The sequence below is a fragment of the Sarcophilus harrisii genome, chromosome 2, assembly GCF_902635505.1.
Source record: "Sarcophilus harrisii chromosome 2, mSarHar1.11, whole genome shotgun sequence".
NCBI lineage: Eukaryota > Metazoa > Chordata > Mammalia > Dasyuromorphia > Dasyuridae > Sarcophilus > Sarcophilus harrisii.
Window position 1 is genome coordinate 489,149,873 of NC_045427.1, and position 121,896 is coordinate 489,271,768.

General features: G+C 40.2%; 1 protein-coding gene across 1 annotated transcript; it reads left to right on the forward strand.

Moving 5' to 3' along the window:
- The first annotated feature begins 34,166 nt into the window (after nucleotides 1-34,166).
- NOTCH1 (notch receptor 1) lies at nucleotides 34,167-103,332 on the forward strand. Its single transcript, XM_031954941.1, has 34 exons — nucleotides 34,167-34,548; nucleotides 37,352-37,433; nucleotides 64,640-64,902; nucleotides 65,883-66,221; nucleotides 71,277-71,399; nucleotides 72,344-72,577; nucleotides 73,214-73,369; nucleotides 73,649-73,834; nucleotides 74,625-74,738; nucleotides 76,634-76,747; nucleotides 79,645-79,878; nucleotides 80,215-80,325; nucleotides 82,154-82,346; nucleotides 82,683-82,828; nucleotides 83,934-84,047; nucleotides 86,599-86,718; nucleotides 87,373-87,525; nucleotides 88,421-88,649; nucleotides 88,937-89,138; nucleotides 89,316-89,469; nucleotides 89,935-90,119; nucleotides 91,388-91,520; nucleotides 92,159-92,416; nucleotides 92,540-92,652; nucleotides 92,852-93,420; nucleotides 93,850-94,278; nucleotides 95,048-95,196; nucleotides 96,113-96,329; nucleotides 96,647-96,734; nucleotides 96,895-97,060; nucleotides 97,740-98,035; nucleotides 99,995-100,142; nucleotides 100,272-100,369; nucleotides 101,718-103,332. Exons 1-34 carry the CDS (start codon nucleotides 34,491-34,493, stop codon nucleotides 103,155-103,157), a joined length of 7,614 nt encoding a protein of 2,537 aa, XP_031810801.1. The 5' UTR covers nucleotides 34,167-34,490; the 3' UTR covers nucleotides 103,158-103,332.
- Nucleotides 103,333-121,896: the final 18,564 nt, after the last annotated feature.

Below are 121,896 nucleotides of genomic sequence, written 5' to 3' on the forward strand. Positions count from 1 at the left end.
TATCCTAAGTCTATTGAAATTAGGACTATATGAATATTTGTTTTTATTATATAGTAGACATTCTTCCAAATCAGGTATCACCTCCCTTGGGTACATACTTCTTTTTGAATTTGCCATTGTATGGATACTTTAAACCTAACTTTATTTATTTTTTTTTAATTTTTTTATTTAATAGCCTTTTATTTACAGGATATATACATAGGTAACTTTACAGCATTAACAATTGCCAAACCTCTTGTTCCAATTTTTCACCTCTTACCCCCCCACCCCCTCCCCTAAATGTCAGGATGACCAGTAGATTAAACCTAACTTTAAAAGCATCTGCTTAAGAATTAAAACTTAGCTACTGTTTGGTGGTTATGGTATAAATATTAACAGATGAAAATCCAAGTTTAAAAATCTTTGCATAAAATTAAAAGTACACAAAAATGCTCTAGCATACTCATTGAAACTGCTTTATTAAATACTATTCTTGCCCCAATTGAAAAAGAAATCCATAGGCTGAGCACTGGGCCTTGGGATGATATATTAGATCAGTTCTCTTGACTCATCAGTTCAGTCAGTAGAAGTTCTGCTACTTACTAACAGTGTGAATGACAAGCTGAGTAATTTTTTAAGTCTTAGTTTCCTCTTTTTTAAAATGGGAATAAAAACTGTGATTTCCTTTGCATTTGAAATTTTTCAGAGTTTGAACTTCAAACATCCTTGGGAGGTAGATTCTGGGTATTGGACTGGATGGGAGGTGAAGCATGATCTAGTCTAGAGCCAGATCCAGTATGAAATGTAAATATAATACCAATATATAAATATGATATAAAAAGTAACAGAATAGGGGCCATTTCTATCTGAACTCTATTGAAAGAAGATGACAAGATAAATAACAATATTATGTCAGGAGAAAGGAAGGAAAGCCTGTCAGTTATGTTGCATGGATCCCACAGGACCTTGATTGTAGTCATTATGCAGATGGGTAGGTCATGGATGGATTGGACTCTACAATGTTTGCATTACGAATATTCCAGATTTTTTATGAGGAAATTTCTTTTAAATTCCAAACCTGCATAGAAATGTGAATTAAAGTATAATCTGTTTCCTTCTGGAAAACCTACAATATCATATATTTGTCTAACCAAATTTCCCATCTTCTGATGAAATGGATAATAGGCATTCCAACTCTAACAGTGAGATAATAAATCCAGAGCATGAGCTTGGAGTCAGAAAGAATGTACTTTTAACTCCTTGTTTGCTGTGTGATTCTGAGAGGGTCATTAAGCTTCCTCAGTCTCAGTTTCTCTATCTCTAAAACAGGGATAATAATAGCACCAACCTTAAAGGCTTGTTGTGAGAAAATATTTACAGTGCTCTGCAAACCTTAAAATACTATATAAATATTAGTTATCATTAGATAGAAAATAAAAGGCTAGAGTTTCAAAGACTGTTTGCCTTCTAAATCTCGGTTGCATTGGTTTTATTTGTACAAAACCTTTTTAATTTAATGTAATCAAAATTTTGCATTTCATAATGTTTTCTAGTTCTTCTTTGGCCATAAAGTCCTCCCTTCTCCACGGATATGAGTTAGACTATCCCTTATTCTTCTAATTTGCTTATAGTATCACCCTTATGTCTAAATTATGAACCCATTTCAATCTTAGATATTGATCAATACCTAATTTCTGCCATACAATTTTCTAGTTTTTTCAGCAGTTTTTGTCAAATAGTTAATTTTTTTGTCACTCATACTGTAAGAACCAATTTTTCTAACTATGGATTTGTTTCAGAGTTCCAACTGTTACCCTGTTTATGTCCTGATTTGCAAAACTCCAGGTTCTTCTCTGAAATCTCTTATTTTTTATATATTGTGATTTTATAATCTCCATATATCTTTTCATTGCTTTCTGGTATTTATTTTTAATTCTTCAGACACTGTAGTGCTCCATTATTTGAAGACATAAAAGTAATTTGAGTAACAGAATGATCAAAACACTGAGGATGAAAAGAAAAATACCCGCAAAATGGAAAATTGAATGTGCTGAAATTATAATGACCAAGCTTGGCCAAAGAAGAGAAATGAGCATGTACCTCTCTTCCTTCTTTGTAGATCTAGCAATGGGCATAAAATGCAACGTCTAATATTGGACTTGGTGGATACATCACTTAATTTTTCTGACCTTTTTTTCCTCCTTTCTTTTCTCTGTGAAAAGGGATGCCTCTCAGTAACAAAGCAAGGTGAAGGATAGATTGGGAAATGAAAGTAGGAAGTAAAAATTAAGGATAATAACAAATATTAAAATACCATAAAAAGATGAGCCTTTGTTTCTGAAGGACAAAAAACATTTGAGATCATCAAAAGAGTGCTACAGATTTCTGAAGACAATCCAGCCTGTTGCCATTCTCCTGTTCAGTGCTGGGACCATCTCATTGTCAATTAGTGTTACCTAAGATAAATAACATATATTTGTGTATATGTATTTTATGTATATATACACACACATACACACATGCATATACTGACAAACTCTTATTAGTTGTCTATCTAGTTGCACGTCATCATTTGTACAACTGACATTCTTCATTTACTTGGTTGTCCTTTGTAGAGACGATTACACCAAACTCTTTGGGAGTAACTACAGATCTCTTCCAGGAGCCTCTATAATGTTCCAATGCTTGATCCAACCTGCATGATATAATCCACAAATAGTAGCATGAGAAAGGAGGTCACCATCCTCAATCTATAATCAAAAAACATTTATGAAATGCTTATGTACCAGTCACTGTGATAAAAATATCTATAGAGATATACAAATTTAAAAAAAAAAGTCCTTGACTTCAAGAAGTTTACAACTGAATACACAAAAGGGTTCCATCCCTATGAATCCTCCTACAATACCTTTGGTGAGATTTTATTTATCTTACTGTTTTGTAACTTACTTGATATGTAGACTTTTCAAGTCATTTGAAATTATTTTGATCTATGGATGGGAGTACATTATTGAAAGAGCCTTTGTAAGGTACAATTTTGTGGTGCTAAATTAAATTTTTAAAAAATTATTATTAAGTCAGTAAGATCTTATATTCTCTATATCTTTCATTTTCTAGTAAGGCAGCCAGAAGGGGCAGTAGATAGAGCACCATTCCTACAGTCAAGAAAACCTGAATTCAAATCTGGTCTCAGACATGTATTAGCTATATGACTTTGTGTAAGTCACTTATTGTCTGCCTCAATTTCCTCAAATGTGAAATGGGAATAATAATGACATCTATCTTCCAGTGTTTGGAGGAAAATCAAAGGAGATAATATTTGTAAAATGCTTAGCATAGTGCCTAGCACAACAGATAGAGCTCTAGGACCAAAAATCAGGAAAATTCATTTTTATGAGTTCAAATACAACCTCAGACTCTTACTAGTCATGTGGCTGGACAAGTCATTTAACTCTGTTTGTCTCAGTTTCCTTATCTGTAAAATGAGCTGGAGAAGGAACTAGCAAACTATTCCAGTGTCTTTGCCAAGAAAATCCCAAATAGGGTCACAAAGAATCAAACAAGTTTTGAAACAACTGAACATTATTGATGGTTTTAGAGTTAAGATATAACCTATTTGCCTACTTGTTAATTAATACCTTCATTAAAAATATTCTTTATGCTTTTGTAGATGATTCTTAAAATTTTATAATAGAAAAGGGGGTGTATAAATCAGTAGCTCTCCCTCCTCTCTTAGTTATCTTTTAAAATAACAATTAGTCCAGAAATTTCTTTCTCCATGACATCATCTCCTCCTTCAGGTATGAATTGATCTGAAAGGTTTCCACAACTGTGTTTCTTCCATCTACGGGTCTAGATAGAGCATGAATTAGATCTGCCACAGGGGAAAGGCCAAAGGGAATGCTTCCCCTTAGAGTGTATTGGTACTCAAGGTCTGGCCTGTATTTACACCTACGCCTCCAGCAGAGATCTCCTTTGAATATATTTGGAATAATCCCTCTATTTTTTCCCTTTGATTTTCTTCAGTGCCATTATAGGGATATTCTATTGTGATGTCAGAATTCAAATGTGATAAATCTACTATCCTGAAGAGTTGGGGGGGGGAAGTACATTGCTAAAATTTTTACAATTTTTTCCCATTTTCCTTCTATTTGTTATCTATTTTCATTCTTAAATGCCTTTAGGAAGACTTTATTTAGTTGGCTTTCTTGCCAAGTTTTCTTTAAAATGGATTTTCTCTCCATGTCTTTGAAGATTTTGTGCTCCCCAAAAGATTATGCAAATGAATTTGTAATCTTTTTTTTTTTTCTTTTTTTTTTTTTTTTATTTAATAGCCTTTTATTTACAGGATATATACATGGGTAACTTCACAGCATTAACAATTGCCAAACCTCTTGTTCCAATTTTTCACCTCTTACCCCCCCACCCCCTCCCCTAGATGGCAGGATGACCAGTAGATGTTAAATATATTAAAATATAACTTAGATACACAATAAGTATACATGACCAAAACATTATTTTGCTGTACAAAAAGAATCAGACTCTGAATTATTGTACAATTAGCTTGTGAAGGAAATCAAAAATGCAGGTGTGCATAAATATAGGGATTGGGAATTCAATGTAATGGTTTTTAGTCATCTCCCAGAGTTCTTTTTCTGGGTATAGCTAGTTCAGTTCATTACTGCTCCATTAGAAATGATTTGGTTGATCTCGTTGCTGAGGATGGCCTGATCCATCAGAACTGGTCATCATCTAGTATTGTTGTTGAAGTATATAATGATCTCCTGGTCCTGCTCATTTCACTCAGCATCAGTTCGTGTAAGTCTCTCCAGGCCTTTCTGAAATCATCCTGTTGGTCATTTCTTACAGAACAGTAATTGAATTTGTAATCTTAAATTGATGTTGCCTTCCACTACCATGTCTCTCTGCAAGTAAGTCAAGTGTTTGCTATGTCATTTTTTAAAGTCTTCTTGTCTCCTCATTATGGAAATTTATTTTTATTGGTCAAATTGTTATATGAATTTATTCTATATCAGCCATAGCTTTTCTTCTATTTATATCTAATTTTTGTTCATCAATACCTTGTTTGAATTCTTGGGATGGACTTGCTCCAATTGTACCATAGCATTCATATCCAATTCATACACAAGTCAAGACATCACTCCTGTGATGTCATTAGTCCTCTTTGAGAATGAAGGATGAACAACAACAATAATTTTTCTAGATTTTTACTAATTTTTATCTATGTTCTAACAAGTTGATGTTGATGACTGTATACAGATGATGTTGATGACTGTATACTCAAGAATGATTTCGACATCAGTAACAAGTAATTTCCTGTCTGTTAAATATGATCAACTTCATTTTTGTGATGCTATTCTATATTTACATATAGTACTTATTCTTTTCTTGAAGAAAGTATTCATGGTACATAGTCTTGAGGTTTCTTTGCAATCTATAAATTTTTAGCCTTATAACTCATTAACTATATTTTGTAATACATTTCTCACCATCTTTAGGTATTTTTCCCTTTACATTGAAGCCACTAAATATTAATATGCATCTTGATTTAATTTGCGGGTCTTATAAAGAATTTTATAAAATTTTCTTGTTTTTTATCCCATGCAAATTCTGGTGATGGCTATTTTGTAAATATAAGATGACCAAATGCTCCCAGAAATGATGGAGTTTTTTGGTTGTTTTAGGGAATAGGGGACAGAATCAACTCTGCCAAAGCTTTTGTTTGTTTCCAAAGACCATATGAGGTATCCTTCCATTCAGCTGAAACTTTCTTCTTTCTTCTGATTTCAGATACAGTGAGCATATCTGGTTTGATGCATAAACATAAGAAGGCTACCCAGGAAGTAGACATTTTATATTTATTTTTGTTTTATAGGTTACTCTGGTCAAATAATTCATTGCAGAGGAATCAGCCTTTTGGTGAGGTGCCCCTCCATACTTTAGTGGACTAGTTTTTAGGACGCAGGGTCAACCTATGGCCAGGACCACCCTCAAAGCCTTCCCAGCATGGTAGAATCTAGCAGAGTTTCAATTCCAGTATAATAGAAACTAACAGAGTTAGAACAACTTTTTAGCACTCAGGGCCATAATGAGGCATCAGAGCAGGGTTTTGTGAAAGAAATACAAAATACAAAATGTGACTAGAAAGCTAAATTGAGTTAGAGAAAGTGCTCAGAATTGGGTATATCTGGTAAAGCTTCAAGTGGAAGGTGGCACTTGAATTGAGTCTTGAAAGGAGCTATGGATTCCAAGAGGTAGTGTTATAAAGAAAGAACATTCCAGGAATGGGGAATGATCAGGGCAAAACCACTGAGGTGAGGGATGGAATGTTGTATAGAGGGAATAACAAGTAGGACTATTTATTTGGAATGTAGAATATGTGAGTGGGCTATAAGAAGAAATAAATCTAGAAAGGTAGGTTGGAGTCAGACCATGAGGGGCTCTAAGTGTGAAACAGGAGTTTGTATTTTTAGAAACAGAAGGGAACCATTAAAACTTCTTGAGCAAGGGAATGACATGGTTAGAATAGTGTTTTAGGAATATAAATTTTTAATAGTATTTTATTTTTCCAAATACATGTAAAGATAATTTTCAACATTCATCTTAGCAAAATCATGTGTTACACATTTTCCTCCCTTTTTCCTTCCTCCCATATCCCCTGGACAGCAAGCAATCTGATATAGGTTATTTATGTGCAATTCTTTTAAACATATTTCCATATTTGTCATGTTGCACACAAAAAATCAGATCAAAAAGTAAAGGAAGAAAGAAAGAAAACAAGAAAACCAACAACAATAATAAAAAGGTGCAAATATTAAACTTTGATCCACACTCAATCTCCATAGTTCTCTCTTTGGAAGTGATTGGCATTTTCTATTCCAAGTTTATTGGAATTGTCTTGGATCAGTTCATTGGTGAAAAGAGACAAGTCCATAACAGTTGATCATCAGATAATCTTGTTGTTACTATGTACAATGTTCTCTTGGTTCTGTTCACTTAGTCTAGCAATTTAACAGTTTTGTGGAAAATGGATTGGAGAAGAGGGGAGAAGGTAAAAGACTAGACTGAGGGAAAATATTGTAATAGGTTAGGCAACAGATAATGAGAACCTGAGAAAAGATGATGATTGTGTACTTGAGGAGATGAGGATAGATGTGAGGGAAGTTAGGAAAAAATGGAAGGGCTGTCCTTCTGTTCCACAATTTCAAAATATGTTTCCTACAACATGCACTACCTAAGAAGCAAATATTGCTAATTATGTTTCTGACCCAACAGCCAGATACAGTGAAAGTATCTTTGCTTAGGCAAAGAAGGAAGCAAAAGCTTTCAAATTTGAGATTTTCTGCTAAGCAGAACCAGGAGATCCATTGTACACGGCAACAAGATTATATGATGATAGATCTAGGCATAAAGAATGAGATTATGAATAAATTAGAAGAACATAGGATAGTTTATCTCTCAAACCTGTGGAGGAGGAAGAAATTTGTGACCAAAGAAGAACTAGAGATCATTATTGATCATAAAATAGAAAATTTTGATTTTAAACTTACTATAGTAAGTTTAAAAGGTTTTCTACAAACAAAACTAATGCAGACAAGACTAGAAGTGAAGCAATAAACTGAGAAAACATTTTTATAGTCAAAGGTTCTGATAAAAGCCTCATTTCCAAATTATATGAGAATTGACTGTAATTTATAAGAAATCAAGCCATTCTCCAATTGATAAATGGTCAAAGGATATGAACAGACAATTTTCGGACAAAGAAATTGAAACCATTTCTAGCCATATGAAAAGATGCTCCAAGTCATTATTAATCAGAGAAATGTAAATTAAAACAACTATACACCGGTCAGATTGGCTAGAATGACAGGGAAAGATAATGCGGAATGTTGGAGGGGATGTAGGAAAACAGAGACACTAATACATTGTTGATGGAATTGTGAATACATCCAACCATTCTGGAGAGTGATTTGGAACTATGCTAAAAAAGTTATCAAACTGTGCATACCCTTTGACCCAGGAGTGTTACTACTGGGCTTATATCCCAAAGAGATCTTAAAGAAGGGAAAGGGCCCGTATGTGCAAAAATGTTTGTGGCAGCCCTCTTTGTAGCGGCCAGAAACTGGAAACTGAGTAGATGGATGCTCATCAGCTGGGAAATGGCTGAATAAGTTATGGTATATAAATGTTATAGAATATTATTGTTCTGTAAGAAATAACAAGCAGGATGATTTCAGAAAGGCCTGGAGAGACTTACACAAACTGATGCTGAGTGAAATGAGCAGGACCAAGAGATCATTACACACTTCAACAACAATACTATATGATGATCAATTCTGATGGACGTGGCTCTCTTCAACAATGAGATGATTCAAACCAGTTCCAGTTGTTCAGTAATGAAGAGAGCCATCTACACCCAGAGAGAGAATTATGGGTAATGAGTGTGGAATACAACATAGCTTTTCCATTCTTTCTGTTATTGTCTGCTTGCATTTTTGTTTTCCTTCTCAGGTTTTTTTTACTTTTTTTCTAGATCTGATCTTTCTTGAGCAGCAAGATAACTGTACAAATATGTATACATATATTGTATTTAATTTATACTTTAACATATTTAACACTAGGGGAAGGGGTGGGGAGGAAGGAGGGGAAAAGTTGAAACAAAAGGTTTTGCAAGAATCAATATTGAAAAATCACCCATGCATATGTTTTGTAAATAAAAAACTATAATAAAAAAATTTTTTTAAAGATTATATGATGATCAAATCTGATGGACATGGCTCTTTTCAATAATGAGATGATTCAGGGCAGTTCCAATGATCTTGTGATAAAGAGAGCCATCTGCACCCAGAGAGAGGACTGTGGAAACTGAGTGTGAATCACAACATAGCATTTTTACTCTTTTTGTTGTTGTTTGTTTACATTTTATTTTATTTCTCATTTTATCTTTTTAATTTGATTTTTCTTGTGCAGCAAGATAATTGTATAAATATGTATGCATATATTGAATTTATTTTTTTATTTTTTTTAAATTTTATTTATTTATTTATTTTATTTAATAGCCTTTTATTTACAGGATATATACATGGGTAACTTTACAGCATTAACAATTGCCAAACCTCTTGTTCCAATTTTTCACCTCTTACCCCCCCCCACCCCCCTCCCCTAAATGGCAGGATGACCAGTAGATGTTAAATATATTAAAATATAACTTAGATACACAATAAGTATACATGACCAAAACATTATTTTGCTGTACAAAAAGAATCAGACTCTGAATTATTGTACAATTAGCTTGTGAAGGAAATCAAAAATGCATGTGTGCATAAATATAGGGATTGGGAATTCAATGTAATGGTTTTTAGTCATCTCCCAGAGTTCTTTTTCTGGGCATAGCTAGTTCAGTTCATTACTGCTCCATTAGAAATGATTTGGTTGATCTCGTTGCTGAGGATGGCCTGATCCATCAGAACTGGTCATCATCTAGTATTGTTGTTGAAGTATATAATGATCTCCTGGTCCTGCTCATTTCACTCAGCATCAGTTCGTGTAAGTCTCTCCAGGCCTTTCTGAAATCATCCTGTTGGTCATTTCTTACAGAACAGTAATATTCCATAATTTTCATATACCACAATTTATTCAGCCATTCTCCAACTGATGGACATCCATTCAGTTTCCAGTTTCTAGCCACTACAAAAAGGGCTGCCACAAACATTCGTGCACATACAGGTCCCTTTCCCTTCTTTATAATCTCTTTGGGATATAATCCCAGTAGTAACACTGCTGGATCAAAGGGTATGCACAGTTTGATAACTTTTTGAGCATAGTTCCAAACTACTCTCCAAAATGGTTGGATTCGTTCACAACTCCACCAACAATGCATCAATGTCCCAGTTTTCCCGCATCCCCTCCAACAATCATCATTATTTTTTCCTGTCATCTTAGCCAATCTGACAGGTGTGTAGTGGTATCTTAGAGTTGTCTTAATTTGCATTTCTCTGATTAATAATGACTTGGAGCATCTTTTCATATGACTAGAAATAGTTTCAATTTCTTCATCTGAGAATTGTCTGTTCATATCCTTTGACCAATTTCAATTGGAGAATGGCTTGATTTTTTATAAATTAGAGTTAATTCTATATATTTTGGAAATGAGGCCTTTATCAGAACCTTTGACTGTAAAAATATTTTCCCAGTTTATTGCTTCCCTTCTAATCTTGTCTGCATTAGTTTTGTTTGTACAAAAACTTTTCGCATATATTGAATTTAACATATATTTTTACTATGTTTAACATATATTGGATTACTTGCCATGTAAGGGAGGGGATAGGATGAAGAGGGCAAAAATTGGAACACAAGTTTTTTCAAGGGTCAATGTTAAAAAACTATCCATGCATATGTTTTGAAAATAAACAGCTTTAATAAAAAAAAAAAAATTGAGGTTTTCTTTAAGAAGTTTCAACAGAATTCAGGACCAGGGAACAGAGATAGATTGCCTAAATTCCTAAAAATGCCCTTCTTCTTAAATCCAGGATCCTTCAGCATCTATATATTTCCATCTTACTCAAGTACCCCCAGAAAGAACTGCCTTCCAAAGAAACGGGACAGAAAAAAATAGGCTTATTCCTGCTAGTTTGCCAATAATCTTTTGTTTCTGTTTTGGAGATAAGTGAATTCTAAATTGAGGTATGGAACTTGTTGAGAAGCTAGGAAGGGAAATGAATTAGCTATGGTGATTGGCCTCTCAGTAGGAACCTGTTGGAGAGCCAGGGAGGTTGTAAACTAATGGGGAGATCTGGAGTTGTTAGACAGATGGTGAAAGGATTTGGATGGGGACTGCAAGCAAGATTGCAAGGAGGTGTTAAAATAGCCCCTCAGAACTCATTAAAGGAAAGGGATTGTGTGTGTTTGTGTATGTATTAGTTCCACTGACTAATGTAATGAAGGACAGAAGGTATATTCTTACCGGGGCAGGACCTCTGGCAGACAAAAGGGTCAGACCTTTCATAGGTATGTGAAACTTTCAAATTATCCATGTCTTGACTCTATCCTCCTGTCACCTACTCTAGGAATAAGTTCCACTGAAGCTCAGGGACCAAAAGACTTAGGGTAAGAATATGATACCATACTTACAGGCCAAACTTATCAGGAATATCTCCTACCATCCCATTCTACTCTTATATTTGAGGCTGAGAACAAAGAAACTAGAAAGCAGCTACCTTTGCTCATACCTGCCCTGGGGCAAAAACATTTGAAGATTACTCTCTGTCTTTTCAACTCTGTCCAGTACCACCTCCATAACCCTACTAACATCAGTAAGAGCCTCTTCTCTCCTCAAGCTTGGCCTGGATGCAGAGAAACTTAAGTCTAAGCTGGTTAAATCTGAGTCATTTGTTCAATTACAATCTAGTTTCTAAATGCCATCTAAGAACAATATTTTGGAACAAAATAAAAATCCTTAAGAATTTAGTGCACCAGCATGATAAATGTGAAAATATGTTTAGAAGAATTGCATGTTTACCTATATTGGATTACTTGCTGTCTAGGGGAGGAAGGAAATGGGGAAGGAGGGAGAAAAATTTGGAATACAAGGTTTTGCAAGGATGAATGTTGGAAACTATCTTTGCATCTATTTTGAAAAATAAAAAGCTATTATAAAAAAAAGAATTTAGTGCAGAGCATGAAGGGTCATAGAGGTTAGTTGAATCAGGGAATGGTCTTTAGACTCAGAACAATTTTCACTATAAAAAATAAAACATAGTTAAATCGAACACAAGTATTTGCATGTATATGTATGTATGTATAGAATCATAGAATGTCAGGACTTCGAGGGCCCTTAGAGATTTCCCTAGTTTAACCTATTTATTTTACAAATGAGGAAATTGAGATCTTGTTATGCCAAAGTTCCCTTTTAATGTTGTGACCCAGTTTCTCTAATGGTCCTATGTAGTTATTCTGCCTTAGGTTATAACCTTTCCCTCTTAATGTTTGAGCTAAAGGTTTTTTTGTTTGTTTGTTTGTTTTTGTTTTGTTTTTTTATACATGACCAAAACGTTATTTTGCTGTACAAAAAGAATCAGACTCTGAAATATTGTACAATTAGCTTGTGAAGGAAATCAAAAATGCAGGTGTGCATAAATATAGGGATTGGGAGTTCAATGTAATGGTTTTTAGTCATCTCCCAGAGTTCTTTTTCTGGGCATAGCTGGTTCAGTTCATTACTGCTCCATTAGAAATGATTTGGTTGATCTCGTTGCTGAGGATGGCCTGGTCCATCAGAACTGGTCATCATATAGTATTGTTGTTGAAGTATATAATGATCTCCTGGTCCTTGAGCTAAAGGTTTTATAGACATTCCTTCTTAATGTTTGACAAGATAAAGGTTTATCCATTTTAGGTGTCATTAGAATATCAGGAACCTCCCTCCATTAGGTTATCCTCACCTAGGTACCTCCATTATGTCATTGTTCTTGTTATTCTATAAAAAGCTTGCTGTCCCAATACTCGGGGCTAGACTCTTTGAGATGATAGTCTCGTCTAGCCCTGGGATCAACATGGATCCATTGGTCCCAGTATTTCTCTCCATTTAATAAACTATTGAATTGTTCTCTAATCTCTTGTCTTGCTCAATTTCTTCGGCATTACAATCTGAGAATTACAAGCTCCAGATTGCTCAGTGAAATTAATGTCTGGATCTACTCGTTAGGTTCCAATCTAAAAATTCAGTCAGGCTAGAGTTTACCTGAGAAAAGAATAGAGTAGACAATTTAACATTTGACTGCTATGTAAAACCCATGTCAGTCCTTCCAGAGAGAAAGATGACAATGTCTGACTGCTTACTATTTGGTAAACAGAGGTCCCAAAGTTGATAGTTATGATGCTATCTCCCAAAGATTCCTTATGTTTCCTTTCCAAGACCAATTCCTCTACTTATACTCTGGGTCTCATCTTCCCCTTGTTTCCTGCAGGAACATTCCCCTTCAATCATCTTCTCTGCTTTTAATCTTTAATGTCTCTTTGGTTCCTTGTCAATTAATTATAAATACATCCATATTTTCCTCATGCTTTAAAAAACTCTATCATCCCCTCAATCTGTCATCCTTTATCTTTCTTCCCTTTCACTGCCAAACTCCTAAAAAACAGTATTTCTCTCTTATTGCTTCTATTTTCATAGAGCCTACTTATTTCTCAATCCCTTGCAATCTGACTTCCAAATCTACATTCCACTGAAACTAATCTTACTACGGTTATGATCAATTTTTTAATTACTAAACCCAGTGGCCTCTTCTCAGTTCTCATCCTTCTTAATCTGGCTGTAGCATCTGACACTCTTGACTATCTGATTCTTTCATGAAAGACTCTACTCCTCAGTTTTCATCATGCTCATCACTTGGTTCTCCTTCACCTAATTACTCCTCTTCCATCTCCTTTACTGGATCATTGTCTGGGTCCCAACCCCTAAACATGGGGATAACCCAGAACTCTTGGATTCCCTTCTCTTTCTAAATTTTCTTAGGAAAGTCTCATTTTCTTCCAGTTTTATACCACCTAAATGAAGACAACCTCCAGATTTTTATATCCTCTCTCCTTTCCTCTCTTTCTGATCTCACATCACTATCTCCTTGCTATATCCTTCTACCTAGATATCCCATAGGTGTCTTAAACTCAACATTTCCAAAGCAAATTATATTTTCCAAATTATAATTTCCAAAGAAAATTTCTCTTAAGCCAACCTCTTTTTTTTTGTATTAAAGGTACCATCACATGTTCACAATGTTAGAATCATGCAATTAATCAACAAGTTCTACATCTATATCTTCCTTTTTACTATTTACATAACTATAGCCTTAGCTCAGAATCACTTCTTGCCTGAACAATTACAATAGCATCCTAACTGGTCTTCCTACATTCAGTCTCTATTCTCTCTAATCTATCCTCCATACAGTTACAATTGATATTGCTAATTAATTGATATCAATATCAACTTATATTGCGAAGTGTGGTTAGAGCATGTCACTCCCTACTAAAAAAGTTTTAATACCTCCCTATTGCTTCTTATGTCAAAAACAAATGCCTCTTTTTGTCATTTAGAACTCTTCACAATACAGCACCAAACTGTATTTCTAAACTGATTTCACCTTATTCCCCCGAGCACATCCTATAACACATTCCAAGCAAACTGACCCACTTACCTTACAGCACTCTCTATATGCAACACTGCATGTCCATGGCTCTGTGAATTTGCATGGACTATTCCCCCCTGCTAGGAATGTTCTTGGGGCAGCTAGGTGATGCAGTGGACGGAGCACAGCCCTGAAGTCAGGAGGACCTGAGTTCAAATTTGACCTCAGAAACTTAACACTTCCTAGCTGTCTGACTCTGGGCAAGTCATTTAACCCCAATTGCCTCAGGGGAAAAAAATTGCTTTTTGGAATTCCTAGCTCCTTTCAAGGTTCAGCTCAAATGCTTCTTTCTTCAAAAAAAGAAAAGAAAGCCTTCTGTTTATTTTAGGAATATGTGTTTTATGTACTCATCTGGGTACATATTCCTTTTCTCTAATAGCTCTATGTAAGCTCTCTGAGGTTGATGGATTTTTCCCCCTTTTACTCCTCAGCACTGGGCCTAGCACATAGTAGACCCTTGTTAAATGTCATTGAAGTAGACCCACTAGTTAAATTAATCTCCATAATCATGGATTAAATGCTGAGTTGGAAGTGACTTTATTGAAAACAGGGCCCTAAGGAAAGACAGCTGTGTTCAGGGATGAGGAAAGGAGGAAAGTTTTCCTCCTGAGGTGGATGAAAGAGGAAACTACAGTGGGGGGATGTTCTGGGTCATGGGGAAAAGGAACCCTGAAAGCTCAAGGAGCCAAAGAGCTATTTTGTTTAATTCAAAATCCATCTTGGTTATTCTTGTCTAGGATGAGCTTGTCTAAAAAGGAGGCTGATAGCTAATATTGACACTAATATTGAAGAAGTATTTTGTGGCTGAATTTTCCCACTTTTGCAAGATAAAGGAAAAGTGGAATTTTTACTATGTAAAAAAATGGAAATGAGGGTTCTGGGCAGATCTTGCTACATTTAAGTCTAGATTTCAGGAAAAATCCTATTATTCCTCTGCTTGTACTTCTTTAATCCCTTTCCCAAGTCAGAAAACTGATTGTCCCCAGCCCAGATGTTTGGACAGGAATAGTGTTCCATCTGTACTGATGAAAGATATAATTTTTCAGCCCAGCTCCAGGATAAGTCAATCAAGATAGAGCTTTTCTGACTGTTTATTAGAGCTGGGAGATCCCCGGGTACTAGGGTAACCTTTGCAGGAGTCAGACAGTCACCTTTTTTGGGTCCTGAAGCCATATTGAACAGTGGCAGGTGTGAAGCAAACAACTGTGGAAAGAGTTCTAAGGCAGGCCTTTCCCAGAAAAATAGCTTGGGGGTACTAAGACCTTAGAAGGATGGTGGTCCATTATGGGATGGTAGGGTTGCCTGACTTAGAGGGTTTGCTCCAATCCCCAATTTCAAATAAAATCACAGAATTTCAGAGGCAGAAGAGACCTTTAAAATTATCTAATCCATCCTTCTAAAACTGGAATTTTTCATGTTTTCTTGTGTCATGGACCCTTTGGCAAGCTGAGGAAACCTGTGGACCCCTTCTCAGAATAATATCTCTCTATGATTCTGACTGGTTCCAATGATCTCTTGTGATGAAGAGAGCGAACCAGAGAGAGAACAGTGGGAACTGAATGTGGATCACAACATAGTATTTTCACTCTTTTTGTTGTAGTTTGCTTGCATTTTGTTTTCTTTCGCATTTTTTCCTTTTTAATCTGATTTTTCTTATGCAGCATGATAATTGTGGAAACATATAGAAGAATTGCATATGTTCAATATATAAGATTATTTGCTGTCTAGGGAAGGGGGGAAGGAAGGGGAAAAATTTGGAACACAAAGTTTTGCAAGGGTAAATATTGAAAATTATCTTTGCATGTGTTTTGAAAATAAAAAGCTTTCATAAAAAAAGAATAATATCTCTAAATAAATGTTGGAAAATATATAGGATTGCAAAGAAAACCAATTTTATTGAACTGTCATATCACAAAAAATTGGAAAAACAAGTTCACACACTCCAGATAAAAAACTTTTCTTCTAGAATCAAAGATCTTTACAGATTGAAGGAAATTTAGAGATCATCTTATCCAACATCCCTATTCTACAAATGAGGAAACTGTAGCTGTGAAAGGTAACAACTCCAGGGCTGTTTCCATTATACTCATTTCTCCTCTTGTGAGACACCTGATAGAATTAGGGCTCCCTCTGTGATCCAGTTTAAGAGTCAGTCTATGGCGTAGTCCCTAATAAGACTATATAACATTTTAAGGCATAAAAGTTGACACAGCAGAATCATCTCATTGTCCTTAATGGAATCCAATCCTCTGATCTTTTGGGGTGCTCATTCACTTCAATTATTGCAGGATGAGAGAATCTCTTCTCTGCTTTCTGGCCTTTTTCATGGTCCAAAACATTGCTCCCCACCTAAAAGCATTTGTTAATGTCTTCTTTCTTTAATTCTGTCTACAGCAATAGAATCAGCACTCCTATTCCTGCAAAGGACAAGTTCACAAATTATCCTGAGACTATTCACAATCTCAGCAATTTAGATGACAAAACACTTCTAGACCAACATTCCATCTATATGCCATTAGAAAGTAAGTTTCTAGAGTTCACAACCTGTTTTGTTCTCTGTATGTGATATTCAATGCTTTACCTGGTACAAGGCACTAAATAAATACTTTTTCATTCATTCATTCATTCATTCATTCATTCATTTGTATAGATCCGGTAAGCTTTCAAGCATATACCTTCACAATTCATTATCACCAAATAAATGTTTTATTCTCCTAGACTGACCAAGCCAGAGGTCAGTAAGATAAGCCACCCCCCCCCCCGACCTGTTTTGTTATTCTTATTTGGAACTAGAAAAATAACAAAAACTGATCAAACCCTTTTGTATTTTCAGTGTGAAGTGGACTTGACTGTAATAGTACTGAAGTAGACCAGACCTTTAAGAAAAGTCATTGGTCCTTTGACCAAGAACCCCATTCATTCTAATCTGAACTTGAGACTTAGGGAAGGCCTGAGATACAAAAACATCCCCCCTTGGATTTTGTTTTGTTTTATTTTTCTTTCATTTTGATTTTTTCTCAATTATATGTAAAAACCATTTTTTACACTCATTTTAAAAATTTTGAGTTCCACATTATTTATCTCCTCCCCTTCCTTGACAAGACAATTTGCTGTATGTTATACATATGCAATCATGCAAGACATATTTCCATATTAGCCATGTTGCAAAAGAAAACAGACCAAGAAATTAAGAAAAATAAAGATATTTTTATATATGCTTTCATCTGCATTCAAATTCCATCAGTTCTTTCTCTCGAGGTGGATATTTCACCTTGCTTAAGCTTCTCCCCATATTACATTAAAAATTTTCCATCACTTCCTGCCAGCTAAATTTGGTTTCAGTATGAATCATCTAACTCCCTTTCAAAATATAGGAACCAAAGGCTATAAGGGGTCTAAAGTGATATAGATTGTGGGTAGCAAGAGAAAACTAACGTCTTGACTCCCAATCTTTAGCTCTCGGTAGTCTTCTTTTCCTTCCTTCATTTCATGGGAACCAATATTTTTTTTCTACAGTCAGCCTGAAGAAAAAACAAAAAAAAAACAAAAAAAAAACTTTGAAATGTATTTTGTTCTGCTTGGCTCCAATTCATCCTACAGCTGTATAATAATAATAATCCTTTACATTTGTACAGTCTTTCCCCATCTATTATCTCATTTGAACTTCAACCATAGCCTAGGAAACCTGCAGGATAGCTATGATTATTCCCACTTTATATATGGGTAAACTGAAGCTCTAAGAGGGGAATTGATTTGTGGTACATCTAACAGATTAGAAATCCCAAAATATGTCTCCAGATTTCTGATTCTAGCATTTATTAATAATCAATACCCTGTGCTGAGAACCAGAGATAGAAAGAAAAAAAAAGTCTCTATCAGTAAAGAACTTCTATTCCATAACATTAGCTGTTTTAACTGTAGGAATGGCCTGCAGTTCATATAGACAACTCATTCAGAGTGTCTAATCCAGAGGGTTTTGTCTTTTTTTTTTTTTTTTTAATGAAATACATGTACTTCTCTGACTCTTTTACAAGTCCAATTCTGGGCCTGTAGAGCTTCTGGGAACTGGTGATGGAATCCCATTACAGTAGTGTTTTGGCCTTGATCATGTTCACATTGCCTCCCCCGACTGGAAATATTTTTATCCTTTCCTAGTTGCCTGGAGTGATCTATGAGGGGCTGGCTTGATTTATGTTCTTGAAAGTTCCTTCAGTGATTCAGGCTAAAGCAACCTTCAATGACAGGGAAGTTAAGATTTGAGAAACCACATGTCCCTACTGAGAAATGAGGACCCTGATCACGGCCACATAAAAGTTTTTGGAGTTCTAAAAAATAATTGCTCTAAAATATTTATCTATGAATTATTGATTGTGATGATAAAATCTTGGAAAGGGTCAAGAAAAAAAAAAGGAGGAAGAGATTGCAAAACAGCTCTTTCTTGGTCCAATCAGTAGTAATCGCTTCTCCATTTACAAGCATTTGCCCCTCAAGTGCCTGTTTTTATTTAAATGGCTCAGGGCAAATCTCTGACTAAACCAACATTCCCACGCCAACACTCTCCGGGGCCTCTGGTTTTTGGCAAATTTTTTCCTTAGCTGTCAAGGCAAAAATATAGAAGAATTCTGGTCTCACTTAAGGGCTGGGTTTTTTTTCTCCCCCTCTTGCCCCTGGAGACATGAAAATAACTCACAGATGTGCTGTACCTGTTTATATTTGCACAAAAGTTTTGCCTGGTGAACATAATTCCCTGTGCTCCCTGTAACCCAAACCCCAGTTTGCGAACCCATTTTTATTTTAACCAAAAGTTGGGGGAGGAAAGAAGAGAGTGGGAACCTGGAGGTGGGACGGAAGTTCTAAACAGGTTTAAATGTGCCTAGAGTAAAAGGAGGCAAAAATCCAGCTGGCTTCATGGAAACCTTTACTCAGACTGCTAGGACTTCTACAAGCTTGGATGCTGGAGAGATTTGTAGAATACCTGAAGTCATACAATCAGGGAAGCAAATAGCAGGAGTGATTCATGTCATTCTTTTTAGATCATGTTTTTTGTTTTTTTAATGGAAGTCCTCATCTTTGAAAAGTTTGGTGGGATATTTTTTTAGGAAAATAAAAAGGAACATTTTTTGCTTCCTAAAAAAAAGATATTTCTTTCTGGGCCTTGACACTAACAAAACCCTCCTAAAATTTAAGGGAAGAAAGGCAGTATATGGATAGTTCTAGAACTATCCACCCCAATTTATAAAATAAGTATTTGGAAATGTAAAAGAAAAAAAAATGAAACTGAATATTAAGTAATTGTAATAAACAAATTTGTACCTCAGGAAGAAAAAATAGTAGAGGATAATATACTCTAATTGGGAAAGTACGAAACAATAAATATGGAATGAATGAATGAATGAATGAAAAAAAGTATTTATCAAGTACTTACTAAGTTCCAGAAACTGTGTTAAGCCTTGAGAACAGAGATAGAAAAGCTAGTCAGTCTCTATCTACAAAAAGCTAAAAGTTTGAATACAGGAAAGCTATGTCTGTATATATATATATATATATATATATATAGAGAGAGAGAGAGAGAGAGAGAGAGAGAGAGAGAGAGAGAGAGAGAGAGAGAGAAAGAAAGGGATGATGGGTAGGGAACTTTGGTCCAGGAAGCCACGGGGCTGCTGAATGTCATCAGAGCTACCTGAAGATGCTGGAACAGCAATGGGTCATCTGACTGAAGGAGGAAAAGTGAAGTCTCATCACAAAGGGCCTTTCAAAATGCTGTATACACTGTCAAGCCTTGCTGATGTCATATGGTTTTATAGAATTTTATTTTTAAAAATTGTTCCAAGGAAAATTTTCACCAAAAACTTTGATGTATAATACATGAATCAGAGTGATTTCAAAATGCAATATGACATTTCAGAAAGGAAGATCCCTATGAACAGGAAAAATTAGTGGATGAGGGAAGAGTTGAAGAGGAATTGGCATTAATTTAGATATTGAAGGGAAGGGAGAAATCGAGTAAAAATTGAGAATACAAGTTTCCCGCTTTGAGGGAATGATAGCCTAATTAGGTAATTGACACATACATGAAATAATTAGAAGATGAAATGTGACAGTATATATTCAAATGCTAAAGTTCAAGACTTCAAAGTCAGAACACCTGACACTGTCAGTTCACTGACAAATTCATGTGTATATATATTCCCTGACCCACTAACTACAACCAACCATATTATTCCATTAACATAAGTCAGAACTGACCTTAAAAAGTCATTTAATCCAATCTCTCTGTTCACCACATATCCCATTTTAAATATTAGGAAACTGAGACCCAGAGCTTAAGCTACAGGAACACGCCTTATTCAAACAAGAAATTTGCCACTCACCTGCTTGTACAGGCTACCTGTCAGGGATTCTAGGTACATGTCTGAACATATTTTGCAGAGTTTCTATTCAGGTCTCACAGTGAGATAGATATTAGCTGTGACCTGGACCATGGATGGTATGTCAAATATGTATCCAAGAGTTTTCTCACAGATCAGTACTCTAGGTCTATACCTGTCAAAACAATTCTATTTTCTCCCAACAGTTATTAATGGGTGCATGGAGAAGCCAAAAAAAAATCTTTATTTTTTTTCAATAGTATTTTATTTTTCCAATTACATGTAAAAATAGTTTTCAACATTCATTTTCATAAGATTTTGAGTTCCAATTTTTCTCTCCCTCTCTTATCTCCTCCTCCTGATCTGATATAGGTTTTTTGAACCTATTTTTTGAATCATTTTGAACATATTTTCATATTTATCATGTTATGAAAGAAAAATCAGAACAAAAGGGAAAATATCATGAAAAAGAAAAAGGAAACAAACAATAAAAGGTAAAAAGTATGCTAAAAAGTATGCTTTGATCTGCATTAAGTCCCCATACCTCTCCCTTTGTATGAAGATGGCATTTTCCATCCCAAGTCTATTGAAATTGTCTTGGATCACCACATTGCTGAGAAGAGCTAAGTCTATCATAATTTGATTATCTGTATAATCTGGCTATCACTATGTACAACATTCTTCTGGTTCTGCTCACTTCCTTCAGCAACAGTTCATGTAAGTTTTTCCAGGCTCCAAAAGGATATTTCAAAAAACATTCATCATATTAAAACTAGAACATATTAAAAAAAAAACTTAAAATTTGATCTGTCTTGGCTAAGATGACAGGAAAAGATAATGACAAATGTTGGAGGGGATGTGGGAAAACTGGGACACTGATACATTGCTGGTAGAACTGTGAATGGATCCAACCATTCTGGAGAGCAATTTGGAACTATGCTCAAAAAGTTATCAAACTGTGTACACCCTTTGACCCAGCAGTATACTACAGGCCTTATATCCCAAAGAGATCTTAAGGGAGGAAAAGGAACCCATATGTGTAAAAATGTTTGTGGCAGTCCTCTTTGTAGTGGCAAGAAACTGGAAACTAAGTGGGTGTCCATCAATTGGGGAATGGCTGATTAAGTTGTGGTATATGAATGTTATGGGATATTATTGTTCTATAAGAAATGATCAGCAGGATGATTTCAGAGAGGCTTGAAGACTTACATGAAAGGATGCTAAGTGAAATGAGCAGAACCAGGAGATCATTGTACACAGCAACAACAAGATTATATGATGATCAATTCTGATGGACACAGCTCTCTTCAAAAATGAGATGATTCAGATCAGTTCCAATTGTTCAATGATGAAGAGAGCCATCTACATCCAGAGAGAAGACACTGGGAACTGAATGTGGTTCACAACATAGCATCCTCACTCTTTTTGTTGTTTGCTTGCATTTTATTTTGCTTCACTTTTTCTTTTTTCCCTGTTTGATTTGATTTTTCTTGTGCAGCACAATAATTGGATAAATATGTATGCATATATTGAATTTAACATATATTTCTACCATGTTTAACATATATTGGACTACTTGCCATCTAGAGGAGGGGGTGGGGGAAAAGAGAGAAATTGGAACACCAAGTTTTGCAAGGGCTAATATTGAAGAATTGTCCATGCATATGTTTTGAAAAATAAAAAGCTTTAATAAAAAATATTTTTAAAAAGTTTGATCTGCCACCTGAGACAAATCCAACATTCCATGTGGGCTATTTACTTTCTCTTTTCGGAAGATTTCTAATAAAGTAAAAATTAGGGAAGACAATTAGTCAGTTATTCAGAATTTTCTACAAGTCAGCCATAATCTACCTTCTTGATCCTAGTTTGGTTTTTTAGCCAAACTAAACTATTTATCTTTCTAAAAATATTCACATGGTTTCCATCATTTTTTCAACCACCTAGATTCATCATCTTGTCTAATCAATTGCCATGATCTGTTGATTCTACCTATGCTATATCCTTTTCATCTATGCCTTTATAACAATATTAATTTAGACCCTCATTTTCTTTCACTCAATCTCCTAAATGGTCATTTTGTCTCCAGTCTCTCCTTTCTAATTCCTTATCTTCATCACTGTCCAAATAATTTTTCTGAAGCACCATTTTGATCATGTAAGCTCCTCAATTGATTGATAACCTATCACCTTTATTCAAAAATCTTCATCTACTTCCGAATGCCTCCTGAGTAAAGTATAACCCTCTGATCTTTGCATTCAAGGTCATTTAGAATAAAATATTTAAAATAGAATATAATATATAGAGAATAAAATAAAATCAACCTAGCTTTCCAGCCTGATATTACCTACTCCACTCACATTATGTTTCTAATAAACTAAATGACACTTTCTTTCCTTTTTTTCATTGTGCCATTTCTAGTATCCAATGTTTAGAAATGGACTCCTTTTCTTGATTCTAATTGCTCCTGAGCTCCCTAGGAGCAGGGATCTTATCCTTATCTGTATTCTCTAGGGATATGTGTGTGTGTGTGTGTGTGTGTGTGTCTGTGTCTGTGTGTATGCTGGTATCCTTTATTAAATTAAAGCTCCTCTAAAGTCTTATTCTATGTTTCATTCTCTTTTCCCCTTGTACAGTGGGATCTAATATTGGGCTGGGCACAGATGAAAACAAATAATGGGTGATCCGACTTCCCTCCTAACCCTAGGCAGCCTTTTCATAAATGTATGCTATTGATGACAAGGAGGCCAGGGTGAGAAAGTAGGAATGGTTCCATGAGGCATTTTTTATGTCTGAGACTCAGCCCAGAGTCAAAGTCACATTCAGAGTCCTGAAGCTGGTAGGTTAGGATTATCATCTGTGTACGTAAAGGATTACACTTTTTAAAGGAATTTGAATGGGCTTCTCAGGGTTAGAAGGGAATTAGAGGTCATCTAGTCTAACCTCTACCTTATCCTTCTCCAGCAGGGGTTCTTAACCTGTATTTATATGCTGGACTGCTTTAGTAGTCTGGTGAAGCTTCTGGACTTCTTCTTTAATGTTTTAAAAGTTTATTTCTAAATGCTAAATTTAAATGCTAAATTTCAGTTAGATTTAGTGAAAATGAAAATCTGATTTTCCCTCTCATCCAAGTTCATAGACTCCTCAAATCTATCTTCCCCAGCCCAAATTAAGAATTTCAGTCCTATGATTTCAGAAAGACCTGGAGAGACTTACAAGAACTGATGATGAATGAAATGAGCAGGACCAGGAGATCATTATATACATACTTCAACAACAATAGTATATGATGATCAATTCTGCTGGACCTGGCCATCTTCAGCAATGAGATGAACCAAATCAGTTCTAATGGAGCAGTAATGAACTGAACCAGCTATACCCAGTGAAAGAACTCTGGGAGATGGCTAAGAACCATCACATCAAATTCCCCAATCCCTATATTTTTGCCTGCTTGCATTTTTGATTTCCTTCACAGGCTAATTGTACAATATTTCAGAGTCCGATTCTTTTTGTACAGAAAAATAATGGTTTGGACATGTATACTTATTTTGTATTTAATTTATACTCTAATATATTTAACATGTATTGGTCATCCTGCCATCTAGGGGAGGGAATGGGGGGGAGGGGAGAGGGGAAAAATTATAACAAAAGGGTTAGCAATTGTCAATGCTGTAAAATTACCCATGCATATAACTTGTAAATAAAAAGCTATTAAAATTTTTAAAATTAAATTAAATTAAAAAAAGAAAGAAAGAATTTCAATCCTAGAGCTGCCAGACATCCAGCCTCTGGAGCAGGGATTCTTAACCAAGTTCTTGAAATCAATATTTTGGTAATTACATTTCAGAATAATTGCTTTCCTTTGTAACCCTATGCATTTTACTTTATATATTTGAAAACATCATTCTGAGATCTCCTTAATCAGACTGCCAAAGGGGCTCATCTCACAAACACAAAATTTCGAACCTTTGCTCTAATGTCTCTATTTGAATTCAGTAAGTGATTTGGAGCTTACTGCCTACCTGCTAAGGCAATCCATTCAACTGATGGGCAACTCGAATTCTGAGGAAATGGTTGCTTATATTGAGGTGAAACTTGCTCATGACCTTTTTCAGAATATGGTTAATGATCTTCCCTCTCAAATCTTACTTAATACATTGTACTTTTCTGTTTCATTGGCTATTAAACTACCAAGGAGAAATACAGATATGTATCTGTTTAACAATTTATAGTGAACAATGTTTTTCATTTCTTTAGAGTGCTTGTCATACAGAATATATTATCCTTAAGTATAATTTATCCTCCTTCTAGAATGTAAGCTCCAAAATGCAGGAGCCATGTCTAAATTTTGTACTTTTCTCAGATCCTGGCATTGTCCTCTGAAATCTTCACTGAGTCCATGATCTCACACTGATGGGGATGATTTTCTAAAGATATAAATGTTACCTATCTAATCTTTAATCCATCCTTATGTGATCATCCACCCTTCACAGAGGGTTCACCAAGTTTGCCAGGGGAATTCCTTTAGTTCTTCTAACATCTGGGTTCCAGTGAAAAATGCATATTGGCAATCTGTGATTCCTGCTCTTGCTATATCAGCAGTCTGGGTTTTTTTTGTTTTGTTTTGTTTTGTTTTGTTTTGTTTTTTTTAGTACTTTATGTCTTTGATGTCTTTTATGATCTTTTTGCATATAATTGTTAATATAGTGAAGTCTATTTACCTATGTCATATATGTATCTCTTCAATGCCTTCTGAATGACTCAAATTTTAATTCTTTAGAAATATAGTATCTCATGATTTGCAGCCAGATAAAATCATGAGAAAGATATTGATGTAAAAAGAAGATGGATTTTTGTTTCAGAGGAATTTATGACCTTTAAAAGTGAGACACGGTTTCTCAAATACCAGCTCTCTTTCTTCTGTTCATTTTGGTGCCTATTTCATTTTTCATTTAAAAGACCTATCCAAATTTGTGTCCTGACTGATCAGCTTAATGGGCTATCTTTACTCTATATCATAGGGTGGATAATAGGTATTCTCTGTCTATGTTATTATTTTTTGTGTGAATTGTTAAGCCAAATATTTGAGTGACATTTTCTTTTTCTCCTTCCCTTCCCCCTCCCCACTCAAGTGCTTTTCAAACTCAGTTAAAAGACTTTACAATGTTCTGGGTTAGATTCTAGCAAAAAAAAAAAAAATGCCATTAACAAATTGGAGTATCTGGAGGATTTCACTGTGGACATCATCCAATGCAGTGGCAAACATCTCTGGAGAGCAAGTATCTTCCAGTTTTATGTTTCCCTTGATAAAGAGAGGCATCTTGGAATAAAGTTATCTTTGTTGTTACATCTATCAAGAAATCTTATACCATCTTGACCTTCACAAGAAAAACAACTTATTAGAGAAAATCATTTAAGGCTACATTTTATCCAAAAGAATCAAATGCTGTCTGATAGTCAACAAGCAATAAACATAGGGTGTCTGTGTATTATTTGTACATTGTAGATATGGTTCTCTAAAAAAACATAATTTACCAAAGCTTCCCTGTTCTTATATTTTTATCAATGATGTGTTCCATTCATGTGTAAGGTAGGGTGAGGATACTCTTAAAAGTTGCCTAGAGGTGAGAAATCATACATAGCACATAGTAGGCACTTCATAAATAAATAAAACCAGATAAATGTTTGCTAATTGACAGTTCTTGTTCTTTCCCCCCATGCTCTGACTCACTTAGATTCAAATGGTCTGAATTCATTTCTGGGGTTAGAAAGAGGCAGAGGTCCCCAGAGCTCTGGGCTATCTTTGGCTTCCTTCAAACTCTACCTTTCCCTCCCTCCTACCAACAAGATCAGCTCCTAGCAAGTTGAGCATGTTTATGTTAAAAGCACCACTGAATGTTGCCTGCCTGTGTGTGTTTAAATTAAAATCGAAGTTTGCCAAACCTGGTGGGGGCTAAAGAATAAACAGTCTGGACATAGTACAGGATTTTTTTTTCTGAGCCCCATCAAACTGCTCTCAGGTTACCTAAGAGCAAAGTTGTTATAGTTTCAGACCTGGTAGGGGCTCTATGTGAACTAGAAGGAACCCCAAAAAGTACTTAATCCAATCCCATTATTACACAGTCATAGAAACTGAGACCAAAAGAGGAAAAGGGACTCACCATATGTCATTTAGTGTGTTAATGAGGATGTCAGAATTGTAACCTATGGCTCCAGACACCCAGATCAAAATTCTTTTTTTTAATTAAAGCTTTTTATTTTCAAAACATATGCATGGATAATTTTTCAACATTAATCCTTGCAAAACCTTGTGTTCCAAATTCTTCTCTCCTTTCCCCCATCCCCTCCCCTAGATAGCAAGTAATCCAATATATATTAAACATAGTAGAAATATATGTTAAATCTAATATATGCATATGTATTTATACAATTATCTTGCTGCACAAGAAAAATAAAACCAAACAGGAAAAAAATGAAAAAGAAAATAAAATGCAAGCAAACAACAACAACAAAAAGAGTGAAAATGCTAATGTGGTGATCCACATTCAGTTCCCACAGTCCTCTCTCTGGCTGTTGATGGCTCTCTTCATCACAAGCAGATCAAAATTCTCTAATCCCTAGGGACCATTTTCAAAAATTTGGTAGGGTGGGATTCCTTTTTTTTTTTCCTTGTTCATTTGTTCTGTTTTGTTTCAGAAAGTGTGAGGCACCTTTATAAAATTAATAGTTTACAAGCCTTTAGGGGATGGTGATTTAGTTCCAAGTCAGATTTCTCTTTACCTGTACTAAGGAGAACACTTTTTATTCTTTGTTGTTATGCTGGAATTTTCACCTTTTGACCCCAACCTCTCACCCTAGAATTAGCTAATGCTCCTCTTCTTTCTTCCCTTCCTCTGTTTATCTTAATCTTCCCTCATCCTTAAAGGTCTCGTTCAAGCCCTTCCTCCTCCAAGGGTTTACTCGGGTTCCTCTTTCTGATCTCCTTACAATATCTCTCCTCCCTTTGATTTTCATTAGGCTACTTCTGTTTCCAGTCAATTTTGTGAGATCAAGGGCAATGTCTTGTTATAAATAGCATTATGATATAGTGGACAAAAGTACTGCTCTCTTCTTTGTGCCTCCATAACCTTGGGCTCGTGATTTCAATTCTTGAACCCTACATTTCCTCTTTCTTTAAATGAGGGAGATAGACTTGACTTCCTTGTTTCCTCCCTTCTAGTTCAATTAGTTGTTTTTATTTGTCCTTTATTCTCGAAGAGGACCATTACCAAAGCTCAGTTAATAAGCCTATATTCTCAGTCTCCTTCCCAGCTGTTATGGCATGCGGTTGGACACATAGTAGGCACTCAGGAAATACTTGTTCTTTAATTGAATATGAATTATCACTTGAAATAAATGAGCTGCTTTCCAGGGCTTAGAATGTTTTTCTTATATAAAAACTTTGTTTATAGAGATTCTTTTGGTATCTTGAAATAAATAGCTTGTGGAAGTCAAGAAAAAAAAAGGTCATTTCAATAGTCTACTACTGCAAATTTTTTAGCTCATTCTCCAAAATTCTGTATATCCTGAAAAAATTGTTTTCCATGTCTTTCTTGAATGAGTTCTGCTGAGAACTAACAGTTTTTTTTTTTTAAAGTATTTCCTTCCCAAATCTGTTTTCAGGGTAAAATCCAGAGGTCCCTCTTGAATTTCCTGCAAAGGTGAATATAGGTAGTTGCAAAATGAATTTAAGTCAAGAGTAGTACATACCAACCTGAAATACCAACAGGAATCCAAAGCTGAAGATTGGCTTCAGGAATCACCAGCATTGTTTTCTCTCTGGTATCTTGGCCAGACCATAGATGTACTAATGTACATAGATGTACTAATGTGTTTAGGTTGGGATACATACTTTTTAAAGGATACTGTTAAACAGAACACACTCAGAGACATCAAGGATAGGGTAATGAACTGGGAGTCAGACTAGTTCAAATCCCTTTCAGACACTTTCCTAGATGAGTGAGTAAGCCATTTAACTTTTTTTGTGTATTAATTTCCTTATCTGTGAAACAAAGGAATGTAAAATAAAATATGACCTCTCAGGTCCTATCTAGTTCTAATTTATTTTTTAAAGAGTCATTTACTGAAATAACATAGTAAGTCCCCACACAACAAAAATATCTCCCCCATAAATCTGGGGGCACATTCTCCCCAAAACATACCAGTTATATAACTGCTCTAAATCTATGATACTAAGCATCACCATACAGGGTAACTGAATGGTGAAGAGTAGAAACAAAACTATACTGACTAGGATGGATTGAAGGGATTTGGGGGTATTTTTTCTGGAAAAGAGAAGACTTGGGGTGATGGGAAGAACATGATTATTCTCTTTACATATGTTAAAGGATATCTAAGAGGTTTGACTCTTTTTGCTTGACCCAAAGAACCCTATGAAGAATGTTGGGAAGTTGCAGAGAGGCAGATTTTGACTCTATGTAAAGAAAAACAGAGCAAAATTATACTTTCTAAAAGTAGAAGGTACTGCCTCAGGAGGTTGTAAGTCTTTGTTGGAGATCTTCAAGCAAAGGCTAGATCACTTATTTACTTTTAGGGGACATTGTAGAGAGGATTCCTCTTCAGAAATAAGTTGCATGAATTAAAACAACTCTCATGCCATCATTGTGGCACAGATAACAAAAAAAAAATGGAAAATGACAGTTGATGGAGAAGCTGCAGGAAGACAGACACTAATGAATATACTGTTGGAAGAGCTGTAAGTTGATCCAACTATTCTGGAAAGCAATTTGGAGCCCGGCGCTCCAAAATTCCTAACTTCTTCATATTCTTTGATCAATTGATACTGCTATTGGAAGGAAAGAGAAAAAGGGATTTTTTTTCCCACTCTGAATGCCTATTTTACTTTATTTTTAGCTTTTTATTTTCAAAATACATGCAACATGCAATATTCACCCTTGAAAAACTTTGTGATCCAAATTTTTTTCTCCCTCCCTTCTCCCCACCACCTCCCTTAGAGAGCAAGTAATTCAATATATGTTAAATATGTGCAATTCTTATATATATATATATATATATATATATATATATATATTTCCACCATTATCATGTTGTACAAGAAAAATCAGATCAAAGAGGGAAAAAAGAAAAAGAAAACAAAAAGCAAACAAATAACAACAAAGGTGAAATGTTGTTTCACCTTTGTTGTGATCTACACTCAGTTCCAACAATCCACTCTCTGGGTGCAGATGGCTCTCTTCATCACAAGTCCATTGGAACTGGCTTGAATTACCTCACTGTTGAAAAGAGCCACATCCATGAGAATTGATCATCTTATAATCTCCTTTTTACTGTGGACAATGTTTTTTTGTTTCTCCTTACTTCACTTAGCATCAGTTCATGTAAGTATCCCCAGGCCTTTCTGCAAACATCCTGCTGATCATTTCTTATAGAACAATAATATTTCATAACATTCATATATCATAACTTATTCAGCCATTCTCCAATCAATGGGCATTCATTCAGTTTCTAGTTTCTTGCCACTACAAACAGGGCTGCCATAAACATTTTTGCACATGTGGGTCCCTTTCCCTCTCTTAAGATCTATTTGGGATATAAGTCCAATAGAAACACTGCTGGATCAAAGGATATGCACAGTTTGATAACTTTTTGTGCATAGTTCCAAATTGCTCTCCAGAATGGTTGGATCCATTCACAGTTCCACCAACAATGTATTAGTGTCCCACTTTTCCCACATCCCACATCCCCTCCAACATTTGTCATTATCTTTTCCTGTCATCTCAGCCAATCTGAGAGGTGTGTAGAAGGATGATTTGTTTTGTACAAAAACATTTAAAGTATTTTGTTATATTAAAAAACTGGAAAAAAGGGAAGTACTTATCATTTGGAGAATGGATGAGCAATTTGTGGTCTATGAAAGGGATTCAGGGAAATTTAGAAAAATTTGTATATATGATTGGGTATAGAGTAAATTAAGTAGAGTAATCAAAATAATTTATTTAATAACTATAACATTGTAAAGGAAAGCAACTTTGAAAGAATGAATTAAGTACTTTGATATAGCAGAGAACCTCTATTACTCTGGAAAATTAATAGTGAATCCTTCCCATTCTTGACAGGGAAGTCTAAAGGTTCAGAATAAGACCTTTATAGATCTATTCTGTTTGACTCTACTTATTTGTTGCAAAGGAGAATATTTTGGAGAAAAGAGGGGAAGAGAAATCAGGAAGGTAATAATAATAATGATACCAAAATAAAGAGGAAAAAAATCGCTAATGATACATTTATTAAATAAACAGATGAGATTGTAAGAAAAATTCAGAAAGAGACACAGGCAAACAAAAATATATTGAAATTATAGACTTAAAAAAAATAACAATCATGATTTCAGTAATTGAGAATCATGGTTTCATATGCAATTCCCTTTTTCTATTCTTTGTATAATAGAAATAATCAAGTAAATAAATGTCAAATTAATAAAAATAATTAAAATGATTTTAAAAACATTTTCAAAAAAAGTATTGAATTATGGATTATGTATTGAACTTTTGAAATATTTTCTAACTTTGAGATTTAGATTCTAGTCTGAGACAGACTCCTTTCAGCAGGACAAACAAATTCTGGGATCCATCATATGATCTTGTGGGACAGAGCGGGTAGAAAGATGGCCACTTAGCTGTGAAGCTGCTGTACTTAACATCTCTCTGCTAAAGTAACCTTTCATGTTAGACTTTGGTTTCTTCTGGTGAAATAATTCTCCAACAAACAGACTCAAGTATCTAGGAACCATCTGCAAAGTGCTAGAGACTACAATTTGTTACCAACTCTAGGGAAATGTTTGTAAATAAGATAGAGAAATTATTCAGAAGCTCAATTTGTAAATGAAAAAGTTTCCTAGCTACTTCTGAGAAGGTAGAGGGTAGTGTGGTCTCCAGTTTCCTAAGGGAATTTACCCACTTAAGCTTGCTAGTTCATTACAAAGGGAAAAGAATAGTTTAAAAATTTTGTATAAATCAAAGAAATATCTTCCCTGGCACCTAACATAATACAAGGTTGTTTAATGGAAACAAAGCAAATACAGGCCTACATACCATGAGGTAGAAGGGGAGTTTTGACACTTCAATTTATTTCTGAGTGACCCTAATTGCATAAATAAAAAAAAGCATGTTTTTACACATCTCAGGCACTTTCTGGAACTTTGTTGGGTCTTTGATATGGGGCCTATTTAGATAATTACAACCTCATTATCCATTGCTCTGAATTGCTCAACTTCACGCTGGGCTGACAGGGCCATAAGTTTGAAGAATGTAGAAGGCAGCAGTTTGGGGGTATGGATAGGGGAAATAGGAAGTGGTGGTAATACTACATTCTTTCACTACACTTCCTCTCACTTCTCAAATCCTTATGATTTGCCTTCTGACCTCATTGCTCAAAAAAGTATTGAAATGTATTGAACTTTTGAAATATTTTCTAACTCTGAGATTTAGATTCCAGTCTGAGACAGACTGCTTCCAGCCAAGACAAGCAAAATTCTGTCTCCAAAGTTACCAGTGATTTCTTAATTAGCCAAATCTTATGACTTTTTCTTATCATTTTCCACCCCCATCCTTCTTGAAGACTGGGTAGCATTTGATGCTGCTGATCACTTTCTACTCATATCTTCTTTTGACTCATCTAATTTTCCACCTGCTTGTCTGGTCACTGGTTTATCAAGGATGAGCACACCCCTCAATCTGATCTTCTGGGTCATTATCATGGCCTATACTCTAACTGGGTATGTTCCAAGAGTCTGTCCTGTGATCTCTTTTCTTCTCTCTCTACACCGTACATTCTACTCTTTCTACCTTGATCTCAATAGTTCCCATGAGTTCACTTATCATCTTTTTGTTGATGACTTCCAGATCTACATTTACAAACCCCCCTCCCTGACCTCTGGCTCATCATCAACAACCGACTGTTGAATATCTCCACTGGAATGTCCCATAAGCAGCTCAACTCAACAAGTCCAAAATAGGGAGAATTCATTATCTTTTTCCTCAAACCCATACATCTTCCTAACTTTTCCTCTTTCCTTCTCAGTAACTCAAGTTGAAATTGAAATCTTAAGAGTCATCCTTGACTCTTTCTCATCATCTATTTCTAATTAGTTGCTATTGATCCTCCTTCATCTATCTCTAGTTTCTTCTCTCCACTCTGGTCCAGGGACTCATCCCTCTGGAGTGGGCCAATGCAGTGTTATCCCAATTGGTCTCCTCGCCACTAGACTCTTCTTTCCAAAACATCCTCCACCAAATTAACCACATCCTAAGATCTAAAGATCTGATTCTGTCACTTGTCTAGTCTAAGAGCTCCAATGACTCCTTATTGCTTCTAGGATAAAATACCATCTATGTTTTATTCAAAGCTTTTCACAGCCTGGTTCCAAAGGACCTTTCTAGACTTCTTGCACATTATTCCACTTCATGCACACTACGTTCCTCTTAAGCTGCCTATTTGCTTCTCTTGGTACATAACATTCCATCTCCTGAATGTGCACAGGCTTTCTTTCCCCAGCGTGGTCTCCTTTTGCTCCTTCAAAAACCAGTTCAAGTTCTTCCTACTTATAGCTCTTTGGGACCATTTTCCAATGGCTAATATCTCTCCTCTAACCTTAACTTTTCTCCTCGCTCCTTTTTACTTACAGGGTATATATTTCATACTCACTTATATGTGTAGATCTTTGCGCCACCGAATTTGTAAGCTTCCTGAAGGCAAAAATAGGTTTTTGTCTTAGTATCTCTATCTATATAGTTTCTGGTTGCTTAATAAATACTGACTGATTGGATTGGGAGTTTTAGGTTTTAGGTTCAAAATCTTATTCTACTTACTACTCACAGGCAATGTGAACTTAGACAAAGCCACTTAACCTGGTTTCCTTTACCTGTACAATGGAATTGATAAACTCTGTGACACCTGATCACCTATCTCCTCTAAGAGAATCAAATACAAGCTGACATCATGGCCAAAGGCATTCAAGTCCCGAGCAACCTTCCAGTGGATCACTCAGATCCCCTAGAAGGCTTCAGAGTTATAGAGAAAGGTTGAAGCCATGGGAACCAGGATGGATGCACAAACTTGTCTGGGCTCCACGATTAATTTCTGCACTGTTAAAGGGGTATTTAGGTCGCCCACCGAAGTCGCCAAAGAAGAGCCCATAATGGGAGGCGAATGACAAAGTTTTGGGGATAGGAGGGGAGGTTGGCTGGGGTAGAACACACCCTAAGCCCCCGGGCCCCCAGAATCAGCCGCTCCTCCATTGACATGCAAATACATAAAAGACTAGAACAGAAACTTAGTAGCAGGAGCCTTGCAAGAATCCCTCCGCAAGCTCGCAACAAACTTTCAGTAGCTTCTGAAACTTTCAAACGAGAAGTAGTCCCTTGACACCGGACGCCCTTCAAGCCCCAGAAAAGTGCTCAAGGACCTTCGGGGAGAGTTTTGGACACCCCAGGAAGCATCTTCACCTAGCAGTCTCTCCGGGGAGCTCTGGGACTGAACGAAGCGAGTCTCTAGACAGGGAGGGAGTGGAGGGGGAGCGGAAGGATTCGGGGAAGAGGAACGTTCACAGCTGGAGGAGGGGGAGGAGCAGGAGGAGTGGGAGAGGCGCGGAGCTCGCCGTTTCATTTAGTGTCTTGGCAGCTGTAGGTTGCATAGGGTTGAGCCGGGCGCGGCGCGGAAAGGTCTGTGAGAGAGCGACCCAACGAGTGAACTCGGGCAGGGCACGCGCGCCCGCCAGCTTGCGGAGAAGAAGGCAAGGGCGAGATTGGCTCCCTGTCCAAGAGATACTGCCTAGGATTTCCGTGCCCGCCCGGAGACCTTATGTCACTGTGAGTTTTCTGGGATTTCCCGAGCGAAGCGCCGCTGGGGAGAGCTGGCCGCTGCGGGAGGCATGCGGCCGCTCCTAGTGCCCGTCGTCTGTCTGTCGCTGCTGCCGGTCCTCGCACGAGGTAGGACTTGGGGCTGCTCCAATGGAGGGGGACCCGGTGGCTCCGGGGGTGGGGAACAATCAATCAGGCGGGACGGAAAGCCCCCAAACTTTGTGCGCCATTGAGAAAACTTTCCCTGTTGGAAGGAGAGACGCGGCTGTTCCAGCCAGATTGGGGAGAGGGCGTAGAGGCATGTGTATAGTTCAGGAGAGGGGGAAGCAACCTGGCTTGATCACTTTGGGGATGTGGTGGTGGTGGTGGCTGTGGCGGAACGATGGGGAAATGTCAGTACCTTCCTAGCCGGGATGGGACCCACTGGAGTCACCATTTCTCAGTTTTGCGCCCTTGTCTACGGCCTGTCATCCTTCCCCACTTCTCCCTTCCACTGCAGGGAGGGTTGCTCTCACCCCTAGTTTGGAGCTCTGTTTAGGGCAGGGATTGTGGTGGCATCGGGAGGGGACGGTCCAGAGTCTGGATTGTGTGTTCTGATTGATAGGAGGTGTAGGTCCTGGGGAGAGCTCCGGCCGCCTTGAGGCTGGGCTGAGTTCTAGAGCGACCCTCTCCCTTCGCCTGCTTTCTCTCCCGCCCCCTGCCAAACCTGCATCTCTGATCCCGCGGCCAAACCTGCGTCTCCCCGTCCGCGACCAAAATTACACCCCCCCACCCCCGCTCCCCGCTCGTTCTGCATCCCCTCCCCGCCCCCTCTTTGGGTTTCTTCTACGCTGGGTGAGTTCTTTTATTCGAACTTGAGTCAGGTTTCCTGTTCCCTTTGGCCTTTTCTTCTCCGTCTGCCCACTACACTTTCGGGTCTAGGGCTGGGGGCGGATGTCAGCGGCTCGGGGTTTTCGGGCTCAGTATTTTGCGAGGAAACCGACGGAAGCCCGTTTCCCGGGGCCGTTGGGGGGCCTATATTGGCCCCACTTCCCTGGGACTTAAGGGGCTTTGCACCCGGGCCGTTCTTTTGATCCTGGCCACCTTGATGGGACAGTCCTTCCACAAGCGACAAGAAAGTTTCTTGAAGCCTGGGGATTGGGGAACTTTTGATCGAAAAGCCTAAAACTTTTAAGCATTTGTGATCCTCTCTGGGAAAAAAAAAAAAAAAGTTTCAACGAACATATTCTAGTTCCTGTGGTCTTACCCTTTATTTTGGAGTTTCCTTTTCTCCTGGCCTTAAGGAATGACAACTCTCAGGGGATTGTGTGAATGATCACTTGTAGGGGGCCCCCCACACGGCTCCCTCCTCTAGCCCCCGTGAGCAGTGATGAGTCAGGCAGCCCTCTACCGAGTGTCCTCCGCGCACTGCCTCCCTCCTCTCTTCTTCCCACGCCTCATGGGCGCCCCTCCCTGAGCGGTGCAAAGAAGAACAACACTAACCCTACTCGCCCCTCTGAAAAAAGTGTTTTTAAAGCCCTCAGACTCTGGACACAGCTTCCCACACACATCCCAGCCCAAACTCTTAGCTTGAGATGATTCTCCAAGAAAGGAGGCTTCAAAGCGGGGACGAGACCACTACTTTCTCGTGCTTGATTTATGTAGCCCGCACCCCTAATTCGAACTTTGGGGGAAGCACTTCGCTCTTTGCCCAAGAATGGATCGGATTTGGGAGGGTGGCATTTTGTGAATTGCTCCAACATTTGGAGGGGTTGGGGGTTGAAGGAGGGTCCGTTGGTGCCTCTCAGATCTTCCCGGGAGCAGGTATTGAGTGTCCCGAGAGGTAAGAGTATTCAATCCCAGCCCTACAGTCAATAATGCAACAAGAGGTGTCTTTAAACGAGCTACAATGGGCGGCTCTGATTCCCGCTTTGTTGGAGTTCAGGGGAAGCTGGGCCCCGCAGCTGTCGCATTTTCCCACGAGCCAGGAGGGGAGTGTGTGCGGCTTGCTTTGGGGCTATTCAGACTCCCCCTCCAGGACTGGCTAGATAAGTCACTTTACCATGGATGTTTGAACAGGCAGACAATTCACTGCATTTCTGAGCGCTCACTGTAGTCTCAGCTTCCCCCTCCCTCCTCCCTCTCCCCTCCCCTTTCCTCTCCTTCCCTTCCCTCCTCCTTGATGGAGAGATGTGGGTCTCCCCTGAAGTATAGGCTTCTGGGCGGGTGAGCGAGAAGGGAGATCCAGAGAGTTTGGGAAAGCCATGCTGGTGGAATATTTGAGTAGTTGAGTTGGTCAGATTGGCTTCTGGGTAACTTTCCCATCCTTTGCCAAGCTATTGTGTAATTTAGAGCTAGTAGTCTGGAGTAGATCTTGGGTAGTTGGCATTATAGAAAGAGTCCAAACTTCAGCCTGCCATTCTTTTTCCCTGTCTCCTATTGACTTCATTAAGAATATCAAAAGAAGTCATTAGAAAGGTATCTACTCCCTAAGAAATCTGGTACCAATGTCTGCGTTTCTATGCATATACACACATATTTTTATATAATGTATATTTGGGTGTGCATGCACATATTTAGCAAATGTACATTTTTCTTTTACAATTCAACAACTCAGCAATAAACATTTATTAAATGCATATGCTGGTATAAATAAATTATAGTACTATGCTAGATGAGGTGGGATAGGGACGAAACAAAGCTGAAAAGTCAAATAAATAAAAATAAAGGGGTTGGACAAGATGATCTCTAAGGTTTTTGTCCAGCTCTAAATCTGTAATTCCATGGCTTATCCTGGGTGCAACAAGAGGGGATGAGGAAGAGGCAAGTTTTCTGGAAGGTTTAAGGGTTGGACTCCTAAGGTCTTTAGGGTTAGAAACAGGTTGGTATGTTAATTAATAGCTTTAGATCTATAAATTTGATCCTTGATGGGCTTCTTGTATATATCGCCTAGGTTTTCGGTGTTCACAACCTTCAGAAACCTGTCTGAATGGAGGCAAGTGTGAAATCCATGACAATGGAACAGAAACCTGCATGTAAGTATGCTTGCATTTGGAGTGGTCTGAGAACCATTCCCTTCTGCTTTTGTGGGGTCTTCAGTATAGTAGTCTTTGATAGTGTTTACAGTAAGTCATTGTTTTCCCTCGGAGCTATAGTACAAAGATGAGAGCTAGTGAGGTAACTTTTATTTGAAAAAGCCAGACAATCACTTAATAAGTACTGGCTGCAACATTTGTAGTGGCTGGTTTAGTCTAAAAGTTTTTCCTCCTATTTTGGGGTGGAGGGTTACTTTAGAAAACTACTTATGTTTTTTTATAAAGGGCCAGAGCCTGGATTTCCCTATCTCTTCTTCTTTTCTCAAGTAGGGTTGATCTTCCAGTGGATATAGTCCAATTTTGCAATATGTCTATACTGAGACGAAGTGGAATTTGGTATTTAACTTCCAGCCCATCTCAGTGGATAGAACAATGTTCCTGTAGTCCATAAAACCTAAGTTCAGATCCAGCCTCAAATACTAGCCATGTGACTGACTTGCTCAGGTTCAATGACTTGAACCTCTATCTGTCTCAATTTCCTCAACTGTAAAATGGGAATAATGATATTACCTGCCTCCTAGGGTTGTTGTGAGGCTCAAAGGAGATGATATTTGTTAAATTCTTAGTATAGTGCCAGGAATATCAAAGGTGCTTAATAAATGGGTGTTCCAGTCCCTTTTTTGTGAGTGAGTTTTCTCTAGGATAAATTTAATTAACATTTTTATAATTTCAGTACCTAGGATTTAGCATTTCTGGACTTTTCTAGTGCAAGGATTGAATTCTTAAAAAGATCTCTATAATATCTTATTGGTCAAATACTTCATTGGAACTTTTTAAAGAAAAGCTTCTGGGGGAATGGGGGAGGAGGAAAGGGAATAGGGAGGTGGCTCAGTGATATAGGGAGTCCAATTTGACTTGCATAGTATTTCACTTCCTCCAAATTGTCTGTAAATGTAGACTATATTTGTTCTTTTATTCTGTATAACTTCCCAGTTAGAATTGTGAGCTCCTTGAAGGCAAAGATTGATTTTTGCCTCTTTTTTTTGTATCCCAAGGGTTTAGCATGAGGCCTAGTACATAGAAGGCATTTAATAAATGTTTATTGATTAGCTGACTATATTTTTGAGATCAGTATTCTAGTTCCCAAATTATCTGTATGATCATGAATAAATCATTTCTTCCAGAGCCTTAGTTTCCTGCTCTGTAAAATGGGGCTTTTAATTATTATTTTCCTTTACTGGGGCTTTTATGAAACTCCAGAGAGATAAACAGTGAACATGATAAGTACTTTTTAGCCAAACTAAAATAGGAAAAAAAGAATGAGGGATTATTATTAAAAATTTTAATTTGATCAAGTTTTTGCCTCTAAGCCAGATGCTCTTCAACTTGAGTTCATCCTTGATGTGAATAATGAGAGAAGCATTTGGTAGTCGTGGGGAAGAAGGAAAAAAAAAAAAAAGAGCGAAGGCATCCCCACCACTGAGGCTTCAGATTAAGAAGTAGCCCCTTGCTCTGCATCTCAGAGGCCCTCTCATTCCAACTGTTGACTGGCTGATTTCCTTGACAACACTGGGCATCCTGCTTGTGCATCTGTTTCAGTCCAGCTACCCTGCCTAGTTTGGTAGCTCTTGTCCCTGCCCCTCCCCACCTCACTCCACCCCTTTCACCCCTTTCCTCCCCCAAAACTTCAGCAAATTAATCAGGCCCATGAGCAGTTTAATGGACAAAGAGGAGACCTCTTTGTGAGCCACTAATGAATGAACGCTGGGTTTTTTTTTTCCTCCTTTTTGGCTTTTTTTTCCCCCTGCAGAAGCCTCACCGACGCTTGATGCCCTAAATCTTGTTTTCTTTCATTCAAGGACCGACAGCTGGGATTCAGTCGAAATTCGGCAGCTATTGTTGAGGGAGGCAGATTAATGCTGTGTGACTAATCATGTGTGGCTTCCCAGAATGCATAACTCTCCCCGAACCCTTCTACCCCACAATCTCTTCTCCCACCCCTACTTTCCTTCTTGGCTATTTTGTTTTACTCCACCACCACCCCCAAGCCGATTTACATATGTACAGAGTTTTCAGTATAATATAATTGGAGATGGAGAAAAACTTTGGAGAAGCAGCATGGTATTACAGAAGGCACATTGCACCCAGAATTGGGGGACTTGGCCTCTGATCCTGGCTCCCCCTCTCTCTCTTTAACCTTGAATAAATCCCTCTTCTCTAGACTTCAGTTTCTTAATCCCTAAAATGACTGGGTTGGACAGGATATTCATTAAGGTCTTTTTTAGCTCTGACAATCTTACCCTTGTAATGTTCAGGTCACCAAGTTGACAAGGATGTTTCCCAGGTGCTACCTGGGGGTCACCTGGAAAGAGCCAGCAGCATAGATGGAGATTTTGGTTGCCTGACATGGAGGTTTTCTCCTCTGGCTTGCTGCCCTCTGTTGGAAACCGAAACTTTGTAGGGATAAAGCAAGTGATTTCCCTTTACCATGCCTGTGGTCACTACAAGACGCGATAGTGTTGCTAGTGTCAACATCATGCTTGTGGCTAGAGCTCTGGATTTTCATGGTAGTCATGGGCCTTTTTCACAGGAGACCCCTTTTCTCATTTCTAGAAGATAATTTGGGTATTGTAGCCCCTAATCCTTTGCCTTAAACCCTCTAACATGGAACAGAAGACCTGACCTTGAAAGAGCTATTCCTCCATCCCATTCTTGCCCTCCTCCCTTCCCAAATATCTCTTTACTGGAAACTCTACTTCCAAGCTTCCTAAATGAAGCTCATTCCAGGGCAGAGATAGCAGAAGCTGAGTTGGCCCCTTCCATTTTTGGCCCAGGGCCACACCTCAATTTGGCCTGGCACTTAACACGGTTGGGCCATAAAGGCCCTATTGTACTTCCCCTACAAATCCAATTAGAAAATGGAGTGAAATAAATACCTCAGGATGACTCTAGTAGGGCAGTGTTCTGGCATTTGGGGGTTCTCGATTACAGCAGGAAAGCAGGGAGCCATGGCCATATTGAGGCAAGCTGGGTCCAGAGTTACCCTTTTTTGATAAGTCTGGATCAGGGATTCAGAATGTAATTGTTTATGGCACTAAGGCAAAGTAACCTTTGTCACTGAATGAGAACCACTGGGAGATGATTTTTGCTGCTATACATTGTTTCACCAGCAGGGTCTGAAAGCCTAGTCCTTCTTAACTTCTGTATTGCCAAATTCCCTTGGACAGGCAAAATCCTTCTCATTTGATGGGAGCTGTTTGTGATGCAAGCTGCCCCCTGTGGCCCTCCCTGGGAGGGTGCCCCAGGACCCTTCCATAGACAAAGAGCAGATTTCTCTACAGAGAGAAACCACCTTTATATATATACATTTGGAAAGGCAAAAGAGAGATGTTTTCCCATAAGGCAATGAGAAGGATTTGGTAGAGGTACCACTGAGTTTTGTACGTTTCTGTAAGATAGGTATGGCAAGGGATAATAAATCTATATTTACAGGTAAGGGAACTAAGGCTTAGAGTATGATTTGCCCAGCCACTCGATTGTAAGTACTAAACTGAGAGTAGAGCCCAGGTCTTGTGATTCCTGGTTGAATACTCTTTGTACTATGCTGAGATACCAGCCTTGTTTTGGATAGAAAGAGGTGACAGAGGAAAAGAGGTTAAATCTAATCATTGGTTTCAAGCTGGGAGAGAAAAAAAATGAGTCTGTTACAGGACTTCCTCTGTTTATGCAGCAATTCTGTCTTATAGTTAGAGGATGTAAGGGTTACAAAAACACGTTTAAAAATACTGAGTGTCAAGTAGAAGGGCTTGCCTATAAACTGTTGGGTTCTAGATAGTTAGAAAGATGAGTGGATAGCAACATAAAAGATCCTACAAAGTTTGGATCTATCTTTCTATTTAATTCTGTTTCTAATGTTTTAAAAAGAAGAACATTTTCTTATGGTATATATTGGTTTTTTGAGTTTTTCCCTAAAAAAATTTTTAAGAGGGGGGTGAGAGGGAACTGAACTGTAGGCTGGACAGGAAGAGGGTGGAGTTGAATGAACAATGGATTAAAGGAACCTCTGAAATAACTAAACTGAGATCTTTCTGGGTAAAGGGGCTCCGAGGCTATAATCTTGATTTTAGCAAAGACTATGAGGGGATATAAATGGTCAGTTTTGCGAGGAGAGCAGGAGATAAAGGTGATTCACAGTAGCATGAGGATCTGAGAAACTGCACCATGTAAAGTGTGCCAGGCCACAAGAACTAATCCATTGCCTGGTAAGGGGTCTCTGAGGTGATGCGATTTGAAGATTGTTTGCTCAGGTCTCACAAAGATACATAACCATTGAGTCTTAGTATTCCACTACCCATCTGAAGTTGGGAAGAATAATTCCACCCCCATCTCCCCAGTACTTTAGGAGAGGAGGGACCTTTCCTGTTTCTCATGTCTGTTCTATAAATAGTGAAAGGATGTGGCTTTTCTGAGTTGATTGAGAGTCTAGATTGCTTTCCTCAATAATGTAACAATAATAACTTTGCACTTTGACAGAAGCTTTCATCTGGAGATCATAAAAGTACTATACAGACATTCTGCTCCCCCACAAGGTGGGAGTAGTCAGTATGATTATTTCCATTTTATAGATGGGAAAACTGAGGCTGGGAGAGATGAAATGAATTGCCTGAGGCAGTATACTGAACCTTTGTGAAAGAAGCTAGAATTGTAAACTTCCCAATCCTCCATTTGTCTGCTAGATCAGGTCTTCAGGACTAATTACATTTCTTCAGTTATGACATTTATGCCTCGAGTAATCTTCCACTGCAGTTGGGGGCAGAAAAGGAGGGACTTTTTTTCTGGACCAACAGTCTACCTCATCTCATAGCCAAAAGAAAAGTTGAGGGCAGGAGTAGAAATCATTATTTTAAGGCTTTCTACCCGCACATTTCTTTCCATCCACAGAAAGTTCAATTCATTTTTGCATGTTTTCTGGAGCTCCTGGACCAGGAAACAGCCATTCCAGAAGACACTATGGAATTATTCTAAGCTGGAAGGGAAAGAGAGATGGTCTTTTGCAAAATATGGAATTGCAGGATGATTTTTCTCCACTAAAAACTAAACAAGGAGAATACACTTTTATTCTCCATTTATTTGCTAATCCATAGGTATAGAGACAGAGCAGTCACATGGCCAAGAATAGGTTGGTCAGTTGCTAGTCAATAAAAGTGACTCACCTTTCTGTTAAGAGAGAAGTTCTTGGAGCCACCTGTTCCTGTAGACTGAGAACATCCTTTAGAGAAATGTGAATTGTAGGAAGCACAAACAGATTTAACTAGCGACTGGCCTCAGGGAATAATTAATGTGGTCTTCCATACTTTTGATCATTTATGGCTTGTTCTTATAACTGAGCTGTCTCTGTCAGGTGTGGCTGGTTTTTTTCTCAGAAAAGGTTTTAAGGACTGTACAGAAAAGATCTGACATTTCCTGGCCTGGGAGCAAGACCAAGTCTCTCCTTCATCCTGTCCTATCTCCTTATTCATTACACTCTTCTCGTTGAAACTTGGGTTCTGGTTTCTATTCTGATTTGTGGTCATGACCAAGGTATATCCCATGTCTGACCTTAGTTTTTCCCCTTTGAAAAATGAAAGTTTGGATTAAACAATATCTAGCTCTAACAGATCCAAAAAGGACGGCAGGAATTGAGGTATTGTGATGGAAGGCAGTGCCTCCTCAGTTTTCCTCAGGCATAACTTGACAGAATTTTTGGTCATTCTCCAGGGAAGACAGCTGGTCCTAAGTCGGGGAAGGTGGCTCTCTTCCAGGTGATTGCAGATGCATATAACTCGTTTTCTGCATTACAAAGGTGTTCCGGGCTAGGTTTGACTTTGTGCAAACCTTCTCTCTCTTTCTTTTCTCCTTAAAATTTTTTGGGGGAATTTAGGGCTGGGCTCTAGAGCAGGGGCTTTTGCCCTTTGGCTCAGTCTTGGTGGTGACTTTGAGGTAGGGAGCCAAGTGCTGAGGCATTTCAAATAGGCCACTCTGGCCTTGCTCTTAGATTCTCATTTTGTTGAATGAAATTTGAGTATTATTTTTGGACCCATTTGAAGTAGCATTACTCATAGATTGTTAGAATTTTAAGAGATTTTAATAGTAATCTAGCATAAGGGACTCTTCTTTTTGTTGACTGATGAAACTCAGACCCGAAGCTAGTCATTTTGCCTGAGGTCACACAGCAAATTAGTAGAACCAGGGGGAGTCAACTAGGTGGTACAGTAGATAGTGCTGAGCTTTGGAGTTAGGAAGACCTGAGTTCAAATGTGGATTCAGAACCTTATTAGATGTGTGATGCTGGCCAAGTCACTCAGTCTCCTCATCTGTAAAATGAGCTGGAGAAGGATCATGGCCATAAAAATCCCAAAAACAGTCACAAAGTGTCATATACAATTAAAAGATAACAGTCTCAATCACAGGTCGGTTGTTTCTTTTAAAGAAATAGTTTGTTTTTTTAATTTTCAGCTAAATGCAATAACATAAACTTAGGCTACCAAAGTGTTGCCTGTGTTTTAATGAATGTGTAATTTTTTAAAAAATGAATTAATTTAACATTGTATTAATCTCAGTGCTATCCTGAAGGTTCTTGTTATTTATATTGTTTGCATGTAAAGTGTTTCTAGAGTGTTTGAAGCAGTTTGTTCTCTTAAGTAAATATTCTTCTTGTAATCTTGTTTACACTGCTAATTTGCTAACTAGAAAAGGATTGATAAAAGTAAACTCAGTTCTGCACCTACTTAGACTGAGGTAGTCTGATGTGTCTACCCGAAGTTAGGTGAGTAGGGTTTGGGTTCTCTGCCAGTAATTGTGTGATCTTGGTCAAATCCTTCTCTGAATCTTTAAGTGAGAGTATAGAACTAGATGATCTTTATGGTCCGTTCCTTTAGAAATCTGTGAGCCCGTGTTTTTGGAATCACTTGGATAGTGGCTGAAAGAGTAGGGGAGTTTAAGGTTTGGTTGGGTCCCAGAAGCAAGCTTTCTTTCCCCTTCCTTTCCTCAATTGCTTAAGTTTAAGAGAGTAGAATGCCAAAGTAGGCCCGATGTTTTGTGTGAGCTGACTGAGGCCAAAGGAGAAAGTCGTTTTCTAATGAAAAGTAATCAGAGCTGAACTGGAGGTGCTGGGTCCCATTATCCTTCCTTTGGGAGTTAATCTTATGCTCCAGTTTAGATCTCCTCCCCCTGGTGCCCGGGGCTGTCTGGAGTTAATATTAGGAACGTTACTCAGTGAGCACCAGGCATTTTTCTGGGAGCTGGTCAGGACTCTTCAGCCAGGGAGGGCTGGATTTAATAGGGAAACTTTCATGCTTAATCAAGTTGAAGAGAGAAATTATTTGCACATCAATCAATTCTCTTTAACAAGTTTTCCCTGGTTCCCTGATGGAAGCAGTTGGTTATTTTAGACCTTGTTTGCACACAGAGTGGATATTTAAGGCCTCCCCGTTACTGGATTCACTAGCTGCAATCTGTCAGACAAACAAATAGGCATGGGACTCCTGTTGTAAACAGTGGGAGGAAATACTGCTTGGAGAGCAATCTACAGCTTTATTTACAAGGTGTACAGACAGTGGGTGTTTGGTAAGCACCTGCCATCATCACACAGGCTTGGAAAGATGAGCCCAGATCTTTGTTAGAAGGAACCTCATTTCTACACCTACTAGTTCCTTTCACTTTTGGTCAGTAAGCGGAAATTATGCATTTACTGGAAATATGAAGTTTCCAGGGAGATTTGCGTGTGTTTTTTTCTGGTAACAGTGTTTCTGTAAGAAATATTTAGTGGATGAAGGAAGTTGGTTTTTGTCCCTCTCCCCCTACACAGGACCATCTAATAGGAGCTGGTACTGGCTAATGATTCTTAGTGGCAATATTCAGTTCAGCAAACCATTTGGTAAATGGTGTTTGCGCATAGTGCGGTGCTGCTTCTCTCTGAAAAGAAAGCTACTCATCCCTTTTGAACCTAGCAGATAACTTTCTGAAATCTAAGATTATCAGAGATATACCTATTCAGGCCAGTCCCATGGTCCCCTCTAACTCAGGATACTCTCTGTGCGGAGACATGAAGGAGTAGTCTGAGAAAGTATGATTATTCTCCAACATGAATGATGAATTCTACCTTTCAGTAATTATCTCTTGTGGAATACTCTTGTAATTACTGCTAAGTGCCCAGCCCAATGTTAAGGCATTGTAGAGGAGACAGAAAGAGAAGGGAAGGTAGTTTAGGAAGGAACTTGCATTGTAGTTGGGCAAACTAACGTATATGTATAACATCTATCAATTTTAGACAGTCTATAATTTCCCAGTGTATGATGATTGGGTTCATATCATGGCTTTTACTAGATAAGCAAACAGTTGGAAATTTCAGAAGGTTGTAGGATCACAGACATGGAGCTAGAAGGGACCTCAGAAACCATGTAGTCCAATTGTTTCATTTTATAGATGAGGGGAAACTGAGGCCTGAGTCACATGGATCTTATCAAAAGTGGAATTTGAGTCCAGATCCTTTGACTCCAGAACAAATGCTTGTTTCCACAGCTCTGTATTGAGAAGGACCACCATCTGTATGGTATTTGAGAAAACAAGCTTCTGGTCTAGGACTAAGTGGATCTGGGATCTAGTATCTAGTCCAGTCTATGCAACTCAGTTTACATTTCTCATCTCTTTGAGCCTCTGCTTCTTCTCTAGAATGAGAAATAATAGCAAATGCTTTTGGAGGCCCCTTCTAGAACCAGCCCTTTCAGATCAACTTGAGTTACAGTTGTCAAGAAAGTCTTTGAGGAGATAAGACTCAAAGTGGGGTTTGCAGGATGAACAAGGATTTAAATTGGTCAAAAAAAAAGAGAGAGGAGAATGTAAGGGAAATCTGATCCTCACTCTTAAGAATAACTCAATTTGTATTACAAAGATGTACAAGTGTTTCATCTTTATTACCTGTTATATTATGTATTTACACTGTCTTGTGTGTATTGGGGGGAATTTTCACATGTTATTAATTCAGCAAACATTTACTAAATGCTTTTTTGTGCAAGTCATTATTTTTGTTAGGTATTGTGATAGGGAGGAGGAATAAGAAATTAATAACAGTCCCAGTTCTCCAAGTCTCAAGGAGGTAGCAGTTTAGCTGTGGAGACTAGACATGTATACAAGTATAAAGAAGCACCTAGTTTCCCAAATAGAATGCAAACCTTTTTTTTGGATCCTAATTAATTTTCTTCTTTTTAAAAAACACTAATAGCTTTTTATTTTTCAAAACATGCAAAAATAGTTTTCAACATTCACCCTTGCAAATTCTTGTGTTCCAAATTTTTCTTCCCCCTCTTCTGGACAGCAAGTCATCCAATATAAGTTAAATGTGCGAACTTCTTCTAAATATATTTCCACCTTCATCATAGAATGACAACTTTTTAAGGACAGGGGCTATCTTCTCTGTATCCTCCATAATTCTGAACACATAATTGGCACTTAGAAAAAACTAGTTAGTTAAGAGTGAATGTTGTCTACCAGATATTCACCTGGTAGTGAATGAATGTTAGAAATGTAAAGGAATGAAGAAACTATGTAGTTGAAAAGGGATATATGATTCAATTAAGTGCATATGAGAAATGGTCTAGGTAACTTGGAAATCCATGACTCTGTAAAGTTGCCTAAAGACAGAAGCATTTAAGGTCTGGGCTCTATAGAAAAGAGTACATTGGTCCCAGATAATTCCAATAATAGTGATTTTTGTTGACTTTTTGGAATTTTCAGAAAGGATATTATAAGGGGAGATGAGCTGAATCATTCATGGAATCCCTTCATTCCCAGCTCCTCCTTTTCTCATTTGTCCAGCTTCTGCTCTACTGGTTAAATGTTCCTGGGACAGAGCCATTAGTCTGCTTGGATAGAGAGAAAAAGGGGATGCTGACAGTTGCTGGCTGGAGAGTGACCCTGTGACAAGCTGACCCTGGAGATGGTCTCCTTGGTCTCATAGGCTGCCATTAAAATGTTAGACAGGCTCGGAGTCAAAAGGCGGAGGCGACAGACGGCCCTTTTCACGCTGTCCACTGTTCCCAGTAAAGGAGAGGGGGTTTCTAAGGAGCAGTGTGGAAGAATGTAGCAGGGGCCAGAGCCTCTCCTATTGTCTTCAGTTTTCTCAATAAGGCTGTGGCTCACCCAAGGATTCCTGTAGACTGGAAGGAAGGAACAGAATGTAAAAGTCTCTCTTCAGCATTTCCAGTGTACATGGTTAGGTATAGTGCATGCAGCCCTCTTTTCATCTTTCCTCTCTCTCTTACCCCTCCCCAACCTTTCCCCCTCACCAAAAGATTAAAAAAAAAAAAAAATGGAAACACTAGGAAGAGTAGCTGATGTACTTCAAGCCTCTTTTTTATTGTTTGTACAATCCCTCCCATTTTTCTTTAAACTTTCTTTTCTTAGATGTGTCTTTCCTTGCTTGTCCATCATTTCCTGGGTCTCCTCTGTATTTCTTTCTGTCTATCCCTTTTCTCTGTTTAGGGCCATTCTTTTATTCTGTGTCCTATATGTCTTGTCTATCAAGCTTTCTCTGCTTTCTCCCCATTTTCTGGTTCTCTGCCTGTCTTTCCTTTCTGCTTGTTCCCTCATCCTGTGCCTCTTTTTCCCCACTTTTGTTTTCTCTCTTTGTCTTATCACTACCAATCCTTCACCCAGATAAAGACTAGAGTTTGCATCTTTCTTTCTTTTTTGAAAATGCATCTTTCTTGCTGCATCACTGAAAAAGCTGTCCACACTAGGCGTCTCCACTTCTCCCCTTGCATTTTCCTAGACCCTCTGCAATCTGGCTTCTGACCTCATCACTCAACTGAAACTGCACTCTCCAGAGGTACAAATGATTTCTTAATTGCCCAAATCTACTGACCTTTTCCCAGTCCTCATCCTTCTCAATCTCACTGCAGCATTTGACACTACTGACTACCCTATCTGGATACTCTTCCCCCTCTGGTTTTTGTGGCTCTTCCCTACCTTAGCTAACTATCTGATTGCTCCTCATTTTCCCGCACTGGATATCCATGTCTTCTCCCCTAATTGTGGTTGTATTTCAAGGCTCAATCCTGAGTCCTCTTCCCCTCCAGCTATACTTTTTCACTTAGTGACCTCTTCAGTTTCCCATAGGTTTAATTACCATTATCTCTATACAGATCACAAATCTATATTTTCATTCCTGTTCTCTTCTGAGCTTCAGTCTAGTATCACAACTACCTAATTGGACAATTTCAAATGTAAAAGAGAACTTAGCTCAAATCCAGCTGCTTTCTCTCCATATGGCCCTATTTGTGTTGGTGCCATCTTTATCCTTCTCTGACTTAACAAACTTGCTATTATGCCCGACTCCTCACTCTCACTCCTTTACCTATCTAAGCAACAACAAATCTTATCATTTCTACTCCACATCTCTCTGATTCACTCCCTTCTTTCTACTCAACATAGTCACTGCCCTAACTTACCTTTATCACTGTATTCTTAGATTGTTGCAATAGTCCTCCACCTATTCTAATCTGTCCTCCACACAGCTGATTTTGTGTAATTTTGCATGGTGCTTTTGCAAAGCAGTCCAATCATGTTGCTCTCCTCTTTGGTAAACTTCAGGGATTCCCTAATAACCTCTAGGATCAAATATAAATTCAGATTTGGTATTTAATGATCTTTACAATCTGGCCCTAACCTATCTTTCTGTAGACTTATTACAAATTACTCTCTTCCACATGCTTTCTGGTCCATCTGCAATAGTTTTCTTGTTCTTCAATATAGCATTCTATTTCTCATCTGTTTGTCTGCAACACTTTGAAACACTTGCACTCCTCTTGGTATCCTTAATTTTTCCCCCTTAAGAGTCAGCCCAAACACATATTTTTTTTTTATTAAAGCTTTTTGTTTTCAAAACATGCATAGATAATTTCAACATTCACCCTTGCAAACCTTGTGTTCCAAAATTTTTTCCCTTCCATCCCCTCACCTCCTCCCCTAGATGGCAAGTTAATCCAATATACGTTAAACATGTATAGTTCTTCTATATATATTTCCATAATTATCAAAACACAGGTTTTTACATGAAGTTTTTCCTGGTCTGCCCAGCTGCTAAGGTCTTACCAGCTCAAAACATAACCCTGTATCTACTTGATAGGGGTGTGTGTGTGTATGTACATAGCTAGGTAGCTCAAAGATGAGATGCTAGGTCTGGGGTCAGGAAGACCAGAGTTCCAATCTAGTTTCAGATGCTATGTGACCTTGGGCAAGTGATTTAACCTGTTTGCCTTATCCCACTATAGAAGGAAGTGGCAAGCCACTCTGGTATGTTTGCCAAGAAAACCCCATACCGGGTCACCAAAGGTCTGACACACCTGAACAGAAATGTTCATGTTTTCTAAACTCCATTAAAATGTAAGTTCCTCGAATTCAGTGACTGTCTTTTGTCCTTGTATCCCCTCCACCTACTACAATTCATGGCACATTAGTAGGGTTTAAATAAAGGCTCATTGATTGATCTATTGCCTTTGTCCGCCCCATTTGGCTGGAAGGGGAAGAGAATCGAGCTGTTGCCGGCCCCCCAGAAGAGCTCCCATGTCTTTCTCCCTTCTCAGCTATTGACGAGAGCTCCGGTCCCCCTCCCATGCCTGCAGTGAGTTTTGTGTTTCAGCCTTAGCATGTCAGGATGTAAGAATGCATTGTCTCCTTCCTGGGTCTTTTTTGTCTCGGGAGATCAGGTGATGTTGCATAAAGTCTGGGTGGGGTGGCCTGGCACAGGAAAACACACAAACATACCAAGAGGGCGGGAAGACTGGCCGCCTTCAGCTGTCACTTTCAAAGCCATTCTTGTGCTTTGAGAGCTGTAGGGAAAATAGGCTCTGTCCCGTCAGCGGGGCAAGGCTGGGTCTGCTGGAAAGAGACATGATTCAGTTGGGAGTGCACCTCCGCCACCAGCTCTAGCTGTGACTCTGGGCAAAGAACTTGAGCATTGCAAGCCTCACCTGTAGAATGGGGAGGGGAATACCTATCTTTCTTCACAGGGCAGAAGACAAGGTGTGTGAAAAGTACCCAGACATGCTGTGTGCCCACTCCTGTGCTAGCTGTTGTCAGGGATACAGAAGGAGGAGAAGGGAGAAGTCCCTGCCTTAACGAAACTTGAAAACCTTAAATTTAGTTTAGTTTAATTCAATAAGCTTTTTATCAACTTCCTATCAGGCATCGAGGATACAAAGACAACAAGTGTGACGATAGTTCCAGCTTTCTGAGACTCTTACCTGCTCCTACACTGGGGAAAAATATAAATGTTGTAATCAGCAAATACTGTGGACAATCAAAAATGGGAGAGATGGACATTTAGCTGAGGTTTCAGGGCAATGGGTGGGAACTTCATAGAAAAATCTTCACATGGGATTTCCTTTGAGTGAAGTACAAGTGCAGGTCTGGGGGGGCTTCACCATTATTAGCACTGACTTATCTTTCTCAGAGTAGTGGGACAGTGGATGTAGACAGAGAGGAACCCAGTCCAGAGAGACCTCAAGGCAAGAACTCTGGGGATCTCGAGTCCTTTTCCTGTGGCCTCCCTCACGCAGTTCTAAAGGACTTGTGACAAGCTTCTTGACCATTTTAGTTACTGGTTCTCCTTATTCTTTCTCTATTTCCCTTGTCATCTTCCCTTCCCCCCCTTCTCTTTTCCTCTTCCCCCTCCCCCATGCACGCAGACTGAGCAGGCCATGTAGCCAACTTCTATACACTTTTGGAGCTGCTCCGAGGAAAGAATAGGGAACAATGAGAATTATTAAGGCATTGTTTTCATGATGGTGGGAAAACAGGCTTCCAGAGATCACCATTCCTAGCTCATTCCTCATCCATTCTCACTACACAAAGGGATTTCTCCTCTTTTCTCAGGCTAGGGAAGGCTGTCACACTGCTGGGAAGGAAGGTGTGTCTGTTTTCCTGCATTTCCTCTTTCTCAGAGGATCTTGTAAGAATGTAACCTGTTGAAAAATATCAAAGGGAAAAGATAACAAAGAATACAAGTAAACTTATAACACTTGGCCTCGGAGGGGTGGGTAATGGAAAGATCCCTGGAAGGCGAGAGACCTCCCAGGTTTGGGTTTCAGCTTGGCTACTGATGAGTTTGGTGAGCTTGGATAAGTTCCCTTTTAAGATTTAAGGTGAGAGAATTAGATGGGGGTGGCTGATCCTTTGGGGTAGCTCCCTTCCAGGCCTAGAGTTCAAAGATTCTATAATTCCCACCTCTGGGCTGACCATAGTTGTCCTGGGTCTAGATCCCAGCTGGTAACTGGCCTGGATGGGAAAGAATGTAAATTCTAAAATGCCCTTGGGTCTCTGCTCTAATCATTCTTAATTTTTATTCCTTTCTGGACTATGAAAAAGATTCGTGCTGTTGGGAGGAAGCAAAGAGAATCTCCAGGCTTCCTCTTACAAATATAAACTCTTTAGGGACTGCCTGTTATCTTAATGGACATTATGAGAGCTGAGCTTGGTATGCAGAATGAAGAGGGCTTTGAGGGATTAAAAGAGTATTTATTTTATAAGAGGTGGCAAGATAGAAGAAAAGAGAAAGGGAGACTGGTGGAGAAGGGAAAAAAGCATTAGGGGTGAAGCAGGGCACTGAGGAGGGAGAAAGAAAAAAGTTCAAGTGGATATTGGCTCTGTTGTGCCCTCTCCTTTGGTGTTTTATGTTCCAAATGAGTAGTCCAGGACTGACGCTTTTCTATGGGACCCCAGAGGACATGTAGCCTGGGACACACTGGGACACAGAGAATTTTCTCCTTCTGGTTTCCATTCTCCTGCTAACCCCTAAAACCTGATTGAGGGGGAACTCACAGCTCGGCCCCTTCTGCTGCTTCAGCATCTTTCAGTGAGGAGCTGGCGTGTTCTTGCTGATTGCTTAAGGCTCGCTTTTCTGAAACTCCTGATTCATGCTTTTCTTCCTCTATTCCTTATTTCTTGCTCTGGGAATCAGCAGAGATGGCCCCCCCGTCCTTCTGTTTTAACACCCCTGTCACAACGGCTAAGACGCTTAGCCAGAGACCACAGTCCAGGAAGGCTGCAGGTGGATGGCTCTCAGTAACTCGATCCCAGCCCTGCCAGGCAGGGTCTACCATCTTGGTAATTAGCCACCAGAGAGATCAGGTGGAACTAAATTTTGTGGTTTGAAAGAGCAGGTGTTTGGGGGTAACTGATGTCCCACCACAGCCTCTGCTCAGGTAATCCTTATGACTTGCCTCTTTATACAAATAAAAATCCCCAAGTCTGTCACAGTGGGTTAATGCTGGTGCCCGTACTCTGTCCATCGTTCCCCCCTCTTTCTCTTTACTCTCCAATTCCCTGATGGGAAAGGCAGTAAAAACAGGAGAAAGACACAGTGAGACTTGAAAGAATCAACTTTCAAAACCTCCTTCCTTATTTCCCCCTTCTCTGCCCTCCCCCCCAAAATGTTAGAATATTCTGGATAATTACTTAGGCAGGTGTTCAGATAAAGGACACTAGTGAGGACAGCAGAGAATGAAACATGGTTTGGGGAGGAGGAAATCAGGCTAGGAAGAGCAGGGCTTGGAGAAGTGTCCATTTTTGTAATTCCTCACCTCCCGGTAGTTCTAAAAGGAGTTGGATTTTGCATAGTGAGAAGCTGACTTAAAAAAAATAGTATGTTACTGATAATTTCCAATTATTTAATGCTTTATGTTTTACCTAAAGATTTCTCTTTTAGAAAGTTTGTGAAGAAGTGCAAACATTATTATTCCCATTATATAGATGAGGAAACTGAGACTTTGGGAGGTTAAATGGCTTGCCTGTATCACACAGTTAATAAATGGTGGAACAAGGTTGTGAAGCTTCATGACTCCCAGTCCAGTTCTCTTTCACACTGCCCTTCTTCACAACTAGGCTTCTGCTGATGGAGAACCTAGAAGGGGGGGTTCCTTCTCCCTTAGTTTGCATGTATTCCAGCTAATTCTATTCAGCCCATACCTAGTGAATGATAAGGGAGTGTTGGGCACTGCTTCAAGCAGTACAAGGGCTTTGACCTTTGACTTCTCCTTAGTCTTTTGCATGGGGGGGGGGGTCCCAGTGGATTTGTAGAAGTTGAAGAAAAAAGTGCAGAATTTCAAAGAAGGCCTGAGCGAGATGTTCCCCAAAGGGGATTAAAGATCTTTGAAGGCTGAGGTGCCATCTTTCCTTTTCTTGGTTCCTCAGGCCTTGTTAGGAAGGCCTTTTCTCTCAAAGGGCAGTTTGAAATTAAAAGGACTTTTTCCATGCAAATCAGAAAGCCCAGGTTCTAGTTCCAGTTTGTTCAATTGGACACTCATTTCTTTGGATCTCAGTTTTCCTGGCTGTAAAGTAGTACTGTTAATCCCTGTCCAGCCTACTTTCTCCCATTTTTCATATATGTGAAAGGACTTGAAATTCAAATCTAAAAGCCTGCTCTGAATTTAAGGTGGTCCTCTGATCTGCTTTTTACTGCTAGAGAGATATAACTTTAGGTCCCAGAATCTCCTCATGGGAGCATTTCTGAGATATAGAGAGAGTGGGGTCTAGAATCATTGCTAGACATTGGCATTTTCTGATAAATGATATCTGGTTGAGGTTAGAGCTTAGACTGTGGCTAAAGAGTCAGCCTATGACCATGAAGCCTAATTGGTCAGCTTGACTTCTAATAAATTGCTTAAATATTTCAATAAGCATTTTTTGTATTGACATGGAATTATTCAATACCACAATGAAGTATTCCAAATTCTGTTCTGTGCATAAAAGGGAACTTGAAGTGGAGTTCTTTCAGGGATGGCCTCCTTTTAAAAATCTCAGAGCCTCTTAATTAGTAATCAGATATTGTGCTTTTTCAGGCATTCTCTTTAATTTAACAAGCATTAAGTACTTATTATGTGTCAGGCACGATAAATGTCTCTTCCTATTTGTATAGGGCCTGGCACATAGTAGGTACTTACTGCTTGTTGCTAAGTGATTTGGGAAAATGAACCTCTAGGAGAAGATCAAGAAAGGCTTCACATAGAAGTGGCAAGAGATGGATGTAGAGAGACAGAGACAAGAGACACACACACATATACACGCACAGAAAGAGAGAGAGAATGAGAATGAATATGTGAAGCCTGAGTGAGAGATAGCTTGTTCTATCTCTGCCCTCCAAAAACTCATTTTTGGGGGGAACACTGGATATGTTTGCAATTTTCTCTTTGGGATTCTAGATGTGTCTAGAGTTGAGTCATGGAGTCAGGTAGCCCCACTGATAAGGTACACCTCTTTCTGTAGAGCTGGAGAAGAAATGGAAGAAGAATCAGGGTTTTGGGACTGTTTTTGGACCAGAATTTTAGAGCCAGAAGGTATTTTGAAGTTCAGAGAAGAGAACGTGATCACCCAAGATCCCATAGGTCGTGTCCCAGGCAGAATTTGAGTCCCAGTTCTGTGATATTGCCCCTGCTCTTTCCACCATACTTTTGGCCCATTGCTGGTATTGTATAGTAGCAGCTATTTCTAACTGTTGAAGAGTTTGAGTTCATTGACTATGCAGATAAAAAAATGACCTTCTTTCCCCAGTTTTAAATCCTAGGAAACAACTAGGCTGATAGAAACTGTCCCTCCAAGAGGGAAGCAGTAGAGGTGGACCGACAATTTTAGAAACTTGACCTCTCAGCTTTGATTCCTCCCCAATGGGGGAGAGAGAGAGAGAGAGAGAGAGACCCCTGTTTTTAATGACCTGGTGAATCATGAGTGGATCGGCAATGGCCACTTTGGCAAACTTTGGACCATCCTGGATGGCAGTAAGAGGCCAATTCCTCAGAATGGTAGCAGCAACCTGGATTCAGAGCTGAAGGCCATCAGTGGTGCCCGTAGATCAGTGAGGGAGAGGAATTGGGTGCTCCTTTAAGCTGAATGGATTGCTGGGCCCTCACCTGCCAATACCTGGAAGCTTTTATAGCTAGCTGCACTTGGGGGTGGGGAGAGTGGTTGGGAACTAGGTATTATTAATTAATTTGAAAATCGGGCAAGGAAGGAGCCAGTCTAATTAAAGCCATGACCCTTTCCTTCCTCCACTTATTCCCACGGGTCCTTGCACGGCAAGGACGATCTGAAGCAGGGGGTGACCAAAAGGTTACTTGATGGTGCCTGAAAAAAGCTGACTCAGCAATCTCTACTCCACTGCAGTTTTTTCCCCTTCTCTCTTTTGAAAGACACCTTTCCCTAGCACAAAGCACAGAGTCCTGCTGTCCTCTGACTCAGCTATATATATCTTTTTTTTTTTTTTTTCGGGGGTGCTGCTAGACTGGAAATATCTGTTAAAATCTACTAAAATCTCCTTAGTGCTGGGTACTTTGACGCCTCAGATTTTTGTTGGTGGACCTCTCCCGATTATTTTTTAAATGAACTTGCCTAAGATCAGCCAAAAGAACTATCAGGGAGAGGGACAGAGAAAGAGACTCCACAGAATCCAGTTCCTATTAGTATACAGATGAGCAAATAAACCTAAATAGAGAGTGGCTTGCCTAAGGTCACAAATCTAGGCAGCAAACTCAAGACCAAACTTGATTTCCAGCCCAGTACTCCTTTCTCTATCCCATGTTTTTTGAATCAATACCATTTGCCATTCAACAAGTATTTATTAATCTACTAAAAGTCCCAATTTTGTGTCTGTTTCTTGTTATAGGAACCATTGTCTAATTAGACCAATTCTCTCTTTCCCCATTCCTGATGATCCCTACCCTGTACTTGTAAAGTTGATTTTATTTCTTAACACAAGCATAGAACTTGACATTTACTCCAACATTTACTTGCATTTGACTGGATGTATTTTGTATATCTTTTTATATATAGACTTTGTCATTCTTTTGTACCAGTGATCCCTTTCTACTTTGTCAGCTGCATATTTGATAAGCAAATTATTTATGCCTTCTTTCAAAGCATTATTAAAAATGTTCAATAACACAATGCCAGGGACAGAGCCCTAAGGCATTCCGTTGGAGACCTCCCAGCCAATTGCTGTCAGCTTGTTAATGCATCACTAGTTTCTAGATTCAGTCTGGCTCTGCCTCTTAGCTGCTTGAATGATATTGAGCAAGACACTTAAACTCTGTGAGTCCTAATATCCTCATCTTTAAAAGGAAAGGGTTGGGCTAGATAATCTCTTGTGATCTTTTTTAGTTCTAAATCCTAAAATCTTATGATTTCTCCTTTTTAAAAATGCAGGTGTTTCTCAATTGATGCATTAGGATCTTTCCTGTGTATATAAATCAAATGTTTTAAGTCACTTTGCATGCCAAATAGGAGCTGTTCTGAAATAGGTTATTTTTTTTTAAATAAAGATTCCTTTTATCAAAGAAACATTCCATCACATCAATTCAAAATTATCAGCTTCATGCTGGGCTGGAGGAGGCAAAAGAACAGAAAATTGAGTGCCTGCTTTCAAGGAACTTACATGTCTTGTACACAGGTTAGTATTGATAGAAGATGGACTGAGCTAAGGGCAAAAGTGAGAGCTGAGCAAAGCACTATGGGAACTTTTAGGAGCAAGAGATGATTTTCAGCTGGAAAGCATCTGGGTTGCCTACATGGCATGGGAATGGTGGTGCTTGAGCTGCACTGTGAGGATTTAGATGTGTAAAAATGGGAGGAAGTTGGTTTGGGGCATGGATTGTCCCGGGGGGAGAAAGCACACCACAGCAAGAGGGTACAGAATGAAAGTGGGGAGACCAATGGATGGCTCAGTTTGTCTAGAAGAAAACATAAGAGCAAGTAGATAAAAGGCGGGAACTTTGGAAGGCTGTAATCCCTTGTCTGCTTTAAAGTGAGACAAATGGATGGAGCTTTGCGGATTCCTTAAGGCTCAGGGCCAGGTGTCTAATTGGGGTGCATCCATGGATAGCTTAGTTGAGCTTCTCTAAACTTTTTTGTCTTGAGAACAGGGGTGCTCTCTGACACCCCAGGGAGACAGTTCTGTCCACCTGTTTCAGTGGGCCCATATGGGTTTTTCCAGTAGGTGGTCTCCAGGAAGGTTTCTCTGACAGGGCCATGGCCCACAGACATCAGGATAAGGAAGTTGTGCTCCTCTGCTCTTCCCTCCGCTTGCCCACATTGAACAGAACCTCAGTGCAGAAGAGAGAACTCTTCCTGTTACAGGGAAGTCCCTGGTTTTGTGTGGGTAACAGGTATCTCTTCCGCCCCTCCCCTCTGTCCTATTCCTTTCTCTCTTTTCTGTCTGTCTTTCCATCTCTTCTATCTCTCTTCCTTTAAAGGTTGGAGGGAATTGTCATCTGTCCCCTGGGGGTGGCAGATGGCAGCTTAGCTTAGAAAGGAAAACAGCCAAACTTAGAATTAGTCTTGGGTGAAAGGTCACAGCAACATCTGCCTGGGGATGCTTTCAGGAGTCACATTTCTATAGAGAGCCCGCGAACAGGGAGCCAGCCCAGTGCTGGTGGGGGAAAAGGCAGGAGCCCAGCACAGGGGAAATATTGAAATGAGGGAACAAAGGGGGAGGCAATATTTTTTGAACCACAGACAGAGCACCATTTAACTTGCATCCTTCCCCCCCTCCGCCGGAAGCCTGCTGCTACTGGGCCAAGATTGGCTCTGAGGTAGCTTCCTTCAGTAAGTAGTCTGCTCAGTTCTCTCTGCCCTGTCTCTGAAGTTCCCCTTCATCTGTGGAGCGGGAATTTTCATCCTCATTTTATCTCCCTATAGAGAAACCAATGACCAGGACTGAGCGGAGGGAATAGAAAGAGCATCCAGGACTGAGAGGCAGTTGTTGATCAGGTTCTGCCTTGTGCCATTAACTCACTGCATTCCCTTTTACAAGTGATTTCACCATTCTGCTGTTTGGTGATAAAAGCATAGATGAGATTAGTGGATGTGAAAGTGCTTAAATGACATCACTACTGTTATTTTGAGAAGCAAAGTTAATAACGTCTATGATAGACATCTTTTTCTTATTAGTGTATCTTCTTCATCCTCCTATCCCTTCCCCAAAAATATGACGGTAAAGATCTATATTCTACTATACACATGGTAATTACTCAATAAGTACTTGCTAATTAAAGGACTTTAGAGAGGCTAGCTAGGGAAATTGATGAAGACTCCTTATAGGCATTATTACTTGAGGTTCTCAACAGGTGAGAAATGTTTCTTAGCAGTCTATAAGGGCTACTTATAAAGTAGAGCCACTGATCCCTGGTGACAAACACAATTCTCTGAGTTAGTAGTAGGTTAGTGTAGGACTATAGAATTAAAGAACTGAAAAGGCCCTGAAGGATCCTCTATCTCAAGTGTTTCATTTTACACAAAGAGAAACCAAGGCAGTGACAATCCAAGATCACAAGCCAATTAGTGATACAGCCAAGACTTAGATCCCAGATCTTGTTGATGATTCTTACTTTAATTTTGTGCTCTTTCCATCACTTTTTAAGGAAAGAGATGAGGGTTCAGAATCCCTGATTCACAGCATTCAACATCTTGTACCAGTGATGTGTTTTGTTAAGTGACATCTATGATTTCCACAGATGTGATGATAACTTGATGAGAAAACTTGAAGAAAGAGCCTGAGCTAGTTTTAGGAAATGCAAGTTTGGGCTCAGTTCTCAAAGTGAGGAATGCTGGAAGGAGATGGGAATTCCTTGATCTTTGAAGGAGAGAAGTATAACTGTTAAACTGCCTGTTCTCTCACAGAAATGACTTCCTTTTGGGGGAGGGGGTGCCCTATCACTACTGGGCAGGAGATATACTCAGGTAAAAGGTAAGAACACAAGACCTCTTCTTCCTAAGCATCTTTTAATGTAAACTAGTCATGTGTTAAAGCAGCAGCTATAGACAGATCTAATGAGCTGCTTAAGTTCAGTTATCTATTGATTTATTACTATGTGCTTGAGGTAGGTAGGTGGTTCAGTGGATAGAGCACTGGACCTATGGTCAGAAAGACTTGAGTTCAAATGTGAATTCAGACATTTAAAAACTGTGTGAGACTGGGCAAACCTCTTAACCCCTGCCTATGTAAAACTGCAAAAGAAAATGGCAAACTCCAGTATCTTTGCCAAGAAAATCCCATGGACAGTTAGTCCACTGAACTACTACTATGTGCTCAGAGACAAAGAGGAGATATAGACTCTTACCCTTTTATCTGCCCAAGAGATTTAAAGGTCAATAAGAGATATTTAAATAATAATATAAAATACATTTATGATTTGCAAACATGAATGGTTCACACAGTAAGTGCCATAGGAGGAGCTGAGGAGAGAGTAAATCTGTGTGAGCTAGGAGTTGGAGAAGGTGATTTAATTACTCTATGGTAATGAATTATAAGGAGAGACTGATTAGAAGGAAAGAAAAGCAGGCCCCTAAGATGCAGAGTTAATCTGAATTAGAATTTAGGTCTCTTGACCTTTAGTACAGCATCATTCCTGTGCATTTTATTAGGGGTTTTCTCAAGGCCTTTCTTTGTTTTCTAGCCTTCTTTCCCATATTATTTTTACCAATCCTTGGTGGAGTATATCAGGCTAAAATGCATCCCTAGAACTCTGCCTTGGTTGTCAAACAACCTATTTCTAGCTGCATCTGTCACATTAAGTGATTTCTAGTCTTGTGCTTTCTGAAGATTTGGTATCTTCTTGAAAGTCCCAAAGTATCCATCCCTTCCTCCTTTCTTTCAGGCTATAGATATTACTTACCATCAGGGCTTTTGAATAGGAAGAACTGTATGAGGTTGAAAGGCCTATGTATAAGTTAATATGGAAAAATAAGGAAGGGAAGAGTAGTTTTGCCAGCCAGTATGTGTGCAGGGGCTGATCTTCATAAGCTCCTCCTTTTCCTCTAACTTCCTCTCCAACTCCAGGCTGGTATGAAAGCCACAACAGAAGAAACTCTAGATTGTCTTTATTCCTTTACCTGCCTTTTCTTCTCCCTCATTTGTTCTGCTCTTTCTCATTCCCTGTTCTCTGTCACTTCCCCTTAGAATGTGAACACCTAATGAATCAGTCCTTTGATAAAGGAGCTCAGTCTAGCATTTTTCTCTGAGATCTTATGACAGACATTTCACACCTCTAGGAGTTTCCCTTCAGAAGCCACTGGGGCTGGGCTAAGATCCTGATGTCTTACTGGTCTCCCTCCTGGAAGTGGGCAGATACTTTCCCTTTATGATTTCACCAGAGAAGCATTTTACTTTATATTAAAGAAAATAGAAAACATTGCCTCCTTCTTTCATGACCCAAACCTGTTTTCCCCATGGTGATTCTTGAAGAAATAACAAAACGAAAGCGCCCATCCCCGGTAGTAAAGGGAGGTAGCGCCCAGCACGGGGACAAAGATGACAGGAGTTTGGGGATGGGCAAACATGCCTTCACTCTTTCCTTGCTCCTGAGCTCACAGCCCCCATGGACAATGGTCTCTCTCATAAGAGCAGCCAGCTCCCAGAGGCGGCCTGTTGCATTCTCAAATTGGAAGATACTATTGAGCCACCCAGAAACCTAGCCTCCTGTCCCTCCCCACCCCCCATTGCCTGGGTCTGGGCCTGGCTATTGGCCGTCAGGCTCAGCAGCTGCTCTTCCTTATTAAAATGTGCACCTGCTCCCTCCAGCCGCCCTTTGTCCGGAGAGCAGATGCCTGATTTATTAGACACATTTTCCTTCACATTGGTCTGGGATAATACAATCTCATTAACTCGAAATGTCCCTGAATCCTTACAAATTCTCACACAATCCTCAACAATGAAATCCGAATTAGAAAAGTTGAAGGGGAGGGGAGGGGGAGAGAATAAAACATAGGAACTTAAGATGTACTTGAGGTCCCTCTTCCTTCCCTTCTAATTTGGGTCTTGGAAACCAAGTTGTGAAGGGGTTGGGGGTTCTCCCAGGTTTCACGTTTGCCCAAGGATGTTAAATGTTAGATAAAAACCAGGTGGGTTACAGGATGTTTTTTGGGGGAGAGGGGAATGATGGCTAGCTGAGGTCCACTGGGAATACAGGCAGCTGGGTGTCGACTATGAGAAATTAAGCTTGAAGATGAAGGCCCATGATTCCTGGATGTGAATATTCCTGGGAGGCCGAGGCAGCTCTGGCTCATGTCTCCCTTCTCAGCTTCACTAGACATTCCTCGGTTAATCATGACAGGAGAGTCCAGCCAGAGGTGGGACTGACATCTCCTGTTGAAAGGGGAGACGGGCAGGAGGAAGATGTGTGCCAGGGGGTGTTGATGGGAGGCCGCAGAAATCTTTGATCAAGTGCCCTCTGTCTCTTCCTAACTCCCCACCCCCCTTTCCCCTTTCTCCTCCCCATCTTCCTTCCCACTCTCTTCTAGCCATCCTTGTCATCAGCTTGGGAAAGAAAAAAGAGCCTTTTCTCCTGTGCCCAAACTCCTACCTAACAATAGAGGGCATTGACATTCGCTGGGGGGAGGGGAGGAAAGGGCTGGTGAGTGGGTAAAGATCCTTTTTCCTTTTTAATCCTTCCCTTTGCCTGCTTTCCAAACTGGCCAGACAGAAGGGATATGAAGAGGATAGAGGAATGACTGCTGGGAGAATTAACCCCAACGTTCTCTACTTGGGGCACTATGGTAGAGGGAAAAAATAAGGTATTGGAGGAGTTCAAAGATCTGAGTTTGAATTCAGCTTTGAATTCGTGGCTGCTGGGCCATTTGGTGTGACTGGGTTTTGGCAGATAAAAAGCAATGCGGCTGGCCCCATCCCAGGAGGCCGACCGTTTGTTAGTTTTGGTCTCTTTACTCTCCCACTGATAGGAGCTAATGACCAGCTACAGCCACACTCTGTCCTGTGTCAGAAAACAAGTTAACTCCCCAGGCCATCCCCCCAACCCTCCCATCCCTGGGGGGCTTTTGTTTTTTTCTCTTGCCAGTTGCTTCGGCCCTTTTGGCTTCTGGTAACAGATGGTGGGGCTGAGTGTCCATTTTGAGTCCCTTTTCTGGCTTACCCTCCCTGAGTTCATTAGACAGAGATAAATGGCTGGCAGAGGGAAGACAGATTGATTCTCCTGGCCCAGCTCAGGTTCAGCTTAGAAAAGAAGTTTTGGGCCAAGGCATTTTATACAGGGACTATTGAAAGTCATTATAGGGAACTACCCATTATAGGGGATCCTGTCCCATAAATTGGCTTCCACTGAAGCTCTGTTGTACGGTCATCTGGGCCTTGATTTCTTCTGTAATGAGAACTAGAAGTGATGTTCTAGAATATCCCTTCCAGCTCTGAAATTGCTTTGTTCTGAGATCCCTTACAGATTTAAATCCATTTATCTTTTGATCATCTAAATATGTCCCTCCTCCTGCTCATCCACCCTGGGGGTCCCCATGTCCTGTGCTAAAATATGGTTTCTATTTTTGTTTGGGGTTTTTTTTTGTTGTTGTTTCTATTTTTGTTTTCAAGTTGGTCTTTGTAGCTGGAAATTAAACTAGAAAGAAAAGGGAAACCCAAAGGGGAAGTTAGGTTTTTGTTTTTATTTTTTCTAAAAATGGTCTGTCTGAGCATGGAGTTATAGGGGAATTTAGCCCACTTTAGAAAGAGCCATGAACAGTGGGTCAAGAGTTTAAGGGAATTAAGCAAAGCCTAGCCTTTGGTTACAGATAAAACCATATATTTTTCCACAAAACCCAGAATTTTGGGGGAGATGCTCTGGCCTGTAGCACTGTGGTATTTTGGATGTGAGTGTTAAAATCAACAGGCATAGGTCCTGGGTGTGCTTTTCATTTCCCAGGGATTTGTTAAAAGAAGGGTGACATAGTAGGCTGAAAAAAAAAAACCCACAACACTCTAAATCTTGTGGGAGGGAGCAAGTTAGGGCTTCTATCACCATGGTTTGAAATTCTAAGGAGTTGGTTAACTTCTTTTCATAACTGGAGAGGCTTTCATTATCCTCTGGGGATGACAGCAGCTGTGTCCAGTGGAATACAAACATTTGTATGGGGTTTAACTTGGCAGAGAATTCTCAAATCCATTTACAACTGAAATAAACCTTAAAAACTATCTAGTCATTTTCCACATGAGGAACTTGAGTCCCGGAAGGTTTAAGTGATTGCTCCCCAAGATGACAACGCAGATTAAAGTAAATGATAAGAGTCTTTTGAAATGCCGGTAGAATGGGTTTTTTTTAGGCCAGGGAGGTCCAGAAAAGTGAATTAACTTATGCTGTGCAGGCCCCTGGCGTTAGAGCAGGGACTTGAGCCCAGGTGCAGTGCCATTCACATATGGAGATTCTGAGCGGCAAGGGCGGCCTGAGCAGCACGCCTCATTCCAAGCGGCTTGTGTGGAAGACACCTGACACTGTTCTGGGCAGGGGTGGTGGGCTGGGAAGGGTGATGCTCTGCTGGTCCCAGGGTTTTTTATTTACCCTTCTCTAAGGGGAGGGGAAAGAGAGCAGAGGCGGCTGAGAGATGACCTATCACTTCTTTTAATCAGGTGATTTATGGGCTCCTCATGCTCTGGAAAATGTAGCGACAGGTGGCAGAGTAGGCTGGCTGGCGCAGGCAGGCAAGCATGAAAGGGATTTCCTTGCTGTGGTATAAGGCAGGGGAGAGGAACAGAGGGGACTTAAATAAATCTTTAAAATATTTTTAAGTTTAAAAAAAAAAAAAGATGATGTAAATCTTGTAGTGAAGTTGCAGGAAAATGGCAGAATAAACTTTTCCTTGGAATTGCACTTTTCTGCCTTCCATAAGTCTTTTTTACTCCCTCTCCCTGTCTTGAGAACCTATTTTTGGTAGGGTCCCACTGGTTGAAGGTGCTTTCGATCAGGATCATGTGTTCTGTTGAGAGATATGAAGATGTCCCTGTCCTCAATGGGACGCCTAGTTTGGTGCCTTTGGGGAGCCCCTAGCCTGATGGGGGGAGGACATAGTCACTCTCCACCCACTTCATCTGATGGGAGGGGACCAGAGCCTTGTTTCTGGAGAGCTCCTGATCCGAGGGAAAGAGGAAGATGAGAATTGTGGTTCCTAATTCCAAGGATCTAGAGTTGGAACTTTTGCATTTGCATAATTTACTAAGCTTGAGTAAGCTACCTGATCTCTTCAGTTTTACTCTTCTCTCTTTGTGAAATAGGTATCACCTATTTCTGAACTTTGCAGAAGAGCAGTTGAGACCAAAAAATAAATAAATAAAAAGCTATCTCTACTGCCCAGGTGGTGGAGGACTGCTTGAGTAGGGACCAATCACTTGTATGTTTTCCACCTAACAGTTGCAGTGTACCCTATGTTGGTGAGCATTGTCAAGCCCCCAACCCTTGCCTCAATAACCCGTGCAAGAATGCTGGGACCTGCCACATGGTCATCCAGGGCAGCATCGTGGACTATGCCTGCACCTGCCGCCTGGGTTTCTCTGATCGGCTCTGTCTGACTCCGGAGGATAATGCTTGCTTGAATAACCCTTGCCGGAATGGAGGCACCTGTGAACTCATCACACTCACTGACTTCAAGTGCCGATGTCCTCCAGGATGGTCAGGTAGGAAAGAGCCTGAACGTCTGGATTCTTAGCTCAGTGTGGGGGAGGGAGTGTTGGTGAATTTGGTTTGTTTAAAAAAATTTTACTATCTCAATAACCATATTTCCATACAATTGGTTTTCTTTATAATCCTATGTATTTTGTTTTAATATATTTAAAAAGACTTTTGAGAAGGGGGCCATAGGTTTTACCAGGCTACAGTAGGAGTCTGAGCCACAGTGAAGAACTGCACTTGGTTTGGCTCCATTCTTTAGCTGTCTCCTCACCCTCAGCCCTTAACCAGCAGGGATTGTCCCCGCACTCCTACTTCTACATCCTCAGCAGAGGGAGTACATCCATTGTCCCTTCTTCTTATTCATTTAGCCTTCTAAAGGGGAATAATCACCCCAGAGTAGGAGCAGTAACCACTGAAAATAATAGATTTTTCTTTTCTTTAAATGGAGGCTTAGAGAGAAGTGGTTACTATCCACACTAGTAAATATTGGATCAAGGCCCAAAACTTAGGTTGTCTCATGTCCAGTTGAGTGGTGATAACTGCCCCTTCCAGGGGTGGCAAAGGGCATCGAGTGCCAAATTAAGAGTCAGATCTCTTTCAACTTCAGTTTCTTTAAATGTAAAAAGAGAGGGTTAGAATTGGCTGCAAACATCCCTTCTAATTTCAATTTATGATCCTATGAGTTTGGATCATGAATTTGTTACTCTTTATTTGTCCAATAAGATTACATTGTGTAAGCAAATCATTTAATCTCACCACCTTAACTTTGCTGGATTAGAGAATCCTGTCCAGCTCTAAATCCTCTGACTCGTTGCTCAGATTCCTCTGCCTCTTGGGCCTTCAGTTTCCTTCTCTGTAAACGTTGAGTAACATACCTGCCCTGTCTTCCTCCCAGGGCTCTCCTAAGGATCAGGTGAGATCATAGTTAGGGAAAGCAGAATGTCAGCTTTGGAGGGTCGGCATTCCTTCTCCCTTCTCCCCGCAGGGAAGACTTGCCAACAGGCCGACCCTTGCGCCTCCAATCCCTGTGCCAACGGCGGAAAGTGCCTGCCCTTTGAGTCCAGCTACATCTGTGTCTGCCCACTTGGTTTCCACGGCCCTACTTGCAAGCATGACGTCAATGAGTGCAGCCAGAACACAGCCATCTGCAAGAATGGGGGCACCTGCCACAATGAGGTGGGCTCCTACCAGTGTGTCTGCCGGCCGGCCTTCACAGGCCAGAACTGCGAGCTGCCCTACGTGCCATGCAACCCTTCCCCCTGCCAGAACGGGGGCACCTGCCGCCAAACCGGAGACACCACCTATGAATGTACTTGTCTGCCAGGTACTGAGCTCTCTTCTCCCTTCTCTTACCCTCCTTAAGTCTTTACTGCGTCCCTAGCCTCGCGTTCGGTCCCCTGAGGGATACCGGACCTGAAGCCTGTTGTCTCTGGAAAATCTGGAGAGTGATCCAGCACAGTGCAGTGGGATTCGGGGTTAGGCCCTAAGCTCCGGGGAGCGAGCCCCGAAGGGGAGGCCGCCTTGGGCTTCATCCTGCCTCCGAGACTGTGTGGAAATGTCTTTTGAGTGCTTTGGGTTCAGACTCCCACATTTGTCCGCATGAGGGCTTTAGAAGGGTCTCCCAAGTTCTCCCCCAGTTCTCAGAGTGATGGCTGTTGGCTTTGTCCTTAGAAAGCAAAGCTAGTCTGAAAGAAGAGCTTCCCTCACCCCAGGGGCGCTTTCTCTGCCAACCCGGCCAGGTGACAGCTCTTGATGGGGGAGGAAGTGCTGTGTATGTGCATGTTCAAGGCCCTGGGACTGGGCCCTGCTAGAGGGCTGTGGTTTTTTTTCAAAGGGGAAATGAGAGGCCTCTTCAGCCTCAGTCCAAGCTTGAGCCCCAACAGTCTGTTCCTCAGAGGCTCAGCCACCTCCCCAAACAGCTGGGGCCCCCTGCGTGCAGACACACGGTTTATGCATTTCCTGAATGTCAGCCGCCAGCTGAGGTGGGGAGGGGGGCCGGGGGGCTCTGGGGTGGGGCTTTGTTTGGGCCGGGGAGAGTTTCTTTTCACATCTAAATTGCCTTTCTTCTTGTTAGAGAGAGGGTGAGAAAAAGCATCTCTCACAGGATGGGGAAATGGTATCAGGAGCTAGTGTGCAATCCTGGTGTGTTCGTGTGAGGGGAAAAGCTCTCTGCGAGATGACCTCTCAGGTCCATTAGGTGGCAAATAAGGGTACTAGATTGGGAGTCAGAAGACTTGGGTTGTGGTCCCACCTTTGCCACTATCTTCTCAACTTTTGGTTTAGGAGATTAGACTAGATGTGGAAGGGGAACTGCCCCATCCACTTATAATATTTTGTGATTCTGTAAGTTGAGAACTTGGGTACTCAAGCCTATGCTGGCTGCTAGGAGAGAAACAGAAGAGTAAAACTGGGTCCCTTCCTACTATGAATTCAAATTTTAGTTAGGGGAGATAAGACTAACATCTGAAACCACTAAGTAGTATAGTGGAGTTTGGCAAAGAAAGTGATCGCTGTAAGTTGAGTCAAACATTTACTAAATGTCTTTTGTGTGCAATGCAAGGTGCTGGAGAGAGAGATGAACTTTAGATAAGATATGAACCCTACCCTGATGGGATTTACAGTTTAGTTCCCTCATCCCCCATCCCCCAGGAGAAGATAAAGACCTAAACCGAGATTATCACAGTCAGAACTGGCTGGAGTAACCGATGCCTTGCTTCTGGGTGATGAACATAGCTTTTGCAGTTCTCAGCAAACAACAGAACATAATACCTAGTTAGAATAATTAGTTAAAATTGTTTGGTTGGGGTAGCTCCACACCTGCTTTTCCTTATGTGTCTCTCTCCCCTCTCTCACTGCTTGCATAGGAATCAGTCTTGCTCCAGTGTACCATCTCTTTATACCATTTTCTCCTCCCTTTCCCTCCATGTCCCTAAATTGAAATGGAAATTTTTACTGTTTGCTTCAGTTATGGTTTCTGGTACTTGCCCTGGGGACAAAAAAAAATTCCTTTTTCCAGCTCTTATTATAATAAGAAATAGTATATGATAATCAGTAAGCATTTGTGAAGCATCTCTTTTAAGCACCCATTTAGGTAGATGGCTGAAAAAAATTTCATGAAGGGGAGCATGGAACACAGTGTTCAGAATTGTAAGTGTCCTTACATATATCTAGTCCATCCCCGTAATTTTATGATCCATGAAGAACATAGAGTTCAGAGCTGGAAGGGTCTTTATAGGTCTAGTCCATCCTCCTAATTTTTCAGAAAAAGAAACAGACCTAGAATGAGTAAGATCTTTTGCTCAAGATCACACAGATTGTATGTAATGAAGAAACCGGAATTTGAACCCTGATCCTCTGAATCCAGATCCAGTGCCTTCCTTCCTGCAGCACAGGTTAGGTGACATTTGAGTTGGCTTTTAAAGGGAGGGGCTGTAGTTCAGCACACCTAGAACAGAAAGAGAACATGGTCACTAATAGAAAATGGAGTGAGCAAAGGACCAAAGTGGCAGATATCGGGCATGTTTTGAGGGGATGCAACTAGTCCATTTTGGATCATAGAGTTCTCAGAAAAGAGTAATAATAATATGAGGTAAAGCTGGATTAAGCGTGGTGTGCCAGCTTCTGGAAAGCTTTAAATGGAAGGAAAGAAATATGAAATGTACTTGATGTGCAGAAGGCAGCCAGAATAGATTTTTGAATAGAGGAGTGACTTGTTTTCTGGAAGAGATAGTCTTGACTTGGAACTTAAAACCTGGATAGAGAGAAAGAGACCAGTAGGCTGGTTGGAAATATCAGAAAAAGAAATCAAACTTTTTCCTATAGGGCAGGTGTCTAGCTTTGGATCTCCTAGTCATCACTCTAGGAAAGTCTAGTGAGCAGCTACCTAGGTCTAGGTGAGTTCAGTGGAGGGTGGAAAGACATATCCATGCTCTAGTGTCTCAACTTGCCTAGTTGTTCACTATCAGGGCTTGGAAGATAAACTACCTTCTGTGGACTATATTGCCAAAGTCCATTATTGATCTAATTATTAAAGACCTAGAGCAGAAACTTCTTGGAAGTTAGGGATTCATAAATGAAATGGAGTCAAGCCATTGGGTTTCAATTGCAGGATCCTTGGTTTTTTCATTCTGATTGTGGAGGAGCTTGAATGACTGGTGAACAAAGCATCAATTGTTCTCATCCCCCTCCCTAATTAACAATTAAGCAAACAGAGTGCAGGCCCAACCCTCTGTTAGGTACTCAGTGGGTATGATTTCAGAAAATGAGAATCTCTGCCCTTCTGGAGATTACAGTCTATTTAAGGAATATAAAACAATCCAGACAAAACCAGGTAGTTCAAGGTGCTAGAGAACATCAGGGACATCTCTCACCACTGCTGATCACCACCAATTTCTACTGTAGCATCTGAGTCTGCTTCTTGTGGGAGGTGGGGATGAGTTCCCAATTTGGTTTCAATTTCCCTGGAGCACAGCTTGTCAAACCAACCTCTTATGGGCTTGGGTAAATGCAAAATGATTGGATTCTTGCATCACCCCAAGGGGAGGTGGTGCCCTATCATTTCCTGCCTGGTATTATTTTCATAGGTACATTCCATTATCTACACAGTCTTTGAAGAGCAGGGATCATGTCTTACGTTTCACAGCATGGGACGTGAATGTGTCCAGTCTTTTTCGGGTTAAGGCCCTTGGGAATGCACAGGGTTGGATGCTTACTTTGTTGCAAGGAGTATTTGGCTGCGATAACCTTTCTCTTATTTACTATAAACATACCATTGCTCAGAGGAGTACCAGTGATGAGCAGCAGGTTATCCATTAACAAGCTGCCTTCCTGGCTTCCACTTTGCCACTTGGCCAACAGACAGATGGTTTGAAGTTTAGCTCCTTTTTTTTCCCCCCTGGTATACTTCCCTTAGCCAAAAGAGGTCAGAAGTTCCTGCCTTTTTCCGACTCTGCTACTAAGGGATGAGGCACTAGTTGAGTAGCGATGGCTTGTGCTAATTGCCATTGCCTTGGAGTTCTTGGTAGATCTCTGGTAGGTTCACGGGGGAAAAAAACAGGAGTGATCCTCCGTGATGAACCCAGTTCTGCAAAAGTACCTCGAGAATGAGGACCTGGGAAAGGAAGGTAGCCTTAATTCCTTATCTGACCCCTAATTTCCCACTTGGTCCTTCCTCGGAAGCTTTTTCAGGAAAACACCCTAACTGGCTGGAGCTGGAAAAAGAATGGCTAACGGTAAAGAATGGCCGTGTCTACTCCACAGAAAGAGTGTCTCTTCCTAAAAACATAAGGTCTTGAGTTTTTCTTTTTCACATTTAACCAAGGCCTTTTGAGATTTTTTCCCCCTCACTTATTCTTGCTGCCAATTTCCAGCTTTGAGTGGGGCATGGTTAGTAGGGAGATAATGGGGGTATCACTGACACTCCTGCTCTGGGGCAAAGCCCAGAGGGAGGGGGCTGAAGTAGCTTGGCTTTCTCCAAGGGCATGAAGTAGTTCAAAGGATTCCTTAACTGGGCTAGAGCGTTAATCAGTAACTGGCCACAGGTTTGCCCTGAAGTATAGCAGCCTAAAGCAATTAGAATCAGACCCTCCTGGGTTGATCATTGAGCCAGAGGGAGTGGAGCAGATTAATAGGTAACCTGGCCCCCAGAATGACTTAGATATTAGCCCCCCAGGTGTTGAAAGGAGTAGGGACCCTTGTAATAAAGGAATTAAGCCTTAGGTTATTTAAGAAGGAAACAAGTGTTCCTCTTTGTCCCTACCTCTACTCTAACATAATCCACCCCCCCCAAAAAAAAAGAAAAAAAAAACTGTCAGCAACAGTTACTGGCATTGAGATATTTTACTTTGTGAAATAGCTGTTTTTCTAAAAAGTTGAATATAAATGGAATTTCTGTAGTTTGCCTTTTTCCTATGTTAGAAGAATTGAGTATTCTGAATTTGTCCAGATTGGTCATTTTACACATGTGGCAAATAATTTATTGAAGATAGAACTGACAAAACTAGCTTAGAATCCAAGTCTCTGTGATCAGTGATAACCAGTGATCTTCCCACTGCATCACATGCTGTCTTCTGCTCCACCAATCTAATCAAGTAAATGATCAGGGATGTAGATAACGTTTGCCATGTCCTGTCCTTCAAAGTGAAATAGACAATCACCCCTTAATTTGTTAATAATCTAAGTTTTTTACAATAATAGATTTCCAGAGAATTGAGGTTATTCCTATGAATTCTAGAGAGGCTAATAAAGATTCTAAATAAGACTGTCCCAGATTGGTGGATATTATTGGTATGGTCCAGGTTGAACTGGATCTCATTCACCTGATTTCTTCCAAAAAAGTAGTGAAGCCCGATTCATCTTCCTTCTGTTCCCTTCTTCTCAGGTTTTACTGGCCAAAACTGTGAAGACAACATTGATGACTGCCCTGGCAATACTTGTAAGAATGGAGGTACCTGTGTGGATGGGGTGAACACCTACAACTGCCGCTGCCCCCCAGAATGGACAGGTGAGGGACAATTGACAAAACTTGGCAGACTCAGGGGAAAGATTATTAAAATTAGGAGTGCAGAGGTGGGAAAAGCTCATTCTTCCACACTCACTTCACACTAGAACTTCCCCAGATCCATAGGTCAGGGCAGTCCTAAGCAAAGGAAGATAAGGCCCAAGGTTTAACTGGCTAGACATACCATTGAACCCAGAATTAAAGCTCTGGAACCAAGGATTTTAACTATCTAAACCCCATCTTGTCCTTTGTCCTCACCTTATGAGCCCTTATCTACCCAACCCTTTTAGACTTAGATCTACCAGACACATCTAGCTCCTTTATATGGGACTTATATGGTAGAACTGAACACTGTCTTCCATAAGTATTAAAAAACATCATCTTGCCCATGGGCAGGATTAGAATAAAGGTGTTGGTGACCATGTTAAAGATAAGAGGACTCTCTGTGTCTCAATCATATTGATAAGTCTGAATTGTTAAGAAAAAATTTAGCTATATTTGGTATGTTCTGTTTAAGAAGGTAGTATATGTATGAATCTCATTTCTCCTTTCTTTTTCCCCCTCCCCCATTTTGAGAGGAATTATTTTGAAATGAAACTTTTAAAAGTTTCTAAAGAAAGATTTTTAAAAGGACTGTTTAGCTTTGTGTCATAATATACAAAGAATTATCTTAACACATGAGCAAATTCCCCATATCAATTCTTACATGCTAAAACCTTCCTTCTCTGGACCCATTGGATAATGAATGAATCATTTTTCAATAGCTCTGTTTTTCTGTAGTCCTTTATGAAGGATTGCCCCCTTAAGTAGTTGGACCTCTTTGTTACATGATTTATGTAGATTGTCTCTTCTACCCTGGTTGGGGCTGTCTCCTGTGAAATCACTTGGCTTTAAGGAATAAGCCTTTCTATCTGGGGACTAGGTCTGACATCTCTCTGCTCTCCCAGGTCAGTATTGCACAGAGGACGTGGATGAATGTCAGCTCATGCCCAATGCCTGCCAGAATGGCGGTACTTGCCATAATACCCATGGTGACTACAACTGTGTTTGTGTCAATGGCTGGACTGGGGAGGACTGCAGTGAAAATATAGATGATTGTGCAAATGCTGCCTGTTTCCATGGGGCCACCTGCCATGACCGTGTTGCTTCCTTCTACTGTGAATGTCCCCATGGCCGCACAGGTAACCAATCACAGGAGGGGTGACTATTTGCAAACTGAAAAGTGTTTTAAAAATAATCCTGTAGGAATGTTAAAGCCCCCTATTCCCTCCCCAAACAGTTTGGAAATGCAGATAGCTAGATTTTTTCACCTGGATTATAGGAATGACAAGGATGCAACTTTCTTCCGGGAACTTATTTTAATATGTTAGAGAACCTTTTTAGGTGTGTTAGTCAATAACCATTTCCTAAGTACCTACTTGGGCCAGGATGTACTAAGTTATGGAGATACAAATAGGAAAAAGAAAGATAATTTGCTGCCCTCAAAGAGCTTATTGAAAGCTGGTAAGGGAAGACAGATTCAGTCCAGTCTCCTGTGCAGTCTCCAACTCTTTCTTATCTATTGTACCTTCAAGGAGAATAGGTCCTAAAATTAAACCTAGTTTTGATGGGAATCTAGTTTGTGTTCTGTCATCATCTAGATCTGGATCAGTTGTCAGGGATGTAGTAGAGAGGATTCTTGTAGCTGGGATATGTTTAACTATCTCTTAGGGATCCTTTCAGTTCTGCTTCTTGTTATTTTAGATTATATCCTGATTCTTTAAAAACAAAATTGGCAAAAGTCATCATACATCACCTCATTTCATGTTTTTACTTAGGTCTGCTTTGCCACCTCAATGACGCCTGCATCAGCAACCCCTGTAACGAGGGCTCCAACTGTGACACCAACCCGGTCAACGGCAAAGCCATCTGCACTTGCCCCTCTGGCTACATGGGGCCAGCCTGCAACCAAGATGTGGATGAGTGCTCGCTGGGTATGTGGCTGGGCAGGTCCATGGTGGGAAGCATTCTGGTGGCCATTACGTGAGCCCTTGTCTTACTGCTGGGGGAAGTAAGCTGAGGGAAAGAGGAAACAGCTCCCCCTGCTATTGGGGATCCCCCAGGTGAAGATCTGGTCAGGGGAGACATAGTATTTCCTTGTCTCTTAAAGTTGCTTCTTTGGGATTAACCTTGGGATAAGGAAGAACCATTTAGGGTTCAACTCCCAGATCATGGAAATTCTTTCGTTTTTATTTGCTTTTCCCCCTTCATAGGTGCCAATCCTTGTGAACATGCTGGTAAATGCATCAACACCCTCGGCTCCTTCGAGTGTCAGTGCCTGCAAGGATATACGGGACCCCGATGTGAGATCGATGTCAATGAGTGCATATCCAATCCCTGTCAGAACGATGCTACTTGCTTGGACCAGATCGGGGAGTTTCAGTGCATCTGCATGCCAGGTCTGAAGTGGGAACTGCTGGGTTTTCTCCACTCCATGGACATGGAGGGCTTTGTGTGCCCAGTCTTTCTCGGGATATTAGGCTCCACACTTTAGTGGCCGTGCACAGGGCCTTGCTGGACCTGGGGATGTAACGAGTTGTGGATAAAGGGAAAAGTTGGGACCAAGGAAACCGAACCAAATTTGGAGAGACTTGGCGATTATCAAATGTCAGAGCCAAACTAAGAGTAGGAAACCATAGTCAAGACTGTAGGGATTCTGGACAAGAAGGGAGAATACCCTATTATAAAACAGGACAGAACGAAATGTGTGGTCAGAAGTCCAGGAAAAGACATGGGGGAAAGGAGATATCCAGGAGTAGGATTATGCACAGGAGGGTAAGAACAGGAGCACTTTTTATTATTTGCCTTCCTGATGTGACATTGGAACCCTGGCCCATGTGGAAAGTTCTAGACTTGGTTCCATTAATTCTGCTCTTTTGTGAACTTATGCACATAATTTCCTCTCTCTGGTCCCCCTTTTAGAGAACGAAGGGGTTGGACCAGATGGTGTCTTCGGTTGCTTCCAATCTTGATACTCCGTGGTTAATAATTATGATCCACTTTTGTTGTATCCCAAGAATTTCTTGTTAAAGCCTGAATCCATCCTCAATCAAAACTCTCCCGGGACTTATAGGTGGAAAGAAAGAAAGCTTCTGACAATCACTTGTTTTGAATGCCAGAAACTCTTCTTCTCTCCCATCACCCTTCCAACACCAACCTCCTCCTTCTCTTCTCCCTCCCACCTCCTAGGCTACGAGGGGGTTTATTGTGAGATCAACACAGATGAGTGTGCCAGCAGCCCCTGCCTGCACAACGGCATCTGTATCGACAAGATCAGCGAGTTCCATTGCGACTGCCCCACGGGTAAGGACCAAGGATGGGCTGGCTGGGCGGTCGATAGCCTTGCCTCTCAGCATAAGCCTTTGTAGTGGAAACAAAGTTGAAATTAATCCCCTCGCCAGAGGCAAGTAAGGAAAGGTGGATTTCCAATCCCGCGGCTGGGCCAGACCTCTGGAGTCTGAGGCAGCCCACTCCCCGATAGCCAGAATATTTCATCTGCATCAGGGGATGCTGCCATTTGGGCCAGCGCTGGATCAGAGGTTCTGCTGTTCCCTACTCTTCCAGGTTCTCCTAGGGCTTCTGTGCTCAGAAGGAGTGTGCCGCAGTAGGCAGGTACTGGATTTGATCCTGGTTGCCAAATTTGGGATTATGGGCATTTAATCTCTGAGTCTCAGTTTATTCATTTATAAATCAAGGAGATTGGGCTAGTTGATTTTAAGGTCCCTTCCAACTTTAAAAGTCACTGAACTCGATGAATCACATTTTCTTTCACCCCTGCTTTCAGATAAGCCAAAATTAATGGGAATCATAACTCAAAGTAAGGCTGAATGTCTGAAAGAAGTGAAAAATATGTTGGTTCTATGCAGAGCCTTATGGTGGAAGTTAGAAGAAGGAACTCTACTATAATGCAATAAGATTATAGAGAGAGAGAGAGAGAAAAAGAAAGAGTGTGCCAAGAGGGAATATAGATCCTGGAGCACTGAATTTGAGTTCCAGCTCTTATCATGAACAAATCATCACCTTGGCCAAACAACTACTTTGCTCTACCTTCAGTTTTCCCCTTGGTAAAATAGTGGGGTGTGAGTCTGAGGTGTCTCTCTCCCAGCCCTGGGACTTTTATGGTTATAAAGCACACTTGCCCTGCCTTTGGGAAATGCTCACTCATTGGGAATGGAGAGGAAAGCAGCAATCAGAGTAGTTGGGATGTGTTTCGGGAAAAACTATTGCTTTTCTCATATTTGAGAGAGCTAGTTAATATAGAAAAGCTGCCTAAGATGATGTGCTTTCCCTGGAGAAATCAAAAATGTTCAGTCACCTTCCCAGTTGAAGAGTTAGCTTCATTGTTTGCATCGTGCATGTGTGCATCCCCTACCATAACCTGGGGTAGGGGAATGGAAAAGATGGTGGGCTAGGCCTTCTGAAAAGTTAAAATAAAAATAAAAAGTTTGTGATTGACCAGCGTGGGAAGACTGGGGGATGGCATGCCAAAAAAGCTAGTTGGGGGCTTGACTAAGGTGTCAGTATTCCAGGGGAGAAAACAGAGTGGGAAGGGGGTAATGGACAAGCTATGAAAGGATTCTAAAGTTGAAATCCTTCACTTCTCTAGAGATGTAAATAAGATGTTCCAGACATTGGGTCAGATTCCCCCATTCACAGCCCTATGTGGCTGTAGCTATGGCAACCCAGAGTGAGTTTGAAAAAAAATAGCAGCTTCTATAGACAGGCCTGGGGAGGGGGGGCTGGCAGTGTGCAGAAAAGGGACAGTGATCAGAAGGGAGTGAACTGAAAGAAATTAAGAGACTTTTGGGATGAGAAAGCTTTGGGCTAGGGCAAGAGGAGATACTTGAAGGCAGGAGTTTGAACAATGTTTTGGAGGGGTATTTTCTGGGATTTCTTGAGAGTTTTAGCCAAGGTCTATCTAAGGTTTGGGGAGGGAAGAAAGCAGGTATTTGGAGAAATACATATTGAAAGTTCCACAGTGGTGTGTGTGAGTAAGTTTGGGGGAAATGGGCTGATATGGTAGGGATGGATTGGTTCTTAATATGGGCTGGTCTTGAGAAGGGGTGGGCTTTGGAATATAGCACCAGACATAAGTTTTCCTGAAAGATTCCCACTTCCTTGAGAGAAGAGAGCTGCAGATATCCAGGAGAGGAGACAACAAGCAGCATCTGCTAACTTATTTCTGTTCTGAATTTCAGGATTTAATGGGCACCTCTGTCAGTATGACATTGATGAATGTGCCAGCACACCTTGTAAGAATGGAGCAAAGTGTGTGGATGGCCCCAATACCTATACCTGCGAGTGTACTGAAGGTATGTATGTTTTGGGGGTGGGCAGGAAGGTAACATGGAAAGGTTTGGTAAGGAGAGGGTTTGGGGAACAGTTGCCAGGGCTAAAGAGACAAGAGAATCCATGACATTCAAACAGGATCCAATCCCAGTTTTTGGTATCTCTGAGGCTCTTCATCTTTTTAGTATTAAGCCAAAAATCAGGAAGTTATAAAAAAAAAACCCACGAAGTAGATATGATACACTAAAACAATGTAGATGAATTATAAGAGACACTCTCTCTCTTTTACTCCTATCCTCACAATCACTTACTATCTCTAAGTTTCAGCTTCTCATCAGTAACGTGCACAAAGACCATAATAAAAATCATTTTTTCTTGGTCTCAGTGCTATGCAAAACTTGTGACCTACAGGTTTACACACAGTTCTTACAAGAATAGATGTCTGTTTTCTGAGCTTGTCATAGATTGTTAAAACAAAAAAAGAGAGGAATGAAAAGCTATTACAAACAAGAATGATGATAATTTAGAAGATGTGTATGTGTGAGAGATTCATTCTAGGCTCCAAAAGCCCAGAAGTTTTGCAAGAGATCCATGTACCCTTAAACTCTGAGCATACATAGTATTTGTATTTATCCTTTGAAAAGTCAGGGAAGTGTGTGAAGATTTCAAATAAAATTTCCATTTTACTTTCTCTGATATTGGAATAAATTAAACTCTCAGCTATCTGAAAGACATAGTGCTGGAAGTTCTGGAGAGTTAAGGTTTTACTCTAATCACAACAATAAAAATAAATCAAAAAATTATTAAAATTATTTAAATAAGAACTAACAGATTTATGTAAAAGATATTTGTGTCACTTTTAGCTATTCCTTACCCCTTCCCCATAAACACAATTTTCTTTTTTCAAAAATTTATTGGTACGCTTTTAAAACCTTTTTTAAAAAATTAAGGTTTTATTTACCAACAACTTTCTCCAGCTCCCGTAGATTCCTCCTTTGTAAGAACTAAGTGCCATCAAGTCAAGTATGTTTGCTGTCTGAGAATATATCTCATTTCATATCTGTACCTCGCCTCTTCTCTGCTGAGAGACAGTCCACATATTTCTCCACTTCTCTCTGAAATTATGATAAGAGACTATTTGGCTTTGGAGGTCTAGTCTTTTGTTGCTTTCTTCTTTTTCATTGCATTATTACAACCTCTATGTATAATTTCCCCCTGGCTTCAGTTACTTCACTCTGTATCAGTTCGTATAAGTTTCCTAATACGTCCAGATGAGTATTTCTAAGATAATTCTTCATTTCTTACAGTGTAGTAATATTTCGTCACATTCATGTGCTGAATTCAGGCATTACTCAGGTGATAACTACTGAGGTTCTTTAGAGTTCCTTGCTTCTTCAAAAGTGTAACTGTAAATATTGTCATAGGTGTGGGACATTCTCCAGAGGCATCCCTGGCATAATCCTGGTAGTGGTTTTGTTGGGTCCATTCAAGTCATTTTTGTAGCCATTTGATTCCCTAATGTCTTGTCAGTTTGGAGGGAAAATTGGTTTCCCTCTTCTCCACTTGATAGCATCTTCTCCCTCACTGATCAGTCCAGGGCATCACTCCCCTTCACCGCACCTCACACTGTTATTTATGCTTCTCCATCTCAGGTGAAGTTGCTGTTTCAATCACAATCCAGTAGATTTTTCATAAACACTGGGGTTATTTTGGTTGTTAAAACGCTTTGAGATCCCCATTTGGGAGCAGCTGTTCCAGGGACGGCTTAGGCAAGCTGTTAGTGGGAGCGTAGCACGGGCTTCTCTTCGGCACAGGGCCCAGAGACCCGAGGAACAACTGGGCAAGCCGATGCCGGCAGCCTGGCGTTCAACAGAGCAGCCTTTGTGCAGCTTTTGTGGGGCCTTCCCGCCAGAAGTCAGAGTGGGCCTGTCCCTAATGAGCGTGCACACAGTGCTGATCCCTGATGAGAGGCGGGAAGCATTGGGTGGGGGTGGAGGGGGTGCTCTTAGAGACAGTCCAAGGGGAGGAGGAGCACAAAGAAAGGGTTGTAGTAGACTGGAAAGAGCCTTGGACTTGGGAGTCAAAAGATTTGGCTTTAAATCTTGGCTGTGAGCCTGATTTGTTGTGTCATCCTGAATAAGTCATTTTTCATCTGTCTGGGTCTCAGTTTCATATAGTCATCATAGACCTTTAGTTCTGGGAAGGGTCTTAGAGATTGATTATCTAGTCAGCTGTCCCTCATTCGCTACAAAGGAGGGAACCGTGGCCCAGAGTCAATGTGACTTGCCCAAAGTCATAATTATTTGTATGGGTTTAGGACTTGAAGTTTAACTTTCCAAATGGCAATGAAGTGTTCCTCCCCCATTATCTCTGTCATGACAGAAGAGTTGGACTAAAATGTCCTCTTAAAGGTCCTATAGAGACAAGGGTGGAGCACAGGGCCTGGAGTCAGAAAGACCCAAGTTTCAGACATTTATTTGATTCTCAGAAATCAACTTCCGTCTGCCTCAGTTTCTTCAACTGTAAAATGGAGATCACACTGGCACCCACCTCCTGGAGTTGTTGTGAAGAGCAAAATGAGATACCTGTGAAGTGCATAGCACATTGCCTGGCACATGCAGGTTGTGTGCTTAAAAATGCTCATTCCCTTCATTTTCCCCTTTAACTGTAACATTGCAATTCTAGAGAGCTCTGACATGGCCCCTCTCCAGACTCTGGTCCCAATTTGTCCCTTAATCTCGCCAGGGTTAAAAAGTGATGTGGAAGGGACAAGCCAAGGGCTTGTGAGGAGGGCTTTCTGAAGGTGTTTAGGAAGCCGTGGAGGCCTTCCCTGGCCTCCCTGCTGCTGAAAGGGGCAGGAGACGAGGTGCTTAGGACCTGATGCACCCTGACATTCCTCCCGCCACTCCTCCTTCCTCAGGTTTCACAGGCTCCCACTGTGAGGTAGACATCAACGAATGCGATCCCGACCCCTGCCACTATGGAACCTGTAAGGATGGCATCGCGGCCTTCACCTGCCTCTGCCAGCCCGGCTACACCGGGCATCGCTGCGAAACCAACATCAACGAGTGCCAGAGCCAGCCCTGCCGGAACGGGGGCACCTGTCAGGATCGCCACAATGCCTACAACTGTGTCTGCCTCAAGGGGACCACAGGTGAGGACCTTCGGGGGGGGTCCACCGGGAGCCGGAGGGAGGAGCCTCTGAGCAGGAGGGGCTGAGGGTGTGTGTGTGTGTGTGTGTATCTGTCCGTCTGTCTGTCTGTCTGTGTCTGTCTGTGTGTGTGTGTGTCTGTGTCTGTGTGTGTGTATGTGTGTGTGTGTGTGTGTGTGTGTGTGTGTGATCTAGTCTTTTTTTAACGCTTAAAACTGCACTATGACTTTGGGTCGCCTCATGTTTTTATGGACTGAAGACCCCTTGGTGAGGTAATGGGGGGCCAGAACAGAGTAGGAGTCCGGCCTGACAGTGACTGTTGGTTCTTTCCCCCCACAGGGCCCAACTGCGAGATCAACCTTGATGACTGTGCCAGCAGCCCCTGTGACTCTGGCAAGTGTATAGACAAGATCAATGGTTACGAGTGCGCATGTGAGCCAGGCTACACAGGTGAGACTCCAGTTCATGAAAGGAGCACGGAGTCCTCCGCTCTTGGGCTTCCCTGCCATCAGAAACCCCTCTGGATCACTACCTATGTCCCCAGTTTGTGTAATTAGACTAGTTATACTGGTCCCACTCCCCAGTACCCAGTACCTTAGCCCTCCGGGCTGACAGTCTAGCTGGTACATAGAAATGAAGGTTAATGTGTCTGAAATGGGATAGGCTACAAAGGAGCTGCACCATTCCCTAAGGAAACTGGAAGGAGGGAGAGATTGCTGAAAGCTGTGGTGTTCAGGGAAGGCTTTGGAGGGAATGGGATCTAGGTCTGGAAGAGCAGATGGAACTTGCAGAGGTGGGAACTGGGGGCAGAGCATAAACCAAAGGATGAGCATCTGAATAATGAAAGGTACATTTACAAGCCAGGCATTTCTCTTGACTGGAATGAAAGAAGATTTTTGTAGATGAAATTGGAAGACTTGAAGCCGAGGTGGAGAGCTGTAGTTTAAGGAGTGTGGACCATCCTGTACAAATAAGAGACCCTTGAAGGCTCTTAAATAAGGGAACAACATAATGAATGAAATCCATATTTTAGGAAGATGAGTATGTTTGACTGGAAAAAGGACTGGAGGCCTTAAAGACTTGATTAAGATTGTAGGACATTCTCTCTTAGTCTTAAGATACCAATTAGCTTCCTGGTTAGAACCCCTTCTTAACTACCCACTAGCTTTCTCTCTTCTTATAGCTTGGGTTGGGGTACAAGAGAGCAGTGAGGGGTATATTGGCCACAAGAAAGAGGATGTGGTCAGCAAACCTCATTTAATCTCTATGGTCTTTTTCTTCCTATAAAATGCAGGGGTTGGACTAAATTATATCTGATGTCCATTTTGGCTCTAAATCTTAGGATCCTGTGATCCCAGACTTCTGGGTCTCAGGGCTATCAGGTTCCTTGTCTTGTTTGACTGGTTGGTTTGATTGTCATGGACCAAATAGTATCTTGGATCAGACTACCGCTACTTAGTGCTTTCCAAGCCTTACCCAAGGCATTAGCAAAGAACCCACATCCTTTATTAGGCCCTCCTTGTTGCCCTGAATAAGAAATCAAGAAATGGTTCCTCTCCTCATCAACTGAAACCAAGAATACATGTATAAAACGTAGTACTGGAAAGCACTTCTAGTCTGTACCCATTGCTGTACCCATTGTTCTGTAGGTGAGGAAGCAGAGACCCAGGGGAATGGGATTCCCACTTTGGAAGGAATGCTGAGAAACAGAGACAAAAAGATTATGGGGGCCAGAGAAAGGGGGTCAAGTTGGGAAGAGAGATCATCCTACATCATTAACAACTCCTTTCCAAAGTTCTTGCCCACTTGTTTGGAAGACAATTCATGTCACCTTCAGGAGATGGGCAGGTCACATGTAATTACCACTGTTCAATTGATGGGAAAACTGAGCCATGGAAAAGGCAAGGAGTTAGTGGCAGAGTTAGAACTGTACTAGGACCCAATAGTCAAGTCTTTTTGCTGTGCAGCATTCTCTGGAGGGGTTGAGGCTAAGCCTAAAATAAAAGCTCCTAGGAATGAGGTCATGGACTTTAGAGCTTCTGGGGACCTTAGAGGTGATCTAGTCCCAGTGATTTTATCTTATAAACAAAGAAAACGATGCCCAGGAAAGTTAAATGATCTTCCCAAGTTCAAATAACTAGTAAGTAGGAGAACCATGACTCAAACCAAGATGCTCATCATCCCTTCCCAAGTTGGAGAAAATCTAGTATCCATGGAAGAGAGCGTGGGGTCACCATTCCACTGACTCCATTCTGTGTTCTTTCCTCTTTCCCACCAGGGAGTATGTGCAACATCAACATTGATGAATGTGCTGGAAACCCATGTCATAACGGTGGCACGTGTGAGGATGGCATCAATGGCTTCACCTGCCACTGCCCGGATGGCTACCATGACCTCACATGCCTTTCGGAAGTCAACGAATGCAGTAGTAACCCATGTATACATGGGAAATGCCGGGATGGCCTTAATGGGTATGTAAAATCCTAAAGGTGCAAGGACTCAGATGGTCTGGGCTTTTTAGCTCTACTATATGTCATTAGTGGAATCCCTTGACTTCATTGTGCAGTGTCCTTATATCCCAATTTCCTATCCTCTCTGGCTGAATTTGTGCTTCTTACCTTGAAACTCAGAAAGGAACCCAATGGAAAACCTCCTTTTTTCTCTTTGTATTTTACATCCAGGAAAAAAAATAGAAAAGTCTGAGTAGTCCCTCATTGCATCTAACATTGCACAAGGTAGTCTAAGAAAAATGCAAGCATGATTAGTCAAGGGCAAACAAAATGACTAAGAGACTGTTCTTTCTTAAGGTACAAGTGTGATTGTGACCCAGGCTGGAGTGGTACCAACTGTGATATCAACAACAATGAGTGCGAGTCGAACCCATGTGTTAATGGAGGTACCTGCAAGGACATGACCAGTGGCTATGTGTGCACTTGCCGTGAGGGCTTCAGTGGTGAGTGGGGACGTGGCCCAGGGAGGTACCATGGTCTACAATTAAAGACAGATAGTCTTGCAGTACCTTTGGCTTCTCCTTCACTTCCTTGCTATTTTCTGATAGTCTACTGATCCTTGTCTATAACTGTAAGTCTCAGAAGCATGGGCAAGTAAACCAAAGTGAAGGGGATATCCTAGCTAATGGAATGCTCCACTTGGATTCCATTCACAAAAATGTTCACTAACTATTGTGTGAATGGCTTTTTTCTGGGTGTGAAATATTCATTTAATTGTATTTATTAATTAATTAATCATTATTAAAGCACATATAGGGCCCTCTGAGAAATGTAATAGGAATTTTAGCAATGAATAAATATAATCTCAGCCTTTAAGAAGCTTCCTGTCTAGTTGTGAAGATCAGACTCACATATTAGAAAGTTATATATCACTGTAAAAATTTCAGAGATGACTAACCACAAGTACCTAGGAATTATGGAGGGGTGGTTGTCAGTGTAATGATGTCCTTGGGAACAATGCTTTGACCAGTGATTCTTTTGACCTGGAATGCTCAGAGCAGTAGAAAGATGAGGTACATTACTGAGATTTGATTTCAGGACAGCACCTTCTTGTTCTAAACTTCTTAGGTCAAATATAGTTCAAAGTGGCCCTGGCTGGCCAACACATAGACTAGGGAAAACAAATTTGGAACAGGAAAATGAATAAGGGGGTGCAAAAAAAAAAGGAAAGAAAAAGGCTGAAGGGATAAAGAATGGAATCACTAACTTTTAGGGTTGGATGGAGGCTTATGCATAATCTAGTCGAATCAACTAATGAGGAAAACTAGGCTCTCAAAAAGGGCAAGATCAGTCACTGAGTTCACAGCAGAGCTGGGACTAGAACACAGGTCTTCCTCTAAATTAGTACACGTTGCACTGTGCTATAACAGGGAAAGGATGAGAGAAGAAAGATGGAGATGTTGTAGGAAGGAGAAAGAATAAGACCCCTTAGTCCCAGAGTCTACTCTCTTAAAGCACCTGGGCCTTTATGCGCTAATCATTTATCCAAAGGAAGATTATGGCCAACTCTGAAAAACTGGAGCCTGAAAGGTTGTTATTCTGTCCTAGGTCCCAACTGTCAGACCAACATCAATGAATGTGCTTCCAACCCATGTCTGAATCAGGGCACCTGTATTGATGATGTGGCCGGCTACAAGTGTAATTGCCTCCTCCCCTATACTGGTGAGAAACATGGAATGGGAGGACATTGGGTAACAGTGGTCCTTTGCCAACACGGGTGTATGTGGTTGCTACTTCCCTTTTTCAAAAGAGAACAGGCTCTTTCAGACACTCCTGATCCCTCTTTAGGGCCACCCTTAGAGTAATTCTTTTTAAGGGAAGTAAGTTTGTGGGTAAAACTTAGGGGATTACCCCTCCCCTCCAAAAAAAAGTGACCCATGGACTGTATCTTGAGTGAATTTAGAATCTAAATTATGCTGGACGAACTAACATTTTGCAAAAAGGGCTCACATATTAAGTTTGAACTTCATCTAAGCTGCTTATGCCTCTCCCTTTGAATAGCTGTGTTCTTTATATAAAAAGAAATAAGATGGGATCTAGAATTGAAAACCCAATTAGACCAATTTATCAGGGATATGCTCCTCCAGAATTATGTCACTGATTTGAGACTGGGCATCCCAAGTTCAAGGAAGGACTCCTTGCTATGTTCCCTACAGGTTAAAAATAGACCTAAAATTTGTCAATTCCTAGAGTGTCTAGAGCTGGAAGGACCAATCTAGTCCAATATTCTTCTTTCACAGAATGGGGAACTAAGGCACAATATGTCCTGTTCCTTTTGAAAGGGAATTATTTTGGTCAAAGGGATTATGTATCTTTGTTTAATAAGACAGCTTAGTACCCACTGCTTCGTCCTTGTTACCTGCTTCTTAATATGTGCTCCAAACCATTTCCATCAGTCCCTGAAAAAACCTTCAAGATTTCTTTAGCCTGTAAGGCTGTCTACCATCATTTGTGTAAGAGTAATCAAGGTGAATAGGACAGAGATTGGAGATTCCAATGGTTGGGAAGGCTGCATAGGATGTGTGTATGTTTTTATAGGGCTGAAAACAACAATTAAAAACCTCAACCAAGGAGGGTTTGCTTGAATGAGAAAAAAATGGGAAAGGTTTCCTTTAGAATTATAAGTGCTTGTTCATTGACTACATGTCCAGTGATAAAAGACTTGTGCAAAGAATTGATTGAAAAATTCTTTAAACAAAGTCTCTCTTATTTTCACTTTAAGCATAGGGATGGATTTCTGTAGTTTGGAGGAAGGGTTACAAATGCAACTCCCTAAACTATGGTCCTAAACTTGTTATTTTAGCCCTGATAGATGCTACTAAGGGAACCTGACTCAGAAGGGGAGAAAGCTTCCGGAAGGGCTGTACTTTGATTTCCTGTGACATAGGGCCATAAGAGAAATATTTGCTTTGACCAGCGATAGGGACCTGCATTCTCAGTTGCTCTCCCAGAGTCAAGCAAGTGTTATTTAAGAAAACAGTAGAGAGCTCTTGTCTGTTTGGGGGATTCTGTCTCTTTCCGGGTTTCTAGATGAACAGCATTTTCTTTACTGTTGATACTTCTTTTTGGAAAAACCTACATCAGAACCCCACGAAAAACAGAGCCTGGGAGCAATAGTATGAGGGAGAGGAGAGGGAATTAGTGCTGATCTAGTTCCTGTTGGCCAGCTTCCTGCTTCCTCTTGCACAAAATGGCAACATGTGCACAATTGTAGGAAACTCTGGCGAATTTCCTGTCTGCACAGATCGCCATGGAAACAGATAGGAAAAATCAGCTCTGGAAAAATCACAAAGGTCTACTTGGAAGATAACAGTTGACAAGGAAGATAAGATTTCCTAGTCATTTTATTATTCTCCCCATATGCCCTGTAAACAGGAAAACTATAAATCAGATTTCATTTTCTTTTTATTAAAAAATCACATATATGTATTTACATGTCTGGATAAAAATGCTGTGTGTGTGTGTGTGTGTGTGTGGTGTGTGTGTGTGTGTGTGTGTGTGTGTGTGTGTGTGTGTGTTTTCTTTGTATATGTTGAGAAGGAAAAAAAATTATTTGAGTACAACCTAGGGACCTAGTGCCAAGGTTCTGGTTTACTCTTGAGTGACAAATAGAAATTACTTTAGGACCCAGGAATGCTTCTAAATGATTCAATATCCTGGAAGACTTATACGTACAACTGACTCATTCCTATGGCTTTGCTAAAAGGGAATTCCAAGGGGGGATTCTGCCATGTGGGTAAAGTACCTGAATTAGCCTGACCTCGTTTTTAGAGTAAGGGTGTTGAGTGCCACAGAAAACAACTAGACCGAACATGTTTTCAGAGTCTTATAGGATGATGCTATGCAATTGATATCTTAGTTCATCATCACATTCCGTCACATTCTAGGTCTCATTCTGATTATCAACTACTTTTGCTTAATTAGGAATCCTTAATAAAGTATTTGCTGATAATAGTTTAAGAGGAATGAATGAATCCTTTATCTGGGTATTTGTATATTAAGTAGGGAACTTTTAGAAACCTTCAGAAATCTTTGAAAGAGAATTTAAGCCATAATGCTAGAATGACAGGCAATTGGATTGATAATTAGGAGGGGGGAAGTGGAGACTGAATCCTAGGAGAGCTGCAGAGGCCAGCTGTAATGAGCTCTGGGTGTCTAATTCAAGTAAAATTATCTCATTTTCTCACCTTGTCATTTGTCTCCCAATGATCAGGTGCCACCTGTGAGGAAGTGCTGGCTCCATGTGCCAAAGATCCATGCAAAAATGGTGGGGAGTGTAAGGAGTCAGAAGATTATGAGAGCTTCTCATGTATATGCCCCACAGGCTGGCAAGGTGAGGCTTTTTCAGAAAAAAGTATCTTATGCTTCCTGAAGCTCCATCCATTTATTTGGTTGTATTTCAAGAAGACCACAGAGCAAAGCAAGACTTGAAGTAATACAGTTCATAATAATAGAATCATGAGGCCAAATTGGGGTCCAAATTTGCCTATCTAGGCTTTTGGTCTCACTGTCCAGATTTCCCAGAACCCTGCTTTCTGACCAGGAGTTCCATTATGCCTAAAACAAATTTCTACAGCCATCCCAGGAAGCAAAAAGTTCTTGCCCTTGGCTCATTGAAGCATATGCTGGAATTGCCTTCTTTTTTTTGAAATTTTCAGAATTGGAATATAAGCCCAAATACCTTCTAAGCGCTTAGAGAATTCCTAGGAGAAAGGACCTGTGGAAGTGGACCTTCTGAATTGAATGGGGTTGGGTTTCCATGTTTTTGGCCGATAGATAGTGATTCTGGTATGACATAAGCAGTATAGTGTTAAAAAGGACTGGATTTGGATTCATGTGATCAGGGTTTGAATCCCAGGATCATTATTCGCTAACTCAAACAAATCAGCCATCTTCTTTGGTCTGTAAAATTAGTGGGTTGGAGCAGATGATCCCTGAGGTCTCTTCTGGATTTATATCGATGTCCCTCTGATCTTTCATCCATCAGGACAGACCTGTGAGATTGATATCAATGAATGTGTGAAGAGCCCATGTCGGAATGGCGCTACCTGTCAGAATACCAATGGTAGTTACCGCTGCAGCTGCAGGGCTGGCTATACTGGGCGCAACTGTGAGACCGACGTGGATGACTGCCAGCCAAGTAAGGGGGCTGGGGTCAGGTGTGGCAAAGAGGAACTTCAGGGAACATAGAGGGATTGGTGATAGTTACCTGTCAACCAACAGGAGCGCTGGAGTTCTAGCATCAGCTCTTTGCAGCTGACTCTAAAAATCTAAGGAGGCCTTTTGTTTTTACACAATAGTCAGTTCCCCTTAACCCTTCATCCCTATTTGAATTTAAAATATTTAACAAAAACCCTCACCATGCTAGCAACTATATATATATATATATATATATACACACACACACACACACACACACCACATTCTATGTTGTAATCTCTCATATACATCCATCCCTAATAAAAGAAGAAATGTGTTAGTTATATTAGGTTTTTTTTGAACAGATACCATTCATTAAAATTAATTTAGAGTTTAATTGCCTTTATGCAGTTTTAGTCACTAGACATATATATGTTCTCATTTCACTTAAGTCTTCCTATATCTGATATGATACAATAATTTATCTAGTCATTCCCAAATGACAGATACCTCCTTGTTGTTACTATTTTTTGCTGTCACCAAAAATGTTTCTCTGAATGTTTTGACTTAATAAAGATTTTTCTGCCTTTGACCTCCTTGGAGTTTATGTGCCCAGTAGGGGGGATCTTTGGGTCAAAGTGTATAAATAAATTTAGTGACTTTTTCTTCATAATTCCAAAATTATGTCCAGAATAAGTGGATCAATTCACAGGACTACCAGTGATGTGTCCATGAGCTTGTGTTCCTTTAGCCTTGCCAATCTTTGACTATTTTGGTCTTTTCTTATATTTGCCCTTCTACCAGGTGTGAGGAGAAAGCTTAAAGTTGTTTTAATTGGTGGTTTGAAACAGTGTTTCATACGGTGGCTGATGTGCATTTGACTGTGTAACTTTTAGATCCTTGCCACAATGGTGGAGCCTGCTCTGATGGGATCAATACTGCCTTCTGTGACTGCCTTCCTGGCTTCCGAGGTCCGCAGTGTGAGGAGGACATCAATGAATGCGCCAGCAATCCATGTAAGAACGGAGCCAATTGTACTGACTGTGTCAACAGTTACACCTGTACCTGTCCATCTGGCTTCAGTGGAATCCATTGTGAGAACAACACTCCAGACTGTACTGAGAGGTAAGAAGTGATTTGTATTTCTTATTTGTTTTTTCAGTGACATGGGGAGGTGAAAAGAAGAATGAAAATGAATGGTTAACAGTAATATATATGAAAGAATTCAGTGTGCCATAGCATCTCAAACTAAAAACTTGAGAAAGAAACTCAAGGATTCTTATTTTGGGAACAGTACCTAATGCTCAAAGAGCAGATTTGACTATCCACCAAGATGTTTTTGCAGATGGCTGTGGAATTATCTGATTTGCAGCGAAATGTATTCATTGTGATTATAACTTGGTGTCTTTCAGCTCCTGCTTCAACGGGGGCACCTGTGTGGATGGCATCAACACTTTCACCTGCCTTTGCCCACCAGGCTTCACAGGCAGCTACTGTCAACATGACATAAATGAGTGTGATTCACGCCCTTGCTTACATGGGGGTACCTGCCAAGACAGCTATGGCACCTACAAGTGTACCTGTCCTCAGGGATACACAGGACTTAATTGCCAGGTGATTGTTGCCTATCATGCTTATTATATAACATATTGGTCAGACAGAGGACAAGACAGGTCTTGAACTCCTTTATGCTTTAGGGGTTTGTACTCTGTCAACGAAATGACTAGACCAAATCTCCATTGTTGTTTTGGACGTAGCTGAAGGACTTAATTTGCCATTTCCCTTTCCTAGAACCTGGTGCGCTGGTGTGACTCATCACCCTGTAAAAATGGTGGGACCTGCTGGCAGACCAACAATCTGTACCGCTGTGAGTGCAACAGTGGCTGGACTGGCCTTTACTGTGATGTACCTAGTGTGTCCTGCGAGGTGGCTGCCAAGCAGCAAGGTGAGCTGTTCACCCATTGGTAGGTGAATGGGGAATGTAGGGAAGGATCAAAAGGTGTTTCAATGCAGACCTATGCTAGTTGCCTGAGTGCCATCTGCCTAAGTTTTTTTAAGACACAAATAACACAGATATTTGCCTGTGGAGACTCCAGAAAACAGCCACTGCCCAGGCTGCTGTACCCATAGCACAGTTTATGTCATCACTACTTCCTAATTAGAATATAGTGCTAAGGAGGCAAAGGGCATAGTCTGATTCCTGTGCAGAGAGAAAAATTGCTGTTTTATTATTCATAAACAACCTCTTATCATTGTAGTAATCAAAAGGGATCTTCATGAAACTAATAATATTTTACATCTTTTAGTCCTTTCCTGGGTCACTGTGATTAAAAAATTAAGAAAATCCATCTCCTATTAGTTAATCACTTGAGTCTCACAGAGACTGAGCCCTTTTTCCTGTTCTCTGTAGGTATTGATGTGGCCCACCTATGCCAGAACTCTGGGCTCTGCATGGACACTGGTAACACCCACTACTGCCGCTGCCAGGCAGGCTATACTGGCAGCTACTGTGAGGAGCAGGTTGATGAGTGCTCTCCCAATCCCTGCCAGAATGGAGCTACCTGTACAGACTATCTTGGAGGTTATTCATGCGAGGTGAGTAGGAATACAAGGCACTGACACTTTGTAGAAAGATACACCAAATACATTCCCATGGATACTTGGCAATGCCTTTAGACAGTCAAGATGGCACTCAATTTACAGATAGGATCTGTTAATTGTTGAAAACTTTGTCAGTAAGTCTTATGAGGGCTAATGTGTCTGGAGCCCTTTGCTGGTCATATATATAATACACTAGACTTTGAGGAGGTCATTGTCATTTGGAAGATTTACACCATGCAATTCTTCATGTTTTGCCACCTTTTTTTTTTTTTTAATTACCATTAGTGCTATATAGGACTAGGGGAATTTTAAATTTTTATCTTCCTCAAATATGTATCACCTAGTAACTAGTTTCTAAAACCCTGTACATGGGCCTTGAATAGCATACCTGTAACTTGGGTATGTACTTGAAAGCATTTCAGCTCAGCAGTCAGACCTACCAGAATTTGTTCTGTGTTAAAACACAGCCTTTAAAACCTCAGGACTGCCATAGTACAATGAGGCATTGCAGGATGTGAGAGTAGAACTAGCTCCTGCACATAGAACAGAAAGACACCAGCCCAAGAGAAGTAGAATTACTTGGGCTATTGTGCTCAGGTACTAATTTGGAGAAGGCAAGGCAATTGATAGAGAAAGCTAAAATCTTGAGTTGGGCCCCCAAATGGATAGATAAATAGTAAGAGTTGGGAGATGACTTTCTAAGTTACCCTGAGAAAAAAAGTGGGATGCAAGTTAGTTTAGGAAAACGTGATTTTCCCTCCAGGATTTTCACACCAAATTGGTGATTTTCTTGAGGTAAATGGGTACTTTGTAAAGTAGTTTGGGGGAAGATAGAAAAAGGTAGGGGAAGGAAGAAAGGGGATAGTGGTAGAATCTGTCCTTGAGCCTACATTGTAGGCAGGAAAAAACACTGGCACACACAAAGCACTAATAAAAAACCCAGAGCAGGGTATTATTTCACTTCGAATTAATACCTCGCTGTCAGTCATAAGTACTGAACAAAGAGGTATGATAGTGAGGAAAGGCTACTGGGTAGAAGTAGGGCTGGTATACAAACCCTCTTATAAGGAGCTATTCCTGACTCTCTGAATTTTAAAGCCCACTCTGACTTTGCTCTTGAATGTTGCAGGAGATGAGGAAATAGAGGCTTAGGACTAGATTTTGTGCTTACCTCAACCCCATAATGGTTAAGCCTCCTTAGGCTATTGAATCTATTCAGGGATAGGTTGTGATGTTTTTCCCTTTTCTCCTTTCTTTTTCAGTGTGTTGCTGGCTACCATGGGGTGAACTGCTCTGAAGAGATCAATGAGTGTTTGTCCCATCCTTGCCAGAATGGTGGTACCTGCATCGATCTGATCAATACATACAAGTGCTCATGTCCCAGGGGAACTCAAGGTAAGGAGTGATTTTCACCAGGTGAAAGACCCTGAGTTTGTTCAGGAGAGATGCAAATAGAGAACATGCAAGAATGCAGAAGGGCAATTATGAAAGCCATATGTTCTCTCTGAAAAACTGAGGGGAATGGAAATACTTCTAGCCATGTGGAGAGACTAAAGGAAGTCTTCATGGAGGAGGCAATCACCTCAGAGCTAGCAACCTTTTTTAAACTCTTGCCAATTTTCACTTATCTGTGTCTACCATTCTCTCTTCTTGAATTCAAGAAGCCTTCATAAGGTTTATTTCTTTTGGACTTTTCATTGTTCCTAGTGGCCACGCTTAAGTTAAATCCAAATGACTTAAGTTGGCTTCTTGTAATCCTCCTCACATCAAGTCACATCCATTCCACCTCCTGACCCTGTCTCTCAATACTGAAATGTAGTGTTATGTAGGGGAAGGAGCCCTAGATTCAGGGAGTCTAGAGACCCAAGCCCCAGTCCTGGCTGTGATTTCTATCCCTTCTGGCCCTCACAATTCTCATTTATTAAATCAAAAAATTAGACTGGATGATGTCTGAGAAATGTACCACTTCTGTGTTGTCTATATTGTGGGGAACTGGTTATTTACTTTCTTCCTCCCTGTGTGGTTGTCCGCAGGTGTGCACTGTGAGATCAATGTGGATGACTGCAACCCCTTCATTGACCCCATTACTCGGGGACCAAAATGTTTCAATAATGGCAAATGTGTTGACCAAGTCGGAGGCTACAGCTGCAACTGCCCTCCTGGCTTTGTTGGAGAGCGCTGTGAAGGGGATGTCAATGAATGTCTCTCTAACCCGTGTGACCCGCATGGCACTCAGAACTGTGTACAGCGTGTCAACGACTTTAAGTGCGAATGTCGGCAGGGATACACAGGTAGGCAGGAGAGGGACAGTGGAAGAGAACCTGGGTTAGAGGAAGAAATGGTGGGGAGACAGGCAGAATGAAGAAGAGAGGCCAACCCTCCTCACTTTTGCATATTCTCTGTCACCTTCCCAGGGCGCCGCTGTGATTCAGTCATTGATGGATGTAAGGGCAAGCCCTGCAAAAATGGTGGGACCTGTGCTGTGGCAACCAACACCGGACGTGGCTTCATATGCAACTGCCCTTCTGTACATAGCTATTTGATTTTTGTGGGAATATAGGGAGGGCTGGAAGAACGGAGTGGAAGGGAGAGGGGAAATTAGAGTGATGTCTGCTGATCTGGAGGTGACCGATCTTGGATGTCGCACTGACTCCTCCTCCCAGACCCACTAGCATTACACTAAATGGTGAATTATAATAACTATAAACTCTCTAATTTCTCCCTAGGGCTTTGAAGGTGCCACGTGTGAGAATGATTCCCGGACGTGTGGTAGCCTGCATTGTAGGAATGGAGGCACTTGTGTCTCTGGCCAGAAGAGCTCCAAGTGCTTATGTCTGGGCCCCTTCACGGGTCCTGAGTGCCAGTACCCAGTGAGCAGCCCGTGCCTCTCCAACCCCTGCTACAACCAGGGAACGTGTGAGTTCATCCCTGAGAGCCCCTTCTACCAGTGTCACTGCCCTGCCAACTTCAATGGGCTTTTGTGCCACATCCTGGACTTCAGTTTCCCGGGTGGGGTGGGGAGAGACATCACCCCACCTGAGTTTGAAGAGAAATGTGAGATCCCCGAGTGCAAGAAGGACACTGGAAATAAGATCTGCGACGGCAAGTGTAATAACCATGCTTGTGGATGGGATGGCGGAGATTGTTCCCTTAACTTCAATGACCCCTGGAAGAACTGCACACAGTCCCTGCAGTGCTGGAAGTACTTCAATGACGGCAGCTGTGATAGCCAGTGCAACAATGCCGGCTGCCTGTTCGATGGCTTTGATTGCCAGAAAGTGGAGGTCCAGTGCAAGTGAGTCTCCTTCCCCCGCCATGTGCTTTCATCTTCCCTTCTATTTTTGCTTGCCTTGAGTATGCTGGTCCACAGAAGCAGCCACTTTTATTTTGTCTTCTGATAGGATTTAGTGATTAGGAAAGGCTCAAGCTCCCCATCTTCTTTCCTCTCCTACCTTCTTTCCCACCCTCCCCCCCAAAATCTTCCCCTCAGTGGTGTGGGGAGACAACGAAGAAGGGAAGGAGCCAGTTTTTCTGGTGGGGAAACAACATGAGCAAAAGCTCACAATTGAGAACTGATCTTTGCTGTGTTTAGGGAATAGATTTGGAGAACATTCCAAAGGGGACCTTACCCGGTGGGTGGTTTTAAGTAACCAAGCTGTAGTTCATTTAAAGAGATAGTGGAGGAATCTGTGCAGAAAATGACCAGGTCCTCCTTCCCCTCTAGCCCTCTGTATGACCAGTACTGTAAGGACCACTTCAGCGATGGCCACTGTGACCAGGGCTGCAACAATGCAGAGTGTGAGTGGGATGGTTTGGACTGTGCCGACAACATGCCTGAGAAGCTGGCAGACGGGACCCTGGTGGTGGTGGTGCTGATGCTCCCAGAAAATCTGAAGAACAATTCTTTCCATTTCCTTCGGGAGCTCAGTCGAGTCTTGCACACCAACGTAGTCTTCAAGAAGAATGCCAAGGGGGAGTACATGATCTTCCCCTACTATGGCAATGCAGAGGAACTGAAGAAGCATCACATCAAGAGATCTGCAGAGAGCTGGACTGACATGCCTGGCGTTGTCCTCGATAAAATGAAGACTTCTCTTTACTCCCGAGTGGGAGGGAGGCAGCGGAGAGAGCTGGACCAGATGGATATCCGAGGGTGAGAGCTCAGTGGATTTTCTGGGCCCTAAGTTCATCAACTTTTATCTTGTTTTTTATAGCATTTACATTTCTCTATATAGCCTTCCTCCCCCTTCCTTACCCCATGTTGCAAAGAATAAAAGAAGGAGAAAAGCAGTTCAGTAAAACCGATCAACATGTCAATCAAGTCTGACAGCACATGCACTGTTTCTCTCCTCCCTCCCCACTTTGCAAAGAAGGGAGGGAGGTACATCCTCTTCTATTTTGGGGAGGATCAAGCTTAATCATTATTCAATTACATTTTCTTAATAATGCTTCATATAAACTTTATACTTTTGAAAGCACACCAACTGGGCATCATTTTCTCCATCTTGCCCTAATGGGACTATTAATGAATATGACACGAGATAAGAAATATGAAACTATTGTAAAAAGTAGAGCACATCTTTACAACTCTGAAGAATGGTATTTCTGAGGGGCAGGGGCTGGCAGGGGGAACAGGGTTTCCTAGGCCTTGACTTCTTGCGTTTATGTCCATCACCCTTCTTAGTCTCAGTTCCAGTGAGGATAAAGATTAATGTAGCATCAAATGTTGCTTTATTCAAGAACTGAAAAGCTTCTCATTGGCAAAATTTTCTAGGTTTAAGACATCTTCTGCCCTTTCTGTTCAGAAGGTATAAAGAAATCTGTTGCTTCTGGAATGTTGGGGAGAAGAAATGAGAGAACACTCCTGGCTCTCACTTGTATTACTCATCATTTCTGCTTCTCCCCATTCCCCATCCATACAGATCAATTGTATATCTGGAAATTGACAATCGCCAATGTATCCAGTCATCTTCCCAGTGTTTTCAGAGTGCGACAGATGTGGCGGCTTTCCTGGGGGCCTTGGCTTCAATGGGGAACCTTAACATCCCCTATAAAATAGAAGCTGTACAGAGTAAGTAAGCCCATCAAGTCACAGGGTATATAATATAGCCTTATTCAATTGGATGGAGAATAGAATTCCTCTACTCTAATGCCATTCTTCCCTTTAGATCTCCTGCTTAATTCATTCATTAGCCAGTTCCCAGGTTTATATTTGGCTTATTTTGATCCTTAAGAACCTTGAATTATTTTTATCTTGTGGGGGGAGGAAGAGAGAAAAGAAGACAGGAGAGGTTAATAATTTCTCCAAAGACTGGAACTAAATCATCTTTGCCAGCTGGTCTGAGGGGTGTTCCACTTAGAGCTGTTCTAATGTCTGGAAAAGATTTTCCAGACCTCTTAACAGAGTACAAGGGAGACACCTCATGGTATCAGTGGTGCCAGCTATTAAGAATGGTCCATCTTTGGAGAGAAGTAAGCTTATTGTTAAGTCATAGTAAGTAAATGGTATAGCTATCTTTCTGTCCTCATCCACTCCACATTCCACTCTCTCCCCCTCCCCAGGCCTTTTCCCCCTTTGTTGGGTATTATTTCAAAATCATTATAGCTTTAAAAAAAAAAAAAAAACAACCAAGAATTGATCGGTGTCATGTGAGGAGTTGAAGTTTGTATCTTGAAAATCCCCCCTAAATCCTTTGTCTTAACAGCTCAATGCAAGTGCACTGATTTGAAGTTTGCTAATCCTTTTCCTTAAAGGAGAAAAAAGTAAAAGCTGTCTCCAGATACAGTGGGCTAGTGCAGTAGAGAATTTAGTGATATTTTGCAATTCTGATTAATCATGTATAAAATGACCTTATTTTGGGGGAGAATGGTATAGAGCTAGTGAGTTACCTTTTATGAACTAATTTCACTCCATCTGACTACTCCAGTCCTTGACTTGATATGTAGCTCAATGTTTCGGTGCGTCCTCTTGCCCTGTCCTCTTGCAGGTGAGACAGTGGAATCCCCAGAGAACTCGCAGTTGTATCCTATGTATGTGGTGGTGGCTGCTTTGGTGCTGCTGGCCTTCATTGGCTTCGGTGTGCTGGTGTCAAGAAAACGGCGCAGGGAACATGGCCAGCTCTGGTTCCCTGAGGGCTTCAAAGTGACCGAGTCCAGCAAGAAGAAACGGCGGGAGCCTTTAGGCGAAGATTCAGTGGGACTGAAGTAAGTCACACAGTGGGGATTTTAACCCCTCTGATTCCAGGAAGGGTGGGTGGAGGTCTGAGGAAGGCGGGTGGGGAACAGACTCTGTCCTCTTTAACTGTAGTGTTCTGTGCAGTGGGAAGATCTTTCCCTGGGGAAACTTCCCTTTTCTGCTTCTTGCATGGTGGATTATGTTCTGTGAGAGCAGTGGCCATTCAGTGTATTGAGCAATTGTAGATGGGGTCCAGAGGGGAAAGAGTTGGGGAGGAGTCTTGTGAAATGTTCCCCCTCTCAGTGATCCTAGTTCACTCTGGTGCTTCCCTCTCCCCTTTCCACAGACCCCTGAAGAATGCCTCAGACGGTGCCTTAATGGATGACAATCAGAATGAATGGGGAGATGAAGACCTGGAGACCAAGAAATTCAGGGTGAGCTGTGCTGCCTGTTGTCTGGGAATAAGTCAATGAGAGGCCCTTTTAAGTTGACCCCCGTCGCCTGGGAGTTTCTAGTATTTGGATACCTTCCTTCCTGAAATACCTAAAACCTGATTTCTCCATCCCCCACCCCCTTCTTCTTTTCCTTCCCCAGTTTGAAGAACAAGTCATGCTGCCAGACATGGATGATCAGACAGATCACCGGCAGTGGACTCAGCAGCATCTCGATGCTGCTGACCTCCGTATCCCCTCGATGGCTCCCACCCCACCACAGGGCGAGATTGATGCTGACTGCATAGATGTCAACGTCAGAGGTCCTGGTAAGGCTCCTCACACTCTGTCTTCCTCAGCATCACTTGTGGATCTATTTATGTAAAAGACTCCTAACACTGTCCTTTCCCCAAATCCATTAACGTCTCCCCAGCAAGTTCTAATTCCCACCCCCATTCTTCCGCCACACGCAGGAGGTCAATAGCAACATGGTGTGATCAACATTCTGAAAGCCTGCTCTGCTGAATGGGGAGGGAAAACCCTTTTCAGTTCTGTTAGATTTCAAGTTCAGGAAAGGTTGTGGGAAACTTCTCAAGACTTCCAATACAAAAGTGTGTGTGGTCCATCCCCATCCCTTTCTCTTTCTTTAGCACAATTCACCAATTTCAGATTTTGAGTAACACATGGGATATTTGAGTGTTCTTGTCTCCAGAAACAAAGTTTCACTCAAGCTGCCTTTCTCAAGCAAGCAGAGCATTCTCTTAAGCACAGAGTTTTTAAAACGTCATCTTATGGGCACATGTTGTTTTTGATAGATAAAGAAGTGCAGATATTATATGAATTGAAACAGTAGAGTTAGTGACTGAGCTGCCAGTCTAAGGATTCCTTTTGTCATACTCCACCCTCATAAAATTTGGATGGGACTAAGAAAGTTCTAATTTGTTTCTCTGGAAGGCAAAAGCTACAGCAGTATAAAACTAAAAAGACACTCACCTGTTTCTTCCCTAGATGGTTTCACCCCCCTGATGATCGCTTCATGTAGTGGAGGGGGCTTAGAGACAGGCAACAGTGAAGAGGAGGAGGATGCTCCCGCTGTCATCTCAGACTTCATTTATCAAGGAGCTAGCTTGCACAACCAAACAGATCGCACCGGGGAGACAGCCCTTCATCTGGCTGCTCGCTATTCCCGTTCAGACGCAGCCAAGCGTCTGTTGGAGGCCAGCGCGGACGCCAACATTCAGGACAACATGGGGCGCACCCCTCTTCACGCGGCTGTGTCTGCTGATGCTCAGGGAGTCTTCCAGGTAGGTGCCTCCGGATGCTCTGAAGAATTCCTCTTTTCTCTTTCCTGAACTTTTGAGACCCAGGCTGGGTGGGGGCATGGGAATCTCTGAGATGCTTCCTCATAAAAGATGTTCCCTCACAAAAGAACTCAGCTGAAAATTGTTATTCTGCATAGAAGTATCAGGGAACAAGCATTTTTAAAGCCCTTACTGTGTGGTGGGTGCTGTGCAGAAAGTATCACTTGAGCAGAGTTTTGTAGGGAACAAAGGTTTCTGAGAGGGGCATGTACCAGTGTGAAAAATTCAAGAGGGCGTTGTAGAACTAGTAATGTGGTAGAACTAGATAGCGAGTGGAGGCTTCTCCCCCTTACACATTAGAATATAAACTTAAGGGATTTTTTCCTCCCCAAAAGTGTTATTGGCTTTAAAGACAGTGTTAGATAAATCTTTGAATGATGGGGTAGCGGGATGTATTTGAGACAATCCTTAATTTATAATTTGATGTCAAGGAAAGATAAATATGAACCCTCCCAAATAGTATCCTCATAAGAGAGACTGCTGGAGAGTCTGAAGGAGAGGGGACAAACTCAAATTGTTCTCTAAGAACTGGCCCCTGTTGTCTTTTTTTGTGGCCCCCTCCATTACCTATGGAACTACATGTATCCTTAGGCAGGAGGTATTGCCTGTGCTCTTGAGGTAGGTTTACTATGGCAATTTCTTGCCCTGGGCAGTGAATGAATGAATATGAGACTGAGGAACCTCCACCGGGGTACCAAATTTCTGATTTTGAGAACCTGTCTCATAGAGGTACTTGACAGAAGTTGGTATAAACCATTATCCCCTTAAGTGGGAGGAATCTTCTTTCCCAAGTTCATGAAGCAAAACTCATTATGTGAAAACATAGATTTAGAATCCTTTTATTTGTGAGGACCTCTAAAAGTCATTTAGTTTATCTTATTTTACAGATGAGGAAATTGAGAGAAGTGAAGTCATGCAGTTGTCTAATAAATGGCTAGATTTTTGCAAATGACAAAATAGGAAATGATTTACTGCAAACTGCCATGATATATGATGAGTCTCAATGCATCTAAAATAAGATTGATTTACATATCACTGCTCATGTTGCTCATAACGCTACCTGGAGCACAGCATCATTTTCTGGTGGAATGATATCCATGATTGTTTTTCTTCCTTTTTTCCCGTTTGTGCCTCATCTTTCATAACTCTTCCATAGTACTGAAAGCAGTGCAAAGGTCCACACACAGTAGACCCTCACTAGACATTTCTGACTTAGTATGTATTTGTGCTCCTCCTTAAAAGTGCTTAGGCCTCGGGAAGCTCAGACCTCAATAGGCTGTTGCCCCTTGTACTAAGGGGCATGTTTGGCCAAGCAGTGATGTAACTGAAGAAATCTCAGGGCTCTCAGCCACACCTCCATGGCTATTTCTCCCCTTCTGTCCTTCTTCCCCTTTATATCAGTACCTCTTTCTCAGGAAAAAAAATCATAGGCATTAGAGGCGGGAAAGGATCTTAGTGATCATCACCACCTTAGAAATAAGGAAGAAAAGGTAGCAGTATTCTATATCAGGCATTTTAGGATCAGTCAGAGGATCAAAGGGGAATTCAAATCACTGTGTTCCTTCTCTAGGGGGATTTCCTCATGAAATATGATCACTCACTATGGAATGGGAATCTTGGCAAGAGGTTTTGGATATTTGGTGTGGAATTGAGGGGAGGGGGTGCTAATTAGAGGTTGTCTTTTAAGTTGCCCCTTTGTCAAATGGCTCTCTCTCTTCCTTTCTTAGAATCTTCCCCCACTTGATCACTAACTTAAGTTCAGAATATATTTCAGGCCTTTTATATGTCCAACACTGCATTCTGCTTTGGCCAGCACCTGGTCTTTCACTGCTTATCTCTGTAATTGTATTCCTTCCTGTTACCTCCCTGACTTTTAAATTCTCATTTCCTCTTTGTGCCTAGATCCTGATCCGGAATAGAGCTACAGATCTGGATGCTCGAATGCATGATGGGACCACCCCACTGATCTTGGCTGCTCGTTTAGCAGTGGAAGGCATGCTGGAGGATCTGATCAACTCCCATGCAGATGTCAATGCAGTTGATGATCTGGGTAGGTCCTCAGGGATGGTAGCTAGCCAGTGGTAGTAAGAAGAGAGCCATGGGGATGGGGTGGAGAGGGGAGAAAGTTTCCTGTTTCTTAATAGTTGATTAAATATTTTTTGACCTTCTTGTCCCTTAGGCAAGTCTGCCCTGCACTGGGCTGCTGCAGTAAATAATGTGGATGCTGCTGTTGTCCTGCTGAAAAATGGAGCAAATAAGGATATGCAGAACAACAAGGTAGACAAGAAACTGCACAGTTTCATGCATAATGACAACTTGGGGAGGGTGGAGGGGTGGGGAAGGTATTGCTATCTTAAAAGTTCAGTGATACATGGAAAGGGCACTAGATTCTGAATCACAACGACCTGGATTTGAATTTTACCTGCTGTTAGCTAGCATGGGAACTTAGGCAAGTCACTTAACCCCGAGCCTCAGTTTCCTTAAATGTAAAATCAGGATAATAACATCTGAAGTGTTTACTTCACAGGCTTACTGTAGGGATGAATTGGGATCGTTTAGGGAAAGATGTAAGCAAACTTTAAAGAATATATACACAGAGAGCAAATTACATGAAGGATATATCTTTTATTATCATATATACTATATAAAGAATATATATATATATTATTATTATTATTAACTCTGTAACCTTGCTTACACCATTTAATGTCTTTGGACTAGACGATTTCTTAAGATGTCATGTAGGAGTAAATCCTCTGACTGTCAGTCCTCAGATTCAGCCCTCTGCCTATCTTTCTTGAAGATCCCTAGAGTTGAAAATCATAAATAGCATTTCTTAGTCTTGCTTTCTCATGTTCACTTCTCCTGCTTAGAGAGGTTTTTTGGCCTCATTTCACTCACCATTCTTTCTCTTTTTTGTATATTTGAAGATACTGGTGAAGTTGTACCCTTCGGCTTTTTCTTCCCCAGACAGCCTCAGTTCCCTTTTAGGAACACCTGCCCTCTAGGTATCAAGATTAGTGAGTGTTACCTTGAAGCATCAGGAAAAGGATGAGAAATCATACATAGGCATTTGTGTTTAGGCCAGTTGTACTATTTCCTTACTCTGAAATAATAACTTTAAAAATTTTAAGTTAAATGATAAATATGGAAATATGTTTGTAAGAACTGTAATTATTTAACCTATATCAGATTGCTTGCTGCCTTGAGGGGAGAGGGAGAAGAGAGAAATTGAGAACACGAAGTTTTACAAAAATCTATGTTGAAAACTACCTTTACATGTATTTGGAAAAATAAAATACTAATAAAAATTTTAAATTAAGTAACTGAGAGTAAAAATATGACAGAAAGGACTTGTCCCCAAGTCATTTAGGTGGAAAATATCAACAAAAGTCTAATTTGATTCAGTAAAACATGATACCACTTAATCACTTCCACTCTCTAGACCTGAGTAATTCATTTGTAAAATGTAAAATGGAAGGTGTTTCTTCCAACTCTAAAATCCTATGAACTAAGGCTCATAATTTCAGATCATTCTGGATGATGAGGTTTAAATTCAGTTAGGGCACTGCAGAAACCTCTTCTCCCTCTCTCCTAAACCGTTGTTTGGTCTGTGTCCCTTCAGGAAGAAACGCCTCTGTTCCTCGCAGCCAGAGAAGGGAGTTATGAGACTGCCAAAGTTCTGCTGGACCACTTTGCAAACCGGGACATAACCGACCATATGGATCGGCTGCCTCGAGATATTGCTCAGGAGCGGATGCACCATGACATTGTGCGGCTTCTGGATGAATACAATCTGGTGCGCAGCCCACCACTGCACAATGGGCCCCTGGGGGCACCCACCTTGTCCCCTCCACTCTGCTCCCCTAACAGTTACATTGGTAACCTGAAGCCAGCTGTTCAGGGCAAGAAGGCCCGGAAACCCAGCACTAAAGGACTCAGCTGTAATGGCAAGGATGCCAAAGACATCAAGGCCCGCAGGAAAAAATCTCAGGATGGGAAGGGCTGTCTTCTGGACAGTTCCAGCGTGCTCTCCCCCGTTGACTCCCTCGAGTCTCCCCATGGCTACCTGTCGGACGTGGCATCTCCGCCGCTCATGACTTCCCCCTTCCAGCAGTCCCCGTCCATGCCCCTGAACCACCTCCCTGGCATGCCTGATGCCCACCTGAGCATCAACCACCTGAACATGGCCGGGAAGCCGGACATGGCCGCCCTGGGCAGCGCCAGCCGCTTGGGCTTTGAGGCGGTCCCTCCCCGCCTGTCCCACCTGCCTGTGGCCTCCAGCCCCAGCTCAGTGATGAGCAATAGCGGGTCCATGAGCTTTGCAGTTGGTGGGGCCGCCGGCCTGAACGGGCAATGTGAGTGGCTCTCACGACTCCAGAACGGGATGGTCCCAAACCAGTATAATCCATTGAGGGGGAACATGCCGGCTGGCCCCCTGAATCCACCTGCCCAGGGCCTCCAGCACAACATCTTGGGGCCGCTCCACAATGGCCTTTCCTCCACTACCCTGTCTCAGATGATGACCTACCAGGGCCTGCCTAACACACGGCTGGCCACCCAGCCCCATATGATGCAGGCCCAACAGTTACAGCAGATGCAGCCTCAGCAAAGCTTGCAGCAGCCACAGCAGCCACAGCAGCCGCAGCAGCAGCAGCAGCAGCACAACACAAGTTCCGCAGCAACTGGCCACATTGGCCAGAGTTTCCTTGGTGGTGAGTTGAACCAACAGGATGTACAACAGCTAGGGAGCAGTAGCATGGCTGTCCACACCATTCTGCCGCAAGAGACCCAGATCCTGCCATCTTCTCTCTCTCAGCCCATGACCACTACTCAGTTCTTAACACCGCCATCGCAGCACAGTTATTCTTCCCCCATGGACAACACACCCAGTCACCAGCTGCAAGTTCCTGACCATCCCTTCTTGACCCCCTCTCCCGAGTCTCCGGACCAGTGGTCTAGCTCCTCTCCTCATTCCAACATCTCTGACTGGTCGGAAGGCATATCGAGTCCACCTACAAGTATGCAGTCACAGATAGCACACATTCCAGATGCTTTTAAGTGAACACATGGTATCTAACCACAAAACTTGATATTTTTTCTTTCCTAAGAACCACAAGAGGAAAGAAGACATTTGAGAATGGCAAGTGTTTGACTTGACTGAAGGATTCATTTTCTTTTCTTTTTTTATATGTTTTTATACAAAATTTTAATTTTTTTTTAGTATTTATTTATGTACTTTTTATTTCACATGAAAACACTGTCTTTTTATTTATATGTTCTATGTAGGGCTCAAGGCAAAAAAAAAATTGTTTTGAGACAAAACTAGCCATTTAGAAAAATGATTTTCTTAAAGATAAGCAAAGATTCATGATTTAGAAGTTGCATTTATTTATTGATAATCTTTCCAAATCCAGAGATAAATGAGAGAGAGAAGGGAAAGAGTTATTTTTAAACCAGCTATGCAGAAAAATTCCCAAAAAACTTCAGTTTTTCCCTGGCCCCATCCCATTTGCCTTACTCATCTTACTCCTAATATTTTATCCAGTGGACTGACATCTTTCTCTACTAGCAGAAGTTGTAAAATGCAAATTTTCAAGAAAACCTAAAAGAAAAGAAAAAAAATGGAAAGAGACTTTGAGGCCTTTAGGAGAATTCCTTTATTAATTTGCATGTCTGGTTTTAATATGAATTTGAGGTATCTTAAAATGGAATATTTCTTTTGAAATGTACTTAAAATGTTTCCTTGTAGATGGATACATTTTATGGTACCAATCATGAATCTTTGTTTACAATTTCAGTATTATGTAGTTTCAGGTTCTTTCAAAAAAAAAAAAAAAGGTTTTGGGTTTTTTTGTTTTTATTTAAACATTGATATGAGCAATCAGGCCTGCAGACCTCTTGCTCATCATTAAGCTAATAACCTTAGATGCCACATGTTCAGAACAAAAAAGAAAGAAAGAAAGAAAGAAAACAGGATGGTGCACGGCATCAGCAGAGGAAAAGAAACACTTCACTTTTAATGTCTTCTTTTCTAGGTTCAGCGTATAACTTGAGTGAGCAAGTTCTGGGATTGGGGTTTGGTATACCACACCTTGATTTTCTGCTCCTATTTTTTATAGGAAGTTTTCCAAGACACTCAAGCTACCTGTGTAAAGTTTTTTTGGTGTTCTTTTTTTTTTTTTTTTTAAACAAATTCATTATACAAGTCTAGATTCTGTGCTTCAGTCCTACTCAGACATTCCTTTCACCTTTGGGATATGGGATGTTTGTGGGAAGTTGAAGTTGTATCTCGTTTGGGTTGTGCACTGAAACCACTGGTCCTAAGGACCAGAATGGGAAATGCACCTGAGGACTTGGGTAATGAAGTTGTTTTAAATGTAATGTCGGCCATTGGACCCTCTCCGTTCAAAGTGGTGTATCTCAGTTATGAGGTGACACGTGCTTGAATGTGAAGGGAGGCAAAAATTTGATCAGCCTTGTAATCTAATGTATAAGCCTATGGCATATTAAATGTTTGTAAATAAATTTTTTAAAGGATTTTGTTTCAAAAATCTAAATGAACAAGTTTTAAATATTTCATGCCAATTAGAGATGTCAGAATATTGCTCTGCCTGCAACTGGAGAAATTGCCTGGATGTGCAGAGATATATAATATATATATTTGTTAACTAAGAAAAGAACTCTCCTGTATTGTGGATATTAGACCAAATTATGTTTTTTTCAAGACTGCACCTTCCCAAGTGATGTTGTGACATCCCTAATGTGCATGACTAAACATCATATGATGTTGATTCTTTTGATGTTTTATAAACTAGACTGTAGTTTACAGAAGAGAAGAAACCTTTTAATAAAGTTGTCTACATGGAAAATTGTAGATTACAAAAAAATATGTACTTTTTGTTTTGTTTTTGTTAACTGATTTGCAATAAATGATTCTGTCAACTAGATTTTACTAAATCTGGGTATGGTGATTGGTGCTCTTTTTCCTCCCTTCCCCCCTCCCCCCCCTTTTTTTTTTTTTTTTTTTTTGGATTTTGAAGAAATGAGCAGAATTTTCTCTTCTAGAAACAGATGGCTGAAAGGACAATGAGAATCTTCTCAAGTTAGAGCCATGAAACAGTTTTCCCAAGTCAAGAAAAATTAAAGTGGAGATGGAAGTTAAAGTTATCACCTTTCTCCAGAAATTTTGGGAAATTTCAGAACAAATTAGAATATGTTTTGGAGACTTAGTCATGGAGATTAGGAAACCCAGAAGTGGTCTGCTTTAAGCAAGGTCCTGACTGCCATTTTGAGACTTCTTAGAGTCAAGTCAGCAAAGAAATTCTTCCTATATTATTACATATTTATCATTCTGCACTTAGTTGTAATATCCAAAGTATGGTATGGCCATATCTTGATCATTTGTATCCCCCCCCCACACACAATTATAGGGCAAGGAAAACCATCCCTTCTAGCCAAATCCTACCTCCTGCTACAGGTGGAGAAATACCACCACTGAGCACCAGACTTTTCTCCCTTCCAGAGAAGAAGAGAAAGATCATTCCATTGTCTAGCCTGTTCATGTGCCTTGGGGGAAGGGGATTAACACATTCCTTCAGTTCCAAGTACACTAGTTCCCTTACTTGGACTGCCTCTGCCTAAAAGTATTGCACCTTGATTTCAAACCTACCTATGTATCTACTTAATTTCATTCCTCAATGATGAAAATATAGCAAGTCATACCCTTATCTCATCTCAAGGATTCTGAACCTACAATAGCCATAGAAAGCCCTGTTCCTGAACTCCAGTATACCTGATGTTATTCCATTTCCTCAAACAGCCCACTTGACCTCCCCTATGTCCTACTCTAAAGCTATATACTACTTCCTCTGTCCCCTCTGCCTGCTCTACAGGCAACAAACTCTCCTTCATCTTAAATCTTTTCCCACTCTGGTTCCCAATGAGTCCTTGATAACAGCTTCCCTGTCTTCCCTTTCCAATCTTGGCATCAGCTTCACTCGTGACTTATTGGTCAAGATCAGATAGTTGCTATTCCCAGTTTTTCCTTCTTAATAAACTCTACTTTTTGAAGTTCATTCACTATCATCCAATCAAAATTTTCATACATGTTGACTACCAACTTCTAGAACATTCCCCTTTCCTTCATGAGTTCAGTACTTGTCTCATGGCCTTCTTCAACTCCTCGCCTAATATCCCCCAAGTGCCCTAACCTCGTAGTTCCCCAACTTATTCACTCTACTTTTATGTCCTTTTCCATCCCACCTCAGTCACACACAAATATGGTTATAATCTTGATCTTGCCATCACTCACAAATGCAGCACTTCAACATTCAGGAATCACCAAGTTCCCTTACTTGATCACGATCAATATACCTCTTTCAAACCTTCTTCTTTATCTATGACCTCTAATCCTTCAGGCTGTCAGTTCTTAGACAATCATCCCTGCATTAGGTACATTCTCCTCTCTTCCTTATTTTGACCTCTTTAGGGACTACACTTTTCCTCTTCTAGAGTCTTTTTTTCCCTTATTATCTTGCTCATCTTTCCCTACCAAGCTTCTGCCTCAAATCACTCCACTTTTGCTGTTGAATGAAGTTAGAGATATCTTACTATGGCACATACATCTCATTAATTAACCCAATATCTCTTTTTTTTTTTAATGTTTATTCTTTTTTTTTGTTTTGTTTTGGTTTTTGTTTGTTTGTTTGTTTTGTTTTTTATTTAATAGCCTTTTATTTACAAGATATATGCATGGGTAACTTTACAGCATTAACAATTGCCAAAGCTCTTGTTCCAATTTTTCACCTCTTATCCCCCACCCCCTCCCCCAGATGGCAGGATGGCCAGTAGATAATTAACCCAATATCTCACTCGCCAAAGTAATTGTTCATCCCTGCCCAAGCTTCCTTTGGCTCTTCCTCTCTTTACCCTCTCAGTTAAGAACATTTCTTCATACTTTACTGAAAAAAAAAATTGTGGTCATTTGCCAAGAGGTTCCTCTTCTCACTTCACCCAGATGCCTTCTGCTGCTTCTTCATACCTCTCATACAATGTATTAAGTGATCCTTCTTGCTAAGGCAAATCCCTGTATACATCAAAATAAGTTCATTCTGTCTCATCTTCAACAGAACACCCACTTTATCATTTCTATTCTCACTTACCTTTAATCTCTCCCCATCTACTGCTGTTGCATTTTCTATAAACATGCCCACATTTACCATATCCTCAAAAAAGCTTCCCTGATCTATCCTATCTACTTATAGTTACATCTATTTCTGTCTGTCAATCATTTCTCCCTCCCTTTTTGTGGCTAAACGTCATTAGGAAGCATCTTTTCCTCTCTCAACTTGCTAGAATCTAGTTTCTGATCTCATCATTCAACCAAAACTATTTTCTTCAAAGTTACTTCCTGAAGTACAAGTATGACTATGTTCCCTTCTCCCCCTTCCAAACAATAAAAACACCAGTGGCTCCCTATCATATCTCCAAGACCAAATACAAAATCTTTTGTTTGGTATTAAAAGTTCTCCATAATCTGCACTCCTCTGCCTTTCCAGTCTTGCATTTTACATTCCCTGCTTTCCCTTTTACCCCTCCCTCCATATCCCACTCTTTCTGTGTACTCTAAAATCCAGTGACACTGGCCTTCCTGCTTTTGTTTGAACAAGATGCTTCATCTTCAGACTCAGGGCATTTTCACTGGCTGTCCCCCATGCCTGGAATGTCCTCCTTCATCTCTGCCTCCTGACCTCCCTGATTTCCTTCAAGTCCTAATTAGAATCCTACTTTCTCTAAGAAGCCTCTTCTGATCCTCCTTCTAGTGCCTTCCCTCTGTTGATTATTTCTCATTTATCTTGCAGATAGCTTGTTTGTACATATTTGCATGCTATTCCTCCCATTAGATTATGGGTTTCTTGAGAGCAAGGACTAGTTTTACCATTCTTTATATTCCCAGCATTTAGCACAGTGCCTAGCACAGAGCAGGTCTTTAGCAAATATTTACTGATGGACTGAATCTAAATGTGCATACATTTTGATCCACTAGTATGTCACTGGGCATTTCAAATCCCTTGAGCTCAATTTAAGTGATACATTATGATTTTCCTAACAAGGAAATTCATTAACAATCCGAGAAGGGGCACCTAAAGTAGAAAAGGGCTAGATTGATTTAAGCAAAGATTTGACACAACAGTAACACCAAAATCAAACTGAGAACACCACAGAATCCCTAATGTAATTATATGCTACATTCAATCAATCCACAAACATTTATTATGTGTCTACTATGTATATGCCAGGCACTATGCTAGATCTTATGCATACAAGGACAAGTGAAATAATCCCACTCCTCAAGGAATTTATTGAGTAAAATATTTATTGAGCAAAGTATTTATGATCAAGGCAGTGAAGCTGTTGGAATGCTATTCCTATTCATTTATTTCCAAACTTCAGCCTTGGACTTAGCTCTACCATTTCCTTTCTCCATTTCTGCTCCTGTGCTGCTAAACATGGCCTGAGAAAGTTGTGCAACCATGCTAACTGGGTAAACTACAAATCTCTTCTCTAATCTCAACTGGGCTCTCATTACTTCATGGAAATCTTTGTACTTCTCTTAGATGGAGGCTGTCATTCTTTCACAGCATCAGTACCAAACTTCATGAATCACTTTTTTTTAATATTATTTTATTTTTCCAAATACATACAAAGATAATTTTCAACATTCACCTTAGCAAAATCTTGTATTTCAAAATTTTTCTTCCTCATTCCCTTTCCAAGACAACAACCAGTCTGATATACAGTAAGCATGAGCAATTTTTGTAAACATATTTCTATATTTGTTATGCTGCATAAGAAAAATCATTAAAAGGGGGAAAAAGCATTAAGAAAAAAATAAAAACAACAACAAAAGAGGTGCAGATACTATGCTTTGATCCATATTCAGGCTACATAGTTCTCTTTCAGGATGTGGCTAACACTTTCCAATACAAGTCTATTGGAATTGTCTTGGATCACCTCATTGCTGAAAAGAGCCAAGTCCATCCAAGTCCATTGATAACACATAATCTTGTTACTATATACAGTGTTCTTTTGGTTCTGCTCACTTCACTTAGCATCAGTTCATAAAAGTCTTTCCAGACTTTTCTGAAATCAGTTTGCTCATCATTTCTTAAAAAACAATAATATTCTATGAAATCCATATATCATAACTTATTCAGCCATTCCCCAATTGATGGGTATCCACTCACTTTCCAGTCCTTTGCCACTACAAAAAAGGGCTGCTACAAACATTTTTGCACATGTGCGTCCTTTCCCTTTTTTATGATCTCTTTGGGACACAGAACTAGAAGAGATACTGGTGGATCAAAAGGTATATACAGTTTTATAGCCCTTTGGGTATAGTTCTAAACTGTTCTCCAGAATGGTTGGATCAGTTCCCAACTCTACCAACAATGCCTTATTATTCCAGTTTTCCCACATTTCCTCCAACATTTAAAATTATCTTTTCCTATCATCTTATCCAATCTGGGAGGTGTGAAGTGGTACCTTAGAGTTGTCTTAATTTGCATTTTGCTATTCAACAGTGTTGAATAACTTTTTCTAAACTTTGTGTCACCAAACTATTCCTTTCATATCCCTTTCAGCAAAGGTATTCATCTCATACTTCACAAAGAAAGTTGAGAACTTATAAGTTTCCTCTTTTTACCAACTTTACCTTTCAGATCCTCTCGGCATTTCCCATTTTCTCCTCTGTTCCAGACTCCAAGGAAGACATGAATCCTCTCTTTGCCAACACCGTTTGTACCCATAATCCCATTCTCTCCTCTCCAAAATGTAGCTTGTCCCTTCATTTATTCTTCACTTTCTCTTTATCCATTGGTTCCACCTGGCTGTCTACAACACTCCTCCTTAGATCTTCCCATCTTTAAAAAATTGTCACTTTGCCCACAAGCTACTATCCTGTTTCTTCAGGCGCTCCAAATTTCCTTTATAAAAAAAAGGGTGGAACATTGCCTCAAAGTGATTGTAGAGCAGCAGAAATAAATAAAAGTATGGATGTAAAGCAGTTGTTTTCCTAAAACAACCTGAGAAGACCCCAGGAAAAATTATCTCCAGAGCTGGAGACTGACTTGATGAACATGCCCCGGGAAAAGGTGGGTTGCAAGGCAACCTCAAGTTCAGGAATTTTCACAGATAATGCTGAAATGAGTAGAAGATTGAAAAACCTTTCATATTGAGGTACAACAAACACAGCTATGCTGATCAGACACTGTCCTAGGTTGCCACTGCAGAGGAAAAGGAGCTAGCACATCCCTGATGAGGGTGGTTACAGAGGGACAGGGAACCTGGTTTTGGTTCTTGGGCAAAGAGGACAGTTGTAGACCAAAATGAGCAAGAATGTTATCCTGCAATGTGGCTGCAGCTAACGGGTGGAGAGGAGGGCCCCAAACTTAAAATAACAATAATAAAAAAATTACTGGAAGTCACATATTGTTGAATTCAAAATTTTAGTACAGTCTACTTTCCATTTCTGTTTTATGGGTAAATTCATTCCATTCACATTCAAAATTATAATTACTTGTTGCATATTTCATTTTTAAGTTCATCTGGTTCTGGTAATTTTTTCTTTTTTTCTTTATTAAAGCTTTTTATTTTTCAAAACATATGCATGGACAATTCTTCAACATTAGCCCTTGCAAAACCTTGTGTTCCAATTCCTCCCTCTTTCCCCAGATGGCAAGTAGTACAATATATATTAAACATGGTAGAAATATATACTAAATCCAATATATGAATACATATTTATGCAATTATCTTGCAGTACAAGAAAAATCAAATCAAACCAGTTTTTTTAAAAAAGAGAAGCAAAACAAAATGCAAGCAAACAACAACAAAAAGAGTGAAAATGCTATGTTGTGAGGATGATTTCAGAAAGGCCTGGAGAGACTTACATGAACTGATGCTGAGTGAAATGAGCAGGACCAGGAGATCATTATATACTTCAACAACAATATTATATGATGACCAGTTCTGATGGACCTGGCCATCCTCAGCAACGAGATCAACCAAATCATTTCCAATGGAGCAGTAATGAACTGAACCAGCTACACCCAGAGAAAGAACTCTGGGTGATGACTAAAAACCATTACATAGAATTCCCAATCCCTATATTTATGCCCACCTGCATTTTTTATTTCCTTCACAAGCTAATTGTACAATATTTCAGAGTCTGATTCTTTTTTGTACAGCAAAATAACGTTTTGGTCATGTATACTTATTGTGTATCTAATTTATATTTTAATATATTTAACATCTACTGGTCATCCTGCCATCTGGGGGAGGGGGTGGGGGGGTAAGAGGTGAAAAATTGGAACAAGAGGTTTGGCAATTGTTAATGCTGTAAAGTTACTCATACATATAACCTGTAAATAAAAGGCTATTAAATAAAAAATAAATAAATAAATAAATAAATAAAAGTAGTGAAAATAAAAAATAAAAAATAAATGCTATGTTGTAAACCACACTCAGTTCCCATAGTCTCTGGGTACAGATGACTCTCTTCATCACTGAACAATTAGAATTGGTTTGAATCATCTTATTGTTGAAGAGAGCCACGTGGGTCCATCAGAACTGATCACTGTATAGTCTTGTTGTGACCTTGTACAATGATCTCCTGGTTCTGCTTATTCCATTTAGCATCAGTTCAGGTAAGTCTCTCCAGGCCTCTCTGAAATCACCCTGCTAGTCATTTCTTAAAGAAAAATAATATTCTATAACATTCAGCCATTCTCCAATTGATGGACATCCATTCATGTAGAGGGCCACAATCAGTGGGGGAACTCAGTGAGGTATAAATCCCTTAAGCCCAGTGTTTCTCAAAGTGTGGTACATGGACCCCCAGGGGTACGCTAAGAGTTTGGTGTGGGTATGCATTATACCAGAGTTTGGTGGGGATATGCACTGCACTGTGCTTAGCTGTGCCTAATTCTATGTTCTCATGAGTCGACTCAAGACAATCTTGTGGGCCATGAGATGGTCCGGTGTGACATAGCGTGAATATATCATACTTTGTTGTTGTTGTTGTGTGTTATTATTGTACAGAGACAACTTAGTTTGTTAATAGTTACTGCCTTCTCCAGGTGCCTGTGTATTTTTAGGTTTTGTGTGATTTTTTTTATAGGAAAGGTTTGTTATGTACTTTAGTAAGTCCCATTGATTTTGATTATTTTTATATATAAGGATGAAATTGTTTGTGCTGATATAACAGATTGTCATAATTTGGTTTCCTGGTTGTTAATTTTAATCTGAAATGCAGCTCCACGTCCAATATTCTGTTCCTTTTTTTTCGACTTAATGTCTACAAATGCTGAAAAAGCAACTTCACATAAATATGAAGTTGGAAAAGGCAAGATGTATTTCAGAACTTTTTCTGTTAAAACAGGATACACATGTTGCCTTTGTAACCAGAATGATGTTAAAGTACAGTCCTTATGTTTATTTTTCAAGAATCTGTCTGAAGTCAATTCCAACAATTGCTCTTCTTCCACATGCAACAAACCTTCTGGCATGGATTTATATTTTATTATGAATAATTTTATTTTTTGTTTATTATTATTTTGTGTATGTACCAAAAAAAGAAAAAATAAATTTGATTGTTATTAAAATACATCCATTTTTTTTGATGAGGGATACTCAGCATTACAAAAATTATAGAAGGAGTATACATATGTCAAAAGTTTGGGAAACACTGCTTTAGCCCATAGGGAATGTGCTGACAATGTCTGGTTTGGCTCTCATCTCCCCTTGGAATGTCTCACCCTTCCTGAGAAGGGTGACTCAAGTGGAGGGGACCACCTGTGTTCTACTTGAAGCAAGGATACTTATGGTAAAGAGATGCATTTACATATCAATAGCAGGGTGCTTATAGTTAGCACTTATGCTGTGATGATGTAATAGTTCTATAATTAGCTCATGGTCAATGTGCTGTAGTGACATAATTGCATTAAGGTATTTAGGGGCTGAGAGGACTTGAAATAAATGGACTCCATCTTTGACCAAACTCGTCGGTCCCTACCTTCATCACTTCTCCACTAAGACCAAGGACTCAGGCTGGTCCCGAGATCTTCCAGAGAGCTACTCTGGATAGTATATTTTGGCACCCCATCATGGGGGCTCTAGAAAGCATTGTATATTTTGGCACCCCAACTTGGAGGCTCTAGAAAGCACACCACAATGCATATATGTGTAAACATGTATATATATGCAAATTTATACACACACATGCTCATTAATAGCACTACAAGCATGTCCCTGAGAGTTGATCATCACAAAATATTATTGTAGATTGGATTTCTTAACCTTGATTCACAGATAATTCTATGAATAGATATTAAGGAATCCATGAACTTGGATGGGAAAAAAAAATTACATCTTCATTTTCTTTTCTTTTTTCCTCCCTTATATCTTCATCTTCATTATCACATGATACAAAAAAGTTAAGAAACTCAGGTCCTGATATATTTGGACCTTTCCAACTTTCCAGCTCTAAAGGCTCTGCTGCTCTGACATGACTTCAACTGGAACATTGCAATGGTGGAGTTACCTCTCTCCCTCCTTCCTTCCCTGTTCTGTAGGTGGACAGCTCTAGTGGTGAGAAATTCTTTTCCCTTAGATTGGACCTCCCTGAGACCCCCAGGAAGGAGGTTGCTGGGGTGCTTGTGTTGGGTGTGCTGATGTTCCTTTTCCTGAAACTTCTGGAATCCCAGCATAGATTCTGCAGTTTAGCGTATAGAGGAATCCAGAGAGACTAAACCCCAAACAAAATGCACTGCCAGGCCCGGTACAAAGGGTGCACGGCAGAGGGGAGGGGGGCAGTCAAGGAGCTCCTGGAGGCTGGGGGAAAGGAATGGAATTGGGGGTGGGTCATGATGTAATGGATACACCAGCTCCCATGGTAACACAGGCTTAAGGGATTTTTTACTGAAAGCAGTGGAACTTTGCAAGATAAGATCACTTAGAGACATGGTGTGATGCAGTAGAAAATGCATTGACTTTGGGTCAAAAGACCAGAATTCAAACCCCACATTTGGTGCACAGAATACATTCAGTTTCCAATTTCTTGTCTGGAAAATTTTTTCTTAGGGAGCTCATTTATGACTTGATCAGTTTCTTTTTCTAAAATGGAATTATTTAGATATTCTAATTTCTCTTCTGTTAATCTGAGCAATTTATATTATTGTAAACATTCATTTATTTCACTAAAATTATCCATTTTATTGGCATATAATTGGACAAAATAACTCCTAAAAATTGCTTTAATTTCATCCTTATTGGTGGTACATTTACCCTTTTCATTTTGATTTTGGTTCACTTCCCTTTCTTTTCACAGGGTATAACCCTTATGCTTGGAATACTCTCCTTTCTCATTTCTCACTTAGGCAATGTCTAACTCCATTTCAAAGTTCAGGTCATCTACAACTACCTTCACTGATATGCCCCAATTTATTTTACATGTCTTTTTTTTTTTTTTTTTGCATTTTTCTCATCTCTTTATTTTGTGATTGGTAATATTCTTCTTTACACAATTTCACACAACTTTATATAACATAACTTCTTTTTTTTCTCTTTTCCCCCTCTTTTTTATTTTTGCTTCTTTATTTTTTCATTAAAGCTTTTTATTTTCAAAATATATACATGGATAATTTTCAACATTTACCCCTTCAAAACTCCTTATTCTAAATTTTTCTCTTCCTTTCCTTCACTCCCTTCCCCATTGGCAAGTGATCCAATATATACTTAACGTGTGCAATTCCTCTATACATATTTCCACAAGTATCATGCTGCCCAAGAAAAATTAGATCAAAAAGAAAAAAAATGAGAAAAAAACAAATTGCAAGCAAACAACAATAAAAAGAGTGAAAATACTAATGTTGCAGTCCACATTCAATTTCCACTGTCCTCTCTCTAGATGCTATTGTATATGTCTTTTGCATCTGCTCATCCTTGTATATGTTGTTTTCTCTATCCTCAGAAGAAATCAAGCTTCTTGAAGGCAAAGACTTTACTTTTTTTATCTTTGTATCCCTCAGGGCCTAGCACTGTTGCCTGGCATAAATAGTCAGTATTGACTATTGCATGCCTGCTGAATTTAATTAAGTCATAATTGGTTCTAAGGAAGGCAGGGTGATCCCATGCATCAAGGGCTAACCTTGAAGTCCAAGAAGCTCTGGCTTCAAGTCTTGATTATGACACATATTTGTTGTGACCTGGAGCAAATCACTGAATCTCTCAGTGCTCTAGGAATCTCTAAGATTCTAAGATACAAAGAAGCTGCCTTGGCATTGGTAGTAGAGATTGTTTTGTCACTTAGAAGTTCCCTAAAATACGTTTAGAAGAACTGTACATATTTAATCTATATCAGATTGCTTGCTGTCTAGGGGAGGGTGGTCAGGGAAGAGAGGAGAAAAAATGTGGAACACAAGGTTTTACAAGAGTGATGTTGAAAACTATCTTTGAACTCTGGGAGATGACTAAAAACCATTACATTGAATTCACAATCCCTATATTTATGCACACCTGCATTTTTTATTTCCTTCACAAGCTAATTGTACAATATTTCAGAGTCTGATTCTTTTTGTACAGCAAAATAACGTTTTGGTCATGTATACTTATTGTGTATCTAATTTATATTTTAATATATTTAACATCTACTGGTCATCCTGTCATCTAGGGGAGGGGGTGAGGGGGTAAGAGGTAAAAAATTGGAACAAGAGGTTTGGCAATTGTTAATGCTGTAAAGTTACCCATGCATATATCCTGTAAATAAAAGGCTATTAAATTAAAAAAAAAAAAAGAAAACTATCTTTGTATGTATTTGGGAAAATAAAATATCAAAAAATAATGAGTTGTAGTAAAAAAAAAAAAAAAAGTTCCCATACAGATGAAATCATTTCTGGATGCCACATTTTGGGAAGGGCCATTGTGAAGCTGGAGAATATTAAGATCAGTGACGAAACGAGCAAAAAGTTTCAAGCTCTTGACTCACATTTGGATTTGTTGAAAGTATTAGAGATAGAAAATACTTGGATATATTTCATGTCTTCAATTATTTGAAAGTCATGTGGAAGAAGAATTTGACCTTTTCTCCCTTGCCCCAGAGAGCAGAGATGAGAAGGAATAGATGGAAAATGCAAAGAGACTGATTGAAGTTTGATGAAAAAAATTTTTTTCTAATTACTAGAAACTATCTAAATAAGCACAATGTGTTTTCTCAGAGAGGTCATGGACTCCCCCCTGCCTAGAAACATTCAAACAATGGCTCTCTGGCTACTTTGGTGGTTATGTTATAGAAGGGATTCTTGGTCAGATGTGATTTGGATTAGATGAATTCCAATATCCCTTCCAACTCTGAGATTCTAAGAAGCAGCCTGTGTCAGTCATATCCGCTCAAGGGACACTGAGATAAAAGAAGTGGTTGTGATTCCAGCCACTTTTCAGGAACATCTCTCAGAAAGAAAGATAAAAGACTTTAGAAAAGTGATTTCTCACTGGATCTAATCCAAGCTTTCATCACATTCTATTTCCTCCTTCAGGGAGGAAGAGACTGGAAGATCATCTCCTGGAGAATGGGGATTCTCATTCCATTTTCTGAATGGAAAGTATTTATTATTGTAAAATCATAAAGAAGAAAGACCTAGACATACTTTCCTCCCTCCTACCCATCTTCTCTCCCCCATTTTAATATTTCCCCCTTTTGTTTTCAAAGAGGATTTCTCTTTCAAACCAATTGCAAAGTGGTCATTTGGTTACCAAGACACTTCTTCATGAACCCTTCTCTACCCTATTTGTGTAGCTTTGGCTAAACTGCTCTCTCAGAACATTGTACACGGCAACAGCAAGATTATCAACGATCAGTTCTAAGGATGTGGCTTTTTTCTTCAGTGAGGTGATTCAGGCCATTTCCATTGGTGTTGTAATAAAGAGAGCCATCTGCATGTAGAGAGAAGACTGTGGGGACTGAATGTGGATCACAACAAAGTATTTTCACTTTTTTCTTATTATTTACTTGCATTTTGTTTTCTTTCTCCTTTTTTTCTTTTTGATCTATTTTTCTTGCACAGCATGATAATTGTGGAAATATGTACAGAAGAACTGCACATGTTTAATTTATATTGCCATCTAGGGGAGGGGGTTGGGGAAAGAGAGGAAATAAAATTTGGAACACAAGGTTTTGCAAGGGTGAATGTTGAAAATTATTTATGCATATATTTTGAAAATAAAAAGTTTTTTTAAAAAGATAAAAAAAAAACTGCTCTCAGTTCTGAAAATACACTCTGAATTTTCCTGCTTCTGTGTCTTTGCTTGAACTGTTTTTCCCTAAAGTTCCTCTCTGTCAAATTTCTATTAGTTCTCTAAAATACAACTGAAACAATATATTGATGAAGCCTCCCTCCTCTACCACAACCCTAACATTTCATATCACTTTGTTTTATACCTCTGATGTCTTTACCACATGATTTTGTATATTACCATTACCTATGTTTCTCTTTGGGAATTTTGTTGTTTTTCTTGTTTGGAAGTCTTTTGATTTTTTTTGTTTGATATTCTTTTCCATCCTTATTCTATGATATTAAGATAGAATTCTGTAAAGAAAAGGACCTTGCTCTGGTCTTACCTAAACTCTGTATTTTCAAAGCTGACTTAAAAGCATGTGGTTGTTCAGCATTGGGTTGATGTGAATTGGAAAAACAGTGTTTGGGAAGGAATGAGATTCCTTAAAAGCCTACAGACTTTCATCTTCTGCTTCTAAAAACTATGATATTAGCAACAGATATGTTCATACCCTTCCCAATCTATTTTGGGAGATCAAAAAGCTGCTGGCTAGCTCTGCTAATCCCTGATACTACTTGGGCAAAAAGCCAGTTACTTTAAAAAGCAAAACAAAACTGTAGGTGGATTTTATTCATAAATTGGTTATGTTCCTGAAAATTGATGTGAGGAGAATTTTTAGAAATAAAATTGTGTTTTATGTAAATAAGTAGATATTTCTATTTTAGAGAAATTCTTTTGCAAAGGGAAAATCACTTTTTACCATCCCAATTTACCATTTGTGAAAATCTGGATTTTTATACCTAAAGTTAGTTCAAAGTTGAAAGACCTTTTCCTAGTTTTGTGAATAAAGCAAAATTTGTTTTCTGTCTACATGCACTTTCAAGCCTGGGTGTTCTCCTTATTCTTCTCCTTATTCCAATTTAGATAGAGCTCCCTTCTCTTTTTTGTCTATGCTGCTTCATTTGGTGATTTCATTAGCTCTCATGTATTTAATTACCCTCTTGATGCTGAAGATTCTCAAATCTAACTATCTTGCCCAAACCTCTGTGCTGACTTGAATCTTCCATCTCCAATTGGAGAGCCATCTCTAACTGAATGTCCAATATTAATCTTAAACTCAACAGATCCAAAGTTGAGCTCATCTTTTCTCCCTAAACCTTTCTCCCTCCTACTACCATTCTCCCAGTTTCTTAAGCTCACAATTTAGGTGTGATCCTCAACTCCTCATTATCTCTCAACATCCATCTGTAATCTGTAGCCAAGGCTTATTGATTTCAACTTTATAATATCTTTTGAATATGCTCCCTTCTCTCCTCTGATACTGCTCCTACTCTGATACAGGTCCTCTCCATCTTACACCTGAACTACTGCCATAGCATAGGTGCAGAGCATCTACCAGTTAGCTACCAAAATGATTTTCCTAAAGTGCAGGTCTAATCAAGTCATTTCCTAATTCCCTCCTTATAGCCTCCAGGACCAAATATAAAATCTTCTTCCTAGCATTCAAAGCCCTATGTTATGATAACTCAGCAGTATTCTTTCTCCTCACCTTTTAGTGTTCTCGTACTTAACTCCCTGTCACATCAATCCAGTAACAATGTCCTCCTTGCTGTTCCACAAATAAGACATTCTAAGCATTTTCACAGGTTGACCCCCATCCCTGAAAAGCAATCCCTTCCCATCTCTGCCTACTGGCTTCTCTAGCTAAGACCAGGTAAAATCTCATCTTCTTTTTTTATTTTATTATAGCTTTTTATTTACAAAACACATGCATGGATTATTTTTCAACATTGAACCTTTTTATAGCTTTGTATTTACAAGATATATGCATGGGTAATTTTTCAGCATTGACAATTGCCATACAGTTATTTTCTGCACAAGAAGAATCAGACTTTGAAATAATGTACAATTAACCTGTGAAGGAAATCAAAAATTCAAGAGGACTAAAACAGAGGGATTGGGAATTCTATGTAGTGATTCATACTCATTTCCCAGAGTTCTTTCGCTGGGTGGAGCTGGTTCTATTCATTACTGAACAAATAGAACGTATTTGGTTCATCTCATTGTTGAAGAGAGCCACATCCATCAGAATTGATCATCATATAGTATTGTTGTTGAAGTATATAATGATCTCCTGGTCCTGCTCATTTCACTCAGCATCAGTTCATGTAAGTCTGTCCAGGCCTCTCAGAAATCATCCTGCTGGTCATTTCTTACAGAACAATAATATTCCATAACATTCATATACCACAATTTATTCAGCCATTCTCCAATTGATGGGCATCCACTCAGGTTCCAATTTCTAGCCACTACAAACAGGGCTGCCACAAATATTTTTGCACATACAGGTCCCTTTCCCTTCTTTAAGATCTCTTTGGGATATAAGCCCAGTTTACTGAATCAAAGGATATGCACAGTTTGATAACTTTTTTAGCATAGTTCCAAAGCGCTCTCCAGAATGGCTGGATGTATTCACAATTCCACTAACAATGTATCAGTGTCCCAGTTTTCCCACAAATTCTCATCTTCTACAGAAAGTATTTCCTAACTCTCTTAATTCTGGTGTCTTTCCTCCTTTAATTACTTCCTATTTATTCTTTTTATGGTTTATTTGTATATTTTTATTTACTTATTATCTTCATTAGATTGTGAGTTCCTTGAGGGCAGAAACTATCTTTTGCCTCTTTTTGTGTTCCTAGCACTTAGTACAATACCTGGCACATAGTAAGCATTTAATAAATATTTATTGGCTGAATGACTGGTATTCCAGAATTAAACAAAACAAATAACCCTCCTCAAAAAAAAAAAAAAAAACCTATTGTTTTCCACTTTGCTAAGGTTTTATTTTAAAATTCTGAATTTTTACAAAGCTTCCAATTCCAGTTTAACAAGTTTTTATCTAATAGATGATAGGCACTATGATAGTCATTAGCAGAAACCTCAAAGAACTTTATTTTCTCCTGGGGCAGCTGCGTGGATAAGTAAATGTGAAATACATGAAAAGTAAATACAAAGTAGTTTTTTTTAAATTTAATTAATATGTATTAATATATAATTAACTTTTGATTTACATTTTCTTTTTTAAAAGTATCTTACTTTTTCCGGGTACATGTAACTACAATTTTTAACATTTCTAATATTCTTCTCTAAAATATAATGTTCTCTGGGAGCAGGTTTCCTTGGGGCTTCTAGAGGCAGCCTTCCTTTTCAGTTCAGTAATCCCTTCAAATGCAGCCAAGGAGTTAAACTCCAAATCCTTTATTGTCTCCTTCAAAGTCTTATCTCTTTCACTTGGGGCTCGGCTAGTTTTCTGGAGACCTTTCGGATCTTGGTTTCAGTGTTCTCCACAGGACAGCCTGCCACCATTTCTCTGTTTTCCTTAGTTCTGCCTGACTGCCTTCTCTGGCTTCTGAATCTCCTCAACTTCCAAAGGTTTGTGCTTGGGCCTCCAGGCATAACAAAAGTGGACGATGGAATGAATCTGTCTCAGCCTCAGAAAGCTTCTAGTGCACTTGTCCTTTCTGGTCCTGACAGCTCCTCCTTATATGTTCCACACTGAGTATACACTAATCATTATATCACTAGGAAACCATTATTTGTTGTAGGATTAAATCAATGCTAAACTAGATTTAACCATTGTCTCCTCAATTCCACTTAGTACCTTGTTTCAAGTTCTGGCCCATAACATCTCCTTGTAGGATCAGATCAATCATACTGAACCATGCTTAATTAGATAACCATTGTCTCTATCAATTCCACTGTCTTAGTACCTTGTTAGAATCCTAACATTCTATATTTTAATATATTTAACATCTACTGGTCATCCTGCCATTTAGGGGAGGGGGTGGGGGGGTAAGAGGTGAAAAATTGGAACAAGAGGTTTGGCAATTGTCATTCTATATAAGTTACCCATGTATATATCCTGTAAATAAAAGGCTATTAAATTAAAAAAAAAAAAAAAAAAAAGAATCCTAACATTCATTTAAAAAAAAAATTTGAATTCCAAATTTTCTCTCCTCTCCTGCCCTCTTCCCTTTCTAAAGCAGTAAATATTCTCAAATGGTAAAGCATTTCCATATAAGTCATGTTAATAAAAGTAATTTTTAAAAATAAGGAAGAACAATAACTACTGAAGGGAATTAAGAACGGCCTACAATAAGAGGTGACACAAGCTAAGCCTTGAAAAAAGGTAGGGGTTCTCTATATAAGCTAAATAAGTGGTTGTTGAGAATTTGTTACTAGAAGTTTGGTGTCTAGAATTAGGAAGGTCAGAATCATACTCTCATTTACCCACCTTGGACAATGGCTAAAAATAGTGTCCAATCCAGGGTGCTACATTTCAAGAGGAACATTGATAAATCATAGGACTCATCAATAACATGTGGTATATATATATATATATATATATATATATATATATATATATATATATATATTCCCCCCCCAGATTTGTTAAAGATAGACAGACAGGA

Excerpts from the sequence above, each read along its gene's own strand:
- NOTCH1 (XM_031954941.1), top strand. The coding sequence starts at position 34,491 with ATGCGGCCGCTCCTAGTGCCCGTCGTCTGTCTGTCGCTGCTGCCGGTC. Across the intron at positions 37,434-64,639 it reads AATGGAACAGAAACCTGCAT|TTGCAGTGTACCCTATGTTG; the intron begins GTAAGTATGCTT and ends TCCACCTAACAG. Across the intron at positions 80,326-82,153 it reads ATGTGAGCCAGGCTACACAG|GGAGTATGTGCAACATCAAC; the intron begins GTGAGACTCCAG and ends CTTTCCCACCAG.